The following is a 144,179-nucleotide window of genomic DNA, read 5'->3' on the forward strand; positions in this document are numbered from 1 at the left end:
CTCTTTCCCACTTAAACCAAAGTGGTGGAAAAGATATGTGGATGACACGAATGTCTATTGGCCACATAGCTTAGACAAGCTGGAAGAATTTCATTCTCATCTTATTAACATTGCGCCATGTATCTCATTCACAAAGGAGCTCGAATCGAATAACCAACTTTCATTTTTAGACACACTGCTCATAAAGAAACCTGATGGTTCCTTGGGTCGTCGTGTGTATCAAAAAGCGACCCACACCGACCTCTACCTTTAGACCTCTTCCCACCACCACCCCAGCCAAAAGTTAGGGATCCTTAAAACGCTCACCATTAGAGCGTATTGAATTTGTGATAAAAAAATACCTAGAACCTGAGTTGAACCAGCTACGCAAGGTTTTCTTGCTGAATGGGTATTCTTCTAAGCAAATTTCTAAAATATTCTACCATATCAGGTCTTGGCTTATTTTGGACCCCAAACCTTCCCGTCCTTCCTTCTCGCTTTATGGATCCCTTCCCTATGTTGAAGGTATTTCCCACATTATCAACAAGATCCTTCTTAAGAAAGGCATTTGTTGTGCTTTCAAGTCACGCGCCACTATTAAAAGGCTTCTTCCTCTCCTCAAGGACTCTAGAGACTCTTTCCTTGATTCAGGTGTTTACAAGGTGATTTGTTCATGTGGCACCCCCTATATAGGTGAAACGGGTCGTTCCTTCTCCACCCGTATCAAAGAACATGTTGCGGACATCAGACATGACTAGGTGTCCCAATCGACACTTGTCGAGAATTCCTCCTCATCCAAACACCATATTTGTTTGGAGAACACACAAATCTTGTTCAAGGAGGATAATTTTTTCAAAAGGAAACTTTTGGAGGCCATTGAGATCCATAATCATCCCAATAACTTAAATAGAGATGATGGTTGGAGTCTTAGTCATGCTTGGTACCCCTTGCTTTTCAGCCTTGGTAAGTGTCACTCCCTATGACCGACCCCCCTTCTCCCCCCTCCCCCTCAACCCCCCCTGCCTTCTTCCTCCTTCTCCGTTCCTGCCTTTTCTATGCTTTGTTTGGCCTCTTGGTTTTCTTTTCTCTTATATTTTTATTATTTTTTGAGTTCCTTTTGTTTGTTAGTGTTTTGTCTTTTTGTTCTCATTTGTTTTCTAAATTTATATAAGTATATATTTCAAACACACACACACACAAGGGTATATATTTTTACATATATACTCCATTCTCTCTCTCTCTCTCTCTCTCTCTCTCTCACACACACACACACACACACACACATTTGGTGGTATTTTTACTTAAATGCATTTCATTATTATGTGTATGCGGGTGTGTATTTTTATTTTATTATTTTATTATTTATTTTTATTTTTATTATTATTATTATTTTATTTCATTTTTCATTTTTTTATTTGGTTCTTATTTATATGCATATACATATTTTGGTATATATGTATGTGCCTTCATATATACATATTTACATCCATGTGTATGCATATGCTTTTCTAATTCCTTTTTATTGCTTAATTTTTTAGTCTTCTTATAATTGTGTTTTTTGGTTGTTTATATATATATGTATGTATGTACATTTTGGTGTTTTGTAATTTTATTTATTTCTTTCCTTTATTTGTTCTTTTCCAATTCTTATTTTATTTGTCTTTCTTCTTTTTGTTTTTTAACTTTTAATTTTTTATTGTTGTACTTGTTGTCTTTTTCTTTCATCTCTCCCCTCTTTTTAAGTATCATCCTAGTTTGCAATCACTCATTTTTTGCTTAATGTGCTCTCATTCATCTTGATGATGGATCACAGAGTGTGATCCGAAATGTTGATAAAAAACTCACACACAATCGTTTCCAAAAGCTTTTATAGATAATCTATGGATTGTGGAAATCTCATTTCATCAATAAATAATGTACATTAATATTGAAAACCTAAAATGAAGAATTTCTTTTTTAATTAGTTTGATAAGACAAATAATAACAAGAAATAAATGTAAAGTATAATTAATCAGTACTTGGCGTTAGGATAGTACTATTGCAATAGGTTGCTCTTCATTTTTGTTAACTCGTTATTATTCAATTGTTTTTTTTTTAATAAAAGGGTAAAAACTTTATTGAAAATCAGACACAAGAATTACAAAGAGATCCAGAGCCCCGAGGCCCCAGAGAAAAAAAACCACCAACCCAGCCTCAGATCATTCAACTTCAAAACCCTCCATGTCCTCAGTGAAAATCTTCTGCAAGTCCTAACAGTAATCCCCGGAGAGATGCTCCCAACCTTCAACTTTCCAATCACTACCATGTTCCGAGGCCCACTTGGCCAAACAATCAGCTGCTCTATTCCATTCTTGAGGGATGTGGATGAAAGACACCTGCTCCATTAAAGAGCTAATTTGGAGAATCTACGGGACAATCCCTGCCAACTACCACTGAATCCCACTCACCTTTTGCTCAGTCAACAAGTTAACAAAAATTTGTGAATTCGATTCACAAATCACCTTCCTTCGACCCAACACCCAAGCCCGCTCTAGTGCATAGAGAATCACAAATCCCTCCATAAAATTATTAGACTGCCATCCTTTATGCACTAAAAAGAGGAAAACAACTTGCCCCCTACTATTCTTGCCAACACCACCTATACCAGCAGGGCCTGGATTACCCCTAGATGAGCCATCAATGTTAATCTTGATAAACTCATCCTAAGGGAGTATCCACCTTCCCACCCTATGCACCTTCTTCATAGCTCGTCTACCTCTCCTAACACAAGCAGAAGTCGGAGACAACTCCTGCAGGCCAAGCCTACTCACAATATCTACCTCATCTCTACCCAGCAGAAAATTCACCTCACATTTAGCTTCCATTGTCTCCCAGATCATAGCAATGATCCTATTCCAAACTTGCTGAACAAACAATTTGACCTCATGAAAGATCCTCCTGTTCCTTTCGAGCCAGATCTGCCACAGAATGAAGATGGGCCCAATATACCAGACAGTCTGGAGGAATCAGGACAGGATAGGAGGTCTGCCCAAACTGCTCCACAACTCCACCAGAGAATCCGCATGGACACAAGGATGCTTCCTCCCCGTTACCACACAAAACACAGATAGAAGGCCCCAAGAATCCCCGCTTGCAGATATTGTCCCAAGTTAGACATCTATTCAAAGTCAAAGTCTAAGCAAAGCAGTTACACTTCGCCCAAGAAGCATTATTCCACACCTGTTTCCACCAGTTCACCTCTCTGCCCTCAAGTCTTCGGTTCAACAATTCTCGGTATCCACTAGCCACAGAAAAAACACCCTTAGGATTTGGAGACCAAGCAAGCCCATCCTTATCCTTGAGGGAGCTACAGTGTCTACTCACCAAAATTCCATGCAACCTAGCACACTCTTCCTCCATCCCAACAACTGGCCACTCATTAGGATCCTTCCATCGCTCCAAATCCAGCTGACCACACCTATAAACAGCCTTGAAGTCACTCACCCTTGACCATCCCACCTCCAAAAACCTCTGACATAGATTCCCAAGGTTAGGAAACTGATCAAGGATGGGAGGGTATCCATCCCAAGAGTCAATCCAGAAAAGGACCTCTTCCCCCCTTCTGCAAATCCAAAAAAGTCCAGCCTTAATGAGAGAAGCCCCCTTCTTGAGAGTATACTAGATCGATGAGCCCTTTCCCTCAAGTGGATATCTAGGGATTTCCTCCATCGAGATCCTCTGCATATATTTGTTGGCCAAAATCCTAGCCCAACCTCGATCCTGCTCAACACACCACCTCCAGTACAATTTAGCTGCAAGAGCTTCCCCAAAAAGAATAGACCACCTTAAACCAAGCCCCCCCGACTACTTCGAGCTACACACCAGATCCCAATTAACAAGACTCCATTTGGAAGAGGAGAGATTACCTGCCCATAAGAATTGCCTAGCCAAAGAATCCAAACCCTTCAAGAACCACTTAGGAGCCACCTGAAGCATACACCGATAGATCGGAAGAGCCTGAACCACTGACTGAATCAATTGAACCCTCCCAGCAAAGGAAAGCCATGTATGAGTCCAGTGATCAACCTTTGAGCAAAATTTGTCCAAGATACCCTGCCATGACTCTCTAAGAGGGTTGCCAGGAGAAATAGGAACACCCAAATAAATCAAGGGCAGGGAGCCAACTTGGAATCTCAAGATAAGAGAAATCCTCCTTTGAATAGTTTCAGGAGTGTTGGAAAAGAGGATAGAAGATTTATCCTCATTGATCAACTGGCCGGAGACCACAAGATAAACATCCAGGACGTTACGCAGATTAGAAGCTTCTCTGATCCTAGCTAGCCCCATAAGGGCCGTGTCATCCACAAACTGCAAATGAGACTGCGGTTGCAAGTCATTACCCCATCTCCAACCCTGAATAATACCCAACCCCACATTATGCTTAATCAGCCTCTCTAGACCCTCGGCTAGAAGAATGAATAAATAAGGGGAGAGGGGGTCCCCTTGGCAGAGACCCCTAGAAGCACCAAACAACTCAGTATGGTCTCCATTGATAAGCACAGAGAAAGAAGTAGACGTAACACAACTCATAACCCACTGTATCCACTCATCAGCAAAACCAAAAGCCCTAAGGATCTTCTGAAGGAAGGACCACCGAATTCTATCGTACGCCTTAGCCATATCCAACTTGATAAACATAGCTTTTTCCTTGGAGGTTGCCATAGAATGAATGGTCTCCGTAGCAATGACCACAACATCCAAAATTTGGCACCCTTCAACAAACCCACTCTGCTCCTCAGAAATAACCTTCCCCAGACACTTCTTCAATCTATCCGCTATCAGCTTAGAGATGATCTTATAAATCAAATTGCAGAGAGAGATAGGGCGGAACTGGCCTAACCGGTCGACCCCATCACACTTGGGGATTAGAGCAATGAAAGTTGCATTCAACACCTGAAGCATCTGCTTATTCCTCTAGGACTCCTGGACTACTTCCAATAAATCCAGCTTGATAATATCCTAGAACTCTTGAAAGAATTCAATCGGGAACCCATCCGGTCCAGGAGCTTTTCCTTTCCTCATGTTAAAGACAATCCTCTCAAGTTCTTCCAACAAAATAGGACACAAAAGCTGCTCATTGATCTCCCCCGTGACAAGAGCAGGAATGCAAGCCAAAACCAGATTCTCCTCCACCATTTCCTCCCGAGAGTCCTCTCTAAAGAGGGACTAGAAAAACTGAAGTGACTACCTAGATATCTCCTGCAAGGATAAGAATTGCTCACCTCTATCATTAACCAAAATAGGGATGGAGTTTCCATGTCTCCGTGCTTTCATTGAGTTGAAGAAGAAAGCAGTGTTCTTGTCCCCCTCCTTCAGCCAATCAATACGAGCTCTTTGCTTCCAGTATATTTCTTCCCTAAGCTCCCATTCCTCAACCACCTTGACAACCCTGACTTCCTCCCTAAGCAAGTCCTCAGACAAACCATGCTCTCTGATTACACTAGTGATCCCATTCAGCACAGCTTGAGCAACTTTCTTCTCATGAAAAATGTTCCCAAAACTCTGTCGGTTCCACTACTTAAGCTGAAACTTAACAAACTGCAGCTGCTTGGCAAAAGAGTACATGGCAGTGCCAAAGACCGGCCTCCCTTTTCTCCACCACTCCACAACCAGAACCTGCAAAGTAGGGTCCCCAAGCCACATAAGTTGGAATTTGAATGAAGGTGAGCGGGCAACTCGAGCCGAAGAAGACACCAGCTTGATGGGCCAGTGATCCGACCCTCTCCAGTCAAGAATCTTAGAACTTGTGGACCACCCCCCACCAATCCAAAAACTAGACACCAGAAAATGATCCAAACTCTCTGCAATCCAATGCTCTCCCACCCTCCTATTGTTCCAAGTGAACAAACCATTGCCAGGCTTAATGTCAACTAGTTGCAACAAGGATATACTATCCTGAAAAAGGAAAGAAGAAGGTTCCAATCGCATAACACCCCCTTCTCTTCACTCAACTCCAGGATGGCATTGAAGTCTCCTACCATAATCCAAGGATGAAAAGGGGCCAGCCTTCGCATACAAGAAACATGAGACCATAAGTTTTGCTTACCCCGAAGATCAGTGGGAGCATAGATGTTTGAAAACAGGATGAATTCCCCAGTCTTAAGACTAGATATCACACTAGATAACGAGGATCTGGAGGCAACCCACCAGACAGGGTGAAACCTTAAAGGGTTCCAAAGACAGGCCACCCCTCCCGAGGAGCTAGCTGCACCAACACATTGACACTCGCCTTGCCCCCACAGCTTTGGCACCAGACCCAACATACTCTCCACTAAAAGTTTAGTTTCTTGCAAGAATAGGACATCAGGTGAATGATTCCTAATCAAATCCCGAGCAATTTTTTGTCTAGGGCCACTGTTCAAGCCCCTTACATTCCATGAAATCACAATCATTTTGGAGGATTGGAAAAGTGCGAATCCAAAGTCTTTACCGACCCTGACTCAACCAAATTCTCCCCCATCAATTTGATCTTATCCATATCCTTCTTTCTGCCAACCTTTGGGCTCTTCTCTGAAGCATTTTTCTTAATATCTTTCTGGTGAAGATCCAGGTGAACGGAGGACATTACTTTTAACCCCAACCGATTCCAATTTCAAAGCTATTAGAGAGCCCTCCCCCTCAACCAAATTCACCTCAAAACCAGGATCCAACCCCAACTGTACCCCTACTGGCTGGTCTATCTCCATTTCTTGGCTTCCAACCACTAGGAGGGCCTGGGTAGAGTCCTCAATTACACTTTCTGGAACCCCTCCTGATGCACCTTGATCCAGAGGGGTTAACCCCGGGTTTACTTCCTGATGGCTAAGGTCATCCAACACCTCAAATCTATTAAAGGTATCCTCTTCCTGTCTCTCCTGTAAGGGCCTCTTTTGTCCTCTGTTCCTATTCTTTGTCTTAACTGAGACAAAACCATCAGCACCCTCAAGCTCGACCGACATGGCAACTTTCCCTTTCTCAGTCCTAACTAAGTTCGGGTCAGACTGCTGAGGTTGTCACACCATCGGTTTGTATCTAGGGTACTTGTGCTGTAAATGACCATACTCATGACACAACCGACAACGAAATGGTAAAGTCTCATAATCTAACTGTTGAACCCAAGAATAAGAGCCTGTGCACATATCTATAGCATCTGGCAGAGGTTTACTAAGATCAATTTCAACACAGATACGTGCAAAGGTCATTACCTTTCTCCCCAGGGTTTGCGTTGAGGATCCCACTGGCCTCCCAAGTAGAGCATCAAGCATCCTTAGCACATCCTCGCGACAACATTCCACTGGAAAACGTGGTAACCGAACCCACACTAGAACCCTATTTGGGAGCTCCTCTGAAGGATTAAACCCCGCATGCCAAGGCTTGATGAATAATCCCACCTGGTTGAAAAAATACGAGCCTCCTTCAAAGACCCTATTGCGATCCTCCATGCAGTTGAAAGAAACAATGAAATAGTTATTTTCCAGCAGCATAATCTCCATTTCCCCTTCCGATGCCCAAGTTCTTTGCGCCCAGTTTTCCAAAAACTGCAAGGAAACCCTCATCCCCAAAAACTTGCAGTATAGCGAGTGATTTGAAAAATATTCAATGTCTTCAGCTATCGTCTTCGGAGGAATAACCAACTTTGGCCTCTCACTGCATCTCTCCATACAACCATTAATCTTCCTAATGCGAGAGCTGCCAACACTCCCAAACCTTGAGTCAGATGAGAAAAGATTATTGTTGAAAGTCTTCATACTCTGAAGTGGGGGTTTTGAGCCCACCGCAACACGAAAATCCATGGTTGGAGCAACCTGCGAGGCCTCACCACCAAAACTCGCCATTAGGGTGCAAAAATAAAAATAAAAAATAAAACAAGAGGGCCAATGACCCACACCCCAAAGGGCCACTCACGGAGGCTCAACACCCTAGGCACCTCCTCTCCCATGCACCACCAAAGAGAGGGGCCTGTTGGAGATCTCTGTCACACGGGACTGCCCCAGGCCGCAACAGTCTAGAACCCCACCCCTGCGCAGCCTCCACCCCTCCCAGTGACCACACTCTCTCCCATCGCCGAGCCTTGCTCAGCACCGTCCACCACCGCTAGCCCCCGACACCCTACACTTCCCTGCCCCCACACGAACCTGCACCTGCGCCTCCCGTGAGCTAGGGCCGTGAAATCCTAGCTCGACCACCTGTGAGCCCTCGCACGAACGCCATCCATAATCATAATTACTTACGTTATTATTCAATTGTTTCTCCACCAATTAGACCTACATATTTTTGGTTTTGATATATATTTTTTAATTTTTATAAAGTTAAGTTGCGTGATTTTTAAGTTTGTAAATGATAGAAATTAATTTTCTCCAATCTAATTGGCTTGGAAAATTTGCATCTAAATGATTTTTGAGGCAATTTTTTAGGTACGTTAACATAATATTTGATATATTTAAATTTTCTTATGAAATTTATTTTACACATATATAATATAAAAAAACATAAACTAATAATATAATAATATAATGTTAGTTATCCTCATATGCAATAAATTAATAATATAGTACTACTATATATAATAATAAATTAATAAATAACAACAACATAATAATAAACATATAAAAATTTATATAATAATATAATAATATAATAATTAAAATACAATATTATAAGAATCCCAATGTTTGTCTATATGAATATTTCTAAATGAACTTTAACATATTTAACCTAAGCCTAGCCTAACACCAACTTTAAACATAACTCTAATTTAACCATAATCCAGACTTAAATTTTGAATTGTATTTAGTATATCATGTATTTATTAGTAGATAATTAACATATATTAATAATATAATGATTAAAATTTAATAATATAAAAATCTTAATGTTTATTTATAAAAGATAATTTTGGAAATAAAATAAAATAATTTTTAAATAATAAAAATAATATAATATTTTAATATTATATCACTTGTAAGTGGAATATAATTAAATAATATTATACTATATCTTATTATTTCTAATACAATCTCATTTCTCAAAATCAAAATTAAAATCAAATTACAATTTACATATAACTTTAACCTACAATGCATATCTCATTATATATATTACTCTATTAAAACGACAAGTAGTAGCCATGACATTTATTTTTTTTATCTACATAAAACTTACAATAAGAATTAATTTTTTTTATCTTAAAATTCTTATAAATAATAGTTTTATCATTTTTCATTAAATAATATACATTAATATTAGAAAACTAAAATTAAGAAAAAAACTTTTTAATTAATTTGAAAAGACAAATAACAACTTAAAAAACGGTATACTAATTTTATTGGCTATAATCTTAAACCCCTGAACCCCTAAACTGTAATGTGGGTATCCTTTTTATCCAGGGTTTAAGCTCAAAATTATTAGTTTCTCAAAACACAGATTGAGGAAGTATGGACGCAGCACAAGAAAATGGTTCCGAGCAGAATAAGGAAGAATCTCGGCAGGTGCAGGTTCGATTCACAACAAAACTGCCGCCTGAATTAAAAGTTCCATCCACATCCTTCGCTGTTCCTGCCAATCTTACCAGATATGGCCTCTCAGAAGTCATCAATACCCTTCTTGGCCATGGTAAGTTTGTCCACTTGTAATCTTAGTTTTGTTATTCTTATCTGCCTTCTCTACGTGCTGCAATTCAGAATTTTAGATTTCAGTTTGAGGGAAAGAAGGGCAGTACGCCAGCTGCGAGTTTTATTTTCCCTTCATTTTCAGGTGTTTTAGTATCGACGAATTTTCCTGGGACTTAAGTTTTTCTCTATATCCCTCATTGCTGTTCTCCCTTCATTTGAAATGCCCTCAGGTAGATCCAGTGTCTAACGTTTGCTGTTATTTTCCTAGAGTATGTTGATTATTTCTCCAGAATTCTCCAAACATTGGTTCCTGCAGCTACTAACAGGGAGGTCTGCCCTGTAACCGTACGGTTTTTGAATGGGTTGTGGGCAATTTTTACAAATGCAATAATTTTTCTATGGGAGCTGTACTCCTCCAAACAAACATTCCGAATTCTTCTCAGATTATGGCAAACTTCTAGTTCTTCTCAGATTAATGCTAATCCAGGCTACTTATCTTCCATACCCCACAAAAATACTGTTGCGATGCAAATCAGAGAAAAAAATTGATGGAAAGTCGCAAAGTATTTATCTGATTTTTATCCCTCCTGCCCTTGTTTTAGCCTTCAACTACTTCTTTTTGCCACAGAATGGCTGCCCACAATGCCACTTTGACGTGATTTGAAATGATGTTAGTATATTCGATAAGGGTGTAGTTGCAAATTGAGCAGAATAAATAGTAGACCCTCCCACTATCAACAACTAAGGAGCAATTCTAACATAAAATATAACAAATTCAAATAATATCAACACCGGAGCGTAGCAGATATTATAGATCAAATCTTCATGTAACAGGTTTACAGATCTCATGTCTGAAATATATATTCACAGATGACGAATGCTGAAGTACTTATTGAAAGCACGGCAACTGCAGCAGGGACCTCCCAAAAGCATTCAATAATAGCTGAACACACAATGTGATGATTAGCAATTGACTAACTTGCCCCTACATATAAAATACAATAGGTTAATGCAACTTAGAATGCTAATGAAGGAACTATCTAAAAAGTTATGAAATCTAGAAACTAACATATGACCAGTCGATGGTTAGTGTGCTACATGTCAGCTTCTTTAGAACCAAACAAAACATAGTGACATGCAGAAGGTTAGGGTTGTAACCAGGACCCACTTAAGAGCAAAATCTTAAAAAAATGCCGTTTGAATTCTTTGGTCCTACAAAAAAATCTTCACTATCTTAACTCATTCAAAAGTCTTTATTGTGTGGAACTTGATATGCTGCTATGCAGATATAGTAAAGTTCACCCTCACATGGGAGATAAATAATAGCAGCTCGTGGACTTTTGGGATCAGAAAGTCCTCCAGAAACCACTCTCTAGTGCTTTGAAAGTTGGTGGCAGCTAGAGATCATAGAAACACCTTGTGCAGGCTCCTAAAATTAAAAAATTATAGTCAAAGTTTGAGTCCCTTGTTACTGCGTTCCATCATCCAATTGCTCTGAGACATGACTCTTTAAGATGGTGTAGCTTCAATACGGCTTCTATATTTTAAAACTTGCATACACCATTTTTGTACGTTGGTCTCTTCCAGAATCCTCCTCTTTTCTAGAATTCAGAGTAATTTCGAATGATAAAAAAGAGCCGGGTAAAGAATTAGAAGATAATCATATTGTTTGCATTTAGGCATGCTTTGATGACCAGATGAAGAGGTCATCATTCATACAATATGTTCTCAATGGACTCTTTCCTAACAAATTAATGGATCACCTTTATCCAATACAGAATTGAGAACATCTAAAGGAGAAGCTGAGGTGAAAATGGATTTCACTAATGGAGGATCACCTGGGCTGGGACTTGTAGATACAGCCAAGATAGATATATACAAAGTTGATGGCAAGAAGCCTCTTACTTGAGCTGTCCAAATATAGCAATTATTTGAGTTCTGTAATACGTTTTTTTTTTGATAATTCATAGCTGAAGCGGTATTTTTTAGCTTTTTCCCTGGAGCTAAGAACCAGTCGAGTAGACTCGAACCCAAGACCTTCCATGTAGGAGGCTTGCAGCTAACTGCTGTGTTGTGGGGTCATCCCCCGAGTTCTGTTATACATTATTTACGAAGAGAGTACAATTTGAATTGACAACCTTGTACATGGAGAATGACCAATATATTTGGTCTTCATGGATGAAGGAGCCAGGAACTATTAATTATGTTATGGGAGAATTTTATGGAAGCATTAATAGTGCATTTTGAGGTAATGTTACCTTCTTTGGCTGATTAACAAAGCTCTGGAAACAGTACCAGTAGTGGATTGTAGGGGATCGTTGCAGAATTTTTAAGGCTAAGCTTGCAGGTAAAAAATTATTTGCAAGAAGAATATGATGGTTTACTGGAGGGCTGAAGGACACTGTTCAATGCAAAGTCTGTTTTGTTATGCCATAGGAGATCATCAAGGTGATTATACCTGCTTGTGCAGTGGATGCTGACTATTTTCCTTTGCTGAGATCTGATATAAGGGACATTAAACGCTGCCAATTTTTGTCTTTTCAGAGAATAAATATAAGGAAAATAGAACACTGTCATATACTTATTTTCAGTAACAAGGTTAGCCAGGCCACAACAATCATTATCCTAGAGGCAATAATGAATGGAGCAATGCCCTTCAACAACATTGTCAGCCTACAACTCTGACTCCACTACAAATGATGTAAGAAAAAGCTAAAGCAAAAGGGTTATGTTATAGCTGTGATAATAAGTTCAACATGGGTACAAATTTGGTTAAAAAGAAGCCTATCCCATATTGATCAACCATGAGAACAGTAAGAACAGGAGGAAGAGACACTTCAAAGAAAATGATACGGTACCTTTCTGGAACTAGACATCATCATTTTATGTCTCGTGGCTGTAGGTTTTGCAACCCTCAACTTCATAAGGTGGTGGGTTGTATAAAGAATTGAAAGGTGATAGTCCTAATTGATTTTAATACCCCCCATGACTTTATTTGCTCATAATTGGTGAGTTAACTAAGATTTTAAGCAGTTAGCTCTAGAATATCAGGTGATGATTGCTGATAGAGGCACTGTCAAGTGTGATGGTAAATACTGTTGGGTACAATTGTCTTTGTTATTTAAAATTGATGGGAGGAGTCGATGTAGTACCGTGAATTCAATGGTTGAGGTTACTAGAGACAATTGCCATAAATATCCAAGGTCCTTATAGCTGCTTAATGGTGAAGAAGATAGACTATGTTTTGAAGGGTATTCAGGCTGGGACTTCACAAGTATTTATTGTATTTCTAGCTTATGTTTTTCTCTTGTCCATATATTGCCATCTGTTTTCTTGCCCTCTTTGCTATGCCATTGAATTTTGGAGCTCTTCAATTATCCTAGACTCTTGTCTTTCTATTTCTGAAAAATTATTTAACTTAAATTCTTTTTTTTTTTTTGATGAGTAAATGCGGGTTTAAAACTGAGGCCTGTTTCCTTCTAAAACATTAAGTGTAAATATCACATAGACCTTCAGCTAAAAGCAGCTAATTGAGACCACACCAAAAACAACTTAGATGCTTGTCTTGTTTGAAGTATTACCGAGCTCAGCTGTTCCAACTTTAGAATACACTTTATGTACAATTCCTTAATGGTTGTACCCATTTGATGATATCCTTTCTCCTATTAACTGCTTTGTTCATGGAACATTTATTTATTTAGCATTTTGATTAGTGTGCTAGTCTCTGACCATTTTTATTGCCTTAGAACAACTTTCTTGAAATGAAATTCCTTATAACAGATTTCTCTCTCTTTGATCTAATTTAATATCCTGATGCAAAGTAATAGTTTGCATATTTTAATTGGAAACTGATGTTTTTGTTATCTGACTCAAAAGTGCATTTATTTGTGCAGAAAAACCTCAGCCATTTGATTTTCTTGTTGAAGGGGAATTGGTTCGAACATCTCTTGAAAAGCTGCTGCTCATCAAGGACATTTCTGCGGTAATTTTCCTCTTAAGGAAATCATTTTGTTTACTTTTCCTTAGTATTGTTTTTTTGTTAAATTATGGGGTCTATTAAGGGGCCCTGGCCCAGAATGAAACCATGAAATACACACTATAAAGAGAATTAAATGCCTGTTATAACAACTCACACAGGGGTGTAACTGGCAAATGAAAATAAACATGCATGCAAGATCAGGCCAATCCATTTTTACTACTAAGAATGGTACGAAGCCTGAAAATTAGGTCAAACCAGAGAAGAATAAATCCTAAAAAAATCTTGAATTTTGCGATTTAAAAAAAAATCTCCACCCGAAACTATTTTTGCCCCCAAAATTCTGATTTAATCAGCTGTGATTTTCAATGATTTTTTAAGTTTTAAAATTGTGAAAAAATTGCTCGAGAAATGCATTTACTATCCACCTGTCACGACACCCTAACCATGCAAAATCGCTGTTTAATTGAGTTTTTTCATTGATTTTTAGCATAGAACTGAGTGCTAGCCATTGCGATGTAGTTCACCTCCAAAGATTCATCATATGTCATCAGGTTGCTAAGGTAAATCATAGGTAGGCAACCTTGAAAGGACGTATATTTAAAATAGATGTTAAGAACATTAAAATATAGATGTTCTTTGATATGCTTCTGCATTAAAATATAGATATTCTTTGATATGCTTCTACATTTGATCTTAATGCAGGAGCATCTGGTGGTGTATGGGCAATCCTGCATCACCCAAAAATATTTCATTTGTTAGTTTTATTTTATTTTTTTACATTTCTGGATACCCATTTGGACGAATAAGAGATTCCAACTCTCAGAATTGTCAAATTGCTTTTTCTTGCCGACTGCCCAAAATAGTAGATTTTTATTTGAAGTCAGATGGAGGACAAAATTTGTAGGAAGATTAAGGAAGGAAAAATAAGCACATTGGCGAAAGAATCAGTTCAAAAGCATTAACGGTTTGCAAGTTATTAAAGTTCCAGTTTCTTGAAAAACCGAAAAAAATTCTTCCAAGTCAGATTTGAGGCATTAAACGGTGTCGAACAGGCCCGAAAATGGCGGGAATTGGCGGAGCTGTTTCTTAGCGTATTCTACACTCAGAGAGCTTTCCGACGCTTCAAACGGTTCGTAAATCCGATTCTCGGATCAAAGTTATGGCTGCCGGAGGTTGGACAATTTTCCGGAAAGTTTCAATTTTCGAATCTGGCTGTATTTTCATATTTCCAATTTCATGTTTTGGCATTTGTCTGCCAAATGGTAATTTTCTAAATTGTAATTTTGGCTCCAAGCTGGAAAAGATCTATTTAGGACTCATTCGAGGAAACTTGTAATAGTTTAGGGATGTGAGTTGTTGTATGTGAAATTTTGGAGAGTTTTGGTTTCTGGGTTGGATAATTTGCATTGTAAAGGGTTTCTAGAAAACTTGGTAAGCTGTTGTATTGCAGCCTGTGGGGATTATTCCTCGTATTTGCATGTATGCTTGTATTGCAGATAGTTTTCAGATAATAATAATAATATCTCTTGCGTCTCTTTTATTGCAATTTGCCGTGTTTTTCTGTTTCTCAGGTTGTTCCCACATCAGATCTTAAGGACATTAACATGGAATGCTTAAGAGATGTGCTGTGTTGTTTTCTTAGTATTCTACACTACTTTCATTTGCAATAGGCTTGTAGCAATGCTTTCCATGTATATAAATCCAAAGACACAAATTTAGTGGGAAATAGTAGACAATATCATAAATACTAAGTAAGGCTTTTGTCTGATTTCTTTAACATATCTGAGCTTTATAAGAGTACATGCCAAAAGTAAATATAGATAGCCAGACCAAATTGAAACGAAATTCTATTGGCTTGATATCAACCTAAAGGTGTTTTTTTGCTTGGAATTCTTGTGACCCCGACTATTCAAAAGAATTTTAATATTTCAAGTGTCAACAATAATACCAAGGTGGTTGTTTAGATTATCAAGATTAGGTTGGAACAAATTTTCGTTTCAGATGCTAACAAAGTTCGATAATTTGGAGCTTCAATTTGACACTGGCCATCAAGTTTTAAGGACAAGCGGGTAGGGTAGTCACAATAGTATAATCAAGCGGGAAGTGGGAAGCAAAAGTATATATATAATAGTATATAGACATTGTGGAGCTGGAAGCAAAATGGTTCCTATTGGAAAGATAAAAATCAGCTTGTAGTGCTGAAAAAAAGAACTGTAGCAATATTTTATATCAAATGAAGGATTGTTTTGGTTATATATAAATTTCCAATATATTCTATAGGTTTAATTGTAATGTGGATTTTTCCAATGCCCTAGTTTTTGCCCTAAAATCACTATCCCAAGTAAAGTAAGGAATGAAATAGCAATATCATTTACCAATTAGATCCTGATTGAGACCCCTCAATCATGTTAGGTATAAAATTGTTCATTCCTACTAGGGTTAGGGGTATTATCTTAATCATGATTGTAAATTACATAATATACACGTGGGATTTCCTTAAGGCTTTTGACTTTTCCCAACAACCCATCCACATTATGAAGCACCATGGGAGATCATACAAGGAATTCAAACAAACTTCCATTTTTTTTTCTTTATCAAAGAGTTGTCCTCTTCCTTAAAACAATGCGAGACACGCAATGGATTTCAAAGAATCGATATATTAACAGAATGAGCAAGACGCTCATAAATAATACAAGAATATTTACAAGAATAGCAAGTTTCTAATAAGAAATTGCTGAGAAGATCGAAGACGATCTAACTAAAATAGAATATACACTATTGAGCATTAATACTAAAATTAACATTATTTTAATATTCTAGTACCCTCCCTTAATGCTCAATCTATTAACTACACCTATAGACCCCCTGAATTTTACAAATTTATCAGGACCAAGGGGCTTGGTGAAGATGTCTGCTGGCTGTTCCGAGGTAGGAACATACAGCAACTGGATGGATCCGTCTTCAACCAGCTGTCGAATATAGTGACAATGAGTTTCCACATGCTTGGTTCTTTCATGGAAGACTGGATTCTTGGTGAGTTTGAGCACTCCCTGATTATCACAGAACAAGGGAGTAGGACCTGCCTGGGAGACATGCATATCCGCAAGCATTCGTTGAAGCCAAACCGCCTCACAAGATGCCTTAACTGCTCCCCGATACTCTGCTTCTGTCGAGGAGAGAGCCACTGCCTGCTGCTTCTTACTAGTCCATGTGACAGCACCAGATCCCAAACTAAACACATACCCTGCTGTAGACTTACGGTCATCAACTGAACCTACCTATTCAGAATCTGTGTAACCACTGAGTAGAGGATCAGAACTCCGAGTGTACAGAAGTCCATAATCAGGAGTGCCACTCACATAACGCAGCACACGCTTCGCTGCTATCCAATGATCAGCCTTGGGAGCTGTCATGAAGCGTGAAATGTAGCTCACTGCAAAATTGATGTCAGGTCTAGTGGCAGTAAGATAGATGAGGCTGCCCACTAGTTGCCTGAACAGAGATTCATCCACAACTGGTGAAGATGACTGAGCTGAAAGTTTGAGCTCGGGTTCCATAGGAGTAGAGGCAGGTTTGCAATCCTGCATTCTGAACCTGTCCACAAGACTTCTGGCATACTTGGACTGAGAGAGAAAGATACTGTTCTCAGTCTGCCAGACTTCAACTCCTAAGCAGTAATGTAGAAGTCCCAAATCTGTCATATCAAAGGTGCGGCACAAATCCTGTTTGATCCCAGTGATCAAATGTGCTGAACTGCCAGTAATGATTAAGTCATCCACATAGACAACCACAAACAGAATATCATTACTAGTATGCTTGATATACAGGTTTGCATCAGATGGACTCCGCTGAAAACCATGATCTGTCAGATACTTATCAATTTTCATGTACCAAGCCCGAGGAGCTTGTTTCAGACCATAGAGTGCTTTGACTAGTCTACAAACCTTCTGTTCTTGACCAGCAACCTTGAATCCTGGGGGTTGCGTCATGTAGACTTCTTCCTGTAAGTCACCATTCAAAAAGGCACTCTTGACGTCCATCTGATGGACTTTCCAACTGAACTGGGTTGCCAAGGCAAGAACGAGCTGTATGGTACTCATTTTGGCTGTAGGAGCAAAAGTCTCCTCGTAGTCAATGTCTTCTTTCTGTGAGAACCCACGAGCAACAAGACGAGCCTTATACTTGTCTAGGGTTCCATCAGCTTTGTATTTAACTTTGTACACCCATTTGCAGCTAATGGCCTTCTTCCCTAAAGGAAGATCAGAAAGGGCCCAAGTGTGATTCTTCTGAAGACTCTGGAACTCAGCTTCCATAGCCTGTTCCCACTCAGGTATACCTTTAGCCTCTGAGTATGTCTGAGGCTCAAAAACACTGTGTATGTTAGCCATGAGAGCAAAATTGACTGTATGTTGCTGTTTGCTCTTATTACGGGAGGTTCTACCCTCAATGAGCTCAGTATCCTTGAGATCACCAATGGTCTTGGGCCACCATTTAGGCCGGAGAGTAGAAGTGCGAACATCTGGAGGAGCTGGAAGAGGCTCAGGATCAGGAGCAGGAGGAGGATTATTCTCCGGAGGGAACTCAGGTAGTGCATCATCGAAAATAGATTCTGCATCATCCCTCCCATCAGGCGAACCTAATGGAATAAGAATACTGTGAGGCTGATCCTCAGAACTCTGCTCAGAAGAAGGGGACTGAAAGAATCCTCTGTCTTCATCAAATACAACATCACGACTGAAGATAAGACGTTCAGTGTCTATATCTATCAGTCTGTAGGCCTTATGGTGATCATTGTATCCTGTCATCATGAGTTTCTGACTTTTGGAATCCAACTTGGAGCGTTAGCATCTGGAATCCAAACATAGGCAACAGAGCCAAAAACCTTCAGGTGGCTGATCTTAGGCTTCCGACCAGACCAAACCTCTTCTGGAGTCTTCCCCTTAACAGCCTGAGTAGGGGAACGGTTAAGAAGGTAGACAGCAGTAAACACTGCTTCAGCCCAATACTTATTCGGAACACTCCTGTGTTGTAACATAGAGCGAGCCATCTCAACAACCGTACGATTGCGATGCTCGACAACACTGTTTTGCTGAGGAGTGTAGGGTGTAGTCAATTGGCGTTTGATGCCATGGGTATCACAGAAGTTGGAGAATGCAGCAGAACAAAATTCCCCCCCGTTATCTGTTCTAAGAGTAATGATACTATGTCCAGACTCTTTTTCAACAAAGGACTTAAACTTCTGAAAGATACTAAATACATCTGATTTATGTTTAAGAAAGTACACCCACATCTTTCTACTAAAATCATCTACAATAAGCAAAAAGTATTTGCAACCAGTAACAGAAGATGTATTCATAGGACCACAAATATCAGCATGAAGTAATTGAAGTACCTTAGATGTGTGCCAAGACTTTCCATGTGTGAATGAAGTCCGATGCTGTTTGCCAGCTTGACAGGCGCTACATACTCCAAGATGCTGAGTTTGAATATCAGGTAACCCTGAAACAAGTCCCTCCCGAGATAGCTGAGAGAGATACTGAATGTTGAGATGTCCATATCTCTGATGCCACAAAGTGCTGAGAGGAGAAACACGAGTTGCCAGAGCCACTTCAGGAGAATCACCAGTGTCAAGAAGCCTATATAGGCCATGATCCTCTAGACCAACAGCAATAGTAAGACGAGTCTCCCGATCAATGATGGAACACTTGTGAGCACTGAACACCACATCTAGCTGAGGAGAATTCCTCATAATCTGGCTGATAGAGAGTAGATTAAGTTCCATTCCAGGAACATAGTACACATTTAGAAAAAGGAGAGTCCTGCCACCAGACTGTATCTGAACAGTGCCTCTGCCAACAACTGTATACTCCTTACCTCTGCCAAATACAACGGAATCACTGAAAGGTGAGAAGTCTGTAAACTAGTCATGCCGATGAGAAAAGTGACGTGATGCACCAGAGTCGATGTACCAAGCAGAAGACCTGGCATGATCTGAAGACCTCTTAGCCATAAAGTCATAAAAGGCAGGCTCCTGCTCGGAATGTTCAGCAACATGTGCCTTCTGGTGTGACCCTCCCTGCTTCTTTTGTTCAGAAGCGAGCCTCTGACGGCAATCTTTCTTCATATGGCCGTACTTGTGACAGTAATTGCATTGCACATTCTTCTTCTTAGCTCCATCCTATGTCTGAGAAGAGCCTTTCTGTTGAGAAGACTGAGAGGACTGAAATTTGCCTTTATCCTTGTGAAAGGATTGGGCTGTGAAGGCATTTTCCGAGGAGGTTGATGTAGGACCACTACTAAACTGTTGTTTCCAGCGATCTTGCTGTAGAAGTTTGGTGCACAATTTTGAAAACTTCAGATCAACATTAGTGGAAGTAATATTGAGGGTCTCAATGAAGTGTTCATACGATTTCGGAAGACTTTTCAGAGTGATTACTACCATGTCTTCTTCCTCCATAGTCCGACCAATAGCTTCGAGCTGATCTCGAATGTCCTTAATCCTCGTGAGGTGTTCCTGTAAGGACATACGTTCGTCCATCATAATGGAGAACAACTGATTCTTTAGAAAGAATGCTCGGCTCTTGTCGGATGTCTCATGCAATTCCTTCAGATGCTTCCAGATGTCAGAAGCTGTCTTGCCGGAAGGAATCTGCGGTAACTGATCATCAGTCATTGAGAGTTTGAGAAGCATAGCTGCCTCCCGATTGCGTTCATCAAACTTATCTTGATCTGCACTAGGTGTACCAGGACTGAGCTCTTTTCCCAAAACAAGTTGGTCAAGACGCCTATATTAAAAAATGGTCAACATACGCTATTTCCAGATGTTGTAATTGTTGCCATTAAAGCGTTGACTGCCTTCTAACATCAGGTTGGTTAGAGAAGCCATTTGCACGTTTCCCAAAAAAAATTCCTGGCTGACCCAGAAAAATCCAAAGACAACCCAGAAATTCATGCAAAAAACCTAGAAGGAATCTGCTGTCAGAATCTGGATCCGCGGGCTCGAAAAACGAGGCACGAAAATTGAGGCACCCAGAAAAAACGGACAACTACCCAGATTAGGGTTCGAAAAACCCACAAGAATCTGCAAGAATAATTTATTTTCGATGGAAACTGGAAGGTAAACACCTTAATCGAAAATTTCACAGGGTCGTGGAAGCCATGATTTGCTCAGAAAAAAATGGCGTCGCCGAAGGTGCAGGTCGCGACGCGTTTGCAGGTCGCATCACGTCGCCGAGGGTGCAGGTTGTGACGCCTGGGGTTGCAAGTCGCGACGCCGAAGGTCGCAGGCGCACAGAGGTCGCGGACAGACAGAGCACCAGCCACGACGACTCTGCAGGTCGTGCACCAACACGAACACATTCGAACACAGGGCGCGACGGCTCTGCAGGTCGCGGACCAACACGAACACAGTCGAACACAGGTCGCGACGGCTCTGCAGGTTGCGGACAGACAGAGCACCGGCCACGACGACTTTGCAAGTCACGCACCAACACGAACATAGCCGAACACAGGTCGCGACGGCTCTGCAGGTCGCAGACCAACACGAACATAGCCGAACACAGGTCGCGACGGCTCTGCAGGTCGCGGACCAACACGAACACAGGTCGCGAAAAAGAAACGCGACTGTTCAAACCCGAGGTAGTTCACAGGAGCTAGGCAACTGAAAAACCCTAGAAGGATTTTTAAACACCAGAAAAAATTTCAAAAATTTCCACTAATTGGAAATTAGAATTAAAAAAAAAAAATTTCTCCTATAGCTCTGATACCATAAAACAATGCGAGACACGCAATGGATTTCAAAGAATCGATATATTAATAGAATGAGCAAGACGCTCATAAATAATACAAGAATATTTACAAGAATAGCAAGTTTCTAATAAGAAACTGCTGAGAAGATCGAAGACGATCTAACTAAAATAGAATATACACTATTGAGCATTAATACTAAAATTAACATTATTTTAATATTCTATTATTCCTCCATGGTCAATCCCACTTAGATATACCTGCCAACTTTAAGGACCCAAAGCTGAATGTTTCTTAAAAGGAATGAGCACATAAGGACAGCCAAAAACTTGAAGGTGCCGCACAATAGGTTTCTTGCTGCACCAGGCTTAAACGGGAGTGATGCCCCTCAATGCCTTATGGGCAAACTTGTTTTGAATGTGAGCAGCAAAGTTGATAGCTTTGGCCTAATATATAGATGCAAGGGAACAAGCATGGATCATGTAGCCAATCATCTCTTTTAGAGATCTATTTTTCTTCTTTGCAACATTGTGTTGAGGTGTGTAGGCAACTGAATGCTAAAGATTAATTCCTTCAAAATATTTGTTCAAAGCAATGGTTCACATATTCCCTACCATTGTCAATGCAGAGAATTTTGACAAAATTTCTAGATTGGTTTGTTACATGAGCCTTGAACACTTGAAATCTATCAAACACTTAATCTTTTTGTGAAAGGAAGAAGAAGAGATATTCACAAGCAGAAGAGAAGATACACACAATCATAGAAAACACACCAAGAGATTCCCCGAATTCACTCAATCAAAGAACTTATTGTTTGGAGTGTTGAAAATTTAATCAAATCTTGGAATGAATATGTGTTCATTCAAAATCTGAAATTTTGTATGTACAACAAAGAAACATCTAATTTGGACCTCTAATGCAATTCTGAAATATATGCCTTAAAGAAATAACTTTGTTTCTACTCTTGACAACAAATTCAGATTACATTCTCTGTTTTTGGTCCCGGTAATAGCAAAAAGTATTAGATTTTCAGCATATGTGAAGCTAGATGTTACACTAATTTATTTGTTCCGCATAGGGAATGCACAAAGACGAGACTCAGTGCACTAGGGAAAAAGATAGAAGTTGTAAGACATGTGCTTAACCGCCTCCCGTGGATCCTTGTCTCTAGCCGTTGTGGCATTCGTTGATAGCTCGAGCTTTTGGCATAACAGCAGCGGTGATTCCAACAAGTGGTATCAGAGCGCTGCGTTACGGGTTCGAATCTCGGGAGGTCTCCTTCATTCCGTCAGTGTGGAACCCTCAGTTGGTGCTGAGGGGGAGATTGTTGACTTGGTGGTCACCACCTCCTTCAGGATTTGTGACATGTGCTTAACTGCCTCCCGTGGATCCTTGTCTTTGGCCGTTGTGGCGTTCGTTGATAATTCGAGCTTTTGGTGTAACGGCAGCGGTGATTCCAATGCATATGAGGGTGTTATAGTTCCGTTCAGATGTTTTTGATGCTGCAGTTATTATGCTTTGAAAATGAAGAATTAGTCTCAATGTAATCATAGCAATTACAAGAGGGTTTCACTAAGAGGGGGTTGCTGTAGTTGGAGATAAAAATAATAAACTAAATGGGGATAAAGTAGGAACTGATATAACTCTGTAATCATGTTGCTGCATGACTCTTATGAGTTCTGTTGTAGAGAAGTTGTGATGAAAGTCAATAATATTCATTTGTACATAGAATAGTCTGGTGATTGTTTGTTTACAATCTTATATCTGCCTGGAATTGGGGTCCTCTGTTATCTTTTTGTACTAAGTTTCATGTTTCGAAAGCCTTGAAATGTTTTTATCGATAGTAGAACTCTCATATCATCGTTGCATCTTGATATCGATCTTTTTGCCAGATTTTCCATTGAGGTCTAGACTCCTGGGGGCCACAAGGTCACTGGATGGGTTCATATTGATTCTTTCTTCTGAATGATGCTATGGTTCATAGCTCACCTTAAGTCATCAAGGTTTTTCCAACATAATATAATATATTGAGTTCTATTCCATCATGTAAATGATTTTTGTTATAAGAAGAAAATGCCATTTGTACATTTTTTTTTATTTGATTTGTTGATGCTTTGCTCTTGTTTTCATTGAAGAGGAAATCAATTTCATGTGAATACCATTACTTTTATTGTTGTTTGTTATGAAAATAATATTCAAGATTTTTCCTTCAAACGAAATAAAAAATTGATTTAATGGAAATTATGTAGCATAATCGGTCTTTTGTTTCTTTATAGCACTAGTACTTGAAAATTGCTATAGGAAAATCATTTCCTTTCTTCATTTATTGCAAATAGCTTTGGTATTTTATTTATTATTTGTACAACTTCTCTACTTGAAAAGTACAACATTCTCTAATAAAGTTCTGAATCTTGACTTTGTGCAGGAAAAAATTCTTAATATAGAATATATACTAGCAGTGGCTCCTCCTAATAAGGAAGAGCCCCTTTTACATAATGATTGGGTCAGTGCAGTTGATGGTTCTTGTTCCAGGTCTGTAATTTTCTTCACTTTTCTGAAATCAGCTTAAACGTACTTGGGATTGAATTGTTTTTTAATTAGATTATACAATGATAGCATAATTCTTGACAGACAACTGTAAGATATTGGTGTTTGCTTCTTTAGAGAATTGTTTACAAACATTGTACAGTCAAGAGTTAGCCATGTTATTGATTTTAAATGTTTTGGGTAATATAGTCTATGCGTTGTCAACCTTGTGGATGAATTAGAAAATGAAAGATATTGTGTAATGCTTTGATTTCCCCAAAGGTTAATGCATGATGGATATGGCTGGATGCCAGTGCGATAAAGTGAAAACAAAAGTTGCAAGAGAGCAAGAGCAGCTGTTCCACCTTAACTTGGGTGTGCATTGTTACAACTGGAATTGCAAACTAATTTCATGGCACACTTTCTTTTGTTGTTAATAATGCATGCCCTAGTTTATACATGGCTTGCTATATTTTGTTGTTAATGATGCATTCCCTAGTTTATATGTATATATATGTATGTACGTATGACTATGCATGCATGCATGTATATATCTGTGTATATATGTGTGTGTGTGTATGTATGTATATGTGTGTATGTGTACACAGACATGTTGAATCATCGTTTTTGCTTCACATGCATAGCTACTGCTATGTTCTCTACTGTTGCTGGTTGCGCTACTAAGTTACCAATTCAGAATTGGTATGTGGGTAGTGACATGCTGGTAAGGTAAATTTTTTTTGGGTCTCTACAAAAAACACATATAATATGTATATGTATATATACATACATACATATATGTGTGTATATATACATACACATATGTATGTATATATGTATAAATATACTCACACACATGTATATATACACTAGGTTTCATATGCAGTATTTTGAAATATTTATATATATTGGCATACTTGTCATTGATGTCACATTGAACAAAATCTCAGGATTGATGATGACTACAGTCTTTTGTTGTATTGAAGTTCGTTGGATGTATCTGTGGGTTCAGACCAACATTTATAATGTTAACAGCAGCTCAAATATTAAACATACTATGAAATGATATCTATACCTTCGATCTGATAGTAGTCATCTCCAAAGACAATGGGTTGATTGCATATGTTTGACTCTGCATAATCTTCGGTTGAGATTGGACTGCATATGTTGTTTGGTATTCTTTCTCATGTTTCTGTGTATTATAATCTGGTTCAGACTTGAGAACTGCATATTATCATCAGATTCAGACTTAGAAAGAATATTGAAGTCAGACATTTCAAACTATATATCTGACTTTACTTTTGAACTTTGTACGGATGTCAAAGTTTTTTAGCTATGACTAAACAAAACAGATTGATGTGTTGTAACTTAGTTACAACTAATTCTTGCCACCTGTATAACTGAAAGGATCTTCCAGACTTCTATATGATGACCACAAATAAAGTCAAGCATTATCATTTTTTAACGTAAGAAAGGCTATTTAGTTTATGAGTTGGTTATTAGTTACAACCAACTTGGACAGGTTTGTAGCTATGCACTAACTACTTGTTCGATGGAAATAAAGAAGGTTCATCTATATATTAAAGTGGATAGGGAATAGGGTGTTGTTGTTAATAAAAAATATATATTCTGTGAATTAATTGATTAAAAAGGTTCTGTTTGGAAGATGATGCTGTTATAAAAAGGAAGATCATTTACAATGACAATGCTGAGACTGGTAACAGTTATTGTTGAAGTTCAGGCAGCAAGAATAAGGATATACAGAAAGATTTTGACAACTATCTTCAGAACTTCATTCTGCAGATTTACAGAAGAGACTGGTAACTGTTTGCAGAATATTATTCTGTGGTTATACAGAGACATATTTTTGTTTGATAGAATAATGTTTTGACAGAATATTTTATTCAGATTTGTGAATATTCTGTTTAGAGTTGTTGATTAGTGGATTAGATATTGTTTCTCTGTTAAGTTTTGACAGTGATATTCAGGGTGATTCAGATTTTAAGCTTTGGTTTTGAAAGTGTTTTGACAGTGGGTTCAGAGTGATTCAGATTCTCATATCAGAGTGATTCAGATTTGCGTATCAGAAGTGATTCAGATTTGCATATTGTTTTCCTTATTGTTCTAAGAAAGCATTGACAATGGTTATTTATTGTAATGATTGATGAAAAGAATTGTAATATCTTGGATAACAAATTCAAAATCAGAGATAATAAGTTTTATCTGTAATATTCCTTTTTGGTTGGTGCCATAAGAATTCTAAGTTGGTGCTCAGATTGTGGAGTTAGGGTGTTGAAAGAGTTGGTGCTCTTAAGGTAGGGGTTTGGTGACTCCTTAGGGTTGGTGGCCTTAAATTTGTAATTGACTTTAATTGTGAGGCTCAATTAGGACAGTAGATCCTAGCAATGTTGCTCACTGTGGTTTTTCCCATCTTGGGTTTCCACGTCGAATCTTGTGCAATGCTTCCATGTGTGATTGCTTTGCATTGTTATTTCAGTTTCAGTTTAAAAGCAATTTTACAAAAGAATTTAATTGATTAAAAAGTTTTAAGTTTCATTTACTACTGATTCACACCCCCCCTCTCAGTAGTAAATATAATGTCCCTTTTTCTAGGCTACATGAGATGAGAAGGGGTTGACCTATCATTCGAGTTCCTGTAGGTCAATGGTATGATTAGGGGACTCATTTTGAGCATTCTGAGGGTCATGGAGCTTTGCAGGGGCTTTGTGAGCCGTTTTGGACCTTCAGACGAGAGTTCCTACTTTTTAGGGAGGTCTCCTATTTTTTAGGGAGAACTGGCAGTTGACTGGGTCACTGGATGACCACTCGGGGGACCAGGGAGCAAAGCATGATCCTTTTGAGCAATTACAGGTGCTTGGAGAGAGGTTCCTAATTTTTAAGGTGAGTCCCTACTTTTTAGGAGGAACTGTCAGTTGGCTTGCAGGACTCGGGCAACATCAGTGATCATAGTGCTTCAAACGGAATTCAAATCCGAGTCGCGGATTTCATTTTATGAATAAATTAGGAAATATTAATTTCCTAAGTTGGATTAAATAAATAATAATAAAGTGAAATAATATAATCACTTTATATTAATAAAGTGGCCCCTTGGCACATTTCTTAGAAGTTATAACTTAATGATATGGCCACTTTTAATGAGGAATTAGACCTTCAATGGGTTAAACCACTTAGGGGAAGTTATTTTTTAATAAAAAGAAACATTTTAACATGTTTTATGATGTCAAAAGTACAACCCGTAGATGAAGAAAATCGAATCTAAGATCTTATGGCACAAGATCCAGATGATTCAACATCAAACAATGAAGTATCTGAGGAAAACAATACATGCAAAGCAAAACAAACAATGTGCACACACATGCATTTAACAAGAGTTTGTCTCCATTGCACTCCTATCTATCAAGGTCTTGTGTTTGTGCTCTCAGAAGCACTACACAAGATGCTATGATTGAATGGAGATTTGAAGAATGATTTGAAGCTATAAAAGATGAATGCAAGATAAGCAAAGATGCAAGAATGATTAAGAAAAACAAGAATGTGAGAAAGAGAGATGCAAAATGCAAGATGTGATATGCAAAATGTTGATTAGCTTGCCAGGTTTAAAAATGAGGAGGAGCAAGGTATAAATAGATGCTCCCATGGGTGGATCCAATATCAGAGTGAATGTGGGATAAAATATTAGCTTGGAGTTGTTTGTCCCACATGCATTAAGTGAATGTAATTGATAGAGGTGAAATAAGATAAATAGGGGATGGAATAGATATGAGAGTTAGGAAATTGATTTAAAAAATAGGATTTAAGGATGAATAATATTATTAATGGACTATATAATTGTATGGAATCAATGGAATAATGAATATATTATTGATTTAATGGAATAATGATATGGATATGAATATTAATATAATGAATAGTATAATGGAGAATAATGGGATAATGAGAAAATGAATATTAATTAATGGATCCACTTGATGATGTTGGAAAAATTAAGATTAATTAAGAGGACATTTTAATGGAAATTTTTATGTGTCTACACAACGCTAACCCCAAATTCGAATTAGGGTTTGAGGAATGTTAAAAAGGCATTTTGGAGGCTCATTTTGGCATTATGTTATGGTGATTTTTGGATAATTCTTCATCTTTAGCAGGTCTGCAGCACTCGGGCAGAATTCTGGAGCAAGTTTGGGGATGAAAACCTCCATTCCAGGGTGTTAGGACGAAATCCCTTGCACCAATCAGCAATTTGTTAAGCAAAGGAAGCCCTTATCACGTTATTAGAACCAAATTCAAGAGCTAATTGGTGTAATACAGCATCATTAGGGTCTGATTTTCAGATCTGAGCAGGAATAAGAGACATTTTATTGAAAATTGTGCCATTTTGGAGCCAGCCGTATGGTTCCCAGCTAGCTGTACCATTTCAACTTGCCTAAGGTTTCAATAAAAATAAATAGAGGGGTTTGCAGCTATGCCAGCAAAACAAGGTTCGTTTGGTGATATTACATCATTCTGGAGCTATGCCAGCAAAACAATGAGGAAAATTGGTCATTCCTGGAGATCCTGCTTGACAAGATTCTAGAAATTGCACTGAACCTGAGATTTCTTCATAGATTTGTTTTTGGTAATTATCTTGGAGGTGAATAAAGCTCATTGGAGTTATTAGTTGCAGTTGGAAGGGCTTCTATCATTCTTTCTACTTATTCAGGCCAATAATTCTCCTTCAATCCTGGCGCTAGATGCCTGGTAGGCCATTATTGGCTTTGATTGTTGAAAAATAAATATTTATTTCCATTTGTTCATTTCTGTTAAATAAAATCAGAAGTCTTCAACTTAATTTCAGTCAATTATTCTTTATGAATTTGCACTTGTATTCATTTCTACATTGTCAAAGTTTCAAGCATAAACCTCAAAAAATCCAAAAAGCACAAAACTCTGCATTGAAAACCGAACCATTTTTTGCTGGTCAAAGAACTTGATTGAAACAACAAATCAGATTGTGCCAATATCTCTGTTGGCATCTTTCAGTGGTATCAGAGCCAAGACCTTGCCAGCCTGTGGTATGCTAAGGGATGGTTACAGAAATGGAAGAGTGGGAAAATGAATTAGCAACCATCAAAATTGCTAAGTGGTATAACAAATATCAAAAAAGGAAGAATTTTCTAACATTTCATGAATATCAAAATTCGTCAAGTTTGACTATTCCTGTGAATGAGGAGGTCAAGGCTACTGAATCTTTTGACAAATATTACAAGAAAAAGATGCTTGTATCAATTGAAGATTTGCCACCAGGGGATGACCATAATTTTGAAGTTTATAACAGTAGTGACATAACTTATCTTCCTCAAGTTATGGCAGCCTTTGGTCAAGAAGAGAATAGTGATTTGCATTCTATATTTGAGGGTACACATGGTGCAAACATGGGTTATGATAAGGTGAATAATACAACCCATCATAAATTAGATTTTGTGCATTTTGGGACAGCTGATATAGAGCAATCCCAAAGGATGGATGAAAGATGGTTGGCAAGAGCCAGGCAAGCCAAGTTGATAGCTCAGCAGGCCAAGCTTCAACTTCAGCACATTCATGATACTTATCACCATATTGGTAAGGAGAAACAAGAGCTATTTAATTCTGATTTTTCAGCTGATATTGGTTATTTTCTAGATGGTGGTGATGGAATTGATAATGAGGCTCATAGTGGACCAGCCACTAATGAGTTATCTTTGATTGGCATAGAAGGTGTTCCCAATGTACCTTTGATTTTGTCATCTCTTTCATATGATAGGGCAGCGATGTACTTATTTATTGGAGATTCAGTCTTCTTAGATATTTCATTGGGCTATGAGGATCAGAATGTAAATGACTTCTTTGGTTGCATGGTTAAATAAAACATTTACTTAGCAACCTTTAATGAAGGCACATTTATTTGTGGAAATATAGGTAAAGTTACAACAGCTGTTTGGAGGTCTTGGAAAAGTATTCAACACTCTTTCCCTGCTGAAGATTGGCTCATTCATGAATTCCTAACAGCATTGGTTGTTGGTAGTAATTGTGGCTTAATTTGGTGTGAAGTTCTCAGCTGGTTAGATGATGTACAGGATTACAGTGGCAACATAAAGAGTACTGACATGATGGATGGATATGACAGTGCAAAGATTTTGGATCCTGGTATTCACGTGTGGTACATTTCTTCAGTGGATCTGTGATGAGTTGTTTCACTTTGGGTATATAGATGTTTATATCAGAGTAGTGCAGCGGTTGGGTAAAGCAACATTTATCAGATTGATATGGGATCCAGGAATTGGTTTTCAGCGTGCAAGTGTAGATTGCTTGAGGGCAAGCAATCTCTGGGAAGGGAGGATTGTAATGTCCCCTTTTCTAGGTTTTTGTTCAAAAATTGTCAGCAGTTAATAAGAAGATATCAAAGGTTTGTTTGGTTATATTACATCATTTTGGAGCTATGCAAGCAAAACAGTGAGGAAAATTGGTCATTCCTGGCGATCCTGCCTGGCAAGATTCTAGAAATTGCATTGAACCTGAGATTTCTTCATAGATTTGTTTTTGGTAATTATCTTAGAGGTGAATAAAGCTCATTGGAGTTATTAGTTGGAGTTGGAAGGTCTTCTATCATTCTTTCTACCTATTCAGGCCAATAATTCTCCTTCAATCCTAGCGCTGGATGCCTGGTAGGCCATTATTGGCTTTGATTGTTGAAAATTAATTATTTATTTCCATTTGTTCATTGCTGTTAAATAAAATCAGAAGTCTGCAACTTAATTTCAGTCAGTTATTCTTTATGAATTTGCACTTCTATTCATTTCTATATTGTCAAAGTTTCAAGCATAAACCTCAAAAAAATCCAAAAAGCAAAAAAATCCAAAAAGCACAAAACTCTGCATTGAAAACCAAACCATTTTTCGCTGGTCAAAGAACTTGATTGAAACAACAAATCAGATTGTGCCAATATCTCTGTTGGCATCTTTCAGTAAACCTGTGTTCTACAGCATATACATATATATAAACATCTATGTATACATATAATAGACTCTATATACATAATATGCTAATGTATTTATAATATTTAATATTCAGATATAAAATTAAAATGTTGTAATATATAAACTATAAATACTTATAGTCAAAGTACAATATATGTATTTAAAAATACAAAATGTTGTTTATTTTAGAGAAAACACACTAAATGAAAGTTGTATGGATAGTATCATTATGCTAAACAAATTAAGTGGTATAAAGTTGTATGGATGTGGATTGCAATATATGTGATAAAGTGTTTTTGGTTTTTGATTTTCTTTTCGTTTTTAATTATATTCCCTGTGATACTTCCTGCTCAGACCTCCTGGTGCAATATACATTACGATATTAAAAAGACTGAATATTGCGGACTTTCTGCTAAGACTCTTGTGTGACTGATAACTGCCCTTTCCACCTGCATACAAACAAGATATACAAAATATCAAATTTGCTTTAAAAAATTCATGGGTATGGTGTTTAGTGTTGCTGTGATAGTCATATATGGTTTCACAGTCAAAGAGTCAACAAAATACATGTCGAAATCTTTGCAGACTGCTGGAATTGTTATGTATTTATTCTGGATTTGCCATGTCGACCTCAGAATTGCTTGGGTTTGAGCTGCAAAATTTCTAGGAAAACCCAACTGCTTCAAACTGAACCTTATGCCAATCCACAGTTGATTCCATTCCTTATCTGATTCTGTTATGACTTGTATCTGGAAACGGCCAAATTTCAGGCCCATTTGGTAACATAGTCTGAAAAACAAAATTTGTAGTTTTGACAGTTATATAGAACCTCTAGGTCTAAATAACTGAGAATGATAGCATGAAATTAAATTTATGAAAAATGCAAAAACACAGATTTGGAACTGTTCTTTAGAATTGGAAAGATAGTTGATTTTTAATATTACTGAAAAATACATAAAGTAGTACCTAACAGAAAATTGACTTTCCTTAAGAGTGTCTGGCTGAATCATGCCAAATCTAGGACAGGCTGGACACTGACTTTGCCGTCCAAGAGTTTTAGTAATCAAAACAACTACTGGTGGTAAATTGTCTGGTATTTCAATATTTTATTTCTTTTTGAAAGCAATTGATTTGTAATTGTGGATCTTTGAAGGAGACAATCTTGAAAGCCACAAAGAGTTTTGTTGCAGGTGTGGATCCCATAATTGTAGAGGTTTGAGTTGAAGACATGACTTAAGGAAATGTTGAAATGGTAGAGATGTTGAGGGTAATGACAAGAAGGTTAGAAGCATTTAAAGCAACACACAAGAGAGGTGTATTCAGCGAGAATGTAAATGGGATGGAGAAGAACTAGTTTGCTAAGGAGGAGAGTAGATGAACTAGCCTTTCATAAGTTCTGTATCACTTATTGGGAATCAACCATGGGTGGAGACTACTTCAAATTTGAGTTCATTGAAGACTAAAAAAGGGTGAAGCTTGCTACTACCAAGTCCAAGGGTTACCCATCCTTATGGTGGCAACATGTATCGTTGGATAGACAAAGGAGAGGAAAAGATAAGATTCGATCATGGTATCAAATGGTGGCAAATCTGAAATAATTTTTTTTCCTATAGATTAGTTCCTAAATTTTGTTGTCCTCGATTTCAGCAAGGCCAAAATCGTGAGGCAACCCTACGAAACTGGTCCGTTTCGTACCTTATGGTCTCCGAGAGAGCTTAATCGACTCGGTCGGTTAGTTCGTTTCATTCTTTGCCTTTCGTTTTTATTGTTTTCCTTGTTTCTTAGCGTTGCAGTTTTTCTTGCAGTTCGGACTTTAAAGTCCGAACTGCAGGGTTCCTTGTTACCAATACACTTCGGACTTTAAAGTCCGGTATGTATTTGTAGCTTTCTTGCTTGCAGTTCGGACTTTAAAGTTCGAACTGCAAGTGATTTGCTTCATCAGTTGCATGTCGGACTTTCAAGTCCGACGTGCAAGTGTCCCTGGCTTGCGTGTCGGACTTTAAAACCCGACATGCAACTGCGAGTTGTATTAATTGGCATTTATTGCTAATTAGGGTTTTGTTAAAAGCTTTTTAAAGTTAATTTTTTTTGCTTTTAATTTTCATTATGCTTTGTCTTCTTCTTCCGTGCGCCCTCCTCTGCTCCCGCTCGTCGTGATTCGGATTTTCCTTGCCCGATTGTCGGATCTTTTTCATCATCGGCGAATCGGAAGAGGTAGGGTCTCTTTTTTTTCCTCTTTCGAGCTTCTTTTTCGGGTTTGCTTTCTCGCTTGTTTTCTTTTTGGCAATCGGATTGTCTCCCTTGCTTCGGAGAACAATCGGACTTTAAAATCCGATTGCCCTCCGAAGCCCCCTATCTAAAGCTGCATACCAGACTTTAAAGTCCGGTGTGCAGCTGAAGATTTGTTCCCCCGCATATCGGATTTTAAAGTCCGATATGCGGTCTATTAACCTTCGCATATCGAACTTTAAAATCCGATATGCGGAGGGGTATAGGGTGACATGTCGGGTTTTAAAACCCGACATGTCACCCAGTTGTCCTTCCCTGTTAAAAGCACATCGGACTTTAAAGTCCGATGTGATGTTGTTTTTCCGAGCCTGCACATCGGACTTTAAAGTCCGGTGTGCAAGTTGTTTTTCCCAGATTACACATCAGACTTTAAAGTCCGATGTGTTGTTAATATGCCCTGAAATTGCACATCAGACTTTAAACTCCGATGTGCAAATTTTTGTTTGTAATGAAGTAGATCGGACTTTTTTCTCCGACTTGCTATTTTGGCAGTTTTTACTCCTTGGCCTGTTTTGAGTCCCGTTTTTCGATCCGTTTGAGAAAAATTGATTGTGATGAATAGCTAATCATCAGTGTTGAATGTAGTCGTTGTGCACGAATGTCAAAGCTCTCTCACAACAAGCCCGAGTCTTCCTCAGGACAACCATCTCTGAGTAAAGCATCATCAAAAAAGATGAAATACAAGTACGACAGGTACTTGAATATGTACCCAGAAAGTTCAGTGGACTCAATTATTAAGGAGATCAGGGACACCGAAATTGGGTATGTTGACATGCAAGAATTTGTCGACCGGGTTCAAAAGGCTCCAGCATGTCTAACCAGTATAATCAAATCTGAGCTGCATAAGTATGCATCTTTCCCAGTTGTGGCTCATGATCTTGAATTTGTATTGGCAATAGCTAATCACTTTGACCCAAGCACAAGGCAAGTAAAAGATGATGATCAAAATATCATCATGACCCTAGATAGTATATTCTTCAATAGTGTATTCAAAGGCTCATCAGTTGAAGAAGTAGCTTATATTTCTCAAGAGAGTGCTCAAGAGTACTACGAGAAACATGAGGATAAATGCAAAAAGGTGATTAATACTGTTTATCTCTCTGCTGCAAGAACTTCCCTTACCTCACGATGGCCTAAATCCTTCCACAGGAGTGATTTTAATGAGGAATATAACGACATGATTACCATGTTATCCAGAGTGAGGATTAAAAGACTCATTATTTCCAAAGCTGGATGACTCACTATATAAATATAATCAGAAAGGGAGCTGCAAGAATAGATTGGGGAGAACAAATCAGTGATGTGCTTTGCGCCCAATTGAAAGAGGTCAAGGTAACCCTGAAGTTTTATATGACCTCGTACCTGGTTTATGCAGCTGCTTCAATGAGGCAATATCCAGGCTTGTCAACCAAGGGTGACAGAAGAGTGGTGCCCATTTGGGAGTACTATGACCAGCTAACTATCAAAAATCAAGGTAATCATTACAGGAGGGTTAATGACGCCTTCTTTGCTGTATGGAAATGCATTTTTGATAAAGGCCTTCAGAAGAGAAGAATATCAGAGGCCGCTTATAGCAGGGTGTCTCATTTCAGGTGTGTATTTCTACAGTTTCCCACATTCACCTATATCCAAATTGGGTGTTTCTCAGGTGAGCCCTTCATCCTTCCAAGGTTTCCTTCAGATAAAATCGTCCTCATGGAGTTGTGCAGACAACTGATTAGTGTGCATGAGAAACAATCACAAGCACATAAGACTGGGCTAAAATTCCTAGAGTCAATTGGCAGGTATTTAGTGCTAACCAATCCCAAAGCCAAGAATATGGAGGAGGAAATGCAGTGGAACACCATGAGAAGATTCAAGGCTCGAACCGATTTTGATTTTCAGGGTATAAAGAGCAAGCTCAAAAGGACTTACACTCATGTTTATAGGTTTGAAGATGTTTGGGCAGATTGTCAGAATGAGGATATAAGAAGGATGGATTTCAGCCGCCTTACTTTGGAACAAATTGAAAATCTAGATCTAGCTAAGATCCCAATGATTATGGAAGACACAGATGACATAGTAGACCCTGTTTATTATGAGAAGAAGATTGCTGACTCCCCACTTCCACTTGTGCAATGGTCGAAGAAGGAAAGCAAATCTATTACACAAAGGATCTCTTCTATCTTAGCAAACACCAATGCTTGGTTGCTAAAGAAGAATCTCAGGATGAAACAACTTCCCACTAGTTCAGGAGATGATGACAACAGTGATGGTCCATTGGGCAAGATAGCAACGGCTGAAACAAGAACCAAGAGCAAGGCAGATTCACAAGCACTATCCTCAGCTCCTGCGTTTCAATCGAAGGGTAAAGGACCCAAAATCAAATTTACAGTTAAAGGGTCGAAGAAGGGTGAATCATCATCCGCATCACAGGAAGTAGTGGCGAAGGAGTCAGAACAACCACCTGCCAGTGAAGTTGGAAAGGGAAAGGAGGTCGAAGAAGGTGAAATTCCTCAACAAGAGGAAGTACAGGCAGAAGAAGTGTCGCGCCCAGCTGAAGTTGACGCTCTGATTACCTCACAAGTAATCGTCCACTCTATTGACTCCGACTCTGACTCTGACCAAGAGGATGAAGATTTTCAAGAAGATAGAGATCGAAGTATGGGCATGCCACAATCAGAGACCGTTGGTCAATTTTTTACAATAACCAACTTCTCTAATTTAGATGATATCCCTTCATCCACTTTTGAATCCACTATGATGGATTTTAATGAAACCTTGCAAGATGCACTTGTAGAGCAGGTTTCGGTAGATTTACCTGCCACTACTACCACCATCACAACAATCCCTCCATTGGTAAGTGCGGAAGTTACACTCATAGCACCTTCAACTCTCCCACCTGTAACTGAAGAGGTAGCAGCAACAAATGTTCCACTAGATGCTTCAATGTCAACACCATCAGTAACACTCACAAATGCTCCAAGTTCGAGTCAACCTGCTCCTGAATCTTCGACCCCTAGTCAGCAAGGAGCTACTACTCCATCATCCAATCCAGAACTACCCCCTTGGATGGAAGTAGTGGCCCCTAAAAGGAAAAAACAGGTAATATCTCCTGATGAATTTGACTTTGAACTTTTAGTTCCTCCAAAGCCTAAGGGAACGTAAAAGCCAAAGACAGTATCGCGGGTGGTAGTAGACCCAGTTTCCAAGAGAAAATACGCTGAAGTTATGGTGCCATCGTCAGACAAGGACAAAGGCAACATACAATCAGAAGATTATACCATGCAGGTTGTAGAGCTCGGGGTGGAGACACATGAAAGTGTGAAATTAGATTCTCAGACAACCCTTAATTCTTTGTTGAGAAGACTGGATCAGGAGAGGCATGAGAAAAATATCCTGAAGCAGAAGTGTGAACAGCTGACCAACGTTCTTTTAAAAGTAACACAATCTTCTCAAGAGGTTGAACCTATAGGATCGTCAATAGACACTGAAGCTCTCAAGAAGATTGAACAGGTAGGAGCTAAAGGTCGGGTGATGGACGAATGGATCTCGTGGCTAAGGTTAGAAGGCTCTCATCTTTTAAGCTCAACAGTGGAAGTATTGTCTAATTATGAGGTAATCCAGAGTCGAATGCAAGGACTCAAAACCTCCTTATCACAGGAGATTGAGGAAGTTGTGAGAAGTACTACCTTGTGGAGTAAAATGGAGGACTTCAGGATAGATGTCCTAGTTGAGAATAAGGTAATTCCCACAAGGGAGAAATACATACAGGTCTTGTCTTTATTGTCTCATAAGCAAGAGACAATGAAGTTAATGATTGCAGAGCTGGACCGGGAAAAGAAAGAAGGTGATGACGAGGTTGATCTTATTTTTGCTAAAGTTGGTGATCTCCCTTGCTATTTGTATGATGGCGATCAAAATCTCGTCACTGCTGAAGTCGTCACATAGGAATTTCTTTCCTTGATGGACCAATGCACGGGACAAGACTTCTTGCTTGATACATTTGATAAATTGTTAGAAATTCAGGTCAGCTTTGAAGTCCTCGCATCCATGTTGAAGGATGTTAAAAAGAAATAGGTGAAGATTCAAGATGCAATGTCCCGTGTCCAAATCATCACAAGTTCTATCTTGATGCCAAATGAAGCAGAGGTCAAAGCCATCCTCGCCAAATTCGAAGGCTTTCAGAAATCCAATGAAGAAGAGAATCAAGAATGAAGTTTCCCCTTTGGCACTCTTTCTTCATGCAGCTGCACCGATAGATGTTGTCAATTTTCATGCAGTTGCACGTTTTCTTTATGTAGTAGTTATAGTAAAATGGGACTGTGTGGTTGAATAAGTCAACTGTGCCCACCTTTTTCTCAACTTCTTTTCCTATATAAGGAGGACCTTTTTGTAAATATTTTATCTTTTTCATGCTTAGCAAAACTCTACTGGATTTTTATCCCAATTAAGACTTTGGGCTGTTGTGGTGAGAATTCAATCAAACAAATAAAGAAAACAGTTTTGTTGATTGCAAACTTTGTGTTGTATCAATAAATTTGTTTATATTATTTAATGTTCCTATGTCCATTGAATACATATTATCTTTACTTATTTGATCTTTAAGATATTGCTACATTGTTAAAGAGCTCTCAAATCTTGCCAATAGACTTTGTGCTCTTAGCATACTTGAGAAATCTGCTGATAAAGGAAGTAACTTGTAGTAAGCTTTGTATTGCTGCGGTTATTAGTAGTTTAATGGATTAGAAATCTATACTTGAAGACTTTGTGCTTTACGTTGAGTTTCTAATTGTTTAATTTGTAACGATCAGTGTGAATTAGTGTTACTTTAAAGGAGACTTTGTGCTGCTTAATAGTAACTCTTGGTGTGGTTTCTTAGATTAATAGTTCTTTTCTTTAAATATTTGAAGAGGTAGAGAAACTGTAACTAGGTGAAGGGAGAATACATAAACTCTGAAAAAAGAGAGTTATATGCCTAACACCAACCCACAAATTTAATTTCTTATTAATTAGAGGAGAAATTTCATAGGGAACCTCCCCTTGATGAGACGAGAGATTAATTTCTCAGCATAGTGTTGTGTGAAATATATATTTTGTCATTGGTACGCTGGTGACAAAATATTCACCCAACAAATTTGTAGAAGCAACTGCATAATTTTAAGGAATGGAGATGAACATCAAGGCATATACAAAAGAATTCTGTAGGCCCAACATCTGGGATCTGGTCATGTGGAAGAAACTATAGATTAGGCTGCAAGCTATATCAATGGACTTAGAATATCGATCTAAGATAAAATGAGTATGGTCTTTTGTGACAACCATAGAGGAGGCCTATCAGTATGTGTAGTTCCCCCTCCTAAAAGTCCTAGCAATTTCTTCTAAGAAGGGTATATTAATAATAAACTGAAATTAAAATTAAAATTTTAGTTTTAATAAAGGTCGATGGGCATGTGAAAAGTTATGTCCATTAAAGGAAAACAGTATATAAGGAAGACCAAGGAAGGAGAAGGAGGAACATATGAATGGAATACATCTTTATTATTTGATTATTAGTATTACTCCTTTGGAGCGTGGTACTACTGTTCAATCTGAGATAAGGACAAATCTTCTTAAGTTCTGGAATTAGAGGATGGCATTCTGCTGAATTCCATTATTGAATTAGAGGATGAAAACCCTTGATTCAGATTTAGGGCAATCTCACCCAGAGATTGCATGGAAGTTGCATGTGTTAGTTATGATAGCTGTAAATAAGTAGAGTACAGTTTTGTGGACCTTTCAAAGACATTCCAATTAATTGTAATTTGCTGCAGGTTTAAGTTAACTTATCAGGTACTGTTGAATATAAGTTTGAATTCTCTGAGTAAAATTCTAAATATAATGTCCAATGAAGAATCAAACATATTAACTGAAATTTCTGAATCAATTTCATTCAGGAAGCAATAAATATTAATTGTTTAATTATAAATTGAGTAGAAATCATCATAATTGTGTGATTGGGGTTTGATATGTACAATTTTTTCCAAATGAGGCATTATAATTTGCCTTAAGGGCTGAAGAAAATTTGTTAAGAAGGCAACTGACAGAAGGAGAGGAAGAGGATAGGTTGATAGTAGTAGAGAACTATATACAGAGGCTGACTCTCCTCAAAATAGTAATTCAAGCCAAAACACAAAGTAAGATGGGCATACTTTAATAGGAAGTGGACATTATGGTGGAGGAAGAGGTATAGGAATCACCTCTTATAGGTGTGGATAGGTTGGTCATAGAGCATTTGAGTGTTCACAATCGTAGCAAGACAACACTAGAAGAGATGTTACTAGGAATCGTATTGCTCAAGTAGATGAAGTGATCATTACTTTACCTGAACACACAGAGGAACTAGAACATGGTGAGGAACTTATATTTATAACAGTGTTGTTGAAACAAGAGGAGGAGAGGGACCCATTTGAAAGTAGTCTTTTCAGAACCATATGCAAGTGTGGAGGCAAGTGTTTCAAAGTCATTGTTGACTATGGGAGCACAAACAATTTGGTGTTCAAAGAGATGGTGGCAAAGATTTAGTTGGAGAGGATCAAGCATACAAATCCCTACAAAGTCTCTTGGCTATATGGGGAGCATCAATTTTCAGTTTAGTGCTTATTGAGATCAAAACTTGTGCAATATTATGCCTAGGGATGTGTGTCATGTTGCGCTAGGAAGACCATGATAGTTTGACCAAGAGGCTGTATATGATGGAGAATAGAATATTTATGGCATTATGAAGGATGGACGGAAGTTTACCTCAACTCCATTAAAAGAAAATAGAGAGGTAAACAATAGTCCCAGAATATGTTTGTACTCAGAAAAACGGTTTATAGACAAAGCTTAGGAAGATAGAACAACGATTAAGATGAAGGAAGAACATTCTTTCGAGGAGTTGTCAAAAGAGTATAGACCAAGCGAAGTAGTTGATGGACATATGCAAAGATCAGCCCAAGAGGTAGGAGCAGATTTGAAAAAGTATCTTGAAGGACATGAAAAGAGAAGAAAATATTGGCAGCATGTAAGGTCCTAAAGAATCTCATAGCGGAAGATTATGACACAATCCCCAGGGGAACATATACCTCACCAATAGTCAACAAGGTCAATTTCTATTCTTACTATAAGGGACAATCAAGAATGGTGGTGAATGCAAATTTGGAGTGGGTTGAGATAGAAATGGTAGTAGATTTGTAATTGGGTAAGATGACAAATGGTGAATGTCTCACTATGAGGGAGAAGGCTACAAAGAGAACTTCAGATCTGAAACAAGCATTGAATCACAATTTTGAGTTTCACAAATTGTTCATGATCCCCAAGATTATGGAACATTTCCACTTACTTGATGTGTCTGCAGCAGGAGCATCTAGGACTTTGGTAATCTTGTATGCCCAAAAACATTATTTGAATCAAATTTTGGTTTTCTCTTTTATTTTGTTTTGTAGGTTCTTGTTTGTGAGTTGTGGTCTTATCTATTTCTGGACACTTCATTTTATTCTTAAATGCAATCCTCTATTTGTCATTGCAATTTACTTGTTGGGGCCCACACACTTTACTTTGGTTAAATTGAATTCTTATTTGTGAGCAATTCTTTAAGTTTGCATGGCATTGAAGGTGGCCCACTTCTCTAAGTTTTTTGTTTGAATCCTTTTGTTGGTGCTTCAATTTTTGCTGGGACCCACTAATATTCCCTTGTTATTTGCGTTCGACGTGTAGATTTTTTGTGGCCCAAGCATTTCATATTTCCTTTGTGTTGCCAAGGAAACTTGTATCTCAAAATTTCATTTGTGTTGGGCTCACAAAAGCATCGTATCTTTCTGTGGTCGTGAAGTGTGAGAACTATGGTTTGTACTTTGAAAACATGCAACAATTACACTTTCTTAACTTATACAAGAAGTTTCACTTATTTGCTCTTGTCGTCATTCCTTCTACAACAAATACTAATTGACCTTATCAAAAGTGAGGGTTTGAGTTTTAGTCAGTGGATTCAAAAGACTCTACAAATGTCGCAAATGAAGGTGGATTCAAAGACTCTAGATTTTTGAAATGCATTCTCTAACCTTTTCGTGGAACTTGATATTTACTTTCTAACCTATCCTGCAGGATATGTGCAATGTTAGCTCTTCAAACTTAAGCAATTAAATCATTTGATATTGACAACTTGAGAATTAGCAGTGCTTACCTATAATGTCTATCAAAGTCACCTCGGTGATTAGCATGGTTTTTTTTGTGCTTTACAAGATTCAATCACATTCTTGGTACTCAGTGATAGCTAATATTCGTGACTATGTCATAGTTGAAAAACTTGGACCGAACAATTAATAGGTAGTCCCAAATTTTTTAAAAACTAAGGACTCGGTAACAAATCAGGGAAAAACAAGGCAATAACTTGGCAAATTTATTGAACATTTGAAAATACATAAAGTTTAATAAATATTCTTCAAAAACACATATTACTGATTTCCATCATATACAAATCAAAATTAGAGTTCAACCTCTAAATGCATATGAACTTAAAGTTTCAGTAACAACATACTTTATAAATTATAAATTTCATCTATGACTTAAGGTCAAAAAAGTCTATTGTCACTGTGTGGGTATTGTGGAAGTGGATGGTATAGCTGTAATATCCTCAATAGGTGCATCATCCATAGCAATTTCATAGTTTGTAGGTGTTTTGAACTTGCTCAAAAAAATATCATTTTTTTGATTTAGAGCCAAATTTTTTTTTGATTTAGAGCCAAAAAAATTATAAATGGTGTCACTAAATGCATGCCATAAATTTAGAAAAAAATATTGATGAAAACCTGTAGATTCACATCCCGAATCGTTTCGCAGATTGCACACTCTAAATCAGTAGTTGCATTCCCTAAATTGTTAGTTGCATGCCCAAAATTTTTAAAAATAATGATTTTTTTTAACTGCAGGTAAAAACTAAATTTATATTTATTTGGGCAAGTTTTTTGCAAAAAAATTGGAGTTTTGTAGATAAAATCGTTGAGTTACTGAAAAACATATTGGCGAGTAACTTGCCAGGCTTTCTAACTAGTGAGTATTAGGCGAGTTTTGCGAGTATACTCAATATATTATAATTTTTCTTTGCGAGTCTCTATATCTCCAACAATACTAGATTTTGAATATTTGTTATTTTGCTTAGAAGCCCCAAAAATAAAATTTTCTTGAAAGTTTTAAAAAAATACCTATCTTCTCCTCGAAAACTAAAATTTGCTTGAAATATTTGTAAATCCCCTTTTCAAATTTGACACTTTTCAGAAGACAAATTGAATGCGGATAAATACCTAATGACAAATAAATGTAGGTAATCATGGCTATGGTTTCAAAACAAGACAAGAAATATCTTTGACTAGAAAAATGCTCAATGGGGCTATAACTAGATTCACTAGCTATTTGTGATTAGCTTAAACATTTGATTTTTGATATGAATTTGCCCATGTGGGTTTCTGTGACTAAAAAGAATATTCATAGCTGGTGATTGTGCTTTTTGGAGCTTGCAACTAGTAGATTTGTGATGTTTTTGGTTGAAAATCTTTGATGACCTTGGTGCAATTGCAACATTTGTTTTAAAATTCGTGTGACTCACAATTTCCTTAATTTCTAGCCTCACAATTTGGTATTTTGGCGAGTAAAGAAATCCTAGCTGCAATTGTAGGTTATGTGACCTGACCACAACTCTACAACTTGTGGTATATTCTAATGTTTTGTTGCTCACAATCTTAGAAATGAGATTGAAAGGAATTCCGTATGATTTGTGCTGTACCAAACTTAGTGTATTTCCTCAACAGAATTTGGCTTTGATACCAATGTTGGTAAAACCAAAAAAATGAGATTGAAAAGAATTGGCACAACTTCTCAAGTTGAGAACACCACAGTATATTATTACACGTGCTACAAGTAGAAAGTAGTTATAGTCTAAAAGTAGACAATAGTTACAAAGGTTTGTTACATGACTTTAATAATGGCTACTAACTACAACTGCTCTTCAAAGATCAGATTAGAGACAGCTTCTATCCAATCAACCATCCCTCATCACTGTTGGCGAAAGGGAAAGTTTAAAGACATATTATTCACTTAGCATTGATTATAATAGAAAGAGCAAGTGACATTGAAAGTGTCAATATCTCTATATATTGGTATTCAGAGTCCAGACATTTGATTATATAATTCATAATCTAAATCTGATATTATAATCTATAGTAAGTTTAAGGATTCAAAGTAATTGTCTCTTACTAGTCAATACTCTTAGAAGAGACATTACACAATGACAAAACAATAAACAATAACACGAGTCCATGATATTTTATATAAAATTACTTCAAAATGCCCGAAGGCTGCAAGTTTCAAGTTTCGAGTTCAACCATAAAATGAATTGAAAATATATAGAAATATTAAATATGCAACTGTCCCTAATCAGCCTCCCCTAACACTACATCAAAATTGGAGTTTGAATCTTTGTCACTATGAGAGGCTGTCTCATCCAATGGAACCCCAACCAGTGCATCCACACGTCTCATCCTCATCAACCCGTGCACTATCTTCGGGATGAACATCCCAACGTGCAGCTGGAGTTTGAAGATACTCAAGTGTGTGCCGATCTTGAAGCCGCAATGCACTATGCACAACCATTAGTTTCACCGATCGTCTAGAGGTAAGCATATTCTTGTTGCTTGATTGGACGACATAGTTTAAAAAAACGTGGACTCGCCATGGACTCGCGAGTCCTTGGGAGCCACGAGTCGACTCGCCAAGGACTCGCGAGGCGAGTCTTTGGGAGCCACGAGTCGACTCACCAAGGACTCGCGAGGCGAGTCTTGGCGAGTCCATCTGAAAGACTCGCACGTCTTTTGCACGGACTCGCGCGAGTCTTTTGCACGGACTCGCGAGTCTTTCAGATGGACTCGCGCGACCCAGAAAAAAGTCATGCAAGCTTTAAAATTGAGTTTTTAAAATTTTTTTTGCCTTCATTTGGCATAACTGAGGGAGTGAAAAAAAATAAAAAAATAACACCCGACTCTTTATAAAATAATAAAAGTATTTTTGGCCTGACCCCAACTTGACCCCAACTTGGGGGCGCTGCCCCCAAACCCCCGTCGAAAAATATAGGGGGAAATTGCGCCGATGGAAGTAGGGAAAATTTAACCTCTGAGTCTGATTAGGCTCCATATAACAGCATAATTAGCATTGAAGAAATCTTGGTATTATACATTTTAGAGTCGAAAGTTTGAAACTATGAGTATGTGACATGTGTAATTTTTCAATTATGGCTGTCTCTAAATGCATTAATTTCTTTATGTTTTTTTGTAAAACTACGGTTTTTTTTTTTGCCGAGTCCTTGCCGAGTCTTTCACGAGTCTGAGTCCGAGTCCAAATTTTTGGTTTGCCGAGTCCGTGGCGAGTCCGAGTTTTTGAATTTTGGATGAAACTATATGTAGACCAATTACTCTCGGCAACAAAGGAACTAGCAACTTGTGAAAGAAGACGAGTGGCAAGCATCCTCAACTCTGGTGTATTATTGTCATGCAATGCCCTCCATCCAATGGGGTTGGATTGAGCTAATGTAGCTCTGTCCACCCTCGTCTCTGCTCTACTGAATGTTGGGCCACAGAGACTCACAAAGTCTAGCCACTGTGATCTAAGACTGCTAGACTCCTCAATGTGCATTTTTGCAAGGGCCCTCATTGAGCCTTCTTTCACCTCTTCATCATTAGATGGAGGCACTTTCCCAGGTATAGCTGCATACCATCTGGGATTTAGAGAGTAGGAAGCCATATGAAGTGGGGTGTTCATAGTGTCCCACCTTCGTGTCACAGTGGGTCTAATTTAAAATGGCAAAGTAGGGTCGCTGCAAATTGCATGCCTCATCTGCACAAGCATGCTATCAGATGTTTCATAAATCTCTCCAAGGCTAGGAGAGTTTGTATCTGCATATCTTATGACCCACACAACATGTGAGACAATGGAGCAAATATATCTGCAAAGGATGAAAATAATCTAGTAAATTTATAACTTATAAAGTTAGAATCAAAATAAAAAATTTAATACTAAAATGAGCAATATATTAGTTAACAATAAAATCAGAAATTTAATACGAAAAATTAGCATTGCTTAAAATAATAAAAAATAAATATCTTACTTCATTATGGACCACCAATCATCATGGAGGGATTTTGTTTGACATCATTTTCTTCAGCTGTAGTTTCCTTCGACCATCTACCCTACTTTGAATTGACCACCATTGATTGTAGTGGCTCTTGTAGCTCAATCATCCTCTCCAACAAAATAAAGTAGCTGGCATATCTGGTATCCACAGGCTTGAGGAATTCCTTCTTCAAAAAAGTCCTAAACAAATCTAGTGATGTGTGAAGATTGCAAATAAACATCTGAATGGCATTAGCTTTTGACACCACCTCCTTCACCCAATTTATTTTTCCAATGTCTTTCAATGCGTTGTTCAACACATGGAAATAACATGGGGCCCAAAAAATGTGCTTGTAAGCACCCTCTACCATTAAGCCAGCTAACTTGCATACACAGGCCGAATAATCACTACTTTTACAACATTGGAGGGTCCAATCTCCTTTATGGCATCCTTCAAAATCTGAAATTGGAAGGCTGAATCCTTCCTTTTCCCTGAACAATCAATGGCTCTAAGAAAATAAGAGCTTGCTTACATTGATGAGTGGTCGATGCCTAATATCTGTCCACCCATCCATAATGATAGAGCTTCCGTCCCTTATCCAAACTTGTCTCATCTCCTCCATCATTATACTCACCTTAGAATACTCCTTATGAAGGAGGGAGGTGCATACCTTATTGATTTTGAGGGGGAATATATGAAGGACCAACTGCAAATGCATCTTTGAACATTTGTTTAAAATATTGAGATTGTGCCACATGAAATGGTATGCCATTATCATAGAAAAATTTGGCAATAGAAGTATCAGCTACATCTCGTAATTGCATGTTAAACATGTTTGAACTTTGCAACACCACTGGACCTTTCCTTTCCTCTATGATTCTCAGGCTCAAGCATAGATTGAGTAGCAGTAGCAGTAGCACTAGCACTAGGACTAGCTCTAGCACTATACAATGGCTGTAATAACTCCATTGACATTCCTGTTCTTTTGGCTTCACCTTCCATGTGCAACTTAGTCACCTTGACCTTCTCAACAAATGTGATGGTTTTGATGAGATATGCCTGCGAGATGGGGGTAAACTCTTGTGTAGCTGTCCCTATATTCCTCTTTGCAAATGTGACACATACTGTACTCTCCCCTGAATTATTTTTCTTGGTGTTTATGGCTGTTGCATATTGTAAAAGTGGTTTTTTTTGGGTTGAAGGGGCCCTTAGCATATTTTTTCAAAGCTTTAGAAGGGCATTTGAATGGATTTTCTGCGCCTTGTGTTTCTGAAACACCCACACCTTTTGAAGAATTGCCATGAAATATTTGTTCAATTCCAATCTCTTCACTCTCACTACTGTTAGAGCTCATTGCTTTTTTTTTTGAATTGAAATGTAAATGATAGCTGCAAATGAAATCATAGAACACAAACAAAAAAACCCTCAGGTGTTTGAAATTTTGATAAAAAAAAATAAAAAATGCAAAAGAACTTGCAAAAACAAACAAACAAACAAAAAAAAACTTTTCTCAAATGATGGAGATCTAGTTTTCTTTTATCCTTTGCTCACCCTTCTTTCCTCGTTTCACTTGGTTTTCCTTCAACTGTGCTCCTCTTCTTTCTGCTGTTCAAGCTTTGCTATGTGGACACAAATGAGTTTTTTTTAATAATTTTTTGAAGCCCTTTTTTAAAAAGAAAAACTTGACTTTTTCCCTGCCTTGTTGTGGTGGAAAGCTAGGCATCCCTGGGACAGTCAGGGGATGCCTAGCCGTCCGGGGATGTTTCTGGGAGTTTCCCAAACGTCCTGGAAACGTCCCCTTTTTTTTTTTTGCAAAATTGGGGACAACTGGGGATGTTTCTGAGGCGTTTTTGCATCCACTGGACATTTCCTGTCTGGGACGACTGGTTTTGGGCCGGGTACGCATCCCCAGGTTACACAGATTTAAATTCTTCTTTGCTGATTGCACTTTTCTAAGTTCCTTCACAACTTTCCACTTGAATTGCAACTTTCTGCTGGCTCTGCCACTTTAAATTGGCAGTAATGTTTGGTTTCTTGTTTCCTTAAGTGGTTTGCACAGATTTACATTGCTTTAGCCATGCGAGTTGCCTTTTTGTATTGGCATTGGCAATTGAAAGTTGCAACAGTCACTTTGTTTTACTTTTTTAACTGGTTATGCCACCTGTAATACTTGTACGCTTTAACTATTGGCGTACTTCCTATGCTACTTTGCCACCATTCTTCATTTAAATGCAAACCTTGGCAGTTTATCTCCTCTTTCTATGCTGGACTTACTAAACTATTGAAAATTTGATCTCCTTCGTCAGGCATTTCTTATACATGACCAATTTGTGAATATAGTTAGTTGACAAAATAGAATAATACCCGATGCCCTTTGAGATTTGATAGGAAGGAAAACTTAGCTGATATTCAAAACATGACAAGAATGACATGATTATTGACTATAGTTTTGATTGCAGGCAATGTTTTGTAGGGGTACTAAAATGGATACTAACAAGCAACAGGGTAAATTTGTTTTACTGAGACATTCAAGCAGAGTAGATGCTAGTTCGTTTCTTGTTGGTGTGGCTCCTATGTCATTTGTAGCTCCTTTGTTGTTCCTACAACTCGTCCAACACATGGAATGCATGAAATGACGGTTGTTTAGGGTTTCAAATAGTCAAAAAGTCATATCATCTAATATTTATTCCTGCTGATGGAATCATCATGCAAATGTCTTGAAAACACTACATCTGACTTGGAATCACCCAGGTGTTCATGTCAACGATTCCACACCATTCCAAACCAAAAAAATTGAGCCCTGACTGATTCCACAATTGATTCAATTCTAAATCGATTCTGGGATGAATCGTGCTTGGAAACACAGTGTTTATCTGCTGATTTGGTAACTTGGATATTCATAGACTCATTCAAACAGAAAGGCACTGATTCACTTGAGGTCTCCAATGATCCTTGCAAATCAGGACACATAAAGGTGTAATGTCCCCTATCTGGTCTATTTCAATATATTAAAATTTATTGATATTCTTCAATTAGTTATTATCAAGTGCTTATCTATTTTCCTCATTAGATGATTAATTTCATTATTCATAGTTCTTAATATAGATATCAGACCTTGCTACTACTTCACTTTTAAGGGAGAAGGGTTTACATATGTTACCAAAGCGCTTAGAGACCAACTACAATAGGTTCCCTCAAAGTCTATAGATCCAAGCCCTAACCTATCTTTGGTCTATACGCTCAAGGCTTACGGGTCACTGATCTCCACCCTATCTTGGGACTTAACCTATTGCTTGGATTTAGATTGCCCCTCTTTGGAACATCTCATTCCCATCTTCTTAAATACGGACAATAATAACATGATTTAGAGTCTTAGACTATAAGTATAAATATTTCTGATGTATTATGAATATATTGCAGTCCATATTAATATTACTATCAATTCCGCGTAAGAACATTATTGGGCTTCATATATTAAGCATACTTATTAAACACATCCCATGCATACCACCAAGAACAAGGATGTTACTGCCTGTAACTTAATAACAGTTCTGATCTGATCTGATCCATGGTGATGTTACTGGATGCTTTGATTCCTTTTTCTTTCTATCTCTCAATGTGAGGGAGAGGTCATACCTCTTCATCATGTATGCCCTTTGGCAAGAGACACCCTTTCACCATTAACACCCTTTGAAAGTGTGCAACTCTTCATTATTTCTGCCCTTTGAAAGGGACACAACCTTTCACAATCAGACCTGCACTTCTTATTTAAATCAGATCTACACTTCTGATTTCCAAGTTATCCCCCTCCCAAATGAGGTTCTCTTCTCCCTTTTATATCTTATTGTTGAGGGAGTCACAACTTTTCCTTCCACGTCTTTTAACCATTCATTAACTTAATTAAATTTTAATTAATTATATTTAATTATATTCTTTATATTATAATTTAATTTTGAATATTTTAATTTTATTATTATTATTTATTATTAAATTCTATTTCAAAGTGGGGACATTACAAAAGGCGCCAATACCTGGTTAACAAATGCCAATAAATTCTGCAGTTGAATTGAATGTGTGTGGATATTGCACAATGTTCAAGTATAAAGGCTTGCATCATTATTATTATTATCTAAAGTTAAACAAAATCCTTGTTAGTCTTCTACTAAATTGCTATCCACTGGCTCTTGCTTTCCTATAAAGAGTAAGTTCATGAATGGTTGTTCTTTGATTGATGCCATTTAAATCAATAAGATTACTGTAAAGGTTTCTTATTCAACCTGATTCACCTTGTTGAGAGTGGATGGTTAGCGAAGCTGGTCCTGCAATCCAAAATTAGTTTAAATTCATAGATTACTGAGCTCAAGTTTAAGATTTATGAAAAAGAACTCATAGACTGCATTATAAGTTTTTCAGGTCATGTAGCAAATGTAGTCTCATTACTGATCAATTCATGAACGTTTGCCAAATCATATAACTGTCAGTAAATGCATAATTTATAGCACATTAATATGTTTATGCAAGGATAATGAAGCAGAGGTCCAGGCGGCCTTTCTAGCAACAAAACTAGCCTTAAATATGAAAGTCCAACGGTTGCACCTAGAAGGGGGCTCTCAGATAGTTATTAATGCAATAGCTAAAGGCAACATGCCATGCTGGAAGATAAACCGTTGGGTGGCTATGATCCGAGAGAAGCTCAACACATTTGTGGAGTTTTGTGTCTCGCACATTAAGAGGGGAGCAAATGCTGTGGCGGACTTGCTATCTAACATTGGAAGCGAATTGGATAGTTGTGCGGCCAAATGGTGGAAAGGTGATGGTCGCGTGTAGAAATGGAATTAATTGCAGCCTTTTAGAAATTTGCAGTCTTCAACATGAAATCGAGAGCAAAATATGGCAAGTACATATGCCAAGCTGGCGCCTGCTCTTTGAAGAAAGGAGTTCTCTGTGGCAGGTCGCACGCACGAAGCGGGTGGAGGATGGCAGTAAATCCTGCATATGATCTCACGGCATTATTGCCTTATCTTTGGCACTCATTATCCAGCCTATATGACGGAGGAGAATTCATTACTCTTCGAGCTGCGTGCCAGGGTTTGTTTGAAGTAGAATCAATTGTAATTTGTAGCATTGTTGACATTGCATTGTAGGAATTGTTGTTTCAAAATTGCAGGTGACTATGGAAGCTAATTTCACTCTGCGAACGGACAAGAAGCTAGTGCCTTTTTTGGGCAAGGTATCGAAAAAGCGGATGCAGGGACTCTTTTGGTTTAAAGCGGAGAAGCTATGGGCGGCGACTCGTCTCATGCTAGCTGAGGAGGTAGCTTATGTCTGCCATCGATATCGAACTAACATGGAGGTGTACTCATTGCTTCTAGCGTGGGCCTGTGAGTTTGAGCCGGAGGTGGAGAAGGTAAAACTAACATTGACCAAATTGATCAATGGGGATTTTTTGATAAACCTCGATTCAATCTTGGAATGGGTGGTACCTCGAGTTGGCATCCGTATTAAGGAAGGGGATGACCAGGAAGAATTGCTTCCTTTTGTTCGTGGACCGGAAGATGAAATCAAAGAGCAATGCCGAGAACGTGCCCGTGTGGGTTGGGAAGTGATGAAGCTCTATGTGAAATTAACCAGAGCGGATGAAGTCTTAAATGCTCTGCATGCGGTGGCAAGGATGGAAGTTGGCAGGGACCTGAGAGACATGTTCTTCGAAGGACGGGCCATTCAGCTACTGGCGAGTTTGGAGGGGCGACCCGGACTTCGGATGCCTGGACTGCATCCCAAGGATGAAAGGTGAAGAGGTAAAGGGGAAAACGCCGACCACTGAGGAGGGAAGAGAGAAGGCGGCCTAGGAAGATAGTGAGTGAGTGGCTTGTTGGCCAGTGTTTTACATATGTTCTTACATGTTTTCAGCTGTTAGTTTTTGCTCCAAAACTTTAATTATTTCTGGAACATTTGGGTTTGGAGAACCAACAAAGATCTGGTTTTTTGTTTTTAGATATCATAAGCTGTCGGGTTGGGTAGTTCATAAGATATGACTGTGGGTGATATGGGGTTGATGTTTACTGCGTTCATGCTTTGTGGAAGACTGCAAATTTTGTATTTTTAAATTTCTGCATTAATACAATGAAAAAATATTTACCGATCAAAAAAAATAACAATGTTTATGCAAGGCTCAAAATTGAGGCATCACATCTAGAAATATTTTTATAATCTTTGCTTAGTCTTACATGGATTGGTTTTTTATTTTTCTTTTCTTATATCCAATATATCTTGTGTCCTCTTAACCTTGTATGCTGCCTTAAAGTTCAATGTAAATCGATTGCACGTTTGAAATGTTTATCCATCCAGTATTCTAGAACAAATATAAGAATGAATATAATATTATTAATGAGGTGATAGAAATGAAAAGTGTGGCCCTTTCTTGCAATTCTTGTGAGAATTTGCCAAGATCTAGAGGCAATGGAAAGCACAAATAAGAGAGAACAAAATAGATGATAGGAATAAACTGTATTCTATCAAGATGAAAATGCTGATCAATTGGATCATCAATCGTTACATACAATGAATATGAGCCTTCTTATATAAGCAAGGCTATATGGATATGTGAGCACACAAACATGACATGTGGCTCAATAAGAAACAAGGGTAGGTAGGAAATAGGTGTGGTAGGTAGGAGAAACAATATAATATTCCACATGAGGTGGATCACCCACCGAAGGTGGAATTATCACTCCACAATAAGTGGATATGATAGAGTAATAACAAGATCACACCATAAAGGGTGGAAATTCTCCTACACACACTATCCCAATGTGGCACAAACACCCAAGTGTCTCATACCCAAACTACTATGAAATGCATTTCGTAAGTAAACTTAAGTAAGGTGTAATAATATCCAACATGAATAATTAATTACACCAACACCCCCCTTAAGTGCAACTTAGGGGAATGCACATAAGTTTACAATACAACTAAGCAATGCAAGATGGGTCTTGACTACGAGGCCATGTTAGGTACCATTGTACAAATGCAAATGCACACAAACCAATGCAATCTCTCACAAACAAAGAAAGAGGGAAAAACCACATGGGAAAAAACTCCCCCCCAAAAGAGAGATGATGGAAGCACACAATGCTCTCAATGATGAATAAGAAGAACAAAATTTGTCCCCCCATAAGAGAGAAGAGGAGACCATGAAGCCTCCTCTCAATGCCGAATCTCCTGCAAGGATGGTCCAAGATGTTGACCAAAATACCTCCCCATAAGGAAGAAAGAGAGCCAATGCTGCACCAATAATGTCAAAGTGTGACAAAACCAGGTACCAATGTCGATGATGATGAATCACTCGCTGCAACAAAATGAAGATCAGGCATGGAGACAACCTGCTTTGAGCATCATCTGGATACTCGTAAATGGCAGAATTACTGGTACAATCAAAGTCTCACCGAAGCCATGCACAAATGTGTACAATCTAAGTCTCAATTGGAGCCATGCACCAAGTCTCACAAGATATTACTAATTTACGTGTACAAGAGGATTACATCAAATATGTCATCAAAGACAAGATACAAAGAGGTGTGGCTCTTTATGATAGTGCGAGTACAACATTGCTCATGCAAGAGCATACAACACGAGGATGCAAATATAGAAACATGAAGATGATGCCACCAAAGAAGCCCTGTAGAATACTACAGATGAAGATGCCTCCGATTGGGATGTCGCCAAGAAAAATATAGTAGCAATAGGCCCCCCCTTGGCTGCTGGTTAGAAGCGCTGCATGCAGGTATGAAGTGACAAGAAAATTTTTGTTCCCATTTTTGCTTATTTATGATATTTTTGTTTTTAAAAAATTAATTAAAAGTTTAATAAAAACAATTTATTAAAATGCCCCAAAAACTTTAATAAAAAGTTATTAAAGAAAAAAAAAATTATTTAAAAACTTATTTTTTATTATTTAAAAAAAACTATTTAAATTTTTTTTTTTATTAAAAAAAAAAAACTAAAAAATTTAATTAAAAAAAAACATTAAAAAACTTAAAAAAAAAATGTGAGGCCCCCCTGCAGGCCGCAGGCGTACCTGCAGGTCGTGCAGGCCCGCAAGGTAACCTGCGGTCGCAGGCGCATGTGAGAATTTTCCAAGATCTAGAGGCAATGGAAAGCACAAATAAGAAAGAACAAAATGGATGATAGGAATAAACTGTATTCTATCAAGATGAAAATACTGATCAATTGGATCATCAATCGTTACATACAATGAATATGAGCCTGCTTCTATAAGCAAGGCTATATGGATCTGTGAGCACACAAACATGACATGTGGCTCAATAAGAAACAAGGGTAGGTAGGAAATAGGTGTGGTAGGTAGGAAAAACAATATTATATTCCATATGAGGTGGATCACCCACCGAAGGTGGAATTATCACTCCACAAAAGTGGATATGATAGAGTAATAACAAGATCACACCATAAAGGGTGGAAATTCTCCTACACACACTATCCCAATGTGGCACAAACACCCAAGTGTCTCATACCCAAACTAGTATGAAATGCAAATCCTAAGTAAACTTAAGTAATGTGTAATAATATCCAACATGAATAATTAATTACACCAACAATTCTCAAGAGATTTGAGCTAAAAGGTTGCACCTGGTACCAAGTAAGTATTGTTACTAGAAATGGAAGCAGGTTTCTTGATGTTGTTTGAGGTGAATACTTGATCAAGTGGATGATTATAGTGGATTTTAATTGTTTTTGATCTTTAATCATCTTCTCTGTTATTGGATTTATGCATGCCTGCAGGACAAAGCATATTTACTATTTAGTGTCATTTTGTCTTCCTTAATATTATAACTTCATCAACATAGCACAGGCTATTTAATAATTATCTTAACTAACCTTGGGGATGGTTTCGAATGCTTTATTGAATGGTTTCGAGTCTCTTTTCAGCTGTTAAGATTATTGTACTCTGTATTTATAGAAGATTTTTCCACATTTTAACTTTAATTTCAAGTTTCTTACTACAGTTTTTCTTTTATGCAGCTTCATATTTAGTGGCTCGTATGATAACATAGGAAGGTAAAACTCTCCTCTATTGTGATTGCTAGATGACTTTTCTAATGCTAACCCAATTTCTTTATGTTGCCACATTAAAATGCTTTTAGTAAGTTCTATTTGGTAAAAATGGACATAATGAATGGAGAAAAATATTGATGACAACCATTTTCTTTCACATCATGTTAGGATATGGAAAGCAGATGGATCATGTACGCATGTTTTGGAGGGACACAGAGATGCTATCACTTCTGCTGCTTTTGTGAAAATGCAAGGTTGTACAATTGGATGAGACTACTGTACCTTTTTTATTTCTTGTTTTATAATATAGACAGGATTTTACTGATAAGAATTATCAAGATAATGAATGATTGCACCTAATTTATTTCTGTCATAGAATGATAAAAATGATACAAGCTTATTCCTTTATTCTAGTGTTAGTACATTGTAGTAGATGACAACTATGAAAAAGAAACATCAAATGCTTCCATGCCGATGTTCAAGGGCCAAGTGTGGAAATATTAACCTCTAGTACTCTTTAATTTCTCAATCAATTGGCATCTTTATTGATTAAATAATATTAATAACAATAGAAAATTCATACTTTAAATCTAGACTTAATTTACATTGTAGAGTAATGGTCCCAATGATTTATTCTTCACACAGAGTAAGGAATTCTAGTAAAAGAGTATACTATATATCACGTGTCTCACAGAAGGATATACCATGCCATTATTAGGGACATTTTTTTTTGTACCCATCTACACACATGGAAGTAAGGAAATTTAGGCATATTGTCAGTGGGCTGTTAGAATTCTGATCCAAAGACTATAATAATTTTGTAATTACCCTTTTAATATTTCTAGCCTAGGCGTAGAAGTAGAAGATGAAAGGTTGAGTGATGGTTGATGTCTGATCTCTTTGATTGCTTTTTGTTGGATTTTGCCAAGATCAAGGGCACAATGAAAAGCATAAAAGAGACAATAGAATGACAAGAACAAACTGTATTCTCATCAATATAAAAATGATCAACTGGATTAACCAATACAAGGAATAGAGGCCTGCTTATATAGGCAAGGCCATATGGATGTATGAGCACACAAATATGACAAGTGGCTCAATGAGAAACAAGGGTAGGTAGGAAATAGGTGTGGGTAGGTAGGAGAAATAATATAATATTCCACATGAGGTGGATCACCCACCGAAGGTGGAATTATCACTCCACAATAAGTGGATATGATAGTGTAATAACAAGATCAACACCATAAGAGGTGGAATTTCTCCTACACACACTATCCCAATGAGGCACAAACACCCAAGTGTCTCATATCCAAACTACTATGAGATGCATTATCCTAAGTAAACTTAAGTAAGTGTAATAATATCCATGACGAATAATTATTTACACCAACACCCCCCCTTAAGTGCAACTTAGGGGAATGCACTTAAGTCTACAAAGCAACTAAGCAATGCAAGATGGGTCCCGGCTACGAGGCCATGATAGGTACCCATGTACAACATGCAAATGCAAGCAAAACAATGCAATGCAATCTCTCACAAACGGAGAAAGGGAGAAAACCCAGTGGGAAAAAACTCCCCCCCAAAAGAGAGATGAATGTACAAAAGAATCTCAAGGAAGAAGGACAAAACCTCAAAGAGGAAAAAGTCCCCCCCATAAGAGAGGAAGGAGAAGTCAGCTGACCCCCCCTAATGACACATCCCGCACCCCCAAGAGAGCTCGCAACTGCTGGAACTTACTCTCGGTGAAAGGTTTGGTGAATATGTCAGCAACCTGCTCTGCTGTAGAACAATACTGCAAATCAATGACCTGCTCCTGGATGAGCTCTCGGATATAGTGCATATGAATCTCGATGTGTTTGGTCCGCTGGTGCTGGACCGGGTTCTTCGAGATGGCAATGGCACTCTGATTGTCACAATATAGGACTGTCGGCCGTGGAGTAGGGAATCCAAACTCTGTGAGAATCTGCTGGAGCCAAATGGTCTCAGTCGCTGCATTAACAGCGCCTCGATACTCAGCCTCAGTCGAAGAGAGAGCAATAGCATGTTGCTTCTTGCTCTGCCAACAAATGGGGCCCGAACCAAGGTGAAAACTGTAACCAGAAGTAGACTTACGATCAACTAGATCGCCAGCCCAATCGGAGTCTGTGTAACCAACCAAGCGAAGTCCTGTGCCTGCTGCATAGTGAATCCCATAGTGATGTGTACCCTGGATGTAATGTAGAATGCATTTGGCAGCTTTCCAATGAAGCTCATGTGGTTCCTGCATGAAGCGGGAAACCATGCCAACTGCAAATGAAATATCAGGGCGTGTATGAGTCAAGTAGATGAGACTACCCACAAGCTGACGATACAAAGTGGCATCAACTAGTGGAGAAGAACACTGAGCCTCAAGCTTGACTCCTGAAAGAAAGGGAGTCGGGGCAGGCTTGCAATCAGCCATATGAAAGCGTGCAAGTAGATCAAGAGCATACTTGGGCTGCGATAGAGTGATCCCGGAAGGTGACTGTGAAATCTCTATCCCGAGAAAGTAGTGCAAAAGACCCAAGTCAGTCATAGAAAATCTGTCATGCAAAGCAGATTTGACCCTGCTAATGATGGATGAAGTACTCCCTGTAATGATCAAGTCATCAACATAGAGCACAAGTATCAAGTGAGAGTCATCCTGTCGCAAAATGTAGACATTCGGATCAGAATGACACCTGGTGAAACCTGCAGAGAGAAGAAAGGAATCCATCTTGGCATACCAAGCCCTGGGGGCCTGCTTAAGGCCATAGATAGATTTCCTTAATCTGCAAACCAAGGAAGTATCCTGGATGAAACCCTGTGGCTGCTCCATATAAATCTCCTCATCAAGATCACCATGAAGAAAGGCACTCTTCACATCCATCTGATGTACAGCCCAACCATGAGCTGCAGCTATAGCAAGTGTCAAACGAATGGAGTTCATCTTAGCTACGGGTGCAAAGGTCTCAGTATAGTCAACACCTGCAACCTGCGAGAAACCTTTGGCAACAAGCCGAGCTTTATACTTATCCACACTACCATCCGCTGCAAACTTGGTCCGATAGATCCACTTACATCGAACCATCTTTCTCCCTTTAGGGAGATGGACTAGATCCCATGTGTTGTTCCTCATCAAGGAACTATACTCTTCCTCCATAGCTTGGTCCCACTCAGGAACCCCTGATGCTTCCCTGAATGTCTGTGGATCGGAAGCGGTAGCAATAAATGCATGTGGATGATCCTGATGTTGTGATCGAGTTCTCCGTGTATCCAAAGGATCCCCAACAAGAGAACCCGCGGACTCAAGTGTCTGTCGAGCCCAACGAGGTCTAGGTGGAGGTGGAGAATGAGGCACCTCAACTACAAATGGACCCTGCGGAGGTGTAACCCTGCGAGTCGGAGTTGAGGGAGTCTCATCATCTGAATCACTAACATCACTATCCACAATGGAGGAAGGTGGAGGAGGTAGAGAGGCTAAGCTAGGAGAGCTTTCCTCAAAGTGAACACTCCTCTCAATGAATACCTCATGTGTCTCTGGATCCATCAATCTGTATGCCTTAACACCCTCAGGATATCCAACAAATATGCAAGGCCGACTCTGTGGTTCCAATGCCTTGCGTTTCTGTGGAGGTATGCGAGCCCATGCTGGACACCCAAAGACTCTGAAATGTCTCACAATCGGTTTCCTACCAACCCAAGCTTCAAAAGGAGTAATACCTTGTAAAGCTTTGTGAGGAACCCGATTCTGGATGCGTGTGGCACAACTGATAGCCTCTGCCCAAAAGGCGGGATCAAGAGAACGTGCATGGATCATACAGCTAGCCATTTCTTTGAGAGTTCGATTCTTGCGTTCTGCAACCCCATTCTGCTGTGGAGTGTATGCAACAGAATGCTGAAGATCAATCCCCTCAAATGTACAAAAGGCCTCAAGTCTCTTGTTCACATATTCCCTGCCATTATCTGTACGAAGAATCTTGATCACTTTCCCTGATTGCTTTTCCACACGAGCCTTGAAGTCCTGAAATCTGTCAAATACTTCACTCTTATGAATGAGAAAGTAGACCCAAGTGAAGCGGGAGTAGTCATCAATGAAGGTAAGAACATAGCGGGCCTTACTAAATGAAGGTGCTGGAAATGGACCTGCTACATCACTGTGAACAAGTTGAAGAACTTCCAAAGCTCTCCAAGTTTTCTCTTTATCAAATTTCTCTTCGGGATGCTTGCCCATGGAACAACCTGAACATACACCCTCTGAAAAGCTGATTCGAGGAAGACCTGTGACCATGTCTTTAATGCTGAGCTGCTGAAGATAGCGGTAGTTGAGGTGACCAAACCGCTCATGCCATAGCTTACTTTCTGAATTTGAATGAGTAAGCAAGGCCCTAGAAGGTGAACGTGGCACAAAGTGGGAAAATGAATAAAGCCTTGAGTTGTCATTGACTTGTCCCACTGCTACCAAGGCATCATCATCAAGTTCCTTTACCACAACTGAATCTGGTGTAAACTCAACCTTTTTCCCATTCCCATAGTGAGTGATTTGGTAGATGGAGAGAAGATTGGTAGACAAGTTAGGAACATAGAGAACATTCTCAAATGTTCCATCATCCATGTCGACTGAACCTTTCCCTTCAACCTCTACTTGTGTATCATCACCTATGTAAATGTGAGGTACCTTAGATGGCTCTAATGTAGAAAACTGCTCCTTTGTAGAACCCATGTGATATGAGGCACCAGAGTCAAGTATCCATTGCTGTGAAGAACCTGTTTTAGCCACAAATGCTTGCCCTTTTCCTTTAGACTGTGAGGAAGAAGAAGAAGATGAATCCTTCTTTGTGTAGGCGGATGGCAAGTTGATGTTGTTTTTCTTGAGAAGATTGGTTAACTCATCAACTTGCTTTGCGTGGCATCGATGCTCATCATGACCATACTTTTTGCAATATGCACAAGTTGGTTTATCCTTCTTAGGTGGTGTCCCCTTCTTGGAAGAGGATTGTGGATTGCCTTGTGATGGAGAGGATGATTGTCCCTTTTCTTGTTGTGGTTGAGACTTAGATTGCTTCTTCTTCTTGTTGGAATTTTTGCCTTGACTTCCTTGATTTCCTTGATTTGCTACCAAAGCCTTGGACTTTGAAGACTTGAGAAACCCCATGTTCAACAACTTAGATTGTTCCAATATCAACATTTCTGTGAAAGCTTCAAAAGAGGGCATAACATAAGAACTCCCCACTGTCAAACAATGAGTTTGGAAGCTAGATACAAATGCTGCATACTCTGGTGCAAGCTTGTCCAACAAGTTGAATATCAACTGAGCATCCTTTTTGTCTATTCCACAATCCTTTAGCTTTGCTCTTAGCTCATTTGCTTTGGTTACATAATCTTGGATTGTATCAAAATTCTTGGGATCTAAGTTGGTGAGCTCATTATCAATCTGATAGCCTCTGATTTCATCAACTTGTCCATACAATTTCTGAAACATATCCCAAGCCTCTTTAATTGTTTTACACTTCTCAATGTGGAAAATGAGGTCATCTGATACATACTTGCGTAAGGTTCCAAGAGCCATGCAATTCTTAGTGAGCCATTCTAATTGAGCATTTGGATCAGCCTTAGGATCAGGTGGTGCTGTTATTGTTCCATCTATGTAGTGTGTGAGACCCTTTTCCATTAGTTTACTCCATACTTTAATTTTCCATGATGCATAATTATGTGGAGTTAATGGTGGAAACTTATTAGGACTCATTGTAACAAGAATGGAAAGAGCACAAAAGAGGCACAATCACACAAGACACCCCCCCAAATTCACTCAATCAAAGAACCCCCCCCCAATGTGATGATTTTGGCACTTTATAAGTAGTGCGTATACAATGGGCCACTTGCAAGAAATGGCAAAGTGGACTTCTGATTTACAATTTTACAACTGCCTCAAGAAGCCCAAAAGAGACTCAAACTGATAATGCAAGAGATCTAACTAAGATCCAAGCAATTTACAAGTACCTAATAGGTCAAATAAGACCAATATCTGAAAGTACAATTTTCACTCAAAATCTCTGAAATCTGATCATAGATTCTGAAAGTAGACGAAAAAATAAGCACTTTCAAAAAAAATGGCACCTGAAAAGGAGGTCGTATGAGCTCAAACGAGGCCTTTGAAGTTGCAGAATTGAGGATTGGACAGGTACAGCTGAGAGAATCCGAAAATTCCGAAAAACCTGTGCATCAAAATCAGAAAATAACCACACCACTGCGAAGATCACGAAATTTTAGCCCATTTCAAAAAAAATTGCACCAAAAAAGGAGCAAAAATGAGCAAGATATGGCCTTCCAAAGTTGGATTGCAAAACTGAAAAGCCCAATGGAGAGGGGTTTAAAAATTTTCAAAAAATGCTGATGTGGCGCTGACGTCAGCAAAACACTGTGTTAAATTTGACGGCCGTATGACCGTCATGAAAACTTCGCCTCTCTGCTGACTGGATGTCCGTACTGTACGGACAGATTATGTGGCCTGATGACTGTACAATCCGTACTGTTGACGTGGCACCGTACGGAATGGTCGCGTGTCGAGGTACGGATGCCTGCGTGTCCGGGTGACGTGGCAGACGCGTGGCGGACGAGCTGGCTCTGCACGGTCACCTGTTCCAGGCCACGTGGCTGTCTCTGGTTGGCTGGGCCTGCCGGAGAGGTCTTTGCCGGAGATCTGAGACCGGCGGCCGCGCTGTTGCCGGAGGAAGCGGAGGTGACGCGGTGGTGCCCGTGGACGAGGCGCCGGAGTCCGGGGAGGAGGCGGAGCTGGGTGCCGCTCGGGTGGTGGCGGACGGGGGAGCCGCCGGGGTAGCACTGTCGAAGCGGGGGTTGCAGGGTGCGGACGCGGCGCGGATCTGTGCTGCACGGGAGGCGCAGCCGGGAGAGACGCTGGCGGAGTGGACGAGGGGCCGAAGTCCGGACAGCATCAACGCGCAGACAGGTACGGTCGGCGCGTGGGACCAGGTACGTTGTCTGCAAGGAACCTGCAACCTACAGGTCACGCGGTGGTACGGGGGTCTGCGGACCCCCAAACAACTATATTTTTTTTTTATTTCTTTTTCGAATTTTTTTTTTGATCTTTTCAATTTTTCAATTTTTTTAATTTTTTTTTGATTTTTCAAAAAACAATTTTCTGAAAAAATGAAATTTTTTTTTTTTTTTGAAAAATATATATAAAATTCGAAAATCCGTACAATATAGCAAAATTGGGGAAAAAATTTTTCCTCACCAAAATAGGTCGACTTTATAGTCAAAATTTATGGAAATGGCCTCCCGGATTCAACGGTGACGTCCAAATCGCTGTAAGATGCCTCCAAAAAATGAAGATCCCCAAATCCGAAAATAGAAGCCTTCCACGATGTCTCCAAAAACTGATCAACGAAGCCCCAATGGCTCTGATACCATGTTGGATTTTGCCAAGATCAAGGGCACAATGAAAAGCATAAAAGAGACAATAGAATGACAAGAACAAACTGTATTCTCATCAATATAAAAATGATCAACTGGATTAACCAATACAAGGAATAGAGGCCTGCTTATATAGGCAAGGCCATATGGATGTATGAGCACACAAATATGACAAGTGGCTCAATGAGAAACAAGGGTAGGTAGGAAATAGGTGTGGGTAGGTAGGAGAAATAATATAATATTCCACATGAGGTGGATCACCCACCGAAGGTGGAATTATCACTCCACAATAAGTGGATATGATAGTGTAATAACAAGATCAACACCATAAGAGGTGGAATTTCTCCTACACACACTATCCCAATGAGGCACAAACACCCAAGTGTCTCATATCCAAACTACTATGAGATGCATTATCCTAAGTAAACTTAAGTAAGTGTAATAATATCCATGATGAATAATTATTTACACCAACACTTTTGTAGTTTTCTTTGATCTTTTGTTTTAATGAGGGATTGATGGATAATAGATCCGATCAGGCCTGCAATTTCTTTCTGTGGTTATAAAACAAGTCTGGCTGAGGCTCAGTAGACCTTTTTCATTCATCGTGTTATCAGAGCAGTAGTGAAAAGCTTTGATATGTTGGGGCTGTGTGTAGAATTATTTGCTAACAGATAATTGCCAGGAATGAATACAGAGCTGTGTGTAGAGCTATAGATCCCAGTAGCCCGTTTTCATTCATGGAGTTTTATTTGATCTTTTGTTTTAATGAGGGATTGTTGGAGAATAGATCAGGCCTGCAATTTCTTTCTGTGTTTATAAAACAAGTCTGGCTGACCTAGGGTCAGTAGACCTTTTTCATTCATGGTGTTATCAGAGCAGTAGCCCCCCCTTTTGCATGCTTCTGTCTGCAACATTTTGTTGCAATTAAAGTCACCCCCATTCTCCCATTGGCCCACAATGAGGTGTGTAACCTAGATTGTCTTCCCTTAATCCTCTAACCCAATTGCTCTCTTCCAGAGTAAGTACATGACATTCCAAAAACAAAGAGTCTTTCTTGTATATAACCATGGCCAACATCAATGACTACCCACAGGGGCTCTTGGCTGCCGTGGTGATCAAAGCATAAAAAACCGTCTCTTCAAAATCTAGCCTTTCTTTTGGTTTCTTAGGATCTAGAACAGAAATCCCATCAACTTTTGCTTCATATTACCTTACCAAACAGATTGAATAACTCGTTTTGCTATTCCATAATTTTATCAATCATCTAAGCCATACTGAAATGGTTGATGATATACTAAGTATTGCAAGCATTTTCTGTTGTCTGAAGTCATGCAGTGGAACAGCCAGCAAATTGCAGCTCACTTTGCAGGAAATTCTATAGACATCTTCTGTGTTCCAGACTATCCCAGGCCACCTATGCTCCATCATCTTCCTGGCCAGTAGCTGCTAGGGAAGGTTGGATTCAACAAGATTATGATACCATTATCCCTGTTGAACAACACGACAAGGGCTATCCACCTATACTTTTTCAGAATACTCAATCTCTTTATCTTTTCTCTTCTTTATACATAGTTATTCTCTCTTTTTTGTCAGACATATGTAAGTCTCCTTAATATCAAGGACAGCTCCTTTCTTGGTACTTTCATCTCCTTTGTAACTCTGAAGAGTTTTTGTAATAATCTTTTATTTCAATCTTTCATCCAAAATAGATGATATAGATATTGAATGTAGCAATGGGTGATATTTTCAGGATCTGTTTTGTATTTGTAATTCCTAACAATACAGTAATGTCCAAAATATTGTTGGTTACTTGAAACTTTTCAAATGTCCGTGGAGATGTATGACTGAGGAAGGGTTGGTTTCAGCTATAATAACAAATGGTACTCCTAGTTAGAGTCCTAGTTAGGATTTCTTGGGCTATCACTGTGCAACAAAATGTGATAACTTGAAAAATTGGTTAATCCTGGAACTCACATTCTTGTAAAATACAGTTGCCCACTCTCCTAAATTTGAGAGTAAACTTTGGGTAATGGGCATAAACTTTCTTTCAGAATTTCTAGTTTAAAGGGGAAATGAGAGTAAATGTCTTTCCTTGAATGAGATACACTTGACAGAAGAAGATGGAATTCTGTAGTTGGTAACAAGAGAAGATAAAACAATATAGAACATACCTCCGAGTATTACCTATGCAATTTAATAAACCTGGTTGGAATATGGTATTGGCACATATGTGGATTTGATCAAATCTAGAAGCAACATACAGACATTATCATGGATTGTGGAAATCTACTAGGCACATATGTCAATTTTAAAGTCCTGGGATCAAATCGAGAAGCAACATACAGACATTATCATGGATTGTGGAAATCTACTGGGTACATATGTCAATTTAATAATCCTGGGATAGTTTGGCTTTGCTAGGAACACTGCTTTAGTAGTTGCTATATGATATTGGCGTGCATATCAACTAAAAGATCTTGGGCTAGTTTTTTTTTGCTATAAATGTTGCTCTGAAGCACTAGTGCTGTATGTGTGGGAATGACGTATTAGTTTATTAAGAAGACTTCTTTAGTGCTATTTTCTCCAGTATTCTCAGTGCAGTTTTTCATAGGTTTTCTCACTTTACAACACAGAAGTGAGGGACAAATGCTGTAGGAAAATATAAGAAAAATAATTTTATAATCAAATGATTGAAAGATTCATTTTAATTGTGGGGGTATTATATGAAAAATGTGTAACCTGTTGAAGATGTTATGGAATGCTTAGAATTAAGATAGTCTAGTTGAAGTACTAATATATTTATGATTCTTTCGATGCCCTTTTGCATTTTGAATCAGATTATAATCTGAACTCTCTAAACCTAGCTACTGCCTCAAAGGATCGGACTCTACGACTCTGGCAGGTGTGCTTGTAAATTGTGCCTTTTTATTGTTACCTCTTGTAGCTTGTCTTCTTTTAAAGGCTGTGGCTTTGTTTTGACATATTGCTAAACATCATAACAGTTCATCCCCAACGAGCACACAACAGATGTGAAAATGGTCAGGCCTTGCAAATTGTTGAGAGGTCATACTAACTCTGTTCAGACTGTTTCAGCGAGCCCAAATGGGAATTTGGTAACTTTTTGTACACTTACCTTGACATAGATGCTTGAGCCTCCTTCAATGTTGTGCATAAATAATTTTGTGGTTCATTAAGAACCATGACATCCACAGATTCAGATGTTTGCTTGCTTTTATTACCTTAGATTTGCTCAGGTTCTTGGGACTGCTCAATCAAAATATGGCAAGTTTCTGGAGAGTTGGATATTGAAAGCAATGGCGGTTTGCTGAAGAAGAGAAAGTTGGAAGATGCAGCAATTCCAACAAAGCAGCTTGATTCTCAGGTTTAGTCTACTTGTGGAAATTATTTAGTTGTTCATCTTTTGGGCAATGTAAAATGTTCTTATGCTATTTGTAATTTTCATTGTTCCTCTTATTTCTTTATAGAAATCTTATCTTTACATACGTATATTGATGAATACACATTTGTAATTGTTTTTAGTTTTCAAGCTTTCCCTATACAAAATTGATTTCTTTTGTTGCGTTTGGAGGGGAGGGTGAATGTAATTGGCTGAAATTCAAACTATATACAAAATTGCATATATCTGGACTAAGCTGGAATTTATATTTTTCTGAGTAATAAAAAAATCTAATAAAATCTAGAGGAGTTAAAAAGTGAATTGTGTCATTGTAGGACCTATTTTACTTCCAAAAATTGAATGGTCCTACAATCTTTATGATCAGTGAGTCCAAAACATGTCTTTGCTTTGGTATATGTCATATTATTTCTATTGTGTATGTGAAATATGTTGTTTGTTGTTATTTGCATAGATTCAAATGATGGAGAAACTCCTTCCTTGGCTATCTAGGTCATGAAGGAGTTCCTCTGAGTGAATTTTCTCGATCATTCAAGTGAATTATCTCACAAATGAGCTGACATCATGAAAGTCCTTATTGTGATTGAAAATTATGGTTACTATTTTTGTTATGTGAATCTCTTTTACTAGTTGATCATTTTTCTTGAACACAATACTTTTTAATATGTATACATGTTTTCTCTTAGCTTCACTTATGGGAGAGAAATTGGTTGGGCTTTCTACAACATATACATATACATTCTTGGAAGTACAGTTTAGTAGTTTGGAATTTAATCAAAACACTTCTTGACACAACTATGTAAGGGTATGCTTGTTAACCAATACTTGAGTGCCATTGTTTTCAGCTCCATTTCTAGGTTATTCCATACATTTTGCACCTCTTTGATATGACTATTGTTAGTATTGTACTAGATGGATCTGAGATCTGGTCACATAGTGATGGGTAGTCTATTTGAGATGTATTGACAGGATACAAAATGTGAAAAATTAATTGCTCAATTAATCAAAGTTATTTATTCATGAATATACAATGTATATATAGAGGTTTACATGACGGTGTTCTAAAAAGAACAAACTGTTTAACAGAAGCTTCAAACTGAAGCTAAAAAGCTAAAAATGAAAAAGATAACTATACCTTCTAATAAAAGAAGCTGTAGTTACATTAAGATGACAACTAAGATGACCATTATAGAATAAATATAGTATTATTTTAATACCCTACCCAATGGTCATCGTACTCAATACTCTACAGAAGACATTGCAGGTCTTTTGATCACAAATGCAATGCAAAGAACACTCTGCTGCTACAAAGACCCTCCTAGAATCTGCAAAATGTTAATGGCCAAGAGTACCAGAAGCCATCCAAGCTGATGTAATCCTTAGAAGCCTAAAACCATAATTTTGAGGAAAAATCAGCAAACCCTCTAATGAGCAATAGACACGATTTTGACAAAAACAGCAAAAACTTTTGCAGAAGAGCACTGAGCACTGTTTGCTCCAGCAACTCCAAAATAGACTACAAGATACTATGGTTGTAGATGTTCGCTTCAGCAATGCCAGGTACGACCCAAAACAAATTGCAACAAAGCACAATTTTTGTGGAAAAAATCGTCAAACCTTGAAAACTAGATTTACAAATTGTCATTTTTGTGGGAAAAATGATAAAACCCAGATAACCAAAATCCCACGCAAACTTTGCCAATTATAGATGATAATTTTTGAGGAAAAATTATAAACCCTACAAACAAATTTGAAGAAAAAATCGTGAAAACTCGCAAACAATTTTTGAGGAAAAAATCATGAAAACCCACAAACAATTTTTAAGGAAAAATTATTAAAACCTAGAAATAATTTTTTTAAAGACAATTATAAAAAATCAAAATACTATTTTTTTTGGAGAAAAATTTAAAAACAATCACTAACTTTTAGGCAAAAAATTAGAAAAAACCCGAAATAATCCTTTATTTTTTTGAATTTTTGTTTTGCAAAGAATCGTGAAATCCGTTTACCATTGTGGGTAAAAAAAAACGTCCACAAAAACAGTATAAAAAAATTGCGGCTGAAAACATGTAGATCGTGCCTAAAAAATCCAGTCGCGCCGCCAGAAAACATAATTTGCAGGTAATAAAATCTGTTGCAGAAGAAACTCGAACTGCAGAAACCCTCGCTAGTCGCGGGTTAAAAGAAAATTGTGTGGACAAAAATTGCGGAAACCAGGTTGTGAATCACTGCAACCAACGGTGCCCGATACACACAGATTAACGTGACTTGCAATTTTTTTTACTTCGAAAACTGCCATTGAACTCCCGTGTATTGTCACGATTTTTCACAAGGCTGAAAAATGCCCATGAAAAATTCTGAAAAATAACTTTCACGAACCACAAAACCTTGAACAAAAAAGCACTAATGACTTTTATTTTCATAAAAAAATCACTCAAAAATTTTTTTGGAAATAAATTCCAAGTAGCACCTCCACGAATTTTTATTAAAAAATTTGCCAAATCCTAAAAAAGCCCATCAACCCATTCATGAATATACAACGTATATATAGAGGTTTACATGACGGTGTTCTAAAAAGAACAAACTGTTTAACAAAAGCTTTGAAGTAAAGCTAAAAAGCTAAAAACGAAAAAGCTAACTATGCCTTCTAATAAAAGAAGCAGTAGTTACACTAAGATGACAACTAAGATGACCATTATAGAATAAATACTAAGTTATTGATTCAGGGACGGATACAGATACGAAATCGGGTATAGAATCGCGGATTCGGCAAAATTTTTTTTTGTTGGGTATGGTGTCACATCCCTACTGTCGAGACCAACAGTAGACTAAAGAAATAAATAAAGCAATTTGAAAGGGCTTTTGGATTAGGAAAAGAGACGAAGGGAGGTAGCCAAACAAGAATTAATAGAGGTAATTTCCTCCATTCCACGATAAGGGACAATGTGCATTTAATAAGAATGGACCAGTTATGGTGGGGATGGTCGTAAGGCATGGCATCCCTATCCATAGAAAGAAGAATTCTGCAAGTCACGTGGATAATAAAATAAAATAAAATAAAAATTGGTGCCTGTGTTGTCTTGAAAAGAAAACCTCACGACCCCTCCATTAGAAATACATACTCTACTCTTGAGGAAAAATGGAGAATGGGGAGAGAGGAATGAAAAGGGGAATGATGGAGAGAATAGACTGCAGAAAAGGTGAGAAAATTTGTGAGAGATGATAGAAGAAACCGCGAGGTTGATAATAGAGAGGAAATGCAGCTGCTCTAGTAGACTTGAGTAGACCTGCATGTAGAACACAGGAGCATCAATATAGCACATGAATATGTCAAAAAGTAATGTGGTCTCCTGAAATGCAATAATCGCAGAATATGCACAGAATTATATTTGTTGAAAATGCCTTATTTACTTTCAGGGAATGCATTGGAGAAGAAAATTAGGTGAAAAGGGAAGGAGGCATAGGAGACGGGAAGGAAGTAAACAATAGAGGAAGATAGTGGAGATGAAGGGCATGGGAGGAGGCTTCTTGCCTGGGAAAAACATTTGTCACGAAAAGCAAAAGGGTGGGAGTGAATATAGGAGGAGGTGAGACAATTGGAAGGGAGGAATCGATTGAGGAATCAGTCTGTTGCAGATCCACTTGAATTTACCACGCCTGCAAGGGAGACATTTGACCCAAAACAAGATAAGTAACGCACATTCATGAGATCTACAATATTAACATTGTGATAGTTTATTATTATCGCAGCTTATATTTGATTGGTAATGTTCTATGAATGATTAAGGGTTCCAATGGTTTATGGTATTTTCTTGTTAATTGATACAAAATTATTATGGATAAATATATCTCCTTTCCCTAGTTCAAAGGATCTTATGCATTCATTTGTCAACCATTGGTTAAAAAGAAATATCTGTTTACTAGGCACACATAACTAGCTGTTTTGAATTCCTAATAGATATGTCACTTTGTGGTGGAGATGCTTATTATATAGATTTGTCATTTCTATCCTAGCTAATTGCAAGTTGCAAATAATAGGATGATGGAAAACTTAACCAGTAGAAGGCAAGTTGCCTTACAATCAAGGAAACTAAGAGTCTAAGGGTTTTCGTGTATCGCTTCCAAAATTGTTGACCTATTCCACTTTATGTGCTCATTACCCAACTTTCTAATGAACAATGTTCCAAGACATATTTTACTCTGAGTGATTGAAAAACCGATCTATTTTCTCATGAGTTAGCTCAACAAATCATGTACAAAGAGCTTCCTTCTAGGTGAAAACGGGTAAATAAACTTTGCGTAATAGAGTATGAAGGAATGAGTATAATTTTGTTCAAACCAATGGAGTTTAAACGACTAGTCAAGAATAATGAGATGTTAATTACTCTCACCTTAGTTGTAGTTGTACTATCCCTCGTAATAACATCTAACTCTCATACATTGCCAACGTTCGTGTAATGGTATATGAATGTAATGTCCCCATTTTTCTAGTGAACACTCAAGGTTCATAGATTCATCTGTTAGCCATCTCCGCAGGTGAATTTAGTGGATAGGGGATGATTTTGGGTGCAAAAGGTTTATACTTAGCCAAAATTGGGCTTGAGTGGATTTATATCAAATAAACTTTATAATATCATGTTATAAAGTTACGTTTTCTAAAAATAGAAAAAAGTTTATTTAAATGGTGTTTTAAAAGTAACTTTATATTATAATAAAGTGGCCCCTTGGCTCATTTCCCTAGAAGTTATAACTTAAATATATGGCCACTTTTAATGAGGAATTAGACCCTCAATGGGTCAAACCACCTAGGGGAAGTATTTTTTTTAATAAAAATAAACATTTTAACATGTTTTATGATGCCAAATGTCCAACCCTAATCCCAAATTCGAATTAGGGTTTGAGGAATGTTAAAAGAGTATTTGGGAGTTCATTTGTGCATTATGTTTGATAAATTTTGGAGAATCCTTTACTTTCAGCAAGTCTACAGCAATTTGGCAGAATTTTGGAGCTGATTTGAAGACGAAAACCTTCAAATTGCAGGTGTAGGACGAAAACCCTTCCACCTATCAGCGTATTGATCTTCATTGGAGGCTCTTTTCAGGTCTTTGGGGCCAAATTTCAGAGCAAATCAAAGAAATTCAGCTTAACAAGGGAATAAATTTCAGATCTGAGCAGAGAGGTCACAACTTCCAGCAAGTTTGTAACCCCAATCAGCAGATTGTACCTTCCCCAGGCTAGCCGTACCACCAAATCTTGCCTGGAGTTTTCAATAAAATAAATACAAGGGTTTTAACTAGGTTCTTTGGTACAAAAATTATTGTTAGCAGCTAATAAGAAGAATTCCAATACTTATTTGGTGAAATTGGTTCATACTGGAGCTACAGGAGCAAATTAGTGGGTAGAAAGCACACCAAATTGGAGTCTCTCTTGGGGAAAGTTCAGGAATTGCATTGAAATTAGGATTTCTTCACAAATTCGTTTTAGATAATTATTCAGTAGGTGAATAAAACTCATTGGAGCCATTAGTTGCAGCTGGAGGTGCTTCGTTCAATCTTTCCACCTATGCAAACCAATAAATCACCTTCAATTCCCAACACTAGATTGTTGGTAGGCCATTATTGGCTTGCGATGTTAAAAAAAATCATTTATTTCCATTTGTTCTTTGCTGATAAATAAAATCAGAAGTCCGAAATTCATTTGCAGTCAATTATTTATGTATTGCATTTGTTATTCATTTTGCATTGTCAAATTTCAAAAGTCGATAACACGCAAGTTATCTTATAAACCTCAATGCATAAAAAAACCAAAATTCCAACCGTCGGTCAAAGAAATCAAACTCAAAAAAACATATCAGATTGTTCCAATCAGCATTCGACATCTTTCAATGAAACGAAGTCACTCTCTGATAATAATTAAGGCCATAATTAACATATAAATGAAAAGTACAAACAATATCTAGAGCATATCTAGACTAGTGTCAGAATATGCAAACAAAACATACAGTAAATAACATTTCCAAGTGTATGGAGTGTATATCTTCCTTTGTTCACCTAATGAATGCAATGTTTTATCTAGAGTATGATTTCAGTATTATCTATACTTAAAGCAAGTTTATAATTATCATTATATTTTCTTTGAAGATTAGATGATTGATATGTAATCCTGATGACATAGTGACCCATCAATAGTGATACAACAATTTAATATGATTGTGATTATAATGCTTAATATCCTTCAATCCTATTATAGCCTTTCATACCTACTTGAAGGATGTAAAGGTGCAATAAGCAATTAGCTTGACTTCGTATATATCTTATCACGTGTATTTATATCTTATGAGGTGGTAACGAGGTAACTATTTTAGTAAGTAGAGAATCCTTGCATTAATCTTATGAAGCTTATTACCCTATGTAGTGTCATAAAATTGGGACCCTAGCAATTTTCGACTGCATTAGGGTCCTCGCGCACGTGAGTTCGAATCCTCTAGCCTGATCGGAGACCGGAGATTGCTCAGCTTGCAGAAACAACTTCTTCCTTGACCTCTGCATCATCTCGTCCGCACTTTGCCCTGGAGAAAGGGGTAGGACACCACGCACCTGTTCCTGTCCTATTTTGGGGCAGGACCCTTCCTATGGTTGCATTGTTGGTTGTGCCTCGGGCGGGAAACTCCCCCGATGTCGGCCCGTGACGAAATTCAAATCCACTAACATGTATTTAAGGGGGCATTCGTCCTCTCATTTGCATAAGTGGGATGAGTGGGAAATTCACAAGCGATCTAGCATTCAAGAGCATTCAAACATTCTTTTCCAGCATTGAGCATTCTCAAGTCTCCCTTCAAGGCTAGGTGTTGCATTCAAGTCAAGGATTCAACCATTGAAGAGGAGATTGATTTCAACATTCAATTCCACACAAGCATTTCTATCAACATTGCTACTACAACCTCCCTTGAGGTGATTTACAATTCAGTCTTTCATTTACAACTACCTGCAAGTACTTTATTTCATTACTTGGTTAATTCCAAAACCAGGGTTTGATCTAAAGGCAAACCCCCAATCCCAACTCATTTTTCTCTCTTTTCTGTGTGTAGGTTGTAGGTGCGCAACTGTACTTTTGGATTCGGGCTTCATTTGCAGAGGCAGAAAAACCCTTTTCGTTTCGCGGATTTTTTGGAGGACTGTGTACGTTCCTGCCACGGTCCGGGCAACTGTTCCTCAAATTCGTAGGGCAACTTCGCCTCAACATTTTACTGCCAGATCCAGGTGCACAACTTCATCCCATATTCAGATCTCAAGTTATAATCAGTTCTTTGTCACTTTTGCACTATATAATTCAATCAATTCCTTTCCATTTCAAACAAGGAAGAGGGGATCAACTTAGCATTCCCAATTCATTCAGAATTCAATCTACCATCTTCATGTAGAGAGATTGAATCTAGTGAATTATCCTCTCCTCTTTCTAATGTAACATGGTGAAAAGTGTTTGAATGGTAATCGATAGCGAAGCTCTCATCTCTCTTTGAGGGAAAGGGTAGTTTCCTTCTTGATCTATCATTCACCATTTTTCCACCATTACATTTTGATGAACAACATTCAACATTGCATATTTTTCATTTTCAATTTCCCCCGGTTTTCCCAAAATTCAAATTTCAAAATTAAGTGGTTAGGTCATCAAACCCTAATTTTTAAAATTAATTGGATTTTGTGTGAATTTCAAATCAATTTCATTTACATTCAAATTTCTAAACATTTTCCAAGGTTTCCCTATCCATTAGGTTTGACCTTTGTCAAAATTGCAATTCAATTCCTCTTTTTCTTCAAAACCCTAATAGGGCCCTATTTTCACATTTGTGTCTTCATTTCGCCCATCTAGAGATCGTAAAATTCGCCAATATTTTGGGGTTAGCTTTAAAATCATCATAATATCCATCCCAGAAAATTTCGAAAAAAGTTGGTCGGACCATGTGCGTTCCCGCCACGGTCTTCGACTTTTTTCTCGAAATTTCGAGAGATTGTTATGATTGTATTTAATAGCTTAAATCCGGAAGATTGGCTGATTTTATCAATTTTTGATCCCTCTAGAATAGGAAATACCTCCAAAATTCAACATTTCAAATTTCAAGAAACTTTTTAAAATTAAGAGGTTAATTATAGTCTGCCCTGATTTTAAAATTAAGTGGTATTCCTTTGGCCCTAATTTGAAAATTCCAATTGCCTTTCATTTTTGGAAATTGTGTCATCCTCTTCTCCCAACAAAGTTCAAATTGTGTAATCATTATTTTCTTACATTTTGCATTACTCAATTTTGTGAGCTTTGTTCCACAATTCAAAATTCAAATTTCCCCTCTAGTGCATGAGTTTCACCACTATTAGTCCTACCTATCCTATCCCCGTTAGACTAAGCATTAGAATTAAGGCTTCCCAAGGTTTAATTACTGAGGAGATGGAGCCTAATTTGGGTGACTTCTTTAATGAGGATCATGCTAATTCTTCCCATCCTAATCATGTGCCTATTCACCCCATTGATGGATCCCATGATGAAGAAGAAGTTTTAACTAGGGTTTCTTTAGACAACTTTCCACATTGGACAATCAATTTGATAACTTTCAACAATGGATGTCCCAAGAATACCCTAATAGTGAAGCTCTTTTATTAATTGAAGGTCTTAAGCGTATGATTCAAAGTGATAAGAATCAAATTGATATATTGCGTGACATTGCACATATTGTTGATTCTAATGTCATGCCTATGAAGAGTTGTGCCAAAACCCTAGGTTACTCACAACCTGCAACACAAGTCAATTCTTCTATTCCTTTGACTACTCCTATGACTAGTATTCCTACTTTCACATCTAATATCATGGCTACTTCAACTCAAAATGTCATTCCTACAACCATAGGTCATGGGGGCAGTCCCTCTTCTTCATTTAATCCTCCATCGTTACCTATGACTTCCATGAGTATTTCAATCAGTGTGACAAAAGGGGGCAATTCCTTCAACAACTTTATTCCTCCTTTAAGTGTCCCTTTTCCTACCCAATCATCACCAATGCCTACTTATCATACTGTCCCACCAACTTATTCTCAATCCATGCCTTCTTTCAATAACATCACATCTCCTTCTTAATCACCTATGTCTAACATCAATTCTTCTACCAAAATGACAATTGACAATCTTGCTCAAACCGTGTCTTCCTTACAACAACAAATTGCTTCCATGAGTCAATCCAAGTTTAGTGTGCCCACCTTTGATGTTGCGAGCCCACTTTCTCTTGATATTGTTAAAGCCGTGCCACATAAACATGTTGAGATCCCCCAATTGGAACTCTATAATGGAAAAGGTGATCCTCTTATGCATGTCAAAACATTTCAAACCTTGTGTACTGATTTTGCTTATGATCAAAGATTGCTTGCAAAACTGTTTACAAGAACACCAAGAGATAAGGCTTTACAATGGTATTGCTCTTTGCCTTCTTATTCCATCACTTATTTTCAACAACTAGCAAATGCTTTCATCCAACAATTTCAAAACAACATTGGTACTAAAATCACTTTGACTGATTTAATGCATTGTAAACAAGGTGTTAAAGAAAAAGTGACTGATTTCATTGGTAGATATAAACATTTGTGTGCTCAAATTTCTTTTCATGTGCCTGATAATGATATTTAAAGAATTTTCATTTCTAATTTACAAAAAGATATCAGGGAAAAGCTTCTTTTGTCTCAGTTTACTTCCTTTCCGCAGTTGTGCGCAACACTCCACAATTATCAACTCGCTGTGAGTCAAATGGAGCAATCTACTCTTATGGCTTCGAGTGATAAGGGGGAGAGTGTTGAACAACCGTTTGCGAAGTTCAAACCAACAAAAAGCTTCATCAAGTTCAATGATCCAATCAACAACAACCATGTGAATGCTACAACAGGTTTGCCTTCTATTTCTAAATTTTTTCAAAGAGACAGACAACTTACTCCTTTGAATGAATCTTTACATAGTATTATGTCTCAGTTGTTGCACATAAATGTTATCAAACTTCCTCCTATAAAACAAATTGATCCTTCCAAACTTGCATCTCCTTATTTTGATAACAATTCCTTTTGCCAATTTCATCGTCAACTTGGTCATGATATTGAGAAATGTTTTGCATTGAAGAATAAGATTCAAGACTTGATTGATAATAATACTATATCTGTGGCAGGTGTGAATGGTAAAGGGAATAAATCAGTGGCTCCTAATTCTCTCTCTTCTGAAGAATTCACCTCTATGGCTCCAAACTTGGTTAATATGGTAGAAACACAAGATATGCCTAAGGATCCTTGTATTACATTTGACCCTAGTGAGACCATTAGAGCACTGATGGCCCTTTATACATAGTTGCAAAGGTTAAGGATATCCTTTGCCGTGGTGCCCTGATTGATCCCTCTTGCATGGTTAATGTCATAATTGAAGAGTGTCTTTTCACTTTACGATTGCATAAACCAATATATGATGCTTCTAATGTGGTTGTGAAGTTATTTGATGGCTTCTCTTGTCCTACCATTGGCTCTATCACTCTTCCTGTTGAAGTCCATACTAAATCCATGGATGTTGACTTTGTTATCATACCTTCTTCTTAGCAATTCCGTGTGAAGTTGGGCTATCCTTGGCTATCTTCCATGAAGGCTATTGCTTCTCCAATCCACAAGTGTTTGAAATTTCTTCACAATGGAGAAATCATAACCGTGAACCATAGCTTATTTTGTCTATCCGAAAGAAGCCTTGGTGTTCCTATTGATCTCTTTTGGCCTAAACAATTCCAATCTCTTCCATCAAGGAGCGATGCTCTTTTCCAATCTTATCAAAAATGCAAGAACGATATGATCTTATCCTTAAGTCAACCTAGATCCCCAACACTTGACATTCCTATTATTCTTCAAGATGAGGTTCTTCCCCTCACGGATAGAACTAATCTCCCTCCTAAGGAAGATTGTCCACCTACCCCTATGGATGTGACTTTACCTTCTCTTAAGGAGAACACCAATATTCTTCTTAAGGTTAGACCTATACCTCCTCCTCATGATGGACCTGGTCTCCTTCCTACACCTAATATTCCTCCTTTCTATGGCGCAGTTCCACCTCCTTCCTTCGAGAGAAGAGGCCTGCTTCTCCTATTCTTCAACCAAAAAGACCTCAACCTAAACCTCCAACTATCAAGGAGAGAAATATTCCTATTTGTTCAAGTGTTACTCCTCCTTCTTAGCCTTCCACTAAGACTCGACGAAATCGTTGTGCGAGAGAACGCCAACGAAGACGTCGTGTTCGAGCTCGTGAAACTATTCCTCAAAATACTCAATCACCTCGGACTCCAACAGTTGACATGATTCCCTTTTCTCCTAAGCCAGATGTTCAACCAACATCTCCAAATCATAAGTTGCATAAATCATGTGATGGTTTTACTCCTATTTGTGTTCTTGCTCCTCTTTCTCTAAACTTTGATGAAGAAATGGGTGAAAATGTTATTCATAAGGGCAATACAACTCCTAATGCTTTTGATAGTGAGTATGAGTATGTTGATGTGGACAAGCATTTATCGGATGAGTTTTCACAAACCCTAATCCTAGCTCCTCGAATCGAACAAAGTGACTTACAACATGAGCATAGTCCTTGTTTGGATCTTGTGATAGCTCCATCTCCTGTGCTCGATGTCGCTCCTCTGACATGTTTCTCGCCTTCCCGAAATAGTGATTAGCAAGATCGAGAGGCAGATGTCATGCTAGATTAGCAATATTAGCACTGTATATCCTCTCTCTCTCTCCTTTCTTGCTCTTTGTGACCATTCTTCTGTGTAGCCTTGTTCTTCTATTGTTCCCTTAATGTCTACCTGGGGACAATGCAAAGCATTGAGATCTTTTCCTGGTCTCTTTCATGTTGACTCAAAAGACATCCTCTCTTCCCTTTCTTCTAAGGTAGTGTCCTTCTTTGGGGAATGAAGATTATTATATGCACATACATACATGATATACATGAGTTATCATACAGCATAATGCATACTGACCTCAAGGAAAGCGACACTACCTCGTGTTTTGTGTTCATTATCCTTGGGTTTATTCCTCGATTGGGGGGCTAAATCCTTGCGATAACGTGCTCCCTATCTTCTTCTCTCTCTTGGGTGTATCCTACCTTAAAGCAATCGCTCCCGAAAAGGCGCGCGCGATCGCTTTAACGTGGGGGCATACACTCCGCTCATATTTTCCTTCTTGTGATACTTAGAATTACTTAGTGAACTTTGTTTTGCTTTGTAATCTTTTGTATCCTTGCTTTCATGACTCATAGTGAAGGGAACTTTGCTACTTGCAGTCATGGTTCTCCCCTTCTCGATCTTCCCTTTTACTTTGTCAATCGAAGTCGTAAGATCCTAAGTCCACTAGGGGCTTGGCGCATCTTGCCTCCTTGATGTGGTAAAAGTTTTTCAATCTTGTTTCCTTGTACTTTACCGACAATATTGGCATACGCTTATACTCCCCCTAAAGTGGGGGCTAAATGTAGTGTCATAAAATTGCGACCCTAGCAATTTTCGACTGCATTAGGGTCCTCACACACGCAAGTTCGAATCCTCTAGCTTGATCAGAGATCGGAGATCGGAGATTGCTCAGCTTGTAGAAACAACTGCTTCCTTGGCATCTGCATCACCTTGTCTGCACTCTGCCTTGGAGAAAGGGATAGGACAGGGGCGTGGCACCACTGTGCCCCCTTGGACAGGGGAGTGGTACCCCTGTCCCTACCCTATTTTGAGGTAGGACCCTTCCTAGAGTTGCATTGTTGGTTGTGCCTCGGGCGGGAAACTCCCACGATGTCGGCCCGTGGCGAAATTCAAATCCACTAACATGTATTTAAGGGGGCATTCGTCCTCTCATTTGCATAAGTGGGATGAGTGGGAAATTCACAAGCGATCAAGCATTCAAGAGCATTCAAGCATTCTTTTCCAGCATTGAGCATTCTCAAGTCTCCCTTCAAGGCTAGGTGTTGCATTCAAGTCATGTATTCAACCATTGAAGAGGAGATTGATTTCAACATTCAATTCCACACAAGCATTTCTATCAACATTGCTACTACAACCTCCCTTGAGGTGATTTACAATTCAGTCTTTCATTTACAGCTACTTGCAAGTACTTTCTTTCATTACTTGGTTAATTCCAAATCTGGGGTTTGACCTAAAGGCAAACGCCCAATCCCAACCCATTTTCCTCTCTTTTTTGTGTGTAGGTTGTAGGTGCGCAGTTGTACTTTCGGATTCGGGCTTCATTTGCAGAGGCGGAAAAATCCTTTTCGTTTCGCAAATTTTTCGGAGGACCGTGTACGTTCCTACCACGGTCCGGGCAACTTTTCCTCAAATTTGCAGGGCGACTTCGCCTTGACATTTTATTGACAGATCTAGGTGCACAACTTCATCCCATATTCTGATCTCAAGTTATAATCAGTTATTTGTCACTTTTGCACTACATAATTCAATCAATTCCTTTCCATTTCAAACAAGGAAGAGGGGATCGACTTAACATTCCCAATTCATTCAGAATTCAATCTACCATCTTTGTGTGGAGAAATTGAATCTAGTGAATTATCCTCTCCTCTTTCTAATGTAACATGGTGAAAAGTGCTTGAATGGTAATCGATAGCAAAGCTCTCATCTCTCTTTGAGGGAAAGGGTAGTTTCCTTCTTGATCTATCTTTCACCATTTTTCCACCATTACACCCTATGATATATGTTCAAGGTGCATACTACTGAGTTACTTTAAGTCTTTAAGTATATTGGAGTGAATTTTGTATTGGATCTTAAAGGTACAAGCTACACCCGATATCAAGGTATCCTCACATCTAAGGTTTACTATTTGGATACTATTATATATAAGACTTGTTGTCCTATATGAATATGAGAACATGCATGGCAATGGTAATTGGTAGAACATGCTTGCTTCTCCAAGGTTTGAGGAAAAAGTACCCCCTATGTAAGATTGACCTTTTTGGAGATTAACTTATGATATGGATATTTTAATGTGTAATATATTTCTTATAAGAATAATGACAATTTATCTTCCTTGCTTGATGCAATAATAAGACATGTTATGTTATTCTAGCATGAAATATGAATATATGACTACAAGATGTGGATTGACCCCTTGAGAATGAGTTGAGAGACAATCATTGGTAATCGAGTCATATGGAAATTCCAATGTTTTATTGTTGACAATTAAGATCACAATTAGTTGTAAATGGTGAGTGTGAACATTATATAGTCAGAGAACTAAAGCTAATAATTTGGTGACATTGGTGTCAAGAAACCCTTACAAACATTGATGGTCAAAAAGTTAAGTCAAAATTGCACAATAATGGTTGTTGACATTGTACAAATCTATATAAATAAAAGGTGCTAGTTAAGTTATGCCAACCAATTAAATAAGGAAATGGGCTTTTTGGCATCAAAGTAATTATGTGTTGAGTTATAAGCTTAAATTGCTATGTTGATAGGACAAACTTTAGGATGTTCAAGCTGAATAGGAATAATAATAAGGGGTGAAGTTGATTAGAGACTGCCATCCTTAAGGGATGTGCTATAGTATTGGTTACTAAATTGTGAGATAGTTATGGTTTCCTAATTACTGATAAGTGTTATGGATCTAGAGGAAACTTTTACTAAACCTCTAATAATGGGAAATTGTGTGTAGACTTTCTTTGAGAAGCCTTGTGAGGAGAACTACGTGTGACTTTGACATGTTTGGAAGCGGGAGCGTAGGTGGTCGTTGGGTGAAGGATGCCCCTGTGACTTCGAGTTCGTAGGGGTAGGGTCTGGGGGGGGAAGTAACTCCAAGGTTTAGAGTTGTTCCTAACTTGCCAACCTTTCTTCTTTAGTAGGCTTCAAATGAGGCCGAATAGGCATTAGAAGATTATGAAAGAGTTAAGAAAACATTATAGCTTGTATTTAATATATATCGTGTTTGAATGATTAGATGATAAGTGAAAGGGTAGACCACCTTATAGTTGATTTGTTTGTCTAGTGAGTAGAGGTTGTCCCGTGTTGGATCCAGGTGATCTCATGTAGTTGTATGATTTAATCTTTTAGACCTATAAGACTTTGTGTATACTCCTAGATCAATCAATTATGATCTATTTGTTCTGAATTAGGAACCTCTCTTCCAGTTACAATGCTAAGCTAATTACAGGTGTTGACTTTTACGACAATGGATGGAGGTAGGACCCTACGAGGGCATAGTTAGAGGATGGTATTCTTCTAGCACGTAGACTAGTCCACTCTATCTTAGGTGATCACTGAAGGATAAATCCTATGGTCCGCTTAAGATAAGCTTATCCGCTTGAGATTGACAGTAGTTAAGGAGCGTACTATGCTGATAGACTGTCAGCCGTACCACCTAGTTAGCAAATGGATGCCGCCAGTTGCATGAAGGCAAAGGATACCCGTGTTGACCTAGTGTTTTTGTACGGATTCCGCCAAGAGCATGTGGGCCTGATGGCCAATTGCATGCCGACAATGGATGTCCTTGTTGCCTAGCTGTCCGATGGACTGCCGATGGACTGGAGGGAAGATAATTTCTAATGAGGAATAGGTGGGTAATAATTGGACCAAACCTTGTGTAATCTGGGTATATTTTTATATGGAAGTGATATACTTGACTTGTTAGGATGAGTATAGACACCCGGTGTAGTATGGGATACATCTAACCTTGTTCCCACTTGCTCATTGGTGCAAAAGACTAGATAGAAGAATGTGACCCGCGGTGTAATGCGTAGTGCACCAACATTTCTTTTACCTGGGATGCACTATGGGCAAGTGGTAGCTAGTTATGGATATGTCAATTCCTCATTGTGAAAATGCTAATTGCTAGGTATGTGATGCCTACCAAAGCTAGCCACTTTTGTAGGAAATGTATATTGAAGCTAGTCCCTATGAATATGGGATGTAAGCTAAAGCTAGTCACTTTGAATATGTGACGTAAGCTAGAGCTATTCATCATGTGTGTGATGTGTTCGAGCTAGTCCCATGTGTTAATGGGAAATGTGCTCGAATTACTCTTAATGGAAAATAGAAGAATGTGCCCCACGGTGTAATGTGCAGTGCACCGACATTTCTTTTATCTGGGATGCACTATGGGCAAATGGTAGCTAGTTGTTATGGATATGTCAATTCCTCACTATGAAAATGCTAATTGCTAGGTATGTGATGCCTACCAAAGCTAGCCACTTTTGCAGGAAATGTATATTGAAGCTAGTCCCTATGAATATGGGATGTAAGCTAAAGCTAGTCACTTTGAATATGTGACGTAAGCTAGAGATATTCATCATGTGTGTGATGTGTACGAGCTAGTCCCATGTGTTAATGGGAAATGTGCTCAAATTACTCTTAATGGAAATGGAAACTTTTGGAAGGATTTGACCCCTGTGTGATTGTGTACGTTTTGGCTGATGGTTATCTTCTATTGAAATGAACCAAGTTAATTGATTGCGTGAAATTAATAATCAGGGTTAAGGAGAGATCAAGAATCTCATAAAGGAGAAGAGAAGGATCTCCCTCTAACCTTTGGATATGAACTACGAAGCCTATGACTTCCCTCAAGGGATTCATAGGTAGGGTCATTGGGAATGAGCCCTCGAGGCTTAAGTCTAGGTCTAATGGGGATCTTGACCTCAAGAGCTTACCACCTTTGATTGCAAACATATGTGGTGGCATAGAACAACCACCACCAAGGCAATTGAAGAAATTAAGAAGTTGATATTTCTAAGTTAGATCAAGAAGTTTGCTTAATTAAGTTGGTACTTGTGATTGTAAAAAAAAATTGTAGTGTCCAAGGGCTGGATATTACATACGGGTACGTCCGTACACACACACACATATATTTGTTCAAACATCAAAATTATAAAATATAATTATATAATTTATAAACTATCACTACCATTATTGATTATTACAATGAATCAATCCATACAAATATGAAATATAACATAAATGATAAATGATAAATCCATAATTGCCAATGCCAATAAATATTCATATATCGTAAATGTGACATGTTTTTGGGAACCCACGGGCCTTGGTTCACCCGGATCCGCCTAGGTTCCCCGTGGATTCCTCCTAGGTCCTTACCAGGTGGCTGGGAAGGACCCGGGAGGAACCCAAGCGGAATCAGGCTCGGACCAGGACCGGGCAAGAATCAGAACCCGGACCCAGACATTTTCGCAAAGAATTGGCATCTTTGGGAAGGACCTGGGAGGAACCCAAGTGGAATCAGGCTCGGACCAGGACCGGGCAAGAATCAGAACCCGGACCCAGACATTTTCGCAAAGAATTGGCATCTTAGAATAAATATAATATTATTTTAATAGAATGGTATGCTACAATGTATGATATCCTGTAAGCACAATTTAATGAAGTATCACACATGTAGAAGTTAATATACAACCACTCTGTCAAGAGAGTACTCTTGATTCATTGTGATTTGGTCTTCTGGTGATTCAAGTATTTGCTTCCAGAGAAATATCCTAATCCAACATTTCACTAACAATTAGGAGGTGATGCTGGTATAATGAAGCCTTACAACTTGTCAGCCTGTAAATCTCTCTGTTGATTAGTTCCACCACTGTTTTGGATAGGAAAAATATTAATCTATATTATAGTGCTCGATAAAGATTTACTTAATGCAGGAATCTCATTCCGCATCAGTCGATTCCTATATGCTCTTCTTGTTTGCTTCCCTCTCCTTTACCTTAACCTTTTGTAAGGGTGATAAAAAAAGGCCATAACCATTGAAGAGGATATTTCTAGACAGTGTATCAAGTCGAAATTCTTCTTGCAAGCCCTTCAGACCTGCACTTTTTTTGGGGGAATTACTGACAAATTTCTGGAGTATAGATACTGAAATTAAAAACAAGATTTAATTCTATACTATTGGAAAAATGGATCAATTCCTAGCAGGATTGCAAGATACTTCCCCTGCACTGCCCATATAGTGAGTTGGATACCAGATATTTCTGGATACAGTCCACTACTGTCTGGTGCCATATCCAGTTAAGATTTATGAATAAGCAATAAAAAATTACAGAGAAAATAAAATAGTGAAAATAAATTATATATACTGTCTGGTGCCATATCCAGTTGAGATTTATGAATAAGCAATAAAAAATTACAAATAAAATAAAATAGTGAAACTAGATTATTCATATATATATATATATCTTTAAATTATTAAATACATAAATATTATATAACAAAATAAGTATTATAAACTAAAAATATAAAAAGTAAAACCAAAGTATATATAACAATATGCAGTGCCATGTTCTATGCCTTCAGATGTACAGATAATGAATATAGGTGTACTTTTATGTTTTTTGTTTCCAGACGTATCTGTATTAGGGGGTCTTGGAAGTTTGCCATATCTGCAGTTGATACCATATCTTGTTCGTACTGTTTCTGTTCCCATGCAACTCTCATTCACAGAGATCAAACATTGATCATCTTATACCCATGGCAAATTATTCTTGCCTACAGAAATGAACATTGTATGCAAACAATGATCCTAAAAAATATACTTGCTCTTTTTTTGTTGAGCAGCCTCGGTTTGTATTAGAAGGGGGACAATCTGCATGAAGGTAAATATACACTTAGGGGTGGGCGAGTCAATGTTTGAAACTCTCATCCCTTGCTTCATTGTTCTTGGAATGGATAAGTGACACTCTCATGCCTGATCTGGATATTATCTTATTGTTTTATTACTGTATTTGCTTCTGATCTGATTGCTATCTTCTCCACCATATTGTGAGAATTGCTTCTATTCGCTTGTACATCAATGCCTCTCTCCTTTGAGTCCCGGTTGGCAATATATACCTCTCAATCGGTCTTGGAGGGTTGCCTCTATTCATAGCCACGTCCTCCTGAAGAAAAGTGGTGCCTCTTTGTGTGACTGTGGCCTTTTATCTCATTCGGTTGCTGCCTTGTTACCCTCACATGTGCCCTTTCATAGTGTAATGAATCACTTAAGGGTTAAAGTGATGCCTACGTTTATTCTTCCTTAGACAATGACTTATTTCCTTGTTACCCGAGTTAGATTAGGAAATCTGAAATCGTGAAGTCTTTGAAAGACTATTTCCTTTGATTATTGATTGTTAGCAAGGCGAGGGCTTGACGATTTTCTTCAACTTGATCACGCGTATCTTCTTCTTATGTGGGCCTTGACAATCACCTGTTTAGGGGTTTGTTAAGTTTACAAATTTGCTTGAATGCGGGGGTCGATTTAGACACAAATTCAAATTCTTGCGAAGCTTTAGGAAATATTTTATTCTCTTGGTGAATGCCGAAGTCCTTACTGGTCGATCTCCAGCCTTAGGAAAAGTTGTGAAGCCTTAATAAGATGATTTTTCTGAATTCCTCCTTGGACGATGCTATTAAGGTAGGGGCATGACAGTGTGTATTTTTGAGACTGTGGGGGCAATGATAAGGATTTATATATATACCCACTGTCTCAAAAACTTTGTGGAATATAGCTCTTTATTTACATGAAATTGATGTGGTCCACTTCTTTAACTATTGCATCATTTAGAGTTTACAAGATGATACATAAATTTTACAAGAAAAAATGAAATTTAGAGTTAAAATGAACAGAGAAGTTAGAGTTGGAAAAGAGACCATAAGATTATAAAGGAAGAAGAAAAGGATAAGATGGTGACTAATGGAGTGGTGTTAGATTAAATAATATATGTTACCCAATCGGCCAAAAAGCCAAATGTACCTGGGTACAGTTATTTTAGAATCGGATTTGGGTTTGATTCATCTGCAAAATCATCCAGGGCATGTTTTTCTGTGGGTGGATTTGTTTGGAATCATTCATGAGCATACATAGGTGATTCCAGCTTGGTTGAAGTGATTCTAAGGTAATTTCAGTGGTGGGGGGCAGTTTCCATGCACTTTGTTTGACTTTTGACCTAAAAAAATGCGCCCCAAACGCTAAATGACAGTCATTTCCCCTTGCAGCTTTGTTGGGGTTTAGTTGTTTGAGAAGAGCATCTGCAAAGTGCTTTTTATTTTCAGTGAAAATTCCACTTTCGTAAATGCTGCAGAGGTCCAGGCAAGGCCTTTCGTAATCTAAATTTTTTGCATCCCTACCTTGAAATTTTAATTCAACTGTAAGCTCAGAATGTGGAAGCAGGTGTTGGCTTACATGAATGAATGCTCCGTTTAAGTCCAATGCTAACGTCTTCTTAACTTTTGTTTCCATTCTTTGTGCATCTAAGTGTAAAATAAGTCACCTGGAAATGAAAAAGATCATTCCAGCAACTGGAAAACCTTGAAATTGTTACAAATATATACATGGAGATCGATTTGATTTGTGCACAATGCATACTTCCCAAATAGTCACTTCCAAACCCTACTAAACACTTGAGGATTAAAAATAATGCTACCCGTTTATAAAATCTTGATTTTCGTTCTCCTGTATTTGTAAATGCAGACAAGTAATTTAAAACAGACAAAACAAGTTTAAATTATCATATTTAGATCTTATTAGTTTACCGATATAGGCTGCTAGCTTATCTTTGCATTTTAGTGCTAGCATACTTTCCTTTTATGGGTACGTTTCCTAAATTTATTGAGGGGTTGGACACTTAGTCTTGTCCATTGGGTTTGACATACTTCAAATTTGATGTACCAGTTTGCATGATTCAAGATGGATTAAAACATTACAAAATCTAATAATTTTATTATTTAAACTTATCTTTTAACATTAATTGGAAGATAATTAGTGATGTATATTTAAATTTATCTTATTTAGTATTCTGAACTTAATTCCTGTTTTTAGGCTGCAAATATGTATTGTATTTATTATTTTTATATGCTTGTAATGTAATGTCATATTGCATGCTATGGATGAACACATAGCAGGTAGCTTGGCTCTCAATTTATTTGAAAAAATCAAAAGGATATTAAGGTGGTTATTTTGGTTTTATTAAAGAAGCTGACAGTCATTTTTATTTTTAACAGATTGAAGCATCAAAGACATTGGAAGGACATACACAATGTGTTTCTTCAGTTGTGTGGTTTGAAAAGGATACAATTTATTCTGCTTCCTGGGACCATTCAGTTAGGAGCTGGGATGTTGAAACTGGGGTCAATGCAAACACTTTGGTATATGCAGTTTTTTTGTGTGGTAACTTAGAAGTGATTTTAATATATGGAAATGGTTACTTAAGCTTGTTAACCTACCAGATGTCTTATTGACATTATCTGAATGATTATTGGCAGAGTTGTGGCAAAGTGCTTCTTTGCTTAAGTATTGGTGGGGAAAACTCCGCACTAATTGCTGCAGCTGGGGCTGATAGTGTTCTTAGAATATGGGATCCTCGTTTGCCAGGTAGGATGTTGCAAGTTTATGGGTTAGGGGAAGATTTTTTTTGTCCCACATAATGCCTTGCATTACCTTCTTGGAATGTCATTTTTTGAAATGTTTGTTTTGTGTACTGTTGAGATAGGGTCTCTTAAGCCTATTCTTCAATTGTCATCACACAAATCTTGGATCTCAGCATGCAAGTGGTATGCCTCCCTCCAATTTTTAATGTATTGACACAAACATACGAGGGTTGTATTTGTTATCAATTTCAGATTTAAAATTGATTTTGCAACCTTTATAGGCATGCGGAGTCCAAGCATCATTTGATCTCAGCATCGTATGATGGGACAGTAAAGCTGTGGGATATAAGAAGCAAGGTAATACTAACAAATATAGATATCCATCATAGTACGACTGCGATGAAATTTTGGTTTGGGGGGTGGGGGGTTGCCTATATGAGTAGACACTATCAACAGAACCTTTAAACTGATTGTTTGGGTTGCAATGGATGCAGGTTCCATTAGCCACGCTAGAAGCACATACAGATAAGGTGATTCCTTTTTCTGATACGCAATGGATATGCATTTACATGTGCTTATGTGGATTCTTCTATCTATCAGTTATTTGTGGCACCTGGGATTTACATTAGAAATTTATTATTTTCTATGAGATCTGTACAGGTTCTATGTGCAGACTGGTGGAAAGGAGACCGTATAGTTAGCGGTGGCGCTGATTCAAAGTTGCAGATATTTTCAAACCTCAACATTAGATGATATTTTGAGTCTTTTTTCAATGAGTTAGTCGTTAGCCATAGGGAGCTTGCAGCTCGAAACGATATTTTACAGTTACGAGAATCAAAAGAAGTTCCAGTGCCACGGTTGGGACTTCATTTCCTTGTGATAGGCCTTGGCACAAAATGAATTGTTTTTAAGGTTTCTCAGGCTGCCTTTGATGTTGGCCGTTATTTTTGGTTAGGAGTGCTTAGGGTTCCAAGCAGGTCCACGTTAAAACATTTATTGAGTTACTTATCAATTGCTGCTTCATCATTTATGAGTGGCATCCTAAGGCCACTTTTAGTATGCGTATACAGAATTCTTATTTGGTCAAATCCCATATTATATGTAATGATTGATTGCAAATGATTATAGAATGGAAGATAGCAAACAGTGACGTACTTTGTAGTTGTTTTTCGCTAGCAAAGGTGCACAAATCCATCATAACTTATCATTTAAAATAATCCACAAACTTCAAAACCAGGCCGGAACTATATTTGAAGTGATATTGCTATAAACAATATTGAGTGTTCTTCTGAAATGCCAAATATTTTTTGCAAGCAAATATATTTTGAGGAAAAACATTTTTGAAAATTCATATATGATGATAGTAAAAATAATAGACCAGCATTCGTTTGGTTGGAATTAATATTTCCAGCAAATTTCTTGTTCTTTAACTAGAGGCTAATTGTAGACATTAGGTTTTCACAATCGATGTAGAGTGTGATTTGCGGTTCTGGATTTGACTTTGTATATCTTTTATATTCAACATTTTGGATCATACTCTAAGATTCATCATCAAGATAAAGAGCTAGAGAAACAAATAATTTTAATTGCAAACGAGAACCACCCTCTAAATAAATAGAGGTAGGAAGGGGGGAGGCAAATAGGACTTTTTAGCACCCGGGAATAAAGCACTTACACTAACTTGGTCTTGCTGTCTAACACTAGAGAATCTTATCTCCACTTCATGAACCTTGAAACCTTGACAGATAAGGGCATTATATTCCTCTTCAAAATAGATGCGAATAAGGGCATTATATGCATGAACCTTGAAACCCTCACAAATAAGGGCATTATTGATGAATACTAAGAGCGGGGTGGGGGGGAGCGGGGGGTGAATTAGTATACCAAATAACTTTACCAAACATTTAAGCAAATTTACTGCAGATTGGTATAGCCTTTTAAGAAGTAAACCGGTCAATACACAGAAAAGCCAAATAGCAAATAAAGCATTCACCCACAATAACACAATCACCATAACACAAGATATTTTGACATGGAAACCCAAATGGGAAAAACCACGGTGAGTAAAACTCACAAGTCTACTATTTGTAGAATAGCAACCAGACCGGTTAAGGCCTTACAATGTTCTTCACCAGAACAGATCCTGGTAGGAATCCAGATCTTTGTTAGGAGATAAGTCCTGTTAAAGACTACCCTGTTAAAGGATTTCAGATCCACAACTGTGAACCACCTTGTTAGAGGATTTTTGAACAGGCTTAACTAAGCCTACCCGGTTAAGGGTTTCAAACTTGTCGAAGAGATTAGTAATCAACAAGTAAGTGATCTAGAAAGTAGCACAAAATGCCTAGTTAGATCCTTGAATGCTCTTTGTTAATGCATTACAACATTACTTCAGTCTTTTGTTCAATCTCTGTCGCAAGATACTTTTTCCGCAAAGACCTAATCTCTTTTACGCAACTCTTCTACACACACATAAAACCCTAGACATGATGTCTTCATATAAGAATCTGATTTCATGTCGGTCCAATGAGATTAGATTACAATTTCCTAGGTACAATGCATCAAGACATAATTTGTAACATGACACAGAATCACCGCATTGGTGTCGGTGGATGATAACTCATCACACTTAACAAGTTTGTTGGTTAACCAAGCACAATATACCGATTAGCGGTTTACAAACAAAGACTGGTAAACTAGAACATAGTGTTCCGATCCTAAAAAGATTGGTTGCTGCTTGAAGTCCTCGTACCGCTCAAGGTCCTTGGTCATGCTTTGACCGGTAAGCTCCTTTTGCAAACACCGATAGTTGTCAACAAACAAAGACTATGCATACAATAGCATACAATACCGGTTTGAGCAATACATCACATAGTACCGATTGAGAATAACTCATATAACAAATAAGTGTGTGTCCATCAATGACAATCACAACTAAACATCATCAAAATACCAACAATTATATGCTCTTCAAAATAGACGCAAAGAGATAAGAGTTATGTGACTAAAAAACCATTCAGATTTTTTTGGAGCTTTTAGTGCTTCCAATGGTGCTTTATGGGTATGAATTGTGGGCTAATGGTACATCAAACTCTAAGTGAAAACATATCTAGAGAGTTCAAAAGCATTGATCATAGGCAAGTTAAAAATAAAAGGTTCCATTCCATATAAGATTAAGCTAGGTGAAATGGGGGCTGCAGCTATTGAAGCAATTGCATTGGTACATTTCATAAGTTTTTTAAAAATAATTGAACAAATAGAAGCTGGTAGGTACCTTAAGGTTGTTTTAAATGATACTATGAGAAAACACAAAAATCATGGATGAAATTAAACATCAAATGAATGAGCAAATGGAATATTTACTTGAATGCTTGTCCTAGAAATAACAGAGGGGAAGGCTTTTATTTTAGATGAGTTTTACAAGCATATGTGGGGTAAAGTGCTAGGGAGAAAACAAATTATTATCTTGAAGAGTTCAATAAAACATGTGACCATCAATAAAACTAGCAGTTGCAGGGGGGAGTAAAACTAGGGTCGATAGGTGGGATTGTAAAATGATTATAGAGAAAGAAAGAAATTAAGAAAAGTATGGTGGCTTTGTAGTAGCATCATAGAGAAAGAGAGCAAGTAAAGGAAAATATCCAACGAATGAAATGGATATTAATGACATTGTTTATATATTTGTAATTTTGTAACTGTACATAACCCAACCAAAGTTCTTAGTTCTTCCCAAAATCTAAAGTTAACCACCCACCAACCCCCATGCTGCTGAAGGCAGCATGATGTACAGTATGAATTAACAAAATGAAGTAGTTAGTAATTTTTTTATATATTTCAGGCTATATAAAACCCAACCAATTTAATGTGTTGGTCTCAGAAAATCTAAGTGTGCCACCCTCCAACCCCCATGCTAGCATTGCCAGCATGTATACAACCATTTCATGTATTTCTTGTGAAGTACATAATTGATGGTATTGAGTAGTTGCTGATGTTGTATAGTTCTTTATGACTTTGCTTGGTTTGTAGATTGTTTTTAAAGATGTCAGTGTGTACCTGTAAGAAATAACATTGTATTAGAACATTGTAGATGTATTAAATAATTGAGAGTTGCAAAGTTTGGAGATAAAAAAGAACAATAAATAAAAAATAACAGTAAAGGAAGGTACTTAAAACTGTTGAAAGGATGTTGGAGTATATGATTGGTCATTTTTTGATGGACAATAGAAAAACAAATTAGCATCGTTGAACGCAAAGCTCAAAGAGATTAAGTTACCCTTGTAGTATGTGTTGGTTAAAATGATGTCTTCTTTGATGCCCTGCAAATAGAAGAACAAAAGAGAAGGATTAATTTGATATGAGATACAACACTTGTACAGAGTAAACATTGGGAGGGTAAATAGGACCAACGAAAACAATGTGAACTGTTCAAATCTGGTTTTTTTGGAATGTGATCAGCAGTGAGAAAGGTAAGGTCTTGTTGTGATGCAATCTTTTACATTTGTTGCTGGCCCTGTAGGATTCAATAGTTAAAATGTGTTGCAATAAATGAAAAAAGATATATGGTATCAAAAAGTGTACAGGTGATGTTGATGCAATACCTGTGTTGGTTTTTTTTTAAAGTAATTTTCTTTTGTGATCTGAAAAAGCTTCAACAAACGAACTTCTTCACTCTTTCTTGAAATGGTTGATGGTCCACCTTGCAATTTTGAGTACCTTTGGTAAGTGAAAGGCAGATGAATTCAGAGGTATTCAATTGACTTTACTCGAGACAATGTTGTAAAGGTAAGACCTTGTTTCTCTGTTTTGCCAATGCCAATAGTGATACCCCACGCCATCGTTAGTGAAATTTGTGCGTGTGTAATATCCCAGTAATTTTTTTTTTGAATTTTCAAGGCCGACAATAACATCAACAAGGAATTAACCCGTTAAGGTTAGAAAACATAATGGAAAGTAACCCTTCCACTTTCTGATCACCAAGTGCCCAATGAGGGAAGGTGAGAGCATACGGTGTTGAGGGATCATTAGCATTAGAAAATTGAAACATAATGCAATGCTTGGACGGCAAGCCAGCCCCTTCCGCTTGTCCAGCGGGAGAACAAGGAAACTTGGCGGTAAACCAACCAAGTGAGATACACAAAATAATTATCACTCAACCACAATATTTCAGCGGGAGGACTGCAATTACATAATAATCTCAACTCGACCGCTTATGTAGCGGGAGGACCATTACACAAGCTATCACTCGACCACTTATTCAGTGGGAGGACTGAAAATTACAAAGTTGCTGAATATCAGGCGGCAAGCCAACGTCTGCCACTTATTCAGTGGGATGAGAGTTACAATAATAGAACTGGTTAGTAGTACTACTACCTAACCTTACAATAATAGAGATGAAAGGAGAGTAATGCAGATTTCTACAGTAAGAATGTAAATTTCTGTTACAACCAATCTGCAGGCTGAAAGTACAAATCAACAGCCTATGGAAATACCAAAATGCTCATAACTCCTTCATTTTACATCTGAATCAACTCAAACCAGTCCCAAACCCACAATATATCACTCACAACAGCAACCAATCAAAACTACAACCCAAACAACCCATTATTTATTTTGCACGCATCCCAATACAAAAACAGAAACCCACGCTATACCTAGGAATTTCAATTTTGTCTAGGAAATTCAAAGCTTAATTAAAATTGCTAAAAACTCACAAAATGTATCACCATTGCTGGGCAGGAGGATAGGGCTGATACCCATAACCGTCGGTCGCTCCAGTAGAAAGGTGTGATCGGAAATGTGCTTCAGCCACAGGCAAAACCATCAAGTCTCTAGAATCACTTCCACCAAAAATGTCTATGGCAAACTCTGAGAATGTAGGAGAACACAATGCACAACTAGGTACTGTATTTCAAGTACGAAACCGGGTAGCACTAGGGAGACGCACTCCGAAGCCTCAAGTTCTGTCACCAAACCGACAGCATAACATTACAATTTTTCAAGATGATGGAAATGGGAGCCCAAGTCTCATATTTATAACTTTACACACCTCAAACCCAAATGCAAATTCCTTCAAATTCAACGCCTTTCATTTGCATTTCATTCCAATACATGTGGACCCCAAGTGTGGCGCCATTTCCCACAAGTCAAACTTTACGCCCAAGGCATGGACCCACGTTACACTTTGGCAAATATTAGAGATAAGTCATAAAAATAATCTTTCATTCAAATATTTCGACATCTCTTTAATAAACATGAAATTCGCCAAATACTTAGGAAAAATATAGACATTAATCCCAAATTCGATAATCAGTAGCAATTAAACAGATTAATTAAATATTAAACCTTAGGATAAGGAAACAATATTTAATTATGTCACATATGACTCCCGTACTTATTATTATCAAAACTAGGATGAAACTGAGCCAGGACGACCACAAAACTGCTGCAGAATCAGAACCTTGTCTACTGCTAAAAATAGAATTATGCCACACTGCCACTTACTAAAAATAGTAAGTCAAGAACTAATGCTCCAAAAAGCATGATCTTTGCGTCCAGAGGCAAAGCAAGGAGAGCTCAGTAGGACAGTATCCCCAGAATGGCCATTCCCTGACTTACTAAAAATAGTAAGTCCTCGTTTCATCAATGCTGGACTCTCATTCTTTATTCCACCTAGCCTACGGGTTTCAGGAATAGGCTAATGGACCACTGGAAGGTCGTCAATGAGAAGGGGACATTATAGTCTGCCCTCCCCAAAATTGCTTGTCCTCCAGCAACTGTAAGGTTGGATGCAGTAAGATTTCCTCATTTTCCCACGTAGCATCCTCTGCTGGTAGATTCTTCCATTTGATCAAGTATTCCCTGATCGCTCTTCTCCTCAAAGACCGTTCCCTGAATTCAAGGATGGCTTCAGGAACCAAAACCAACTTTCCCTCCTCATCAAGTGGAGGTAGCTCAGCTGAAGCAACAACATTATGCCCCAGAGCCTTTTTAAGGCGAGACACATGAAATACATTATGGATCCTGCTACTTGCTGGTAATTCCAACTCATAAGCCACTTCTCCAACCGTTCTGTTGACTCTAAAAGGCCCATAGAATCGAGGCTTCAATTTCTCAACCCCACTCTTCTTGAGAGTAGACTGTCTGTAGGGTTGGAGCCTCAAATAAACCATGTCGCACACCTCAAAGGTGCCCTCAATTCGCTGCTGATCAGCATACAACTTCTGTTGATTCTGTGCATGCTGGAGATTGTCCCTCAGAATCCTCAGAATATCTTGACTTTGCTACATCATATCCTTTGCCTGAGGGGTTCTGCTATCACCAAATACCAAGTCCGCGAAGCTAGGAGCTTCATAACCATATAGTGCCATGAATGGTGACATCCGGATGGACATGTGATAGGAGGAATTGTAACAATATTCCCCTAGGTGAAGCCATCTTACCCATGTATTCTGCTGCTCCGAGACATAGTTTCTAAGATAACCTTCCAACCACTTATTCACTATCTCGGTCTGCCCATCAGTTTGAAGGTGATAACTGGTGCTTGGAGTGAGCACAGTACCACACAATTTGAAAATCTCCTGCCAAAAAGCACATAGGAACTTGTTGTCCTTATCACTCACAATGTTCTTCGGTAACCCATGTAATCTGAACACTTCCCCGAAGAACACTTCAACAACTTGTGTTGCTGTAAAAGAGCTGGTGATGGTGAAGAAATGAGCAAACTTTGTAAGTCTGTCCACCACATAGATACTATCCTTCCCTTGAGCCCGAGGCAGCCCCATGATGAAATCCATGGAGATACTCTCCCATTTTTGACTGGGAATAGGCAAGGGTTGTAACAAACCAGCCGGTAGAGTGTGTTCATCTTTGTTCCTCTGACATGTATGACACTCCTTAATGTACTTCAAAACATCACTTTTAAGTCCCTTCCAAGAGAATCTCTCCCGGATCTGCCTATATGTTTTGAAATAACCTTGGTGACCAGCAAGGGGGATGTCATGGAAAGTCTTGAAAATCTTCTCTTTTAACTTAGATTCAGCTACTATGAAGATTCTTCCCTTGTACAACATCAATCCCTCAACCAATTTGTATCTTTCATCATGAAAAGTACCTTCTATAATGCTGGTTGCAAACTGATTTTTGGCATAATCAACAAGCAACAACTCTCTCCAATCAGCATTAAGCTCGCAAAGTGAGCTTAAATGGGGTCTTCTGGATAAGGCATCTGCCACAACATTGTTTTTACCCTTAACATATTCAATATCGAAATCGTAAGCCTGTAACTTACTCACCCATTTCTGCTGTCTCTCATTCAGATCCTTCTGATGCATGAAGTGTTTAAGACTATTGTGATCAGTCTTAACAATGAATTTACTCCCCACCAAATATTGTCTGAACTTTGCAAGGGCATGCATTATGGCAAGCATTTCCTTGTCATAAATGGAATACAGTCTCTCAGGACCTTTCAACTTTCTTCTTTCAAAGACTATAGGATGCTTATCTTGCATGAGGACCGCACCAACACCTTCTCTAGATGCATCACACTGTAGCTCAAATGGCTTGGTGAAATCGGGCAATGCTAAAACAGGGCAGGCACTCATGATCCCTTTAAACTGCTCAAATATTGTCTGTGCCTTTTCGGACCATTCAAAAGCTCATTTCTTTGTAAGATCTGTAAGGGGGGCAGCCAACTAAGAATATCTCTTCACAAACCTCTGATAGAATCTGCACAATCCCAAAAATCCCCTCAAATGTGTTATGTTTTCAGGATTAGGCCAATCAATGATGGCTCTAATCTTTTCAGGATCCACCTTCACACCACCTGCATTGATAATGTGACCGAGGTAGAGCAACTCTTCCATCCCAAACTCACATTTGGACTCCTTGGCAAAGAGGGATTTAGATTCTAATATGCTCAACACTTCATCCAACTGCTGTAAATGTTCTTTCCAAGATTTGCTGAATATTAGTATGTCATCAAAAAATATCAAAACAAACTTTCTTAACTGTTCTTGGAAGATTTTGTTCATGAATGACTGGAATGTAGCAGGTGCATTAGTCAAACCAAAGGGCATGACTAGGAACTCAAAATGCCCAAAGTGGCATCTGAAAGCAGTCTTCTCCACATCTGATGCTCTCATTCTAATCTGATGGTACCCTGATCTGAGGTCAATCTTGGAAAAGAACACTGCCCCATGTAGCTCGTTAATGAGCTCATCAATCCTCGGAATAGGATACCGATTCTTGATGGTTTTTTGATTCAGGTTCCTGTAATCCACACACATGCGCATGGTCCCATCCTTCTTTCTCACCAAAACAACAGCCGAAGCAAAGGGGCTTTTGCTAGGCCTTATGTAACCCATATCAAACAATTCCTGAATTGCTTTCTCAATCTCATCCTTCTGCTTCTTAGGATATCAGTAAGGAGTAGTCATGGTTGGTTTAGCTCCCTCTTCAATCTCAATAATGTGTTCGGTTCCTCTTTCAAGAGGTCTGCCAGGAGGTGGGTTTTCGAACACCTTGCTTCTCTTGGTTATCAAAGCTTGGATGTCTTCAAGATAGTTTCTATGCTCTTTTTGTGGCTCTGAGGGCATGACCATGATCTTGCTTCTATCCGTGATCATTGCTGAAATATCTGAGGAATAGCTGCCCTTGTCTACCAATGGATTGGAAGGCATTATCAAACACTCTGCTGCCCACTCCACCTGATATGGCGGATCAGCCTTTCCATTCTTTTCAAGGATACCACTTTAAGTTCTCCATGCGACATTCCTCTCAACACTACCTTCTTCCCTTCAGACATGAATTTCAGCTCCATGGTTTGTAGGTTTAGTGTGATCTCACCAAGAGATCTTAGCCATTGAATCCCGAGGGTTGCATCATCAGTCCCTCCAATACTCACCACAAATAAATCATCTCTGATTTCATGATTCCCCAACTTCAGAGACATGTTGGGAATCATTCAGTTACAGGATATAGTGGAGCCATCTGCTACCATGACTTTGAAGCCCTCAACTTCCTCTGCCACTAGTCCCTTTTTTGCAACAATCCTTTCATCAATGAAGTTGTGTGTTGCACCTATGTCAATGAGAGCAATGACATGATGCCCTCCAATCGCACCCCGAACCCTGAAGGATTCATTTTTGTGAATGCTCGAGAGTTGAACAACCACCCCTCTATCTTCTGACCCAAATTCAGGCGCTTCAGGAGCCTCTTCATACTCACTGTCCTCAACTTCAGTTTGCTGTTTAGACATTTCAGAATCTAATCCATCTTCTGAATAGCATTCCATTTGATGCAAATTCCCTTTTCCATGACACTTATGTCCCAGAACCCACGGTTCTCTGCAAGAATAACAAAGATTCTTCTCCAGAGCTCTTGACGGAGCCCATCATCCATATGCGGAGGGAACCTCTTGGTCTGATTAGTGAACTTCTTCTTGTCCTTTCTGAAAGGAAAATGCTTGGACTGAGTTTTACTCCTTGGGGCAGCCAACTCCATGCTTCGAGATTTTTTGATAGCTTCTGCCAGGGTGGGCAGATCAAAAGATTTGACCCATCCTCTCAAAGGTTCTTCAAGTCCTTTAGTGAAAAGGACAACCAACCGCTTCTCTGAGATGCTACTCACCATGACTGACAGGTTTTGGAATTCAGTCACGTAGTGTCCAATGAACCTTGCTGCCTAAGTTGTGCAAGTTCTCTAAACTTCACCTTTGGATCCCTGGCGTCGAATCTCTCAATCAGCTTGTTGGTGAAATCAACGTAGGTGGTGATTAAGTTATGACCAAGGGTGACCAACCCATGGTACCACCATTCCTGGGCCACTCCATCCAAGTGCAAGGTATTAAACTTGATGGCATCCTCCTCTGACATATATCTTAAGGACAAGTAATTGTCCAACTTCTGTACCCATGCTCTAGCTGTACTCTTAGCGCTTCCATCAAAGTGTGCTAAGGTCACTCTTCCAAGAGCTTGCTGATAAACTCTTGGGGCAGCAGTCTTGTAGTCATTCCTCCTTCCTCTCTTCATTTTCTGATTCATAAACTGATCCAGAGTTAGGATATCTCGGATCTCACCAGGAAGGGAAGCATACTCCATGTAGCTGTTTCTTATTTCATCAGCTGTGGGTATATCTGTTTCAGCTTGTTGTACTTCTTTTGGCAAAAGGACAGGTTGTAAAGGCCTTGGGGCTGAACCTCTATTGTTACTCCTGTTGTTACTCCCGTTCCCATTGCCTAAAGGAGCGTTAGAAGTGCCGGCTTCCGGTCCATTGTTGGGTTGATTAGGGGTCCCAACAACGTTCTGGTTAAGCTCGACCAGCAGTAGAGACATCATGTCCATCATGGCAACGAATTGTCTCTCTGCCTTCTTATCAGGTGCCTCATTCGGTTCTGTGGTCCTATCTGCCATTGAATCCACTGAATCTGAAGTATCTATATCCTTTCCTCTGTTTCTTAGTACTTCTGAGAAAGTGTCCTCTTCTGACACTATCAGAACCTGAAACTACTGTCTCTTCTGCTCTCTGTTGTAGTATCTGACGTCTCTGTCACTCATGGAGATTTCTGAACCCACTGACTCTCACAGACTGGCAAGAAAATCAGCTTTGATACCATTGTAATATCCCAGTAAATTTTTTTTTGAATTTTCAAGGTCGACAATAACATCAACAAGGAATTAACTCGTTAAGGTTAGAAAACATAATTGAAACCATACTGGAAAGTAACCCTTCCACTTTCTGATCACCAAGTGCCCAATGTGGGAAGGTGAGAGCATATGGTGTTGAGGGGATCATTAGCATTAGAAAACTGAAACATAATGCAATGCTTGGGCGGCAAGCTAGCCCCTTTCGCTTGTCTAGCGAGAGAACAAGGAAACTTGGCAGTAAACCAGCCAAGTGAGATGCACAAAATAATTATCACTCAACCGCAATACTTCAGCGGGAGGACTGCAATTACATAATAATCTCAACTCGACCGCTTATGCAGCGAGAGGACTATTACACAAGCTATCACTCGACCACTTATTCAGTGGGAGGACTGAAAATTACAAAGTTGCTGAATATCAGGTGGCAAGCCAGCCTCTTCCACTTATTCAGTGGGATGAGAGTTACAATAATAGAAATGGTTAGTAGTACTACTACCTAACCTTACAATAATAGAGATGAAAGAAGGAGAGTAATGCAGATTTCTACAGTAAGAATGTAAATTTTTGTTACAACCAATCTGCAGGCTGTAAGTACAAATCAACAGCCTATGGAAATACCAAAATGCTCATAACTCCCTCATTTTACATCCGAATCAACTCAAACCAGTCTCAAACCCACAATATATCACTCACAACAACAACCAATCAAAACTACAACCCAAACAACCCATTATTTATTTTGCACGCATCCCAATACAAAAACAGAAACCCACGCTATACCTAGGAATTTTGATTTTGGCTAGGAAATTCAAAGCTTAATTAAAATTGCTAAAAACTCACAAAATGTATCACCATTGCTGGGCAGGAGGATAGGGCTGATACCCATAACCGTCGGTCACTCCAGCAGAAAGGTGTGATAAAAAATGTGCTTCAGCCATAGGCAAAACCAGCAAGTCTTCGGAATCACTTCCACCAAAAATGTCTATGGCAAACTCTGAAAATGTAGGAGAACACAATGCACAGCTAAGTACTGTATTTCAAGTACGAAACCGAGTAGCACTAAGGAGACGCACTTCGAAGCCTCAAGTTCTGTCGCTAAACCGGTAGCATAATATTACAATTTTTCAAGATGATGGAAATGGGAGCCCAAGTCTCATATTTATAACTTCATACACCTCAAACCCAAATGCAAATTCCTTCAAATTCAACGCCTTTCATTTGCATTTCGTTCCAATACATGTGGACCCCAAGTGTGGCGCCATTTCCCACAAGTGAAACTTCACGCCCAAGGCATGGACCCACGTTACACTTTGGCAAATATTAGAGATAAGTCATAAAAATAATATCTCTTTCAAATATTTCGACATCTCTTTAATAAACATGAAATTCGCCAAATACTTAGGGAAAATATAGACATTAATCCCAAATTCGATAATCAGTAGCAATCAAACAGATTAATTAAATATTAAACCTTAGGATAAGGACATAATATTTAATTATGTCACATATGACTCCCGTACTGATTATTATCAAAACTAGGATGAAATTGAGCCAAGACGACCACATAAATGCTGCAGAATCAGAACCCTGTCTACTGCTAAAAATAGAATTATGCCACACTGCCACTTACTAAAAATAGTAAGTCAAGAACTAATGCTCCGAAAAGCATGATCTTCGCGTCCAAAGGCAAAGCAAGGAGAGCTCAGTAGGACAGTATCACCAGAATGGCCATTCCCTGACTTACTAAAAATAGTAAGTCCTCGTTTCATCAATGCCAGACCCTCATTCTTCATTCCACCTAGCCTACGGGTCTCAGGAATAGGCTAATGGACCACTGGAAGGTCGTCAATGAGAAGGGGACATTACAGTGCGGTTTCCTCTAGTAATTGGTGCAATGGGAACAAGTTTTGGATTTGCAGCATCCCATGGTGGTCTAGTGTAATGTTGGAAGAGTACTACAACATATTTAGGTAAATCTGGTGGTTTAGAACCTGCATCATAGACAATCATTTTGATTTGTCCCAAAGAACCATTTACAAGACCAACTTCTATCCATAAATTTGCAATGAGCATGACTTGCTGGTCTATAGAAAGAAGAATTTCAAATGAGAGGTGCTCATCTTGCTGAGTTTGTTTTTCTTTGTGATGAGCAATGATTGCTCTTGCAAGAGCAATTGGTGTGTGAAATTGCTTTAACATTTTGATATTGTGTGAATTTGAAGCTGTATTGGTTGCAAACAAATGTTTTTTTTGGTCGATGTGGTTGTTTTGATCAAGCGTTAAACCATGGGTTGAATGCATCTGTAACCTTTCCCAGTCTGCTTGCAATGGTGTTGTGTTGTGGACATTAAGAAAAAGCTCTCGGAACTGTATCTGTGAGGGGTACGTACCTTCTTGCCGGAAAGAAACATCCAAGGTGACAACATCAGTGAAGGAACGCCATAAAGCAAGTCCTGATCAGTGGGATGCATACAACGGTTTGTCCATAACTGGGGGTAGCTATGGAAGATCACCAACTAAGACAACCGAGAGGCCTGCAAATGGCTCGTGTTGTCTGGTGGGAAATGCTTGTCGCAATCTGTTATCAAACTTGATGAGTAATTGTGGGCCAAGGAAGCTCATTTCATCAATCAAAATGTACTGTAAATGTTTGCACTATTCTTGAAACATTAATAAGGAATGTCCTGTCAAAGGACGGTATTCTTTAATAGGTATGTGGAGAGCAACATGGATTGTGGTAGCTTGTATGTTATATGCGGATACACCTATGGGTGCAAGCACAAGCAGTGGGTATTGGTTTGGATCCAAATGGAAATTTAACTTTTTCCGTATACACTCAAATAAGGAATGATTTCTCAGTGCCTGCTATGCCTTGAATAATTAATCGTAATGGTGAGGTTTTCAGATTTTGAGCTGTGTGGGAGGTTATAATATCAAGAGCAATCTTTTGATTTGTTGCAAGCTCAAAAGTTTCAGGGGTACTTGAGTGAAAGTTGGCAAGGGTGACAATTGATTGGCTTTTTTCTGCTGAAACGAATTGAGGGGCTATGGTATGGAGGAATTCATTAGGTACAGATTCACCCCAATTAAAGTGGAGGTCATAATCACGTCTGCCAAACATTTGAAGAGTAGCAACATTAAAGCTGTTTGAAGCTCCCATTTGTGATGGGAACTCCCATTCATAAAGTTCTTGGTGAGTTGCTTGTGGAATATCTTGTAAGTGCAGGTCTTCATTATTTTCAGTAGTGGATAGTTCCCCAGTTCCATTTACATGCCATCGGGTGTAATGAGTTCTTTGAAGTTGTTTCCAATTTAGTATATCATTATCACTCGATGTACCTATGTGTAGAGGAATGTTGCAGAAAGGCTTGTACAAAAGTAATTTGCTCCAACAGAAAGACTCAAAATTACTGTCATCTTCTGTAGGTAAGACTTTGAATTGGGGGAAGACATTTACAATCGCTGTGATTTTTCTCTTTTGCCATTTACTTGTTTTTCGCTGTTGGTTGTATGTGTATTGTTGTGCTAAATGAAGCAAAGTTAGGTTTGATAACTCAGATGGTCTTTTCATGTAATTGGAAATGAAAGAAATGCATGACTGTGAAGCTTCATCACAATTTATTATACGCTGGAAGATTTTTTTGCCAACATTTAGGGTGACAAATTGACGTGTGCAGGAGATCAAGGGGAGTTTCAACAGCATATGGCAGGTTTCCTAAGCACTAATGTCCCTATCAGCAATAATCCCTATCATAAATCGTTGATATGCTAAGAGAACTGTATCTTTTGTATTTGTTGATGCAACAATTCGTTTTAACATGTCAATATAGTTCTTTGATTTGCGTTCTGTTTTTTATGCGTATTTAAAAATATATCAGACAACTGCTTTTTTTGAGCAGACAACCTGACAATCAACATTAGCCCTCCATATGGCTAGCATGGTTGGGTTGTGAACATTGAGGCGGTTATCATTCCTTACTGGTTTATAGGACGGGCTATTGTTATGGTCTATTATCAATGTTGATTCTTGTTGTTCAGTCCAAGGTGCTTTGTAACGACATTCAAATGTTGTGTTGTTCTTTTTCAAGCAAGTCAGCTTTGAACACTTTGTATGACGTTGAACGACATTCACCAATTCAGTGTAGTATGTGCAAGGATCAGATCTAAAAGTGACATCCGTGTTTGATAGACATGGATTTGAAATTGCAGGTGTATACTGCCTATTTGATCGCTTTGCTTCAGTGCGTGGATTCCACGCTGTGATGTATTGGTCAAAGAAGGTATTAACTGATTGAATGCTTTCATGATTTGTCCAGTCAAGGTTGTCAATATTAGATGCATGGGGCAACCATAGAAAGCCATGGATGTGTGCAGACCCTTGGTGTTGCCATTCACATCTATACCAATGGTCGCTTGTATGCAACAGGTTGACAATTACTTCATCACGAAAGATCTGAAATCTTAGATGTAAGTATAAAACTGTTATATGCAGGTTTTTTACTAAATTGTGAATACATTGTTTTCTAGTGGGTTGTAAATTCTTTGAGGAAGTGCTTGGAAATTTTTTATGTAGGTCAGGCCATTTAGTATCAGCTGAGCTTAACGTAAAGAAAAGCGTTGGTGGTCCTAACTGTTCTATCATTGTGGTAAGATCCCTTCAGGATTTGCTCCAAAATGCGCATGTGCCGCGCAAGGAGGCAACATATTGCATGATGTGGTTAGACAATTCATTTAAAGGTGTGTTTTGTAAGTGCTCCCTCAGGGCATGAACATTGGCTGGAAGAGAATCTTCTAAATTTGTTTTTATGAAAACAACAACTGATTGTTGAGATCGATGCCTCATCGTAAGATTGTAGATATAATATCTGAATCGAACATGTTGGCCAAATCTTTGATTATAATATTTGATCAAGTGCAAAGCATGTTCATGCAAATGTATATGTTTTGTTCTGTCTTGAAGTGGTAAAGCCAATCCATTGGGAAATAAAGTTGGGAATGCCATTGTAAGTAGGCCTTCAGTATTGTATTCATTAATAGGTGATGATATGATTTGTGGCCAGAGGACAACATTGTTGTCGGTACCATTTAGATGTAGGATTGTCCTAATTGCATCTAGTTCAAACATTGAGGATGGAAGTCATGGAATAAATGAAGAACTGTTTTCCATGACTTCTTTGGCCAGGTTCGTGGTGGCTACATTATCATTCTCTTGTATAGGTTGTTGTTGAAGAGTATCTACTGTATGTAAGAGTTCTGTAATGTCAGTAGTAAATTCAGGAATAGCTCTAGTGCGGCTACATCAATGATTACATCTTTATAATATTGGTCATTATGTATTTTATAAGACAATGCATTCATGACGTGGTACCTATTAACGTAACAATCATAAGTTAACCCTTCCAAATTAGTTCTACAGATAATAAGAATTTCTAAATACTGAATTTTCCATGGCAAGGCAATAGCAATTTCTGAAATATCTTGTGGGAAGTTAATTGTATGGCCTGAATATTTATATTGCCCTCCCCTTGCATGAGTAACTTGCAAAATAGGAGCAATCCTCGCTATGAGCATTTCTTCTACTTGTGAAAGACACTTTAAAACATAAGGTTGTTCACCTGGGTCCATATTATTCGAAGAAGAGAAACAATGAATGTCTCTTTCAATAGAACATTTCATGCAAACAATTGCATTATCTGCATGTTTAGTAATCATGCCCACATAGATTTCTCTACAAATAGAACATGCTTGTGTGAGCTCCAACTTGTCAATTTTTTTTCGAAAGTTAGACAATGTGTGTTGGAATGTAGGAGTCTGCAAAATGAGCTCAAGAGCATTACAATGTTATCGGGGAACATTATATGGCTGAGGGTCATTGCTTTGCATTTCTAATAGTGTGTGTATGTCACTATCACATGCTTGTTGTGCACGTCATTTCATTTGTCGTTTGTTGGAGATATTGACCCTATTCTTTGCATAGTAAGTTCTATTTGTTTGCTTCCTCCTGGATTTGATAGCATCACCTTGTTGTGTGGAAGGTTGTATAGATATCTAGTTGTTGTAAGAGAACAAAACTGTGTTAGAATTCTAACAAATGAAGAGAGAAATGATTTAAGCATGTATGACAACAATGATTTAGTTACATTGTCTTCTATTAACGAAAGTGTAAGAAAATCAAGGCATATCCGTAGGCATCTAATATATTTTTTTAAACTTACATATTTCTATATAGATCAATACGTGTGTAGATATATCCACATGAAAATATATATACATGCTGTAGTCACACAAATCTGTCCAGCTTAATTAAATAAATATTTGCTATTTATTTGATTAAAAATACACCAGCCATGAGTTAATTAATTAATATTTAATTAATTCATCTTCAAACATTCTCTTATTAATTAAATAATTAATTCATTAAACCAAGTTCACAAATCAATTAAATAAATAAAATCTATTTATTTAATTAAATCCCCCTATTCCTCTTTTAAATAAATTAAATTAAACATTTATTTAAAATCATTATCCCCCCCCACTTGCATTTTCCTACAAATGTAAGTTGCACACATTTATTGAAATAAATGAATTTTTATTTTTAATAAAATCCTATTTTCCCTCACCCACCAAATCCACTTGCAAATCTAATCCCCTTCTAGATTCTTCTAACCCCTTCCTAATTAGCCTAATCCATCCCCTAATTATTGTCACATTCCTAAGCAAAATGGAGTCACTTCTCAAAGACTTCAAAAGTCTTTGAAAAACATTTAATGCTTTGTGTGTTCAACAATTTAACCTCCAAAGTCTTCCAAAACCACTAATGGCTCTTACATGACCATTAATGGCTCTTACATAACCATTTATGGTTATTTCAACTTGTCTCCCCAAGCATTTATTACTTTGACCATGTTTATCTCTCTTGTCTTTGCACAAGAGTTTATCCATGGGATAAAAGCTTTATTCTTTGAATAAAGAGTTTATTCATTCAACTAACCTTGACCTTAACTCCCAAGGTCATGTCTAGCATTTAATGCTTATTCCCTCTCCTCTCAACCTATTTCACATTGAAAACTTGTCATCCTAGGATTGGGTTGAAAGCCCACACATGGATTTGAAATCATTCAATCCTGACCCTTGTTGAGATTGTTCAATCTCAATCATCCATTGCTCCATTTTTTCTATAAATAGAGCTCATTTCTTCATAATCCAGATCCTGAAAACTTGTATGAATTTAACCTATAGGCATTTTAGAGAGCATTTAGCATAGCAAACTAATATCTTGTTCTTTTCGTTAAAATCAATCATTTTTAATAGCATCTAGTATTTTAGCTTTCCATTTTACATTTGGAGCAAAATACTCAAATCTCAATCCTCCATAAGCATCCATAGTGCAAAAAGCTGCTGAGAGCTATACTATTTTGGAACTTGGAGAAGAGAGGAACAAAGGAGAAGGAGCCAAGAGCATGTTAGGAGGCATTTGGAGATGCCTCAACATATTTGCTTCTTTAGTTAAATATTTTTTCATGTTCTTAGTATCTCTTTTGATATGTCTGTTTAGATTAGCTTTTGGTTAACTAACACTAACGATTTATTGTGTCTTGTGTTGTTTGTCATTTGCTAACTTTGTCCATTTTGCAGAGCATCACATGCATACATACATATGTACATAGATATACATATGTATGTAAATACATATATAAGTGTACTAAGGCATATACATATATATAAATACATGTAAATCTATATAAATCTATATAAGAATAGATATATGTTTGTTTTGTGGATATTTTTAATAGAATACAAACGTTTTTGGGTTGTGTTGTCTTTTTCTGTTCAAATCTTGGTGAAGTGGCGAACATAAAGTCATGTGAACTGAAAATTGGTAAATTATAATCTATGATCTTGTTGACTTTTGTTTCTGGTTGTCTTTTCCTTGTCAATTGTATTTGGTCTGCAAGTTCTCAGTTGATTAGTGGTTACTTTGGCGTGCACACACTTTACCTATGAGATCCTTTGCTGGAGTTATATATATATACACACACATACAAATGTATCTATATATATACACACGTATATATACATATCAATGACATATGTGTATATCTGTATAAAAAGATATGCACATATATAAATACATGTATATGTATGTAGAGGTCTCTAACCACGCATAAATATTTATTTGGAGATATGTGTATATTTGGTTTTAGGTTATTAGTATTTAGTTTGATGAGACTATGGTTCTACTGCAAGAGCATTCGAGAAAGTGATTATGGTATGTATATATGGATAGGTATATATTTATATGGACATACATATGTATGTATAAATATGCACATTTATATATACATTTGAGTGAAAATATGTGTATATCTATATAGATAGATGTGCACATATATAAATACATGTATATGTTAATATAACTATATAATTTTGTATATATATATATATATTTTAGACATACATATATATTTATACATATCTATATATGGAAATATCTATATATAAATGTACATGACTATGTTCATATACAAGTCTATATACATATGTATATATAAAAATAAATATGTATGTGTATATTAGTTTTCATGTAAAGATTACTTTTTGATGTTTTCTATGTATATGTACAGTTAGTCCTTATATATGGAAGAAATCTCAAGGAAATCAAATTTATTCTGTAAGGCAACTAACCAGTATAGATGAGTATGTAGTCAAACATATTGGTCAATGCAGCGATGAGTGCTTCAGGAAAAGATAAACACCTTGTATATTTAGAAGTACATACACATACGCATTTATCTATATGGAGAGATGCACATTCTTAGCGTACAATATATAAGTGGAAACATAAATATGCACATGGTTGTATGTATTTTAAAACATGTAAGGATAGATGCATATTCTAGATATTCTTATTGGAGACATTGATATAAATAAGATACTTACTTAATAAAGAAATGGAAGTATTTTTCTATTACAATATCTATGCATACATAAATGAAGTAATTTAAATTGTAATATGATGTGCAAAACTAGTAAGGACAACAAAAGGAAAGCATATGACATAAGGAAAGTATTTGGAAACAAAAAAAAATTAATTAATTAATTTAATGCATGCACGACAGGATGGCAATAGTAGCATGGAGGCTTCAGATTTGTTAGATAGTGTAAATTATACTGTGACAAGAGCAAGTGCTAATAAATGTAAGAAATATATATTTATATAGGTAGTTGACCAGTTATAGAAAGAAACCAAACATATATGCAAATACAATTATGGAAATATATAAACAAACGTGTCTACAACGTAGGATTGAAAGGAAAAACAACAAGCTTATAAAAACATTCAAATGTACAACTTACTATAGGATTGTACATCTATAAAATATATAAATTTGAAAATGTAATAAGTATTGTATGAAGTGGAATTAGTGCAATCAGGCAAGAGTTCTAGTACAGGGCTAAGGTTGAGTAGAGAGGCGAGCAATGTCTGCAATTAAAGCATCACACTCAACTTTATAATCAACAATGCAGATTTTGTTAATTGTAACCTTCATCTTATAGACATTGTTATTGTGAGCAATGTCTGCAATTAAAGCATCACACAAAACAACACCATATGGTGTCCTAAGGGGTCATAGGGTGTCATATGACCCCTCGAGACACCAATGACCCATAACAACACCATATGGTGTTCTAAAGGGTCATATGGTGTTCTATGACCCCTTAGGACAGTATTTGGTGTCGTTATAGGTCCTATGGTGTGCTAAGGGATAATATAGTGTCATATGACCCCTTAGGACACCCTATGACCCCTTAGATGTTGTTGGGGGTCATATTGTGTCCTGGATTCAATATCTCTTCCTCTCCCTCCCCCCCCCCTCTCTCTCTCTCTCTCTCTTCCTCCATACCCCACCCCTCTTTCTCTTCTTTTGTAATCCCTAAAGTCACAATCGAGATCAATCATATGGTGTCCTGTGACCCCTCAAGACACCATATGACCCCTTAAGACACCATACGACCCATAACAAAATCATATGGTGTCCTAGGGGTCATAGGATGCCATATGACCCCTCGGGACACCAATGACCCATAACAACACCATATGGTGTTCTAAAGGGTCCTATGGTGTTCTACAATTCCTTAGGACAACATTTGGTGTCGTTATAGGTCCTATGGTGTGCTAAGGGATAATATAGTGTCATATGACCCCTTAGGACACCCTATGACCCCTTAGATGTTGTTAGGGGTCATATTGTGTTCTAAGGGTCATATTGTGTCCTGGATTCGATATCTCTTCCTCCCCCTCCCCCCCCCTCTCTCTCTCTCTCTCTCTCTCTCTCTCTCTCTCTTCCTCCATACCCCATCCCTCTCTCTCTCTCTCGCTCTCTCCCCTTCTCCCTTCCTCCATACCCCATCCCTCTTTCTCTTCTTCTGTAATTCCTATAGTCACAATCGAGATCAGTCATATGGTGTCCTGTGTCCTTTCTCTCTCCCTCTCCCTCCCTCTCTCTCTCTCTCTCTCCCCCTCGCCCTCCCTCACTCACTCTCCGTCTCCCTCCTTCTCTCCTCTCTCCCTCCACCATACTCTCCCTCTCCCACACACCCCCCTCTTATCTCCCTCTCTCTACCTTCCCTCCCTCCTCTCTCTCTCTCTCTCTCTCTCTCTCTCTCTCTCCTTCCCTCCTCTCTCCCTCTCCCTCCACCCTACTCTCCCTCTCCCTTCCTCCATACCCCTTCTTCTCTCCCACCCATCCCCCTCTTCTCTCCCTCTCTCCCATCCCTCCCACTCCTCCCCCCCTCTCTCCTTCCCTCTCTCTCTCTTCCTCTCCCTCTCTTCCCTCTCTTCCCCCCCCTCTCCTCTCCCTCCCTCCCCCTACTCTCCCTCTCCCTTCCTCCATACCCCTTCTTCTCTCCCACCCTCCCCACTCTTCTCTCCCTCTCTCCTTCCCTTCCGCCCCCTACTCTCCCCCCTCTGCCTTTTCATTCACATCTTTTCTACTACCAATAGCGTGTACGGGGTACTGAAACTATTAGTTCACTACCCTGCCATAACTTGTTTAAGGCAAAGGAGCACGTACCCAGTACTTATTACTTGTAAGTGCGTACGAGGTACTGAGCCCATTATTTGCTACCCTGCGATAACATTTTTTAGGCTTAGGAGCGTGTACGCGCTACTTATTAGCCCAGAATGGGAAAAAAAAATACCGTTGGGCTTGCCAACATTTTATGGACTAACAGCGCATACACAGTTATTAATGTAGCGTGTACGTAGTACATAGACATAGTTTTAGTTGCCCAAGAGCCTCAACGACCTCAAAAGAAGTTTTTGAGGTCATTGAAGGCCCCACTAGAACCGTGTCTGCACTTCTATCACTGTTTTATACATAGAAGTAAGTGAATTTTTTGTTTTTGCATGATTTCAAATGATTGAATTGTTGTTCTTATTAGTTTTGTCAATAGTATTGTGATTGTTTAATAGTTTGATTCCAAAAAATAGTGATAAGATGCATATTTATGGTTATTTGTTTGTTTATGAACTTTTGTTTACATATATATGTAATATGATTCTATCTAGGACAACCGATATCAACCATGATAAAGAACAAGCGAGGAACGATGGAATAATGAGAGACTGAAAAGGAAAGCCAAAGGCAACATATGAAGAAATTGTGTGACATAAGAACAATGGGAGAAGAAGGTATGTCATCCTCAACATCTCAATTCGATTTAACAAACAAATATAATGCACCTAATGCAATTGAAGAAGAGACATTTGATTTACCGTATGAACCTAATGCAATTGAAGAAGATACCGTATTGAATAATCAATTAAATGATGAACATATTACACCTTCTCTACTTGATGAATTGAATGTACATAATGCACCGATGTTAACACCTCTTAGAATCATTCGTAGGAAACGAAAGTATTTAATTGACATTGATGAGAATATATTGAAGCCAATGCCCAATAAAATGAATGAATGAACTTGTAGGAGAATGATTAAAAGAATATGGCAAAACTATTTTGAAAACTTAAATCAAACCGCAAGATGTCAATTAATTGTTCAAATGATTAAAAATTTGAATTTTAGAGACAATAAAAATTCTAGGCCTAAGATCATCTGAAAGTAATAGTGAAAGAACTATTGTAAGAAATCTATTTGATGCATATCAAGCTATTGGTTCAAAATCACGTACTAAAGGTTCTAATGCTACTTGACGTGTCATTACATCAACCATAATGAGCAAGAAAATAAAAAAAAGATCATTTGATAAACAAAACAAGTAAGTCATTAAACGTTAGTAGAACAACATTAAGTAAAGCATTAAAGAGGTGGGAAAAAATAGAGGAACCTAACAATAATTCTCTTTGGACATTCTCAAGTAGACCACCACACAAAGACAAAGTTGTTGATGCACTAAAAACATTAATTTAAAATTTTTGGCATGACAACACAAGAGTTTTGCCCAACCAAAGAGATGTTGTTAGAAGGTGAATTGGGTCTACAAATCGTGAGCCACATGCCAAACACTATTTGGATATGACTCAAACTAAATTTTATGAAAGATTTTTTCAAAAGTTTCCTCAAATAAGAATTTCTCAAAGATTTTTTGAAATGACAAAACTTTTTTATATTAAGATTAATCATGTACGCACCACATGTTGTTGTAGGATGCATATTGAATTTTCCATGCATTATGATATTTTTCGTCATATTTGTTCTACTTTGCACACTAACGATGTTTTGCAGGAATGTAATATACAAGCACCTCCTAAATCGGTAAGAGAATTTATTTCAAGTGTGCTATGTAATAGACATGATGGTTGCATTTATTATAAGATGCCTTGTTTGAAAGGTTCTTGTGCTATATGTGGTGGTTAGCAACGTTTGCCAAGATGCGTACATTTGGAGAGCACACATGAAATTGGTACGAAACTAGTTTCTTTCGGAAAATACAAGATAGTCACATATGGAGTTAAAGATGGAAAAGATTTGAAGAGATGTGAGCTAGTGAAAAATGATATATGTGTAGCTCAATTTATGAAAATGTTTCAAGAGAAACTAGTTTATGAGTATATAATGCATACACATAGAGCTCGATGGTTAGATGAACAATTCAAGTTATGTAAGGACACATTTCCTCTTGGCACCATTGTCTCTATCGTTGATTTCGCTGAAAATTATACACTACAACCTCAAAATGAAATGCAATCCATGTATTATCACTCTACACAAGTTTCTATTTTTGTACACATAGCATTCATGCATGTAGATGATAGCACAGATGAGGATAGAAATGTTGTAAGAGAGTATCACTTCTACATAAGTGATGATCGTACTCATTCATCAGAGTTTGTACAAGGATGCTTTAAAGTTTTCTATGATAGTTTAAGGGAAAGGAACATAAGATACAACTGACACTTAATATGGTCAGATAATTGCACTGCACAATTCAAGAATGCAAGGATGTTTTATTGGTTGACAAGGATGCATATGACAAGCGGTGTACAACATTTTTGAAATTTCACTGAGGCTGGACATGGTAAGGGAGAGCACGAAGGTGTAGGAGCATGTGTGAAAAGAGCCCTAGCTAGGGAAGAATTGAAGTGTGAAGGTGGTGCTGAGTTGATAGATGCAGAAACAATTGTGCGATGGTGTAAGTCTACAATGGGTCCAGGTAATCTAGGTACGCCAATGGTTCGTAGATATTTTTGGTTGATCACTAAATCTAACATTGAAAACTATCTAGATTGTTGTACAATTGCAGGTTCGAGTGACATGCACTCATTTATGAGTTCAAATTCAAGTTCACTGGTAATTTATACGAGACAGATGGTATGTTTTTGCTCTTCATGCATGTATTGTTTGTGGGAAGAATGTGAATCACAAGAGTGGGTTGACAAATGGTCTTGTAGACTGTTGGTTCCCATTGATTCACATCAAGTTCCCAAAGCACTACAATTGAGCCAGATGGAGACATCAGTGGATTTTGACCATGTATCCGACCTAGTGGATTTAGTTGATTTTTTGAGTTAATTTTTTTGCAAGTATTCTTTTTGGTTCATTTTGTTGTACATCATACTTTATTTTTGGTATTAATTAACACTTTATAAAATGCAGGTCATGTGTATGCAGTTGTTGCAGAAGAGAACAATGAAGAAGGAGCAAATTACTATTTGTGTCGTTGTGTTGAGCCAAAAAGAAAATTGACAACCAAAATCATTGACGGAGAGGGTATTGAGTACCCAATAGGGTCTGTTGTCGTGACAAGAACATGGCTTCGTAGATACCCTATCAAGAATTCTGATGTTTGGTTGTTCGACGACTTTGAAACACACAAACATATTCTTCATTTCTCTAACCTTGTTGTTGCAACAAATATTCATTTGATTAAGTATCGTGGTAGACCTTATAACAAGATTTTATGGAAAGTTCGTGAATCTGACCACAAGGCAATACTTGGCACAATACGGGTTAGAGCCGATCCTGAAGGCTCACTTGATAGATTATACGGTTTAGAGTAGAATAATTTTGAGAATTTTGTATAAATCATCGACAAATTGTTCTATATTCATTTTTTGTATATATAAATGCCCATGAGCTGATTTTTACATGTTTAGGGGCATACTTTTGTATATTTAAATGGCAATGAGCTGATTTGTACATATGTACATGCCAAATTTTGTATATTAAAATGGCGATGAGCTGAATCGCACATATTGTAATGCCAAATTTTGTATAAAAGCCCATGAGATGATTTGTTTATTAAAATGGCGATGAGTTGAATCGCACATATTGTAATGCCAAATTTTGTATAAAAGCCCATGAGATGATTTGAAAGATATTTTTTTGTATAATCAAATAGCTAAGAGCAAATTTGACCATATTTAGAGGCAAATTTTTGAATAATATGTGACAATGTTTTGTGACTATGTTTTGAGTATATGTGATGTGTCCCTGGTCAATCTTGAGCATTCTTGATTCTTGTATAATCATGGAGAATTATTTGAGTCATTATCGGGTCATAGGGGTCATAGATTGAGACTAGATACAATTTGAGCAAAAATTGTCATTGCTATCCAAAAAATTGTCGAGAAGTTGTCAATCAACTTCTACATTGTGTCAGTAGGGTATGACTCTCAACGTTCTGGCGCTTTGGGATACGCGACAGGGGCATGCCTAGCGTAAAACTGCCCACCTGGATAAGCTCGTGACGTCGGTTTGTGCACACGACAAACCGAATCAATTCTAGCCAATCTTGCAACTTTTCTTTGCATGCAACTGACGATTTTTGCAGCATGCGAAAAAATGCTACCAATTGAAAATGGCTCCGATTCATCGAAAATCGAGATAGGCCATTGTAGAGGAGCCTCATGTGACCCCATGGGTTCAAACGGATCGACCATATGTGTCTTGGATTTGAAGAAACAGTCCATCAAATTTTGACAATTTTTTAGACTCAGGGCACTTGAGAGATCGCACTAGTATGGTATGACTCTCTACGTTCCGACGCTTTGGGATGCACGAAAGGGGCATGCCTAGCGTAAACCTACTCACCCGGACGCGCTTGCGACGTTGGTTTGTGCACACGACGAATCGAATCAATTCTATCCAATCTTGCAACTTTTCATTGCATGCAACTGACGGTTTTTGTCGTAGGCGAAAAAATGCTACCTATTGAAAATGGCTCCGAGTCGTCAAAAAATGAGATAGGCCATTGTAGAGAAGCCTCACGTGACCCCACGGGTTCAAACAGATCGACCTTATGTGTCCTGAATTTGAAGAAACAGTTCGTCAAATTTTGACAATTTTTTGGACTCATGGCACTTGAGAGATCGCACCGGTATGGTATGACTCTCGATGTTCCGACGCTTTGGGATGCATAACAGGGGCATGCCTAGTGTAAACCCGCCCACACGGATGCGCTCGCGACGTCGATTTGTGCACACGACGAACCGAATCAATTCTAGTCAATCTGGCAACTTTGCATTGCATGCAACTGACGGTTTTTGCAGCAAGCGAAAAAATGCTACCAATTGAAAATGGCTCCGACTCGTCAAAAACTGAGATAGGCCATTGTAGAGGAGCCTCACGCGACCCCATGGGTTCAAACGGATCGAACATATGTGTCCTGGATTTGAAGAAATAGTTCGTCAAATTTTGACAATTTTTTGGACTCAGGGCACTTGAGAGTTCGCACCGGTATGGTATGACTCTCTATGTTTCGACGCTTTGGGATGCACGATAGGGGCATGCCTAGCATAAACCTTCCCACCCGGACATGCTCGTGACGTCGGTTTGTGCACACGACGAACCGAATCAATTCTAGCCAATCTTGCAACTTTTCATTGCATGCAATTGACGGTTTTTGCAGTAGGCGAAAAAATGCTACCAATTGAAAATGGCTCCGACTCGTAAAAAACTGAGATAGGCCATTGTAGAGGAGCCTCACGCGACCCCACAGGTTCAAACGGATCGAACATGTGTCTTGGATTTGAAGAAACAGTCTGTCAAATTTTGACAATTTTTTGGACTCAGGGCACTTGAGAGATCGCACCGGTATGGTATGACCCTCTACGTTCCGACACTTTGGGATGCATGATAGGGGCATGCCTAACATAAACCTGCCCACCCAAATGTGCTCGCAACGTCGGTTTGTGCACATGACGAATCAAATCAATTCTAGGCAATCTTGCACTTTTCATTGCATGCAACTAACAGTTTTTGCAGTAGGTGAAAAAATGCTACCAATTGAAAATGGCTTTGAGTCGTTGAAAAATGAGATAGACCATTGTAGAGGAGCCTCACACGACCCCACGGGTTCAAACAGATCGACCATATGTGTCTTGGATTTGAAGAAACAGTCCGTGAAATTTTGACAATGGTGGATCATCAAAATCAAGCCTCTTCGATGCAGTACATGGCTCTGTAGAAGGATGCAAAACCACAATTCAAAAGCCAAGTTAGAATTCTTTTGTAGAAAAAAGTTCACAATTAACAACATAACTATGCATTTAACTTTAATTCCTTTGCAATTGAAATGTAGATTACCTCATCGACTGATCTAGGAGCTAATGTCTTCGCTCTCCTCTCCTTGTCACTCTTAGGAGTTTTCTTGAAGACATACTTAAATGGATCCACGTTATGGCCGTACTGCAAAGGGGCCTATTGTAGATTAAATGTACAATTAATACAATGTACTAACATAAATATATCAAAAACACTTAAAAGCTATAATATAGAGAACAATGACGTACCTGTGCCTGAGATGCTTCTGCAATGGACTGAGGATGGCTCACCATCGATGTAGAAACTATCGCTAAATTACCTATACAAAAAATGTTCAAAGATTAAATACAATTAATATAATGATAAGTATTGAAGTTTAAAAACAATTAATTTTACATATCAAACTAAAGTGTACCGGATCCTAAGATGCTTCTTTAGTGCACGGAGGAGGGTTCGCCATTGATGAAATAGGTATGGATATTTCCTGTATGAAAAAATTATAAGATTATAATATATCACAAGTTCACATGTACGCGTGCAAATAATCATGAAATCAAGAAAATAAAGTAGAGATACATACCTCTACCCTCTCTTAATCCACAAGTGAATCAGGTGCATTCAACAAATCCACATAGCTCAATGGCCGTTGTACATGTAAAATAGACAAAAAACACTAATCAATCTACAAACCCTAACTAATACTTGATTTCAACATTTTCAAACAATTGTACAACTAAAAATGTGTTCAATTACCTTCTTCCCACATTTTTGGCATCTTTGAGGAATTGTTTTTCTTAGGACGAGCCCTAGATGCGGAGGGGGTACCCTAAAAAAACAAAATTAACATGAGATATTAGTACAGATAATAAATTAAACATAATTTTAAAAATCTAAAATGAAATGACTTGCATATTCCATCAAAACAATAAATAAAAAGGGTTGTACAAAATATGATACCGTATAGTCTTGTAGGCCAAAATCGATCACTGAGAGCATGATGTCATCAATCTGGAACATTTCGTCCCCTGTCAACACCTATAAACCAAAAATTGGACCAAGCATTAAAGATAGTTAGTATATCTTGTATTTTTTTGAATTCAAAGTGTACTATTCTATTTTAACATGTTACAAAATTTATACCTCAGGCATCGAAGTTGTAGCTATAGTAACTGGGGGAGGAGTATGGGATACCACAACTGCATCCTGAAATGCATATTATTTGTCTCAATTTAAATCGATGTATAAATGAAAATTCATTTATGTAATTACAAATTTAAAGTGACTGATAAATAAAATGCTATCAATTCAAATCAACACACTTGTGTCTGTCGCTCATGGGCAAACACCATGTCCATCAACTCATCTGTCAGCGCGAAATCCTCAGCTGTGCGGGCCTAACATCTACTCCCGCAAATCATGCATAGATGAGATGAGGATCCAACTGCACCGACTGCATCATCTATCCCTGAGCATATCCCTGAGCAACTGACACACATATGCTGGATGGGCTCTCTGTCGCCACCTAATGACTCATCATCCAATACAATAGGGTGTGCTAATGATGTCCCATGTTGCGTGATGGCACCAATCAACGTTGTGGCTGCCTGAAGAGTCTGTAGCTCCATTGACTCTTTCAGCTCGACTGAGACAACCTGATGCACCTTGGGTTTGGGTGCTAGGGGGCGGCGAATCTCTGTGGGTAATCGCCTACGAGCTCCAGGTCTATCTTGGGCAGAGCCACCACCTCTACCATGGAACTCTCTCATGTCAAAATAGTTTGGGCACACATTGAGCATAAACTCACAATATACTTTTCTCAAAAAATATAATGGCAGCTCATAATTATTACAAGGTGGACTATCAAAGACCATCCACCACCTCTGCCAAAAAATATTCTTCATCTGCACATTGGTACACCAATGTATGGGAAACCTCTTTGCATTAAGAGACCTAATGACTGGCCAGTATTGGGATCAACGAAAATGACACATATTTGTTGTTTAGTAATATTTTTGTTTTTTACTCCATCGTATGATAGCCCATTGGCATAGAATTGACGACATCTATCCCTAAAGCTTCCCCATTTGGTAATTTGTGTGGAAACAACTATGGAACCACTAGCTAATGTTTCTAGGTTAGTGGCGAGGGATTGATGATGCTGAAGTTCAGAAGTTTTCAATTTAACAATCAGTCTATTGATTTTAGACATGTTTTGTCCTAACTGATTAATTAATTGCTCCTGTGTTTTGGGTGTGCGGTCAAAAGGAGGAATTGGGGGTTGTTCTTGTGTGTTTTCAGAAGGTGCATTTGGTTGTTCTTGTGGGTTTTCAGGAGGTGCATTTGGTTGTTCTTGTTGTGGATTAGAAGAATCTGGTTTTGAAACAAAAAATGAAAAAACCTAATCAAAATTAATGAAATTAAATTCAAAATGTAAAACAAATTGAACAAATGAGAAAGAAAGACAAAAAAAAACAAAAAATAACCTTGATCCATAGCCTGGAGGACAAATCTAGCACCCCATTCGTGGTTTAGGAGAGGAAATGGAAAAAAATGAAGTAAAAACGCGCTATTCACGGGTAAATGAGACCCAGTTTTTTTTTTTAAACTTTTTTTAACAGGCACCACATACGCGATTATATTTGGATTATTAGTGCGCACGTGCTCATTTTCCTAAAAGCAACGCGTATGCGCTTCCTTTTCTAGGTTCGGGAAGAACAAACCTAAGCATGTACGCGGGAATTTCAAATTTTAGAACCGTGTACGCGCTGCTTGTTTTTCCATGTTTTTTTTGGGTGGTGTCCACTTTTCTAACCACCATCTTTGTGCACATACCCCCCCTTAAATGAAAATGTAAATGCTATAACTATCAAGAATTTGGACACATAGCAAAATTATGCAAAAATAGGAAGATCAAGCAGATGAAGGCAAATCCGGAACAAGAGATGGTAACTAAACCTGAGCTCAATATAGCAGCTGACAAGAAGAAGGAAATCAAACCAGTTTGGGTTGAGAAAGAAAAAGAAAAGGTAGAATCAAGTCTCATAGTACAAACTGCCTTGCATGCTGAAAGGAAAAATCTATGGGTGGTAGATAGTGGTTGTTCAAACCATATGACTGGTGACAAAAATAAATTCATTAAACTTGAAGATTGGAATGGTGGATCAGTAAGATTTGGAGACAATTCCTCCATCAAAATAAAAGGAAAAGGAACTCTAAGCATTGATGGAAAACGGAAGGCACATGATGTATATTATGTGGAAGGCCTAAAGCATAATCTGTTGAGTGTGAGTTAGATGTGTGACAAATGTTACAAATTCACCTTTGACTCAATCGACTGCCAAATAAAGAAAGACAATACTAGTAAAGTTGTGGCAGAAGGAAAGAGAACAAATGGAAACGTTTATACTCTGAAAGAATGTTATGAGTTCAAATGTATGTTAAGACAAGTAGATGAAAGTTGGCTATGGCACATAAGATTAGGCCACATAAATTTTGATAGCTTAGTTGCAGTAAAAAAAAGGGGCGTGTGAGGAATATTCCACCCATCATCAAGCCGGTAAACACATTTTGTGATGAATGTGTAAAAGGTAAGCAAACTAAAGTGAGTTTTAGGACAAAGGAGCACAACACCTCAAGACCACTTGAAATTGTGCATACAGATATGTGTGGTCCAACTCAGACAAGAGCACTTGCAGGTGAAAGATACTTTATGCTCTTCATTGATAACTACTCAAGAATGACATGGGTCACCTTTCTGCAAGATAAATCACAAGCATTTGAAAGATTCAAGATCTTTCAGAAGATGGTGGGAAAGGAAAGTGGGTAAAGATTAAAATGCCTAAGATCAGACAGGGGTGGAGAGTTCACATCAAATGAATTTGAAGATTATTGTGAAAAACATGGAATTAGAAGGGAATACTCTACTCCTAGGACACCACAACAAAATGGTGTGGTAGAAAGGAAGAATAGGACAATCAAGGAGATGGCCAGAACCATGTTAAATGAGGCCAGTCTGCCGGACACATATTGGAAAGAAGCTATTCATACTGCTGCATATACTTTGAACCGGGTTCAATTAAGAACAAATAACAAAATGACACCTTATGAGTTGTGGTATGACTGGAAGCCATCAGTCAAATACTTCAAAGTATTTGGAAGCAAGTGCTTTATCAAGAAATATATGGATGGTCTAGGAAGTTTTGACTCTAGGAGTGATGAAGGAATCTTCCTTGATTACTCATCTAACAACAAAGCCTACAAATGCTACAATAAACGACTAAGAAGAGTAGTTGAGAGTGTACATGTAAAAGTTGATGAAGATATGCACAAAGGATGTAAACCACAGGTTAGCTGGTATGATGACTCTGATGATGAACATGATGAAGTTCAATCAGATACTGAACCAGAGGTAGCATCGAAGAAGGTCTTCAACCGGTATGTACAACTGAATCACCCGGAAGAGCAAATTATGGGAAATATGAGTGATGGTGTGCAGACTAGAAGAAAACTTTCCTGTAATGATGAACAAGTCAACCTATGTCTCATGACTGAAGTTGAACCCAAAACTTTCAATGAGGCCAGTAAAAGACAAGAATGGATGGATGCCATGGAAGAAAAACTGCACCAGATTGCGAAGAACAAGACTTGGGAATTAGTTCCTAGACCGGAAGACAAGAACATCATTGGCACAAAATGGGTATACCGGAATAAGATGAATGAAGAAGGTAAGATTATTCGGCATAAAGCTAGATTAGTGTGCAAGGGATACTCTCAGGTAGAGGGAATTGACTTTGAAGAAACATTTGCACCGGTAGCTAGATTAGAAGCAATTAGAATGTTTCTATCCTTCGCTACCTACAAAGGTTATCAAGTATACCAAATGGATGTAAAATATGCCTTTCTAAATGGAAATTTGGAAGAATAAGTGTACATGGAGCAACCTGAAAGGTTTCTTCTACATGATGATGAGACATTTGTGTGCAGGTTGAAGAAGGCCTTGTATGGTCTAAAGAAAGCTCCTGGAGCATGGTATTCAAGATTAGATTAGTACCTAAAGGAGCAGGGATTCAAAAAGGAGAGTGCAGATAGCAATTTGTACATAAAGAAAGATGAGAACCACATGATCATTGTGGCTGTGTATGTAGATGACATTATATTTGGAGGCAACAAGGACATTCTCTGCAAAGAATTTGTTGATCAAATGCACTCAGAATTTGAGATGTCAATGCTTGGTGAATTGACATACTTCCTTGGTCTGCAGATATTACAGCAAGATAAAGGAATCCTTATTTCACAAGTCAAGTATGGAAAGGAGATGCTGAAGAAATTCCAACTGGAAGATTGCAAACCGGTAAGTACCTCCATGGTGACCGACAACAAATTGAGCAAGAATGATAAATCACCGGTAGTGGATCGGACTCTGTACAGATCCATGATAGGCAGTCTACTGTATCTAACTGCTTCAAGATTGGATATAGTTTAGGCAGTGTGCATGTTGGCCAGATTCCAAGCTGCACCAAAATAGTCACATATGAATGCTATTAGCAAAATTTTTATATATCCACAAAGAACACTTAGCTATGTCTTGTGGTATCCTAAACAAGGAGATTTTATCTTGGAAGCATACATTGATGCTGATTGGGAAGGATGCATTGATGATAGAAAGAGCACAAGTAGTGGTGCATTCTTTCTAGGTGGCTGATTGGTCTCATGGCATAACAAGAAGCATGACTCAGTCTCTCTATCTACTACTGAAGCTGAGTACATTTCTGCTGCTACAAGCTGCTCTTAGGTGCTTTGGATGAAGCGGACTCTCAAAGACATACAGGTGGACATCACTGATCCTATTCTCATCCGGTGTGACAATTCGAGTGCAATCAACATAGCAAAGAATCCAGTCATGCATTCCAGAACAAAGCACATTGCTATCAAGTATCACTTTCTCAGAGAAAAGGTTGAAGGACAAGAGGTAAGGATGGATTATGTTCCTACTGGTGAACAAGTAGAAGACATCTTCACCAAACCATTACCGGTAAGCACTTGAGTATCTCTGACACAAGTTGGGAGTTGTGTCATCTATTTAGGTAGGCTTTTTGTGGCTCAGGGGGAGCTGGTAGTGGTCAAAGGGGGAGCTTGGTATGGATCCAAGGGGGAGTGCATAGTACCCTTTGTTATTGTGTCAAAGGGGGAGTAATGTATTGATATGGAGTGAATCGTGATAAGTTGACATTAATACCAATTGGGGAGATTGTTGGTATTTTGGCACTAAGTTGTCATTGATGTCAACTGGCATGATGGATATTCACATAAGGGTGAGCATAAAGATTTAAGGCCTACTGATAAAGTACAAATCGGTCTGAAGGTTGGCTGCTTGTATATGATGAAGAGGCAAAATGTGAAAATTGTCACAAACCACTGAGGGGAAGTTGTGCTACCGGTATAGTGTGCTCTACCGACAAAGGGATGTACCAGTATGTGTTTTCCGGACCGACTGTGTGTTGGTGGGCCATTTCTTGATTGTTGTAATGCCATGTGGAGAAAAGGTGGCAAATGTGTTGTGGTTGGTAAAGCCTCATCGACATGGTCGATGAAACAAATAATCGCCATTAATGACGTGTTGCTATTTACTAAGTTGTCATTAGTTTTATGTCCAAATTCATCCTATATACTCTAGTTGGTTAATGCTACGGAAATGTCCAGTCGGTAAATATTAAGGTTATCGGTATCGGTATATGTCGAAGCTACCGTAAATAAAGATGCTGCCATCCATATGCAACTGGATGAACTACTCACTCAATTGGAGGCATCAGGAGTAGAAGCATCAGAATACCTTAGCAAATTAAAAGATAAAGAGCTAACTGCCAAGATGATTGAAGAAGTGCAGAAAGCAATTGCTATAGGTAAAACAAAGCTTATTGAGATCATTGGTGAGTTGTCTCCTCAACTCAAGCATATTGTTTATTTATTCCAGAAGTTATGTACATTCTCATTCTTTATCAAAGATATCAAGAATAAGACCGAAGTGATTGAAAAAGAGATTACCGATCTCTCAAGTAAATTAACTACCGAGCCAAATTCTCTTCAGAATTTCTATACAAGGCTACAAAATCTTATGGCTCAACAGTTAGAACTTCACAATGAAGAGCACAAAATAAGGATGGATATCATGACTCTTCAAACATTATTTATTCCCCATTTGTCATCAGTTCAAGAGCAGATCAACCAAGCTACCCAATTGTCCACTCAAGTAGAGGGAAGCACTTTAGATGGTTTGATCACACTGTTAGCTGATATTATAGCTCAGAATTCACTAATGGAAAGTGTCAAGGATGCACTTACCAATGCTCTTACAGACGCTCGTACAAAGTATAAATCTATTTTTGATCAGTTGCCCCACCAAATGGTAACTAGTTTTGATGTTTGTCAAAAAGGAGGAGTGTACCGAGTATCTGAGTGAACAGAGTTTATCATATATACCGAGTGTACAGTTGAAATGGACATGGGGAGCATGGAACATCAGGAGCATGGGATACAGAGTATGGATCATCAAGTTATGTACAGAATATTAATAAGGGGAGTATGTATTTGAACAATGTACTATCATTTCAGTTTATTTTGCAAGTATATAGATTTTGTGTTATGACTTTGAAAGGAGTTTTGCCAGACATACCAAACTAATGTCAAAAGGGGAGATTGTTGCTATTTACTAAGTTGTCATTAGTTTTATGCCCAAAGTCATCCTATATACTCTAGTCGGTTAATGCTATCGAAATATCCAGTCGGTAAATATTAAGGTTATCGGTATCGGTTACAAAAGAAAGACAAGTCACCGAGATAATATACACCAATGTCTACCGAGTAAAGTTCATATGTCTACCAAGCAGCAAAGAAGGTATACCGAGTTGATCTGAACCGAGTGGGAACGTGTTACCAGATTCAATGAACCTGGACACACATGTGAAACGTGTTACAAGAATCGAGAAGATGAAACCCTTATCACATAGGAAATTGCATTTAAAGATTTTGTATGATTTTGAGGAAGAATATCCAATGAAATAATTTCTATGTTTATTCATTCAATAAAACATGTTTGTATGATCGAAGCATGAACAAATCACCATCTCAGAGATCTATATATACATAATGATTTGAGTATTTGATATGATGAGTTGAAAATGGTAAATCATGAGAAGATAATATGTGATGATATAGTTAAGAAAGAAGATTGACATAGAGATTCAGAGGTTACCGAGAAGGTTTTCAGAGAATAGTTTAAGGGACAGAGCATACATAAGAGGTTACCGAGTTGATTTATCAATTACCAAGGAATGCTATGAGCAAGGTAATTTTATATTGAGTACATAGAGTCTGCTATAACATTTCAGATGTGAAGTTGCAGATATTTTGTAAAGATTTTGATTGAATTATTAAGTTGTGTTAGAAACCTTTAATAGGGTAAAAGAGTCTAATAAAGTCTATAAATTGTAAAGCCTTTAACCAGGTATAGCATTTTGTAAAAGTGTTTGTAAAATCCTTTAGCAAGGTAGATCTAAAGATCTTTATACTCCTAACAGGGTAAGCTATCAGAAATAGCTAAACATGTAGCTCTAACCGAGCAATCTTGATTATTGCAGTAGTGAAGTTGTGGGTGCCATCCCCACCACAACTTTTCTCTCTAACCAAGAGTTTCTGCATGACCAAAAATCTTTGTGTTATGGAGTGAAATTTGTATGGATGTTATTTCTATGATTATGTTTCAGCATTATATATTATGAGATCAACAATACTCAGTTTTTGTTTATCAGTAAAATTGTTTTTCAAGAAAAGTTTTGAAGTACTGATTCACCCCTCCCCTCTCAGTACATTAGCTTTCCTAGTCGGACCTAACAATTGGTATTAGAGCTCGACTCTTGGTAAAGGGATTAATAACCTAAAGAGAAAGATCCTATCAATGGAAGGCTATAAACAATCACACAGAATTGTGAATCTTCAAGAAGAATTGGATCATGCTAATCAAGTGATTGCAGATATGCAGAGACAAATGCAAAGTTCTCTAAAAGTCAGGAGAAGGTTGTCTGATGATTTACAGGACTCACAAGAGTTGGTGGAACAAATTGAGACATCATCTGAGAATAGCATATTAGAACAATCTGAAGAAATGATTGTAGAATTGAAAGAAAAGATCAAAGCACTGAATGAACAGCTAAAAGCAATGAGAAGGGAACATGAGTATTTCAGCACACAGATGACTGAAAATCTTGATGCATTGAGAACAACTGAAGATAAAATGCGAAATATAGAAGGAGAAAAACAACAACTAGAAGAAATAGTGTCTGAAAAGAATGATGAAATATCAAGGATGACTGAAGTTCAACATAATCCGTCTGATCAATTGGATTATGCACATCATGAAGTTACTCTAAAAGAAAATGAGAACCAAACATTGAAACTTGAATTATCAAGATTGACCGATGAACTAGAAGCAGAAAAGAAGTCAAAAGAAACACTGAAGAAAAGTTATGAAGCGTCAAGAATGTTGGATGAGCAACTAAATATGAGATCAACCAACAAATCTGCAGGTCTCGGTTACAAAGGAAATAACTCTACAGAGAAAGGGATCAACACCACTGAGAAAGGAGAATCATCAAAGAAAGCTGGAAACAAAGATAACATGAAGGACAAGAAGCCTATTTGCAACTACTGTGGAAAACAAGGACATACTACCAATGTTGCTGGATCAAAAAAGGTAAGCAACCAAATGTTACTAGGTTTGGTGGTTATTGTTACAATTGCAATAAGTGTGGTCACACATCTAAGCAATGTAGGACAAAGTCTGTTAACAATTATCAAAAGGCAAAATTCAAGGGGTTTTGCAAAAATTGCAATAGATATGGACACAATACTGAGAAATGTTGGTTTAAGCAAAAAAACTATATGTGGACTCCACACCGAGCAAACACTAGAAGCTACCGAACCCACATAGATCTCAATCGACAATATACTTCAGTACCATGGGATTGCAATACAAGAATATGGTGTGAATGCTGTGGAAGATACAAACATATAAGTGCTAACTGTATGATAAGGTTTGGAATGAAGAACCGAAGATCATGGAGAAATCCCGGTATGACATGTTTTCATTGTCACAAAGTTGGACACTTGGCTAAAGACTGCAGAGATCAACCTAGAGAAGATACTGAGGAGATAAGAAGCAAATTACAAAAATTTTGGAAAAAGAAGGAAAATGGGTCAACTAATGAAAGAAGCACCTTACCTACCGAGTTAGGTGCATCTACTTCGAATTAATCAATAAAGGTATGGAGGGACTGCATTCTCACAAGGTCAGATCTTAACAGTTCCTATTTAATCATGTACATAATTCCAAAATCTGCATAGCTAAGATGCAATAACAATTTTGAAATATTATCTAGTCTTTTGAATTACTAGAGAAGTCGGTAAATGTATTAACTTGTCTAGTCGGTAAAAGCTTGTAAGGGAGATAGTCGGTTTAGTGGAACTGAGTGCATTTAATGCCTATTATACCTAAACGCATGAAGCCCGATAAGGTCAAAAGGAAGTATTTAAAGTACTTTGCGCGGTCGTTTTTCACTTACCAGTTTTCAAAGAGCAGAGCAAAGCGTATCGAAGGCGATCAACATTTCCAAGAGCGAATTCAAGGTATTTAGCATAATATAAAACACATTTTCAGCAGTTAACTGATTAAAATCAGTTGCGAATATTTGCATTGTATTTACTAAGTTGGAAGCGTTTTCTGGTTATTTGAAACCCTAAGCTATTTCGTAAGTAGAATTTCAAGTTTGCAATGGCTCCCAAGGTACAAAAACCTGTTGTAGTAGAGACCATTGAGAAGCCTACACTGAAATACACCTTACCCCCCAAAGTGGCATCCAAACCCAATGAGAAAACTGCATTCTCTCTTATTTCAGATAAGGTTATGTTGATAGAAGATATTAGATTTTATACCAAATGCCGAGTTGAAGAGCTAGGTCATATTGAGATTAAGGATATGTATGATGAATTGTGCACCGATGGAATTCTAGATAGCAAGTATGAGCATATCAAAGTTAAGGGATTGACCAAAGCCCTAACCTATCCTCGAGTCTTCAAACCCCAATGGGTCAAATTTGTCTTGAGCAGAGTGCATGACGATTTTATGTGGTTAGAGGATCAACCTTTCAAGATCACCAAGGAGATTATTCACATGATAATCAGATACCCTATATTTGACCATGCCCGAGCACAGAAGATGATTTCACAGAAGGAATTGATAACATTAACAGGTGTTGAGTCTGATTGCAGAGGTCTTAAGTTGAACAATGTGACTAATGCAGAACTCAATTTTGCTATTAGAGTTATTGGTTATTGTTTCTTCCAGTCTACAAGAGAAAACAGTGTACCGTGTGCAGCTGTAGATTTGGCTTATAAAATTGTTAAAAAGGGTATGCAAATTGATTTATGTGAAGTATTATTGAATAATCTTTTTGAAAATCTCGATACAATAAGGAAACCAAAGAAGAATAATACTGCCAACACACTAAAGTTTGGGTCACTCTTAGTGTGTATGTTCTTCTATTTTTTAAAAATTCTTTCCATCTATCGGTAACATTGTTTGGGAATTACATCGACCTATCACCCATCAAATAAATGATTTCATCAATTAGCTAGGTGATAATTTCAATGAGATAATGGATGATTACTTCAACAAATTCCAGGAAAAGATGCATAGCAGGTATAAGATTCCACCTCAGCTAGTGGAAAAGTACAAGGATACTATATGTTTTGAAGTGGATACCGACTACTGTTATGTCAACGCAGTAGAACCCAAGACTCAATCTTTACTGCCTATGGGTTATGAGATAGATTTTGACATTGCTCAACAACAGATAGATGCCTTTTTAGCACTTCCAAGGCATGCTACCGAGATTAGATATGGCACCTATGAAGTGGTGAAAGAAAAAGTAAAAATGAGCATTCTAGTAACGAAGGCTGCCATAAAAGCCACCAGAATGATCAAGGATTTAACTGAAAAATTTGGAGAAGGTTCTACCTCCACACCTACTAAGACAAAAAGTAGGAATAATGATCAACTTTCGATCGAGGAAGAATTTGAAGCTCAAGAAGCAACAATTACACTGAGCACCGAGTTGCCAAAGGGCAAAATTTTGAAAAGAAAGAAATAGGGTACAACCAAGGTATCACCGACCCCACCTTCAAAGCGACTGAACACTAGATCATCTGTTGTGTCACCCGGTAAGAAGCAGAAGAATGTAGCAACGCCTAAGGTTACAAAAACCTATACAAAGAAGCCTAGAAGACTAATTTTGAATAAAGAGGCAAGTGACACAGAGTCAGATGATGTAAATAAATTCCAGGTTGTAAAAAGCACAAAGGAAGATGTACATAGTGTTGACAATTTTTTTGCAAAATTAAAGCAATATGGTGGATTTGGATCGTTTAGATATGTAAAATATGACTCTAGAACATAAGAAGAGAAGAGGCAAATAGAAGAGACTGTAATTTGTACACTTCTCAACTTCCGAGTAGTTCCATTGGAAGTGGTTGGTTTTCTTCCAAAAGCGTTGTACTCACATATTGATAATAGATGGAAATATGCTATGGACTCGGAAAAGCAAATAAGAGAAAGAGTTTTGGTACATCTCTTTCTAGATATGTCGGTAGATGACATAAGAGATCATTTGAAAAACTACTAGACAAATTTTCAAGTAAAGCAAAGGGCCTTGAAAATGATGAATGGCCACTAACTTGAAGTTGAAAATAAACCAAAGAGAAATGGAAGAAAATATTTAGAATTCAGACTGAAGAGCCTAAAGGTGAAGTGGAGATAGTTGACATCACCGAGCAAGATCCGGCTTCCACTATTCAGTTAGATGAGGATGTTATAGACACTGAAGCACAGGAAGAAGAAATGATAGAAGGAAGCGCCTATGCCAAACTGGTATCAAGTGAATTAGTTTTGGAATAGGTTAAGTCCTATCCTCCAATCACCCAACAAGTTTCAGCCGAGAAACCTCAGGACACAGATCAAGGTACAGATGGTCAAAAGGTTAAACAAGGTGACTCTACCTCTTAGGTCACCGGTGAGCAAACTTCCCAAGTACCATCAAGCACCGAGACTGTTGCCACTTAAAATCTGAGAAAGGAAACACCGAAGGATAAAACAGAGGCTACAGGAACCGACAAAAGTGTTGCCTCTACCGAGCAACATACCGAGGAAGGACAAGTCTCCAAAGCCTTTGTACCCATTCAACTAGTGAAGGCATCATCATCAAAAGAGAAGAAAGCAAAGAGACACAATTTTAAGATAGATAAATCAAAGCCTATTGTGTTGCCAAATGTTGACATTGCAAAATTGAAAGGGCAAGCACTGATAGAATTCGGTGAGCTTTGTAAAGCCAAAGTAGAGCAGGAAAGACAGATAGCTATTCATCAGAAGAACCGAGTACTTTAGAAGGTAAAAACATTATTGAGAGACATGATACCTGAAGCTACCGTAAATAAAGATGCTGCCATCCATATGCAACTGGATGATCTACTCACTCAATTGGAGGCATCAGGAGTAGAAGCATTAGAATACCTTAGCAAATTAAAAGATAAAGAGCTAACTGCCAAGATGATTGAAGAAGTGCAGAAAGCAATTGCTATAGGTAAAACAAATCTTATTGAAATCATTGGTGAGTTGTCTCCTCAACTCAAGCATATTATTTATTTATTCCAGAAGTTATGTACATTCTCATTCTTTATCAATGTTATCAAGAATAAGACCGAAGTCATTGAAAAAGATATTACCGGTCTCTCAAGTAAATTGACTACCGAGCCAAATTCTCTTCAAAATTTCTATACAAGGCTACAAAATCTTATGGCTCAATAGTTAGAACTTCGGAATGAAGAGCACAAAATAAGGATGGATATCATGACTCTTCAAACATTATTTATTCCCCATTTGTCATCAGTTCAAGAGCAGATCAACCGAGCTACCCAATTGTCAACTCAAGTAGAGGGAAGCACTTTAGATGGTTTGATCACACTCTTAGCTGATACTACAACTCAGAATTCACTAATGGAAAGTGTCAAGGATGCACTTACCAACGCTCTTACAAACGCTCGTACAAAGTATAAATCTATTTTTGATCAGTTGCCCCCACCAAATGGCAACTAGTTTTGATGTTTGTCAAAAAGGGGGAGTGTACCGAGTATCCGAGTATATAGAGTATCTGAGTGAACAAAGTTTATCATATATACCGAGTGTACAGTTGAATTGGACAGGGGAAGCATGGAACATCAGGAGCATGGAATATAGAGTATGGATCATCAAGTTATGTACAAAATATTGATAAGGGGAGTATGTATTTGAACAATGTATATACTATCATTTCAGTTTATTTTGCAAGTATATAGATTTTGTGTTATGACTTTGAAAGGAGTTTTGTCAAACATACCAAACTAATGTCAAAAGGGGAGATTGTTGCTATTTACTAAGTTGTCATTAGTTTTATGCTCAAAGTCATCCTATATACTCTAGTTGGTTAATGCTACCGAAATGTCCAGTCGGTAAATAGTAAGGTTATCGGTATCGGTTAAGTCACCGAGATAATATACACCAATGTCTACCGAGTAAAGTTCATATGTCTACTGAGTAACAAAGAAGGTACACTGAGTTAATCTGAACTGAGTGGGAACGTGTTACCGAATTCAATGAACCTGGACACGTACATGTGAAACGTGTTACAAGAATCGAGAAGATGAAACCGTTATCACATAGGAAACTGCATTTAAAGATTTTGTATGATTTTGAGGAAGAATATCCAATGAAATAATTTCTATGTTTATTCATTCAATAAAACATGTTTGTATGATTGAAGCATGAACAGATCACCATCTCAGAGATCTATATATACAGAATGATTTGAGTATTTGATATCATGAGTTGAAAATGGTAAATCATGAGAGAAGATAAGATGTGATGATATAGTTAAGAAAGAAGATTAACAGAGATATTCAAAGGTTACTGAGAAGGTTTTCAGAGAACAGTTTAAGGGACAGAGCATACAGAAGAGGTTACCGAGTTGATTTATCAATTACCGAGGAATGCTATGAGCAAGGTAATTTTAAATTGAGCACATAGAGTTTGCTATAACATTTCAGATGTGAAGTTGCAGATATTTTGTAAAGATTTTGATTGAATTATTAAGTTGTGTTAGAAACCTTTAACAAGGTAAAAGACTCTAATAAAGTCTATAAATTGTAAAGCCTTTAACCAGGTACAACATTTTGTAAAAGTGTTTGTAAAATCCTTTAGCAAGGTAGATCTAAAGATCTTTATACTCCTAACAGGGTAAGCTATCAGAAATAGCTAAACATGTAGCTCTAACCGAGCAATCTTGATTATTGCAGTAGTGAAGTTGTGGGTGCCATCCCCACCGTAGTTTTTCTCTCTAACTAAGAGTTTCTGTGTGACCAAAAATCTTTGTGTTATGGAGTGAAATTTGTATGGATTCTATTTCTATGATTATGTTTCAGCATTATATATTATGAGATCAACAATACTCAGTTTGTGTTTATCAGTAAAATTGTTTTTCAAGAAAAGTTTTGAAGTACTGATTCACCCCTCCCCTCTCAGTACATTAGCTTTCCTAGTTGGACCTAACGACGGAGCCACAAATAATGAGATTGTATCTGATTGATTGCGGCTTGAGGAAGAAGGAATGACAAAGGAAGATCAGGGAGTAGTTGGCGCCTGAATCAATGCAAAGAAAATCCGATTCAGGAAGTCCTCAAAAAGGAAACTACCGAAACACTTTATGTGTTGACTGATTTCATGACAGAAGATTTGTTTCTAGATTGCCATTTCCAGAAGATGTGTGTTGGATAATGGAAACCGTGTACAGATGCATCCTTGAAGGATAGGTGATCGATCCAAGATATGCGGGATTGGATGTCATGAAGATTGTGTCGAAAAGAGGAAACCCTTACTGCTCAAGTTTTAGAATTGCGTTCTGGCAAGAAATCACGATATAAGAAATAAGAGCTCAAGACATAATGATTTGATGCTGCGAAGAAGGAGAAGAGAAGGGAGAGTGAGCAAGGAGAAGGATTGCGAGCCATAGAGAGAGTTCTAAGATAGTTGCAGTGTGCGTGAGCAAGTGTACCGATGAGAGGATTCTATCGACAGATTTATAATCTTGCAGTTGAGCCTAACCAGCAAGGTGTGGCAGATAGGCAACATCCAAGTGTGACACAATATGTTGAGAGACTGTGTGTGTGTGAGAGAGAAAGATAACAGAGGTTGAGAATAAGAGAGAGTGATCTCACAACCGACAGTGTGAGATTCAGCTAAGGAGAAAAGACTGTCAACCGGCAGAGAGTTATTTGATTAAAGAGTTGCAGAATTCATTTGCAACAAGAAGCCTTAATTGTATTCAAATAGTATTTTACTATACATCACCAAGTTGAAACTTGGTGCCCAAAATCTTTGTAAGTCAGTGTTCTACCTATGAGGCTGGATTGGAGCAGTAGTCTCCAACAACTTTTCTAACCAAGCTTTTTCCCATATTGGGTTTTCCTCGTAAATTTGGTGTTGTGAAGTTACTTGTGTGTGAATGATCTCTTTGGCCTTCTTTCTTGTATTACCGGTATGACTGTTTGGTAGTTAAGTGAATATCTGATATTCTGAGGTTAGATCAGAAAAACAAAAAGGTTAGGAACCACTGATTCACCCCCCTCTCAGTGGTATTCTATGTTCAATAGAAATCGTACCTCAATCTCTGATCTTGGTTGAAAACTCTTCTTAACTTTCTCTTTGACTGCTCGTTGAATCTTTGGGACTGTCCTTCATATGCATGATTCTTCACGTGGTTCATATTATTGCTATGGGTAGGCTAGGATGGGGGTAGGTGATAAGATGGAAATGGTAGGTTAATAGGGTGGTAGGTTAGGATAGGGATAGGATATGGGTAGGCTAGGATGGGGGTAGGTGATAAGATGGAAAGAGTAGGTTAATAGGTGTGTGGTAGAGGTAAGCTTAGGGAAATAAAGGAAGTAAGACTTATGGGATGTGGGTTAGAATAGGTGATTTTAGGGGAATAAAGGGGTAGGTATTGTGGAGGGGAGTATGAGATATAAGGTATGAGGGGAAGGGAGATGCTAGGATAGAATAGGGGTAGGGGTAAGGTGGAAAGGAAGTTAGTGGAGGGAGGTGAGGGTGTAAGATGGAAGGGTAGGTTTAAGTTAAGATGTGAAGGGGGTTAAGGCATGGGGTATGAAAGGTGGTTAAAGGATAGAGGATAGGAAGGTAGGTGAGTTAGAAGGTATGGTAAATGGAAGTGAAGAGTGTTAGGGGAGGTTGAAATGGGAGTGATTGGGTTTGGGCACCCACCAATAGGATCAATAGAAGTGGAAGGGATTATGCCTTGGCTGGGAAAAGGGAATGTTAAACCTCACTTCATTTCAAAGAGAAAGACTTGGCCAACTCCTGAGCAACTACGAACAAAAGGTTAACAACAAAGACTCGACAACAACCAACTAAGCTAAGACAACTAACCTAGAAAATGAAAAAGTGTGTTTTAATTGGTGAAGATTGGGAATAGTGTGTTTTGGTGAAGAAACATGATGTGAGAAGTTTGATGCAGAGGCAAGGGTAGAACTCAATATTTCATATTAGGACAACAACCACATTTATTAGGCAAGTCAAATAAGGTCTCTCCAATGTTTAGGATACACAAGGGCAACATTAGTCATGTAAGTATGCATGAGCATGGGAATGGATAGTTACTTTCCTTTTAGAATAACTTGTGTCTATGAATATCTATAACTTGGGTCTATGACTCTCAATGGGCATATCCCCTGCTCTAAATCACCACAAAGCTATTAGATATGTTTTGAGATGAAAAATAAGAGTTAAATGGTTTTGGTTCAATTTGCATAATTTTTATGTTCAAGTAATTTAATTTGGTATATTATACTGAAACGTGATTTCATAACTAACATTTCAACTTCTATATAACTAGTTCTATAGCTCGATTTTTTTGCTTGTGAAGAAAGACCATGTCAGACAATATCAGTGAACAACAAAATAAGGAGACAAATGCTAGATTGTGGTCTAACTTGAAAAGAAAAGGTGATGGAAAATGTTATTGTCCCTGCAAAATTTGTAAGGGGTTAAAGACTAGAAGACTTCTAATCAAAACAACTAAGAAACATTGTAGGCTGCATGGTCACATTGAAGGTGGACATGATTATCATCCATTGGTAAGTTTTTCATTATATCGTTTCAACAATTTATATACATAAGAAATCACTTGATGATGAGATCATGATCATGGTTAATTTATGTTTATCAATTTTATATAGGTTGAGCACCCCGAAGCACATGGTATGGATCAACACAACCCAAAGAGTATGGTTTTCGAAGTGGAGGAACATGGAGGTGTGAATATCGAAGCTGACGATAATGATCCCATGGAAGATGATGAGCATGAGCCTCAAAACACAATTGAAGATGATGATACAAATACATTGATCCATGACACATTTAGTACTGGTGCAGCTGATCGTGATGATGAAGATGACCTTGATGTTGTTCATGATGTCCCTCTACTTGAGAAGGCATCCGAGGCCCTTTATGAAGGCTCCCAGACAACTCTTCTCTTCACTGTATTGTTGTTGGTGAACTTGAAGGTTATGAATGGTTTATCCAAAATAAAAACCTCATGTATGTTAAGGTATGTCATATATGTCATAATAAATGGTGAATCATGTTGTACCATTAATATTCTTTATATTAACAAATTATATTTTTTTGTTGTAGATTGATAGGTGAGTTTTTGTTACCACCATCAAATATTCTACCTCGCTCATACCGAGAATTATTTGCCATGATATAAGTAAGATATCAAACATGTAACTTAGATTGATTTGCAATTTTATTCATAAATATTAGATCTTCCTTGTGGATTTTTGAATGCATAATGTCTCGTTGATTTCAACATCTTTATTGCAAGTACTCTTTTCAGCATGAAATTCGACTCATTGAGGTCTCTTACTAAATGCAAGTTAGGTATCCTATTAATGATGATACATTTTGCATGCATTTTATGGGGAAATCTTATTAATAGCTATGGTTGGGTTTTTCATTGTTTTGTGAAAATATATACAAGTAGATTGGGACATTAGAGTTATAAACACCGTAAATTATGTTTGAGATCATTGTCCTAATTGTAACAGTCAATCACCATTGGCCCAAGGCCACACCAACACCGTTGTGACACCAAGGTTTGTGCATATTGGTGTAAGGGCCACTCTTAGGACATTTCATTACCATTACATATCCACACCTGGGGTTTCCAAACACAACTTGTTTGAGTAGGCAATATCACTGGTAAATTTGTGATTGTCACAATTGGTACTGGTAGGACAATCATTAATATTTGGTCTATGACACTTTTTTATGGCTTCTAAATGATTCTATGGGGTGTGCAGGGGTCCCACACATCTCTTCCAACATTCCATCCAAGGCACTTCACTCTCACCTATCTTATATTCCACTTTCTCTATGCTGCTATCCCAGAGGTCCAATACATGAAGAATATCAGACCAATCAATCAAATATAGCGTGTGTCTCAGAGGTTTTGGAGACCTGCAAGAAAGATGAAAATACATATTTACAAGAGCCTTTCCAACCAATGGTGTGAGTTTTTAACGGTGAAAAGGCCAAAAAACTTCAAATATCTATCCATGATTTGATTGTATTTCTCTTTTAGGAATAATCACTTGCAAATAGTGCATCATTTGTTAGATCCTCCATGGATTTCACCTATTTCGTTTTATGACAAGGATACACCCATCTCTTCAAATGTTACTACGAATGGACATAATGATATATCATATTATCCAATAAATCTGACAAAAGATTAAATGAAGGTAATTCACTTCTCTACCATATCCAATCGACTTCTAATGAAAATATGACTAATTTCACAATAAAAATTAATGAGAATTAGACTGAAATATTTTTGTATGAACAAAAATCTCCAACTTCATTTAGTAAAACTTTCAAAATTCAACAAGACAAACTTGGGTGGTATTACAAAGGGCTATTTATGGCCATCCAAGTGGGTTACAATCTCAAACCACCAAAAACCAACCTCCCAACCAAATTTTAAAAAGTTGTCATGACAATAATGACAACTTTTTACAATTTTTACAATTTTTGCCCAATGGACCTCAAACTTTCCCAATTAGGTCCAAATACATCATAATGGCCTTATTTACATGAAATAACACAAAAAACTAAAATATCAAATTTTGACCGCTTTGGCCAAACCTAGGTTCCTAGGGTGCTCCTGCACCATCAAACCATGTGAATTAGCAAAAACAAATGTGTTTTTTAAGTTTTAATGAGAGAAACTATAAAGATTTCTACCTCTCAATAAAGAAAAAAATACCACAAATCTCATTATTGATAAGAAAGTGTTCAGTGATTTCTACCTCTCAACAAACCCATCCTATGCTTATCTTGCAATCGTAACGTTTCATGAGGTGACAATAGCTATGAGTTTTAATGGATGGTTTCATTAAAGGAGTTGCTACATATCTTTCCTCAATTGTGTAAACTACTTTATGTAAAAATCCATTGGATTTATATCTTAAGACTGAAATCTAAACTTAATCATTATTATAATGACATCAAGCAAACAATAAGGTAAAGAAAAATTGAAGCCAAGAAAAACCTTATACAAAAGACTCTTGGTTATTAGAAGTGAAGATCTTTTGTCTAAGGTTTTGCTTGGCTTCAATTTTTCTTTACCTTATTGTTTGCTTGATGTCATTATAATAATAATTAAGTTTAGATTTCAGTCTTAAGATATAAATCCAATGGAGTTTTACATAAAGTAGTTTACACAATTGAGGAAGGATATGCAACAACTCCTTTAATGAAAGCATCCATATACCCTTGTCAATATCTTCCCACTAATTATAGTGATCATGGGGAAAAGATCTAGACAATGGAGTGTAGGCCATGATTCAATAGCCGAGCAAACTTCGTCACTTTTCTCTACCCATTGATAGAAAGCCCTTTCAAGGGTTCCTTAGGGACCAATTCATTCTGCATAGATTGATTATATGTAGAAACCCTAGAATTGGCAAGCGGTCGTGTTTGTCACATGATCCTTGTACTCATGTTAGAATGCTCACCAATATATAAATTGAGATAAACTAATAGAGATAACAAATAGAAATTGAAGATAGTTGAGAGACATGATAGACAAAGAAAATAATTTTCAAGACATTATTGTAAGTTTGTAAGTATGATAGTAGTTCTTTATAAATTTAACGTTCTTCCACTATTTTGTTAATTGTTATTTAATTTTAGTCTACCTGTAGTATTGTTGGTGTGTAGATATGTCGCACTCTAATACTTGATCAAGCACAATCATCTTGTGATTATGAGAACTAAGTATAAGATCTTCAATAGGTTCTTTGCATTCACTTTTCAAGGGAGAAGCAAAATAAACAAATATGCTTAAGAAGATATAGAAATGAACTTAATATAAGGAAATGAACTTAATAACAAGTGCAAATTAGTGGATCTCAACAATGCCACACATACTATCATTGATGGTTACTAGTCCTTTGCAATTAGGACTGCCAACGTTGATGGCCAAAGGCCAAATCAACACATCTATGCCTTTAAAAAAAACCCCTTGAAACCGACTTGCAGAACCTACACAAGAACTAGGACCAGTCTCTTGGACTTCCAACCTCCCAAACCCTCCAACAAGACTCTGTTTTGCAGCAATGACACTAGTAATTTCAATTTGTCACAGTCTGTCCTTCTAGGACAGTCAATAGTGCTTGTGTTCTTCCTTTACAACATGATCTCCAACCTCGTTGATCAAATGCACAGGGCCCCCACACATCTCTCTATCACCAAACAAAAGGTGAATTAATCTCTCTTCATTGAACATGGTGTATATTCAATCTTGTTGCCCTTAAATGTCCGATACATGGAGATATCAGACCCTCAATCCTTCATCACAAATACAATGTGAGAAAGAGAGAGTGAGCTTAGCATAGAAATGTTTCCATGAAGAAATGAGAGAGACACCTCAAATATATAAAGGTGAGAGTGGAGTTGCAAATGTAACTCCCAAGTCTAAGCATGCCATCTAACATCCTATGTGTGTGCAAAGTGCCACAACCCTCATACAGAGAGAATATAATATTCCACATATTTGGAATAAATAAAATGAGATGAGACAACTCAAATAAGACAAAGGACTTGTAGGGATTCCTTAGGAATATTCCTACAAGTAACAAGCAAGATAGAGTTGTACCATTCCCATTAGGTTGATAACCTAAAATGGAAACCAAAGTAGGTTTCAAGTAGATAAAGTCATTGCAAACCAAATGTGACTCATACAACTAACTTATGAAAAGAACAAAGAAGAACAAGAGCAACTAACTTAGATAAAGTAGATAAAGTCATTTCATCTCCCTGATTGGGTTTCTCTTCTTCCATTGGTGTTGTCCCTTCCTTTTCCAGAAAATTGGCTTTAAAGGCTCTTGTATTTGGGTTAGCTAATTCCTTATCAGCACCATAACTGCTCCCTTTGATCCCATTTTTAATAGGTTTACCAGTACTCAGTGGTTCATACAGTCCTCTTAGGAGTTGGACCATCTCAACCATGGTGCGCTTCATATTAGCTTGAAACCAGTGTACCTCATATTAGCTTGAAACCTATGCCCCTATTGGTAGCTAATGGGGACAAAATACCATTCACTGTACATATCAATGAGGTGTTCTTTACGTCTAGATAATAATCAATTCTTTTATTTTTTTAAATAAATAGCCGTCGGAATTACGACGACAACTAAACTTTGCATCGACGGACAAACCGTCGGACCAACAACATTCTCGTCGGTGAAAAGTTTATGGTTGCCGTCGGAATTCCGATGCCAACTAAAGAAACATCTGATGAGGATGCTATATGTCCGACGATACTTCCTTGTCAGACGGTCGTCGATGCATATTACTGGGGGAGCGTTGGAATTCCGACGGCCATCCGATGACATTTTTGGCCGAAGGAGCGATCATGGCCATCGTTGGAAGAGTTCATGATGTCGTCAGAATTCTGACGTTCAATGGAATCATTGGGAAGTCCGATGATGAGTTTTTGACGACTTCATTTGTTAGCAGTCCGATGAAAAGTAGTCAAAATTTCGACGATAGGCTATCGAAAATTAGCCCCGAATGTAATAGTATGTATTTGTATGTTCAACACATCTCATATCTTATCTCATATCATAGTGGCTTCTTATCTTGTATCTTTTCATAATAAGGGGCTTTCCTCCAAGCAAGGTTCATTTCTGTTATGCTATCTTATCTATCATCCATCTTAATCTATCCTTTATCTTATCATCCGACATGTTAGTCTGTAGCTATTGTTTTTGTGATGTATCGGTTAGCAATATCCATTTCAAAATTTAGCTTCATCTCGCTAGGGGCAACCTCGTCTATTCAATGAAATTCTGCCTCCCCATCGTGACTCTTTTCTTTATCTTCCTCTACTTTAGCTTCACATCTCTCAGCGAAGACATGCTCGCTAAAGTGGGGGCAAAATGTAATATAAAAAATCACACCTTGTAAAATTCAGCGCAACAAATGACACCTTCCTCCATGTCATCGAAGGTCATGTACTGCCGATTTTATCTTTTTTGCCACCTAGATCCCTTCGTCAGCTCCAGATTGGAATCTTACCAACTTTGTTGACTTGTCATCCTTGGGACACTAGCGTGACGCGGAGACGTCCGTATGACATGCTAGCATCCCGCGAATTTGACAGTCTGCAGGTGGCCATTTGAGCATTACGCCCGTGCTTGGAAGGAATTGTAACACCTCTGCATGGGCCCACCAACGTCGGTTTTCCTTCCAAGGTCTATATCTCTCCCGTTTGAAGGCATTTTGGAGGATTCTGGATCATTTCTTGTAGGTTGAAGCTCTTGGTGATCTTCTTGAGTAATATTCATAGGTTTTCATAAGTCCACCATTGTTGCAAGATTGGAGAACACACAACATTTTCAAAGCATCTTCTTTGGAGTTTCATAGGTGTGTTATCTCTTTTGCTCTCTCTCATATTATTTTATACATTCTCCTTGAATACATATTTCGTTCATCGTTTATTATTTCTTTTCTATCATTCTTTATCTTCCTTTTCTCATTGAATCTATTAGATTGTTCGTGGAAGTGAAAACACTGAAATAAGGGTCTAACTGAGGTAGACTCCAAAATACAACCCCCAACATTTTCCTCCTTTGCATGTGTGCAGGTTCGTGTCCACGAGGAGCTCACTTAGCGGGAGGCTTCATAGCTTGGACCTCTTGTGTGTTCATCTTTTTCCTTACCCTCTGTCCTTTAATTTTATTTTTGGTATTTGGATTTTTCATATCTTTCGATTATTTTACTTTCTGTGCATCTATATAGACGTTTAGCGTCCTTCTGCACGACTCTTTGTTTCTGTCTATATAGGACGCTAGCTCACGTCGCGTTGCAGTCTTAGATATATGCGCTCGTCATGTCCACAAAGACTTGCTAAGATGTGTCACGAATCGTTTTATTTTTATATTGTGCAATTTAAAGATGTAATGTGATTTTGAAATTCAAAATAGATTAGATCATTCATAATCTAGTATGAGGAAATATAATATGCTTTTTACTCCTGCAAATGATATGAAATTCGATATTCTTTTGGGTTTGTCAATGCTGATAAAATTTTGAGTGCAAGTAATGCAGGATGAGGTGAAGGAGGTCGAAGGCGAAAACACGAATCAGGTAGAATTGCTTTTAACTAAACGACTTCGATAGAAAAGAGAATCTTTCACACACCACATTAGGATTTATAATTCGCATCTTGAAGGTGTGGATGATTTAAATGATCTTATTTGAGTGTTTGTTCAAACTGAAATGATGAAATTGGAATGAGTAGTAGATTGATTTAAATGTTTAGATATGTGCATTAATTGCATGATGTGAGTAGTGTTTGAAATAAATATAACTTGTCTGAGTAATTGTGAAATAGTATGTTTTATGGTTAAAAGAGATAAATGTGTAAATGATTCGAAAACGAATATCGACCCTAGGTTTTTATGTCCTTCTTGTTCAGGTAGGTAAATATATGAAAAGAGTACTTACGAGTTTAAATTTTGTAAATTGAATAATAGTCCAATATATACATATGAGAAATTTATTCAATTATATACATATATCAATAACCAATTATCGTGAAATTTGACTTCGTCAAATTGTTTTGTCTATTCATACGAAATTTGTCTAATAATAATAATTTCATCTATTTGTAAATATTGAATAATGTATTGTATTTATGAAATTAAACTAAGTAAATAAAAATCCGATATATATATTTGTTATCAAAGAAAAGGTTAATCCAAGAATATATTAAAAACAAAGTCTAATGTTTTATAATAAAGAAAAGTCAATTATAAATTATAAAACATACCATATTATATATCCCTTTATTAAAACAAACCATATTACAAATATAGTCAATATATCCTTTTATTAAACATAATACTAATCTAGGGTGGCGGGTTGAAAAAGGAGGTCGACCATTTAAAGCAAATGAAAGAGCCGCCTTGGTCGGTGTATAAATGAACTCCCTCCCCCCACAGTAGCCGCCTTGCACGGTAGTCTTCCTCCACGCACAGTAGTCTTCCTCCACCAAGGTAGCTGCTGTTAAAAGCCTTTAACACAGATCAAACGGTGGGAGGCTGAGTTATTTAATGTAGGCGTAGCTTAAGGAAGAGACCACCTCTTAAGCAACGTGCAAAACACTCCCTCCATCCACGGTGGTTGCTAACAGAGCATTAACGCAGGTCAAAACGTGGGAGGCAAAGATGTTAAGGTAGGCGTAGGAGATACTACCACCACTACTCCCATTTACTGCGTAAACAACGTGTAAAACACTCCCACGACTTGGCATGCAACATCACTGCGGTAGTCGACAGATTTCATGCATGGAGATTGCAGTTAAAACCAACTACTGTGTGGAGAATATAGTTGCAACAACATAGTGGAACAATAAATAAAACCCAGAGGATAGCAGCAAACATAGCCACAGATTTGAATAAATAGACGTATGCACACACTCATTTGGTCATTCTTTTCTCACACGAAATTAGAAGAACAAATTTCTTGAAGGGAGAGTTAGAATAGTTTGAGATAGAGGAAGATTAGTTTGATAGATAAGAAGAATAGTGTGATAGAGAGGAAGAATAGTGTGATAGAGAGGAAGAATAGTTCGATAGAGAGGAAGGATAGTTGGATGTAGAGGAAGAGTAGTTGGATATTATCGTGGAGATTGAGCGATAGAGAGATAGTTGGATAGAGATAAGAATAGTTGGAGAGAAAGAGAGACTTGCGATCAAGGAGTCGAATCATTTGACGAAGAACGACAAGGTCAAAAGCTCACAATCCACTCTAAGTTTCCAAGAGGTTAGAATCTTTTGTTTATGTTTTATTTTATTCGTTAAATTTGGTATAAAATGTGTAGAAAAGGAAGTTTAGATAATAGATATGTACGTCCAAATGGGTATCGATTATTAATATTATATTTGAAATGCTTTATAAACCATTGTGGAATAAAAGAAAAGAATTTAGAGAAAAGAGGTTGTTAATATCGTACTTTGCACAAAAATATTTACTTTTAATTCTATTGTATGTACTTTATTTTAGACGAAAGATTGATTTTAAGATTATTGCTTATAAAAGTTTTTCGTTTTTTTGAAAGATTGTCTTCGAAAGATATATTAGACAAGTAATGATTAGTAAGCAACAAAAATGATATCTCTATTTTTATTTTAAAAGAAAGATTGTATTCTCAAAAGAATTTGTGTTTGAGGGAATCAAGCTAGGGTTAAGCTTGAGATGGAAAAATTTACCTTTCGAGACGGGTGCCGAATGTGGATGCTTTAGGGAGAATAGTTGCTTTTTCCAACTATTATTTTGTTGTGCATGGCATATACTCGACCAAGTTATTGTTTGAATTATCTGTAAAAAAAGATGGAAATTCCTTATTTATACTCTCTACCACATCCTAGTATGATAGCGAATGCTTGTTTTTAGAATGAAGTAGGAAAAATGAAAATGCATATATCATCTAGGCATGCACCAGATTCCCTCTTGCTTTCGAATTCTTTGGTTAAACCAATTCGTGCAGGGTCGGGTATTCTTGATTGACCAAGAATTCCGGGGAAGCATAAGCTTCAAGGTTGGGTGGAAAAAGCGCTTGATTCTTGTTCTCGTCTGCGTTCGAAAGATAGAAGGAAGCGACTCAGACTAAAGATCGACGGATGTATCTTCTTGTATATTCTTAGGGCTATTTGGAAGCCTAAGTAGGAAATGAGAACTTCTTTGTATTGGATATTGTATTATTCATGTGCATTATTATGATATATTCGATGTTTGTTTATATTTACTATAAAATATGCTTAGAGATTGAAATCATAAGTTTATTTAAGAATAAAGCGTAGTTTAGGGTTAGATCCTAGATTGATGTCTTTACAGGATGAAACACTGCTTGTAGCCTAGTCATGGGACGAGGTCACTCACTTGGTTTTATCTAACTAGTCCAACTTTGTTTGTGATTTATATGACCTCTTGAATTGTGTTCACCTCTTTTATGTACCCATTCATTGAGTAACAGGTTCTGTTGAAAACCATAATGGGTCTTGCTATAGGTGAAGGGAAGGCCATCAAATTCTTTGATAATAGTCAAGACCCATTAGCACTATAGAAAGGTAAACACACTCCAAACAATGATGTGAATGCTGACACAACTAATGAAAATAAGATTGAGATTTGATTTAATGTTGACTAGAATGATCCATGTGTTGATGCATGATGCCACGAATTAATTAATGATCTCAAATGATTTAGCAGGTGTCCTTTAATACATGTTTCTAGAGACAACTTTTAGTGCATAATTAGTGACATAATGGATAACTTCTAAAAAAAGTTGGCATTGAGAGTGGGAAGAGGAGAAGCCAAGCCCATAGTGCTAGAACCCCTTGCCAAATCCTGGTAGTCACGGCTTGAGACACCCCCTCCAACCCTAGTGGCAACACGAGAAGTGCCCGTGTTGAATTTCCTTGAGGTCTTCCTTTGACTCGAGCATGGTGAAATGAAAAGTGAGTCGCTCAAAAAACTTGAGCCTGTGTATTCATCATTCTTAGACACGTTGCTAAAATTATAGGAGCCTTTGTCACCGAGCAGCGTTGAAGAGGAGCGAAAATTAGCAGAGTGAGGCACTGTGGATTTTTTTTAACTATAATGTAATATTATATAATTAGATAAATATTGCAAATATCTTAAATACATCTCTCAAAAAACCATGAAATCTAAATTCTATATTATATTACTTACTATATGCATATATGAACATGTAAGTTTTAATTTTTGGTTAAGAATATAAACATAATTTATTGAAAATTTAAATAGCTCTTAAATAAATAAAATAATTCAAATTTAATGTTTTCTATATACTAGTATAGATATCTTAAACACATCTATCTAAAGAAATGACGAGATATCAGTTGGAGTTATTTTATTTACCTTATAATAATTTTATTTTACTTTAAATTATATTTACAACATACAAAGACATTTAAATTTTATTGCATCTATGTTGTTTTTGTTTTCCTAATACAAATTTTTTATTCTAATTTCTAAAATTCGATTATTTACATATGTTTTTTTATATTTAAATTTTAAACTTCTTATCATTTTTTATATTTATATTTTTGAACTAAACTAATTATTCTTAATATCTACTAATAATTTAAAAAAAATATTTA

At 37.7% G+C, this 144,179-nt stretch overlaps 1 protein-coding gene and 1 long non-coding RNA gene across 2 annotated transcripts; both read left to right on the top strand.

Annotated features, from left to right (window-relative positions):
* Window positions 1-9,324: 9,324 nt before the first annotated feature.
* On the top strand, window positions 9,325-87,771 carry LOC131055167 (ribosome biogenesis protein WDR12 homolog). Its single transcript, XM_057989774.2, has 14 exons — window positions 9,325-9,609; window positions 13,502-13,590; window positions 23,759-23,865; window positions 54,358-54,393; window positions 54,559-54,644; window positions 64,662-64,726; window positions 64,827-64,937; window positions 65,069-65,206; window positions 86,252-86,395; window positions 86,513-86,621; window positions 86,740-86,800; window positions 86,899-86,974; window positions 87,112-87,147; window positions 87,278-87,771. The coding sequence occupies exons 1-14, from the start codon at window positions 9,432-9,434 to the stop codon at window positions 87,368-87,370; spliced, it is 1,329 nt and encodes a 442-aa protein (XP_057845757.2). The 5' UTR covers window positions 9,325-9,431; the 3' UTR covers window positions 87,371-87,771.
* Window positions 13,597-15,121, top strand: LOC131055168 (uncharacterized). The gene is made up of 2 exons (XR_009108168.2): window positions 13,597-14,158; window positions 14,290-15,121. It is a non-coding gene; the product is annotated as an uncharacterized LOC131055168 (long non-coding RNA).
* Window positions 87,772-144,179: the final 56,408 nt, after the last annotated feature.

The sequence above is a fragment of the Cryptomeria japonica genome, chromosome 2 (genome assembly GCF_030272615.1).
Source record: "Cryptomeria japonica chromosome 2, Sugi_1.0, whole genome shotgun sequence".
NCBI classification, from domain to species: Eukaryota; Viridiplantae; Streptophyta; class Pinopsida; order Cupressales; family Cupressaceae; genus Cryptomeria; species Cryptomeria japonica.

Bases quoted from the DNA above. Each gene is read 5' to 3' on its own strand.
- LOC131055167 (XM_057989774.2), top strand. From the start codon at position 9,432: ATGGACGCAGCACAAGAAAATGGTTCCGAGCAGAATAAGGAAGAATCT. The intron at 9,610-13,501 runs GTAAGTTTGTCC...TTATTTGTGCAG, and splicing joins CAATACCCTTCTTGGCCATG to AAAAACCTCAGCCATTTGAT. The intron at 86,396-86,512 runs GTATATGCAGTT...GATTATTGGCAG, and splicing joins GGGTCAATGCAAACACTTTG to AGTTGTGGCAAAGTGCTTCT.